The 144,179-nt window shown below is 37.7% G+C and overlaps 3 protein-coding genes and 1 non-coding gene across 8 annotated transcripts; 2 read left to right on the top strand and 2 right to left on the bottom strand.

The window, feature by feature from the left end:
* The first annotated feature begins 52,674 nt into the window (after nucleotides 1-52,674).
* On the top strand, nucleotides 52,675-52,780 carry LOC138745134 (U6 spliceosomal RNA). The gene has a single exon (XR_011346062.1). It is a non-coding gene; the product is annotated as a U6 spliceosomal RNA (small nuclear RNA).
* A 5,519-nt stretch (nucleotides 52,781-58,299) lies between these two features.
* Nucleotides 58,300-142,647, top strand: LOC138744548 (zinc finger protein 436-like). 5 transcript variants are annotated; one of them, XM_069900901.1, is made up of 4 exons: nucleotides 58,301-58,511; nucleotides 67,100-67,233; nucleotides 67,624-67,758; nucleotides 137,194-142,647. In XM_069900901.1, the coding sequence occupies exon 4, from the start codon at nucleotides 137,203-137,205 to the stop codon at nucleotides 138,280-138,282; it is 1,080 nt and encodes a 359-aa protein (XP_069757002.1). In that variant the 5' UTR covers nucleotides 58,301-58,511; nucleotides 67,100-67,233; nucleotides 67,624-67,758; nucleotides 137,194-137,202; the 3' UTR covers nucleotides 138,283-142,647. The 5 variants fall into 5 exon arrangements, with proteins under 5 accessions (XP_069757003.1, XP_069757002.1, XP_069757004.1 ...); XM_069900902.1 differs by lacking the exon at nucleotides 67,624-67,758 and having other exon boundaries at nucleotides 58,300-58,511; XM_069900903.1 differs by lacking the exon at nucleotides 67,100-67,233.
* On the bottom strand, nucleotides 59,788-61,747 carry LOC138743801 (probable G-protein coupled receptor 139). Its single transcript, XM_069899405.1, has 2 exons — nucleotides 61,678-61,747; nucleotides 59,788-60,698 (listed from the first exon to the last, which is right to left on the bottom strand). The coding sequence occupies exons 1-2, from the start codon at nucleotides 61,745-61,747 to the stop codon at nucleotides 59,788-59,790; spliced, it is 981 nt and encodes a 326-aa protein (XP_069755506.1).
* On the bottom strand, nucleotides 75,340-104,965 carry LOC138744547 (uncharacterized). The gene is made up of 2 exons (XM_069900900.1): nucleotides 104,828-104,965; nucleotides 75,340-76,824 (listed from the first exon to the last, which is right to left on the bottom strand). Exon 2 carries the CDS (start codon nucleotides 76,659-76,661, stop codon nucleotides 75,504-75,506), a length of 1,158 nt encoding a protein of 385 aa, XP_069757001.1. The 5' UTR covers nucleotides 76,662-76,824; nucleotides 104,828-104,965; the 3' UTR covers nucleotides 75,340-75,503.
* Nucleotides 142,648-144,179: the final 1,532 nt, after the last annotated feature.

Genomic DNA, 144,179 nt, shown 5'->3' with positions numbered 1-144,179 from the left:
AAGATTTATATCTACTATGTATAATAAATCACAAGAAATAAAGGAAAAGAAGGATTTGTATAAAACTAAATTGAAGTGGGAACAGGATTTAAATATACATATTCAAGAAGAAATATGGATAAAAGTTTGTAGAGATAGTGTAACTAACACAATTAATACTAGGTATCAAATGGTTCAATATAACTTTTTACATCAAATGTATTATACACCAAATACGTTGAATAAATTTAATTAGAATTTCTCTGCTCAATGTTTTAGAAGTAAAAAATAGGTTGGAAATTGTTTGCATTCAGTATGGACATGCGAAAAGATAAAAGATTTTAGGAGAGAAATATCTGTTATTTTAGAGAAGCTATTAAAACTGAAGGTTAAATTACATCCAATAATTTTTTTTTGTTGGGCAATATATGTGGTGAAAATGTTAAGTTAGAATTATATAAATATAACAAGATATTTTTGAGACTAGCAAGGCAATAGCAAGGTGTATAGCGAAATTGCGGTAATTGGAAAATAATGTTAAAGTTAAGAATTTTTTAATTAAATGAAATATTACCTGCCATATTAAAAAATACTTATAATATGCGATATGATTATGATACATTTTGTCAAATATGGGACCTTTATATTAGATTTATGAATATAGACTAATCCAGATGTTCTAATCAAATTCTCCCCCCCCCCCCCCCACCACCGAAAGTATGGTACATTCATCAAGAAATATTGTGGTATTATTAATGTGATTATAATTATTATGATGAATATGTTCTTTCTTTTCTTTATACTATCTTTATTCCCGAACTAAAGATACTATTAAATAAAATTTTCAAAACAGCCAAAAATCTTTACGATCTCTCTAGTTTTAGAGGGTTCATTAAATTAAAATTAAAATTCTGCATAGAAACACTAAGAATTTTCTAGGTAATTGTAACGATTTATAATCCAAAATGTTGGACCCTCCACTATCAAATCAATCGATATCAATTTTTAAAGCATTACATCGAATAATAAGCGGTTAACACTATTGCATCTGTTTATGAAGTAGTTGGTTCAAGTGATTGGCCGATTATCCAGTGGCAGACAAAAGGGAAATAAATTAGAGTCAACATTAATGATAATCACCGCCTGAACAACGCGCTTCTGTTGTTTCACTGAAAAAAAATCATGTACATTTTACTTCGAACCATTGGCGTCACGCTCTCAAACAGGCGATATGCATTATATTTATGCTTGCCAGTGAAGGAAGGAGCGCTGGAATCAGGAACAAAATGCAGAATAATGGAAGGACTCGTGCGTGCAGATAGACGGTGTGTATCAGGACACATCCTTTCCTGCACAGATGCTGCTTCATCCGCCGAGCTCTTTGATTCTTTTTTTCTTACTGTAATTGGCAGTTGACGAGAAGTATCTGCAAGGTCTGAAACAATGTTTCACAAAATTCCAAACTAGCTGCAGTATGAAAGAAAACGGATCGACTCTGAATCCATTGCGGCTCGAAGATGAATCAGATTTGTCCCACCCACTCTACTGACCTCTAAAATTACTTCTTTTCCAGCTATATGCACAGCTGATTCTTGAATCAGGAATCGAAATTGCCCAGCTTTGTTGCGAGAATTCATTCTAACAAAGATTGTATACGAACATGTCCTCAAATAATTCCCGTGGAATTCCATGGGATCTAAAAGTTCTTCGTCTGCCGATCAATCTTTCCGACCAACCATATAATTAAACTTCCTTCTCTTTCAAATAAAATGGTTGAATCTCTCTGACGCTCGCCAACGCGTTTACATCTTTCCTGAAGCACGATGATCACAACTAGATGCAACCGTCCAATATTTACACAATTGATCCTTTATAAAGATGCACAATAATTATATCTCATTAACTTACTTAAGCTCAAGATCGCCTGTGTCTTCAGGAAGAAAATCAAACTATTCTGACAAATTTAAAAACCGATTGTTTTAATCTGTTAAATGTCCCTGTGAGTATTTTTTAGGCTTTAATTTATCTTTACTGTTTGCTGAACCGGGAATTTATACTTGACTTTATCCGCCACCTTTCTGACCATTCCATCAGCTTGCCGGCATCTAGGAACATGTTGTTCGACACCCCCCACCCCCGATCACCACCACTCAGTTGCTCATAATGGGTGCAGGTTTCTGCGATGTTCTGTCACCACACATAATCTGCATCCGATTACAAAAGTAGGTCACAACCACATCAAAGCGAAAACCAAAATGGATGGTATATAACAGGACATTACCTGGAATGCCAAGGGCAGCGAGAAGTGTGTAGTAAATGGTGTAGACCAGACCGGTAATTTGACCATGCATTTTCTGGCGACGTGACTTGGATTGAAATAAATACACGAAAATTGCGTGTTGGGCGTTGAAGTTTGTTGTATGTTTTTATCAATTCCAATAAAATAAATAACTCCGATTGGAAACAAGTTACTGCTGGTCGAAATCTGAAGGTCAGACAGCAAGCAAAAGTGGAAATTGTCTCTCAACTGTTCCTGTGCGAACTATTTTCGAGACTGATAAAGGACAGGAGATATAGCACATATAAAGGGGGAAGGGGACTTGCGGAGGAGCCCATGGTTGATTCAGAATAGGACTGAATATGTGATAGGTGGAAAAACATTTAGAGGGATAATCCATAGGGACGGGGTGGAAACAAACGCTGGAGAGGAACACAATAAGCACAGGAGTAGCCAGGAAGAGACGGAAAATGGAATCAGATGATGAGATGACATAAAAGTAGAATAATATTCATGCTCTCTTATTCGGGGCTACCTACGAGGTAGGTATGTTGTTTAGTTGCTCAGGTTTACGTTGAGCCTCGCTCCGACAATAGATGAAACCAAGGCCTGACGTGTAAATAGATGGTCAGGAGTCTAATTAGTTAGTTAAGAAGGTTCAAATTTAGATGGGCACACAGGACGTAGGTATTTGCAAAAACAGTTTGCATTTGGCGGATTCAGTAAATTAGATTAAATAATGTGCATGTAAAGCTCTGCTTCACCGGGACGGAGTGTTTGCGACCGTGCAATAAAGTGATGCAGGAGATTTAAGGAAAAATATTGCATTTTATGTGGTTAGAACGGGAAGTGTGTAATGGGTGTAAGATTGGATAAGGCGAAAAATCGATTTGTGAGTCTTAGAGTGACGTTCCTGCGAAAGGTGGAGAGAAGAGGGTTTGGCTGGTCAAATTGAACATAGTGGAGGTGTCATAACATGACGAATGCAAAAGTTCGTGGGTTGGAAATGAGGACCAGTGAGAAAATATCCTTCTTCTGATTATCGGTAGGTGGGGTATGAGCAAAATTAAATGTAGTTGAGGTTTCTTTTACAATAACAGTGAGAGTAAATTAACATTTATTAAAAAAAGGGCATATTTTTGGATGTCCTGTAGTGGAAGGCCTCATCTTGGGAATAGATGTGGTGAAGGCAGTGGAATGATGAACAAGAATGGTATGTAAGCTAGATAAAGGAGATGGAGTAAATGCTTTGTATTTGCATTTTCAGGAGGCCTTTGATAGGTTGACTTTAAGGCCACTTAACAGGAACCCATAGCATAAGAGGAAACATACTGTTGTGGGTACACAATTGGCTGATTGGCAGGAATCTGAGAATTGGAATGTAGGGTCATATTTTGGTTTGCTTCTAGTGGGGTTCCTCATGGGTCAGTGCTAGCGCTACTTCTTTTTTGAACATTTTATTTAAGAATTATTAAAACTACATCCATGTATGCATATTCAAAAAAACAAAACACCTCCCACTTTCCCACCCCTCAATTTGTACACCCCACCCATTAACCCTTCTCAAATGTATCAAAGAAAGTAAAGAAAGAAGAAAATATTAGCAAAATATCAGGAACAAATATGTCTCAATTAAAGAAATAACATATCTGAGGGTTACCAACATGACAACCTTTCAGAGAATCCTTCAAATTTTCAAACTAGTATATTCTAAATATGCGCTCCATAATTTATAAAAGATACTTATTACATAAATTTAACTTATTTTCTCAAGTGGAATACAAGAACACAATTCAGCCTGCCAAATCTCAATCCCTCAGTCTGTATTTAAATTTTCAAGTAATGACTATTGTTACGAGCACAGAGGACCCATAAAAACCCACAGCAATAGATATTCACCAAGCCAAATGATTACTTACACAAAAGTAGTTTTTAATTAACATTAAACATGAAAATAGAATCTAACTTTAACTTATCATGATTGACTTACTTAACCTAACTCAACCCCCTTCTAATTCAAAGCACATGTGTACATAATGTGTGTGCAAGTTCAATAATGTTCTTTGGTTCACAGTCCAATCTCACTTCTCATACACCCCAAGTTCAATGGTTGCAGGCAATTCTTATACTGTGCACAGAATTTAAAATGTATGAGGTTCACCATGTTTTGGTTGTTGAAAAGTAAATGGTTACTATTCAGGAAGCTCGAGTCGGTTTTCAGAGAGAGATTTGTTGGGCGATGGACACCCAGCCACCTCAGTATCTTGGTGATGAAACCTGCCCTCTTCAGGATTCTCGAGATGATAACCTCTTTCTTTCAGATCACCATAGAGTTCCTTTTTGGATTTTTTCTTATTCAAAGTGAAATATTAAACAACCAGTCCTCTCCTCTTGCATGAACAGTTTTTACCAGGGTTAATCAAGCACTTACAACCCATCTTCCACATGCAGTTTTCCACAAGCTTCCCAGCCTCTTCTATTCTGCTATTGCTGGTTGCAACAATGTAAAAGTGATCTCTCTCTCTCTCTCTCTCTCTCTCTCTCTCTCTTTCTCTCTCTTTTAGAAAGCCTATTTGACTCTCTCTGCTTGCAAAACCACATTACCCTCTTAGAAAATCTCCAGACAATCTGTGGCTCCAAATGATCTTTCCATCTGTTGGCTTTTGTGAACATCATTCCATTAATGAAGTCTCTTGTGCACTCTCTATAGCTCCTGCAAAAGCTGTGGAGCCAATATGTCAAGCATTAGTAGAGCTTCAATATGTCAAATAAAAGCTGTGTTAAAGTGCTTGTTCTGACCTACTCTAACAAACGTTTCCCAATTTATCTCCCAAAAACATATCTATATACTCTGTCACATTATGCACTGCCAAGTAACAGCTAAAGTTAATTATAAAAATAAAATTTGGTACATAGTTAATCTTAATTTAGAACTAACCACTTTAATATTACCCTAAAAAATTACATTGGATCCTTTGGGAGTTTTATCCCGAATATATTTTCTAATTTGTTTTACCTCTAACGAAAACTGTTTTACACTAGGACACTCACAAATAGAATCGAAAAGCGAAAAAACTTCCTGATCACATTTAAAACATAAATGTGATAATGTTGGATAGAATTTTTTTTTGATTAATTATATTGAACAAATCATTAATAATTTTGTCATATTTCCCTTATAATAAATTGCATCCAATCATTTTCATCTATTTGTCTGTTTAAATCAGCCTACCATCTTAATCTTGATATATGAATTCTTAATTTAGGAGCTGCTTCTTGAAGTAATTTGTACATCTCTGAAATAAAGTTACTTATACCACACTTATATATCAATAATTCTAATTCATCCTGTCTAGGTAGTATCAAATTATGACCTAAATTATCAACCAAGAAACCCTTAAACTGATAATAACAAAAAAGTATGTTTGGGTCATTCTATTTTATCTTCATTTGTTGAAATGTAATAAATCTACCTGATTCAAAACAGTCCCCATTTGACTACAAATCATCAAAAAATTGATTATACATAGAAAATATATAGAAAGGCTTTTTTTCATAAATAAAAACTTGTCCACCCATTTCATAATCTATTTTATTCCATAGTTCAATCAAATGTTTCAAAATAGGCGTATAACTGGACCCTGTTAACAACTTTGAATTCCACTTTTAAATCAAAACTACATATAGTGTTCTCCTATTTTACTAAATTTTATTTTAACCTAAGCTGAAAATTTATCTAAATAAAAAATCCCTTTAAGGAATGTCAATTGAGCTGCTCTATAATTATTCTTTAAATGGGAAAGTTGCAAACCTCATGATTCACATTTCTAAGTCAATATTTTCAAACACACTCAAGCCATCTTTCTTTTATATAAAAACTTCCTAATACTCGAATGTAAATCTTAAAAATTATTTAAGGAATCCAACAAGGAATTGACTGAAAGAGATATTGGACCTTTGGAATAATATTCATTTTTGTACAGTTTACTCTACCTATTAATGTTATAGACAAGTTATTCCATCTATTTAAATTTTCTTTAATTTGTTAAGTAAAGGTAATTATTTTAATTTATATAATTCTTTAAATCATTATCAACTTTAATCCCCAAATGTTTAATCCCATCATCTGACCACTTAAATCGAGAAAATTCTCTACTTTGACTATAATCACCATTAACCAAAGGCATAATTTCACTTTTATCCCATTAAATTGTATAACCCGATATTTCATTATATTCTTCCAGTCTTATATATAATTGAGGCAAAAACTATTTAGGATCTTTCATATACAGATAAAAATATCTAATGAAAAAGGAACAGAAGCAAGCCATTTGGCCTTTGATTCTGCTTCATGAAACCTCCCAGAAATAAACATTTCTTGCATCTAGTTCCAGTCTTGTCCCCATATTCCATGATACCCTGACTAATTAGATACCTGTTAATTTCCCCTGTAAGTTAAACCCTAACCCTAACCCCAATGATCCTGCCTCCACAGCTGCATGCAGCAACCAATTCCATAAATCCACTACCCTCTGGCTAAAGAAATTTCTCCTCATCTCTGTTGTGAATTGGTACTTTTTATTTCTAAAACTGTGCCCTCTTAAGTCCTGGAATCTTATTTACATCAAATGTTTCTATGAGATCCCCTCTCTTTCTTCTATATTCTAATGAACACTGAGCCACTAAGCATTCCACATATATGAACTATATCATTCCTGGAAACATTCTTGTAAACATCTTCCATACCCTCTCAAACCTTGCTATATCTTTTCTAAGATATGGGGCGCAAAACTTCACACAGTTACTCCACATGATCTTTCGCTAGTGCCCCATAGAATCTCATGAATGCCATTTTATTTAATTGTTTGCATCATTACAGTTAAAAAGATGAATAAAATGTAAATCAAATATCCATATACAATGATAAAAATATAAACTTATATTTTTCTCCTCATCCCCCCTCCCACCTAAAAGAAAGAAAAGAAAAAAAAACACCTACCATTTAATATACAATACTATTAGCTTAGACAATCATCAATTGCTATTAAAAAGTACCAAATAAGAGGAGTGGATATGATAGAAGAGGTAGATGGAAAATTATCAAATAAATAAATATATGGTATCCGAATACTATAAACATTTTCAACTCGATTTCTTAAACTATACGTAATTTTTTACAATTTCGCATCTCATTATACCATCTGTTAGAAGATCAAACCAGAAACCACAAAGAAGGAATATTACACAGAGGTAAAGATGAACAATTAATTTATTAACAAAAATTCACCTTCAAACTTTAATTAAAAATCCCCACTTTTATAACAATGCCCACTGGTTTCTATGGAAATTTCGATAACAGTGTAAAACTAATAAATTCCCCAGCCTAATTATAACATAAGTAATTAAAGACTGAGTAATATTTCCAACCAGCCCACACAAAAAACTTAGGCACAAAACAAACACAAAACACTCAAACTCACAAAACTTCGATCTCAACCGAAGCAAAGATCATAAACAAAATTCATTTTGTTTGGTAAACTGAAGCCAAAATATATTTGCGATAGAGAGAATACAAAATTCAAATTTGTCTTCTGTGTTGCTTGCAGAGAGTAGAACAAAGGCTTGGTCCAGATCCTTCTGCTTCAGAATGTTCATCCTTTTTGAAATCCCAACATTCTAAACTGTCCTCCATACCATGACTCATGCTCTCGGCCTTCTTCCACTCCACAGCACATCCAGCGGTGGTTTGTCTCAGTCCAGAAATATTTAGATAATTTTATGCACATGCCCAATCCATCTCCCACTCTCTCAGCAGTCCACTTTCATCTTGGCTCTTAAAGGCAAATTGTCATTTACCAACACAAATCCACACAATACATAGGCCAATAAACAACATAGAACTCTGTAACACCTCCCCTGCTAAAAAAAAATGCATTTGATCCACAGAATAATTTTTTAACAATTAATGGAGTATTACATAAATAAAATAAAATAAACACTCCATTTTTACAGTATTTGATTAGATTCATATCTACCCAGATTAACATCTTGACAATCTGTTATCCATACCCTTTATGTGTGCAATAATTAAATCATACTCTTGTAACATTAAGCTCCAGTTCAATAACCATCTGTTTTTATTTTTTTCATTGTAGACAGAAAAACTAATGGATTCTGATCAGTATATATATTAATGATTTTTGAGCAGTACAAATGTTGCAACGCTTAAAAAAGGGCTAATAACTCCTTCTCAATGGTTGAAAATTTTGTTGATGGTCATTAAATTTTCTCGAGAAGTACAAAATAGGATGTTCTACTCCTTTATCATCCTTCTTCTGTAACAGTACAGCACCAACCACTTCATCACTGGTATCCACAGCTAAAGAGAATGAATTTTCAAAGTTAGGGGACACAAGTACAGGCTGATGGCATAAAATGGCCTTTAACTTCAGAAATGTTTCCTGGCATGCATCTGACCAGATAAATTTTTCTTTTTTCCAAGTAGTTTTGTTAATGGGAATGCAATTTCTGCAAAGTTTTTACAAAATCTATGATAGTCGCCATTCATACCTAGAAATCTCCAAAGAGCATTCTTATTACCGGGGATAGGGAACACAATGATAGCCAATACTTTCGCTCCAACCAGTCCCACCTGTCCCTGTCCTACCACATAACCCAGATAAATTATAATGGCATGTCCAAACTCATTCTTGTGCAAATTCACTGTGAGGTGTGCTTCCACCAATCTCTGAAATAACTGCTCTAATTCAAACATGTGTTCTTACCATGTATCCGTACTAATTACTAAATAATTGATATAGGTTCCTGTGTGCTCTAACCCCTGAATTACTGCATTAATCATTCTCTGAAATGTGCCAGGTGCATTGTTCATCCTGAAAGGCATAACATTATACTCATACAATCCCAAATGTGTAACAAATGCAGAAATCTCCCTGCCATTCTCTGTCAAAGGAACAGACCAGTATTCGTTTAAGAGATCAATCTTTGTAATCAACTTAGCCTTCCCCACCTTATCTATACAATCATCTGTTCTGGGAATAGGGAACGCATCACTCTTTTTCACCATGTTTAACTTTTGATAATCTGTACAAAACTTAATTGAGCCATCTGGCTTAAGCACCAGAACATAGGTTGAACTCCAATTTGAACGATTTTTGGAAGATGTCATTTTTGATCATATAACCAACCTCTTGATCCAACAATCTGCTCTTTTCCTGATTAACTCAGTAAGAATCACTGACCTCCACATCATGACAAGCCACAGTAGTTCTTCTTGGAACATCTGGGAATATATCCTTAAATTTCATAAGTATTGTCTTCATTTCTACCCTTTCTGATTTAGTCAAATACATTAACTTGGTGTCTCAGTTTTGCAAAACTATAGAAATTTCCAGCCTAGGGTTTATCACTCCATGACCTTCCACAAAACTTATCTTCCATGACCTTCCACGAAACCTAGCACCTTGGTTGGAATCCAAGTCTCCTCCTCAGTCATTTATTCAAAGTAAGGTTTAAGCATGTTCACGTGAAAGACCTGTGTCTCTCTTTGACGATCAAGTATCTCAATTTTTGATTTCACCTTATATGGTCCTGAAAACAGAGCTTTCAAAGGGTTTGACTGCATTGGAAACAAAACCAATACTTTGTCGCCAGGTTTAATGTCCCTAATTTTTACTTTTTGATTGTATCAAATTTTCATTTTTCCCTGAGCAGTTTTAAAATTTTTCCTTGCCATCTCACAAGCTTGATGTAATCTGTTTTTAAATTTGAAAACATAATTCAACAGATTTAATTGCATATCATTATGTACCTATCCACTGTTCCTTCAACAATAGTAATGGACCCTTGACTTCATGCCCAAACACCAACTTCAATGGACTAAAGCCAAGAGACTCCTGAGTTGCCTCTCTAACAGCAAACAATAACAAATTGATTCATTCATCACAATCCTTTTTATTTTCCACACAATAAGCCCACAGCATACTTTTCACAGTTAAATTGAACCCTTTTCAAGGCCCCTTGACTTTCAGGATGATAGGCATACAACACAATTTGATGGTCTCCCGATTCATACACCACCTATTGATATATTCCAGACATAAAATTATTCCCTTTGTCCTATTGAATTTCCCTTGGTAGGCCAAAGGGTGTGAAAGATTTTAGCATAGCCTTCACAATTGTCTTTGCTTTAATGCTTCTCAGGGGAATAGCCTCTGGAAACCTTGAAGCTGTGCACATGAGTGTTAACAAATATTCATTTCCTGCTTTGGACTTTGGCAATGGGCCAACACAATCCACTATCACTTTTGAGAAGGGCTCCCTGAAAGCAGGGATGGGTTGTAAAGGTGCCACTGGTGCTCCTTGATTAGGCTTGCCCACCAGTTGACAAGTGTGACAGGTTCTACAAAAGTTCACAACATCCTTTCTTAATTTCGGCCAATAAAACTGTTTCCTTATCTTTTCTACCATCTTCTTCACTCCATGAAATCCTCCTAAAGTGTTCTATGAGCCAACTTTAATATTTCATTCCTATAAGTTTTGGGAATTACGACTTGCCTTATTACCACCCAGTTTTCACTGGAAAATGTAACGTGGTCTCCACTTTCTTATCAATATTCCATCTTGAACAAAGTAACCTACTAGCACAGTTTCAATTTCCTAGTTTGACAGAATCTTATCACTTATCCCAGCAAGATGAAGATCATGCTTTTGTCTGGCTATTAATTCTTCTCTTGACAACATCAAAGCTGGATCCTAAGGTTTGTCCTTAATGCTTGCCTCTACTACAGGATCATCACAGACTTTCTCTACCTCTACCTTTTTTCGACATGGCTCTAGTCATGGCACACGCAGGGTAGATTTCCAAATCCTTTTCAGACTCATAAACCAATGGCTTACTTGTGAGTTTCAACGCAGGTATGACTTTACCCTCTGCTGAATCGTTTCCTAACAAAAGAGAAACTCCATCCACCAGCAGACTTGATCTTATCTCTATCGTAACTGGGCCATTAACTAAATCTGACTTTATCACTATTCTATGCAAAGGTATAGGCTCTGCTTCACCACCAATGCCTTTAATTAAATTCACATCTCCAGTATCGGTCTCCTCACCAAAATTCAGAATATTGCTTAATACAAGCGATTGGGCTGCTCTAGTATCCCGCAGGATTTTAACTGGTATTTGATTGGATCCTTCTTTAACTGAAATGAAACCTTCAGTCATGAATGGTTTAAAAATATCCCTAACTTTCCCACTCTGGACACAGGCAGTTGGTACCACCCCTTTCTCTTTCTTCTTTTTCAGTACAGGACAACTTGCTTTTAGCCCTGGCTTCTCACAATAGTGGCAAATAACACTCGAAAATCTTTCGGGCAATTTCCTTTTTTCATCCCAGTTCTTACTGTAAGAAGTTTTAACTTGTCAACTATAACCATCAGTTCTGACTTTTTAGCCATTTTTAAATTAACCACTGAAGGGTTCACTATAAACTGGTCAATATTCATAGTTGCTGTTTTTTCTGCTGGTGATTTATACACTCACCGTTTATTTTTAATTTCAAGCTGGAGGTTGAGTCAAACTCAGATGACTGATAACTAAGTACAAATCAATCTCCCTTAAAGACTCCAAATTGGTTTGATCCCAGATGAATCCCCCAAATTATTATACAAGATCAAACCAGCAACCACAAAGATGGCATACCACACAGAGGTAAAGATGAACGATTATTAACAAAAATTCAGGGGGCATGGCAAGATGGCGTAGAGCCCAGACGTATAATCTCGACCTGTCTGGCCAGACTTTTAAGAACCCATCTTTAACTTTTTGTTTTTAAGTTTAAACTTTTTTAAAAACTTAGTTTAAAGTATTAAGGAGTTGTTATGGCCACTAATGGCAAAAAGATTAAACCTCAAGTACAGAAGAAACTACATTTTCAGAGTGTTGAAGATTTAGGGCATGGAAAAACTGCAGCTGGAAAAAAAATTACTGCTCACCAGGAGAAGGATATCTCTGCAATTATTCATTCTCAGGAGGAAAGTGCGTGTTTCCAAGAAGTGGATCCTGATTCTGGCAGTCTGCCAACAGCAGAGGGAGCTCGTAGGAAAATGAATCTATTGTTTGAAACCACTCAGGCAGTACTTCAATCTGAAGAGCTTCATCTTATCCGTGAGTTCTTGAAACAACAGCGAACAGTGAGAGGAGACCAGCATCAATCCCCTGAGGAAGTCGGGGTGTCGTCATTGGGAGTTCAAACACGCAGTATAACTGTTAAAATGCCTGCTGTTGAGCTGCAGCTGGAGTTGCAGTTATCTGGTTCTGACACTATGTTAAAGAAAACACGGTCGGGTCTTTCTGAACTATAATTTAACCTGTTAAGTACCATTACTCAGCCAATATTGCAAGAGTTAGCTCAAATGAAAGATAGTATGAGGTCAGAATTCATTACAGTTAATACACGAATGGAAGTATTTTCTGAAGATTTAAAAAAATTTCAGTCTGCTTTCTTGGAATGTAAACAGCAAGTGGCCTCTTATACAGAAAAAGTGACGGAGGTGGAAAAATACGTTAATGAATTGCGAGAACGTGAAAAGGAGTTAGAGAGAAAAGTAGATTATTTGGAAAATCAAAGTAGAAGGAACAAGGTGAAGATTGTTGGTTTGCCGGAAGGTATGGAAGATCAAGATCCTCTTCGTTTTTTTACAGAATGGATCCCACAAATATAGGGACGAGAATTTTTCTCTGGAGGCTTGGTATTGGAAAGAGCTCATAGAGCCTTAAGAAGAAGGCTTCCACCTGATCAATCACGAGACCCGTGATAATTCAATGCTTGAATTATTTGGACAGAGAAACGATACTTCGTCTACCAGTGCAAAATGCGAGACAACGACAAGCTCCATTAATGATTCAGAATACTAGAGTTTTTTATCCCGATTTGAGTCAAGAGGTTATTCAGCGTCGGCGACGATTTAATCCAGTTAAAGAAGTTTTGTGGCATAAAGGCTATAAGTCTACTTTTCGTTATCCGGCAGTATTGAAGGTGTTTTGTGGAGACTTTCAATTTCAGTTTTTTGAGAATGAGCGTGAAGCAATGATTTTTGCTGATTCGTTGCCAGATGTACGAGGACCAAGACGTAGTCCACCATTGTCTCCTAAAGAAAAATCTGGTTGTTCTGGAAATGGAAGAAATTGTAGAAATAGGAGAAATGGGAATGGAAAGAGTCTAATTTCTCCTGAAATGGGGTTGTCGAGTTTGGAATCTCTTGGATGAATAGAAGAATTTACTTATTCTTACCTTATTTTTATGTCATTATGCTATCTTGTTGTTTTTTTGATTGGCTGGGTAGGGAGAGATTTGCTCTATGTTCTATTAGTCATCAGCCACTGGTGGGTGATCCACTTCCAAGTTTGGTTTAGGGATTATTACCTTTTGGTGGTATCATTTTTTTTCTATTTTTTTATTTTTATTTTATTTAGACTTTAATTTGTGGTTTCTTTTTCACCTATTGGAGGGCATTTTTACGTTACTTTCAATTTTTATATATAGATATTATTATTTCTTAATAATATTAGTGGATATGTCAAAGTTGAGCTTTCTACTTTTAATGTTCAAGGTTTAAACACACTAATTAAGCGTAAACGCATTTTGGCGTATATTAAGAAAAATAAAAATTGATGTCACATTTTTAATATGGTCTTCATGAATCAGATTTGTGTTTTATATGTGGTAATGCTATTGGAACTTTTTTTCACACGGTTTGGCCATGTACATATATATATATAAACATATATATACAATCTTTTTGGAAAAAAGTACAATTGTTTCTGGAATACCTGTATAAGATTAAGATACATTTAGATCTGACAGTATTTTTATTGGGTAGTTTGCAACCTTTGAAAGGTCTGGGATTAGATAAATATCAACTTGCTTTTGTATATTTAGCATTATCTGTAATAAAAAATGTAATGTTAGTATGTGAAAAGATACGAATATGATTGATGTTAATAGATGGCATAATGAGATGAAATATTGTTTCACTTCTTCTTCTTCTTTGGCTTGGCTTCGCGGACGAAGATTTATGGAGGGGGTAAAAAGTCCACGTCAGCTGCAGGCTCGTTTGTGGCTGACAAGTCCGATGCGGGACAGGCAGACACGATTGCAGCGGTTGCAAGGGAAAATTGGTTGGTTGGGGTTGGGTGTTGGGTTTTTCCTCCTTTGCCTTTTGTCAGTGAGGTGGGCTCTGCGGTCTTCTTCAAAGGAGGTTGCTGCCCGCCAAACTGTGAGGCGCCAAGATGCACGGTTTGAGGCGTTATCAGCCCACTGGCGGTGGTCAATGTGGCAGGCACCAAGAGATTTCTTTAGGCAGTCCTTGTACCTTTTCTTTGGTGCACCTCTGTCACGGTGGCCAGTGGAGAGCTCGCCATATAACACGATCTTGGGAAGGCGATGGTCCTCCATTCTGGAGACATGACCCATCCAGCGCAGCTGGATCTTCAGCAGCGTGGACTCGATGCTGTCGACCTCTGCCATCTCGAGTACTTCGACGTTAGGGGTGTAAGCGCTCCAATGGATGTTGAGGATGGAGCGGAGACAACGCTGGTGGAAGCGTTCTAGGAGCCGCAGGTGATGCCGGTAGAGGACCCATGATTCGGAGCCGAACAGGAGTGTGGGTATGACAACGGCTCTGTGTACGCTTATCTTTGTTTAATATTGTTTAATAATGGAAAAAATCACATGTATGTTTTGCATGATAACTATAGTTTTTTTAACTATAGTTAAAAAGTTATTTATTCTGTTATATTCAGAATATATACATTTTGATTTACATTGATTAGATCTTAATATGTAGGCTTAATTTTTCTTTTTCTTTCTTTATGGCTCTCCTTCGGAGAGTTGGCTGAAAATGGGGGGTCCTTTTTTTTATTTTATATATATAAATTATATCATTCATGTTTAGTTTATTGTTATATATGTTACTTATCTGTATTTTGAATGAATAAATAAAGTTTTTTTTTTAAATTCACCTTCAAACTTTAATTCAAAATCCCCCCTTTTTTAACCATGCCCACAAATTTCTATAACAGTGTAAAACTAATAAATTCCCCAGCCTAACTATAACATATGTAATTAAAGTCTAAGCTATATTTCCAACAAAAAAACGTAGACACAAAACACACAAGACTCACAAAACTTCGATCTCAACCGAAGCAAAGATCATAAACAAAATTCAGTTTATTTGGTAAACTTAAGCCAAAATATCTTTGATAGGGAGAGAGAGAGTACAAAATTCGAAGTTGTATTTTTGTGTTGCTTGCAGAGAGAGGAACAATGGCTTGGTCCAGATCCTTCTGGCTGCCTTTGGAATGTTCATCCCTTTTAAATTGCCCAATATTCTAAACTGCCTCCCAGGCAATGATTCTGCTTTGGGCCTCCTTCCATTTCACAGCCACACACAGTGGTGGTTTGTCTTCCAAGTCCAGAAATTTCTAGATCATCTTCTGCACATGCCCAGTCCGTCTCCCATTCTCTCAGCAGTCCACCTCTAAGGCAAACTGACACTTCCCAACACAAAACAACACAACACATAGGCCAATGCACAACAAAGAACTCTGTAACACATCTACGAAATACGAAATAACATGTCTCTATCTTCTTTCCATGATACCACTATATATTTCTTTGCAGTTGTATTGCAATATTTAGAATTTTTTCTTGGTATTTATCCAATTTCAATTTTATATGCATTTCATAATTATCTCCAAGTAAAAATATTCTTCGATCCTTTGGTATATTGATCTTCATAATTTGTCCTAATAATAAACTCAGTTCGTTCCAAAACCACTTCACCTTTTTCACAAATGCAAAAATGTCCCTATTTCTTTCGCACATCAAAAACACTTATTTGAATAATTAGAAGCAAGTCAATTCAACTTATGTGGAATATAATACAATTGATGAAGAAAATTATAAAGAACCATTTGGAATCCAAACATTTACTGTATTCGTAACAATTTCAAAACATAATTTTGACCAAACTTCCTCTTGAATTTGTATATTTAAATATTTCACCCATTGGATTTTCGATATCCATATAAATCTTATTTTCTTTACAGTCTCTTGCAATTTTATATACATATTAGTAATATATTTCTTAACATCAAATGTATCTGTTATTGTATCTTCAAATTGACTTTGTTTCGGAGGTCTCAAATCTGATCCCAGTCTGTTTTTCAAATACATTTTAATTGATAATATGCAAAAAAATTATTATGTATATTGTATTTCTGTTTTAATTGATCAAACGTTAAGATAAAAGATCCTAAGAAACAATCTTTTATTCTCTGTATACCTTTACCATACCAATGATCATATAAATAATTTTTCAAAGTAAAAGGAAAAAGTTGATTTTATTTTAAAATAAAATAGTAATCTCTAGATTGCTGCCGGCGCCATGTGCTAGTGAGGTTAGAAATAGGAGGGTGTGGAGGTTGAATGCGTGGTGAAAGAGATGGTGCAGGAGGCAAGGGATAAGATTCGGGAAGGTCAGACCTGTACAAAAGGGATGGACTCCACTTGAACTGAAGGGGGACCAATGTGCTGGCAAGCAGATTTGCTAGAGCTGTGGGGGAAGGTTTAAGCTAGTTTGGCAGGGGGGTGGGGAACAGAGTGTGAGAGCAGTGTCAAGGGAGCATGGCCACCGAGATAGGAATAATAACGATAACAAAGGTAGGATGGAGATTAGGGTAAAAGGGATTGATAGGGAGTAATCAGCATGGTTTTGTCAGGGGTAGATCGTGCTTGACAAACCTGATTGAGTTTTTCAAGGGGGTTACAAAAAAGGCTGATGAAGGGAAAGCTGTGGATGTTGTCTATTTAGACTTTAGTAAAGCTTTTGACAAAGTTCCTCACAGGAGGTTAGGAAAAAAGGTGGAGTCATTAGGTATAAATGAGAAGGTAGTGAAATGGATTCAGCAATGGTTGGATGGGAGGTGTCAGAGAGTAGTGGTAGAAAATTGTTTGTCCAATTGGAGGCCGGTGACTAGTGGAGTTCCTCAGGGATCGGTCCTGGGTCCACTATTGTTTGTTATATATATTAACGATCTGGAAGTAGGGGTGGAGAATTGGATAAACAAGTTTGCGGATGACACAAAGATTGGTGGTGTTGTGGACAGTGAGGAAGATTACCGTAGATTAAAAGGTGATTTAGGAAGGCTGGAGGTGTGGGCTGAGAAATGGCTGATGGAATTTAATACAGGTAAGTGTGAGGTGTTAGATTTTGGAAAGGCAAATCTAAATAGGTCATATGCATTAAATGGTAGGCTATTGAGATGTGCAGAGCAACAAAGGGATTTAGGAGTTGTGGTAAATAGTACCCTCAAGGCTGATACTCAGGTAGATGGTGTGGTGAAGAAGGCATTTGGAATGTTGGCCTTCATAAATTGGAGTATTGAATTCAAGAGTAGGGAGGTTATGATGAAATTGTACAAGGCATTGGTGAGGCCAAATATGGAGTACTGTGTACAGTTTTGGTCACCTAATTATAGGAAAGATATAAACAAAATAGAGAGAGTGCAGAGAAGGTTCACGAGAATTTTGACAGGATTTCAAGGTTTGAGTTGCAGGGAAAGGTTGTGCAGACTGGGACTTTTTTCTCTGGAGCGTAGAAGATTGAGAGGGGTCTTGATAGAGGTGTTGAAGATTTTAAAAGGGACAGACAGAGTAAACGTGGATAGGCTTTTTCAATTAAGAGTGGGGAGATTCAAACTCATGGTTTAAGATTGAAGGGGGAAAATTATAAGGGGAACATGATGGGAAATTTCTTTATGCAAAGGGTGGTAGGGATGTGGAATGAGCTTCCGACAGACATGGTCGAGGCGGGATCATTGGTTACATTTAAGGAAAGACTGGATAGTTACATGGATAGGAGAGGAGTGGAGGGGTATGGACCGGGTGCTGGTCAGTGGGACTGGGAGGGTGGGGATTTGTTATGGTATGGACTAGTAGGGCCGAACTGGCCGAATTGGCTGAACTGCTGTAAGTGGTTATATGGTTATATGGTAATTGATAATTTTTCATTCCTCTCAATATGAATTCTATTCTGTACATTTAAAATAAGTTTCAATACAGAAAACTCTTTAGTTCCTTTGAACGAATCACTATTCAATTTATACAAAATTAACTCCTGAATAGTTTCACCAACTTTACTCATTTCTATTTGAATCCAAACTGGTTTTTCATCCAGTTGATTAACAGGAGGACAAAAACCGCAATTGAGCTGCTTTATGGTAATTCTTAAAATTTGGTGGTCTTTGTCCACCCTGATCAAATTTATACATTAATTTTTTCTGAACCAATTCTTGACATCTTACCTTCCCAAGAAAATTCATGTGATGTTTTATTCAAGTTTTGAATCTAAAAATCTGGTATTTGAATAGGCAACGATTGAAACAACTATTGTACACTTGGAGAAATATTCATTTTAATACAATTCAGTCGTTCTCATAATGTTATTGGTAATTCTTTCATTCTTTTCAAACCCTCTTCCAATTTTGTTTAACAATGGCAAATAATTTAGTTTAACCCAATTACTTATATTTCTACTAATTTTAATTCCTAAGTATTTAATTCCCTTATTTTGCCATTTAAATTTTGTCAATTTTTTTACATTGAGAGTAATCCATATCCACCATAGGAATTATTTCACTTTTATCAGCATTCACTATATTACACAGTACTAACCCATTCTCATTTAATCACTCATTCAACTTATTTAAAGATATTTCTGATCAGCAAATAAACTAATTTTATATTCTTTATTACCTACTTCAACTCCTTCAATTTCATTATCAGTTCTAATGACTTCTAAATGGTTCAATCGCTAAGGCAAACAAAAGGGGTGATAATGGACAACCTTGTCTAGAAGGTTTTTCAAGCAAAAAGGGCTAGGAGATTTGTTTATTTGTAATCACATTTGCTTTTGTTTGATCATGCAATGCCTTGTTCCAGTTTATAACTGTATTTGGAATCCCAAAAGCATAAAATGTCTCAATTTTAAAAATCTCATTCAAATCGATCAAATACTTTCTCTGCATTTAATGCTACAGCTACCACGGGAATCTTCCTATTTTGTGCCATATTTACCAAACTTAAAAATTTATCTATGTTATCTGCTGCTTTTCTATTTTTAATAAAACCAGTTTGATCTAAAATTCTCGGACACTCTTATCTATTCATCCTCTTTTAACACCGGTAATTTAATTTGTCTCAAAAAATGTCTTATTTTATTATCATCTCTCTTAGAATCTGAACGATAAAGTTTAGCATAAAAGTCTTTAACATTATCATTCATTTCCTGCATTTTATATTTTCGGTCCTGATAATTTCTTTGTAGGAATTATTGTTCTGGAAATCTGTTCCATTTTTTATTGCTGTGCTAACATGTTATGGGCCATTTCACCCAACTCATAATATTTTTGTTGTGTTCTCAGTATATCTCTGACCATTCTATAAGTCTGCACAGCATTAAGTTTTAATTTCTTCAACTCTAACAATTTTCTCTTCTCCTCATCTTAATGTATTGAATTTCCTTCTCGAATTTCATCATTTCTTTATCTAATTGATTCACTTCTTTCATATATTCTTTGTTGACCTCACCAAAGCCTTCAATACCGTGAGTAGGAAAGGGCTTTGGCAAATATAGAGCGCCTCGGATGCCCCCCAAAGATCCTCAACATGGTTATCCAACTGCACAAAAACCAACAAGGTCAGGTCAGATACAGCAATGAGCTCTCTGAACCCTTCTCCATTAACAATGGCGTGAAGTAAGGCTGCATTCTCGCACCAACCCTCTTTTCAATCTTCTTCAGCATGATGCTGAAACAAGCCATGAAAGACCTCAACAATGAAGACGCTGTTTACATCCGGTACCACACGGATGGCAGTCTCTTCAATCTGAGGCACCTGCAAGCTCACACCAAGACACAAGAGCAACTTGTCCGTGAACTACTCTTTGCAGATGATGCCGCTTTAGTTGCCCATTCAGAGCCAGCTCTTCAACGCTTGACGTCCTGTTTTGCAGAAACTGCCAAAATGTTTGGCCTGGAAGTCAGCCTGAAGAAAACTGAGGTCCTCCATCAGCCATCTCCCCACCATGACTACCAGCCCACCCCCCCCCCCACCCCACATCTCCATCGGGCACACAAAACTCAAAACGGTCAACCAGTTTACCTATCTCGGTTGTACCATTTCATCGGATGCAAGGATCGACAACGAGATAGACAACAGACTCGCCAAGGCAAATAGCGCCTTTGGAAGACTACACAAAAGAGTCTGGAAAAACAACCAACTAAAAAACTCATGCAGTTTAGCAGAGTCCACAAGCATTGAATCCATGCTGCTGAAGACCCAACTGCGCTGGGTGGGTCACGTCTCCAGAATGGAGGACCATCGCCTTCCATGATCGTGTTCTATGGCGAGCTCTCCACTGGCCACCGAGACAGAGGTGCACCAAAGAAGAGGTACAAGGACTGCTTAAAGAAATATCTTGGTGCCTGCCACATTGACCACTGCCAGTGGGCTGATATCGCCTCAAACCGTGCATCTTGGCGCCTCACAGTTCAGCGGGCAGCAACCTCCTTTGAAGAAGACCGCAGAGCCCACCTCACTGACAAAAGACAAAGGAGGAAAAACCCAACACCCAACCCCAACCAACCAATTTTCCCTTGCAACCGCTGCAACTGTGTCTGCCTGTCCCGCATCGGACTTGTCAGCCACAAAGGAGCCTGCAGCTGACGTGGACATTACCCCTCCATAAATCTTCGTCCGTGAAACCAAGCCAAAGAAGATATTCTTTCTTTATTTTTGAACTATAACATTATTTGACCTCTCAAATATGTCTTTATTGAATCTCATAATATAAACTTACTCACAACTGAATCCTTATTCGTATCTCGAAAAGAATTCATCTGTTGCCTCATAAAATCTCTAAATTACCTTTTTGTCAACAAAATAGTATTTAACCTCCATCTATAATCTACCTTTTATATTTCTTCCAATGAAATAGACAAAATTATCTGATAACATCTGTGCTTGATATTCCAATCTTTGTACTTTATTTGGAAATTATGCACAAAATATCCACGAATATATTTTAAATTGAAAATAATAAAAAGAATAATCTCTTTCATTTGGCTGGATTTTTCTCCATATATCCATTAAACCCATATCTTTCATTACATCTGTTACAATTTTTAATACCTTGATTTTCATCATTCTATCTCTCAATCTAACTAATTTAGGGTCTAAAGCGTAATTCTACCCTCCCAATATAATTTTCCCCTTGGCATTTGATAAATTCATAAAAACATCTTGCATAAATTTGATATCATCTACTCTTGGTGCATATACATTAATTAAGGACCATTGTTCTGAATAAATCTGACAATTCACAATAACGTTACTCCTAAAGTAGACTTGTTTAATTCAAAAGAAAGATGGGAATGAGATTTGGACACATAATAATAAGACTGGCAAAACTTGTGTAGATAAGTTATGACAAATACTATTAATATACGATAGAGATTTCTTCATTATAAATTTTACATCAATTGAATCATGAATCGAGTAGATGGAGATCAGATTTATCAATGTTTTAGATGTGGAACAGAAATTGGAGCTTTTCTTCATTCTATGACGTCTTGTTCAAAGGGCAACCTTTTGGGCTTCTATCAGTACATTTTTACAACAGGTAACGGGCCTGAACTTTCATTTAAACCCTGAATTACTTTTGTTTGGAAATTTTGAATAATAATTTTCAATAATAATTTATTAAGTTGGTTTTAGAAATAGCAAGCAAGTGAGTCACTGTAACGTGGAAATCTGACATTTCATTAACATTAGATAGATGGCATGCTGAGATTCAAAGTTGTATTCCATTAGAAAAAGTACGTATAATTTAAGGGATAAATATTCTTTATTTTTGCAAATTTGGCATCCGTATGCGAAAATAATGAAATTAAAATTATGACTTTATTAATTTATTTTTCCTGATCAGTGAAGTTTTCCCTGAAGGTATAATAATTTCATGATGTTTTTGAGGTATCTGAGTGTCAACTGATGCCATCCGAATTAAATTTTTGTAATCATTTTATAATATATCATAAATTTTCATTTTGAGATTAGATTAGTCCATGGGGGAGTGTGAGTTAATAGGGGTTTATTTTTTAGTGTTTAATTTTAGAGTCATTGTAACTATCATGGACGATTCTGCACTCAGGAATTCTTGGTTGCTGGGGAAAATCGTGGATACAATTCTGGGCAAGAAAGGTTTCATTCAGTAAATGCAGATTAAAACTTAAATAGAACTATTACTAAAATCTCTTCTTTTACAAAAAGTAGAAGGTTTTGATTTCTAATCATATACTTGCCATATTTAATTTTGTATTTTTAATTGTAATAGAACATAGCAAATGTTGCATTGAGTGGATTCTTCAATGTCCCGCTGACTACACCCAGCAATTTTTTTGATATGTGTTGCTGTGCGATTTCACATACTTCAGCATTTTTCCTATTTGGTCGAAGGAGAAAATATTGCACATGAGATGGGACACATCTTTCTGTATTTGGCTTACCTTATCTTAGCATCAGAGGTGTGCATCAAGTCGGTGAGACTTGATCTCCTGGTATTTATTCTGAACTTTAGCAAAGTGCCTCCCATACCATACTGCGATGTATCCACCTAAAAGGCTATTAGTGGAGAATGTCTAGAATTATTGAGGGACAGGGGGACTTACAGTTACACTAACATTTACACTTACACTTACTTCTGCTTCTGAGAAGTGGAGGCATTGTACGACTTCTTGATGATGGTGTCACTCTTTTTAGTTCAGGTCGTCATTGAGCATGCTTACACTAGTGGTTCTCAGTATTTTCCCAATTTACATACCATTTTATTAATCCTTTACTAACCACAGAGTACTTATGGCTTCCTATGCTTTTATCCCATATCCTTCACTTTATTACTAACTAGTCTGTCAACTTACACTGAGGGGCTGCTATCTTGGTGCCATAACATTTGGATTTGAAATTCCTTTCCATATCCCGTCCAGTTGTTATTTCATAATCAGTAATGAGTTCAGAGGGTGTGAAATAGACTGTGGAGCAGACAATCCTATTTAGTGTGAAAGTACAGAAGACGTTGCTTTCCATCTTCAAAGATTATTGTCAGTTGTCATGAAGTCAAAGATAAAATTACAGGGAGGTGTGCTAAGGCCAAAATCCAGAAGTCTGGTCATATTTTCTGGGAAACTATACTATTAGATGTGTAGCTGTGGTTAATGAACAGGAGCTTCATATGTGTGTCTTATGTCTAAAGGGGTTCCAGGGACGAGAGGAGGAATATGGAATATGACTTCACCTGTTGGGATGCAGGCAATTTGAAATCATTCTAGGTTAGATGCAAGGCCAAATGCTGCTGTCTTTAGGAATAGGCAGGTATGTCGGCTTCACGGCTTGAATGCTTTCAGAAAAAAATTCAGCAGACATTTCAACCCATCTTTGAATTCCCCTCGGAACTTTTTCTGAGTTGCCGCATAGATACACGTGTTGGTGCAACAACTGAGGATACCCAGCATATACCCGGTTTCTTGGAAAACAGAGTTTGGCACATAATTACTATTTGTAAAGTATACATGGACGACATTTACAACATAAGGTGTCCATAGCGCGATGAAAGTAGCCGAGATACTAAAAAGTAAAACGACGGACTTCCTTCGACTCTCCATCTCAGGATCATTTTGATCGTTTTCTTTCTTTTCGCCCCGAAGTCTCCTGCGAGACCTGTTCGATGCGAGAATGTGCCTCACCGTCAAAATGTTGAACAGCAACATCAGGAAGAAGGGAACACATGGGTTCAAAATACGCTGAAACCAGTCAAATATTATCCACAGGAGTTCAGAAGTAAAGCTTGCTTTAACGTTGCAGAACCAAGGAACATTATTAACAAAATACAAAGGTTCATATACAATGTACCAGGGTATGTTTTTAATGAAGCTTAGAGCATATATCGTTCCTATAACCACAGTCGTAACTTTCTCGGTACAAATTTTTGGTCTCAATTTTTGGCAACATATGGCTAAAAACCTATTATATGTAAATGCCACTGTCATCCAAATCGAGCTGTCGAAGGCAGCAAATGTCGTGGCTAATTTTAACTTGCAAACTGGAGTGATTGAGAAGACGAGAATAGAGAAGTAAATGGTATTGAGACGGTTTAGCATGACCGCCAAAATGAGGACGAGGAGATCTGCCACGGCCATACCCACCAGATACCAAGTGATGCACCTTGAAAGACCACACTTTCCCCGGGACAGGATCACAATCGTCGCCAAATTACCTAATGAAGAGAAGCAATTAATGTTGATATGTACACAGCTATTCACAGACGTGTGCATTGAAGTCGGAAGGATTCTCAGCGTTAACATGATGGGAATTGGAAGAGGTAAGAAGTGCAAAAGGAGGATCCACTGACATTCTCGAGTTGGCTGGAGGACAAATAAAACATTTTGACCGTACCTACCGATTCCTGAAAATCAATATCTCCACCCAAATGAGGAAAAGGAAATCCTCAATTTTAAGTCTGAGTGAAAGTGTGCATATCTGCTTTGCCATATCTTCCACTCTCCTCCCACCATCGCCTCACACAATTTGGATTGTTCCTCGAATTAAATTTGGGTGAAGAATTAGGTCACAGACGAGTACATTCTGCAGCTGTTAACAGGATCCGTTTCCACAGATACTTGGAACAGGAAAATGGGTTCCAAAGGTTATTTTGTCCTATTGCTATTCTAATCAGTCATCCTTTCGTTTTTTTCAAGTATGGTTTCGGTAAATGATACAAATGTGTTTTATAGTATGCAAAGGCAATCTCGGATGCCTGATATCCAATGGATTAAAATGCTGGTGAATACTTCGAGACTTTAATTATGGATTAGATATAATTGTCAATTTGCCAAATACAAAATCTGTCGAATCAACTGCATGCAATTTTGTCACGGGATGCGATTGTGTGTACAATGGTGTTCACTCTGTTCTTTGAGCACATTTTAAATGTCACTGGCAGGATCAATCATAAATTAACATTAAAAATACCTCAAAATATTGCAACAAATTATGCGACTGGAAATCAATATAAAAAAACAGAGAGAGAGAAAAAAAAGCAAAAAGAAAAGAATTCCCCCCCCCCTTCAGCCAACTCTCCTAAGGAGAGTCATACAAAAAGAAAAAAGAAAGAATATTTAAAAAAATAAATATACATATTAAAAACTAATCAATATAAATTGAAATGTAAATATTCTGAGTATAACAGCCACTTATTAATAAAAAATTATAATTATCATGTGAAACATGTAAATTTTTCCATTATGAAACAATATTTCATCTCATTATGCCATGTATTACTATCAATCATGATTATGTATTGAAAAAGAAATAAGTTGATTATTATAGAGTCAAAGCCAATAATTTACCACTAGAAACTATCATTTTATGTTTCGTTATCCATAACTTCATTAAATTTTTTAGTATAGGCACATTATATTGTTGTAACAAATTCATATTCCATCTAAACAAAACTTGATGTATTTCAAATTCAAGAATACTTGCCATCTCAATTTTAGCCCAAATAAGAGGCCATACCAAATCCATCAATAAGCTAATAAATTTAAGTTGGGCTGCCTCATAATAATTTTGAAAATGTGGTAAACGTAATCCCCCTAACTCATATTTCCAAGTTAATTTATTTAAAGCTACTCTCAAAAATTTACCCCTCCATAAAAACTCACTAACTTTTTTTTTAATCTCAAAAAAAATTATCAAGTAAATATGGAATAGATTGAAACAGATATTGTATACACGGAAAGATATTCATCTTAATTGTATTTATCCTTTCCACTAAATTAATAGGTAAATCTTTCCATTTAATCAAATCAGTTTTGATTTTTTTCATTAATGGGGCATAATTTAATTCATATAAAGATTGATAATTAACATTCAAAATTATACCCAGATATATAATTTGGTCTAATTAATCATATTCTTATGAACTGAATAATCTCCTTCACTTACTGGTAATATTTCACTTTTTTCCCAGTTAACTTTATATCCACAAAGACATCCATATTGTAATAAACATTCCTTCAAATGCAAAAGTGACTGAGCTGGGTTTGTTAAATACACCAATACGTCATCAGCAAATAAATTAATTTTATATTCCTCATCTAAAACTTTCATACCGTGTATCTGTGTATTTTGTCTTATCAACTGTGCTAAACGTTCAATCACTAATGCAAAAAAAGCTGGTGATAAAGGACAACCTTGACGAGTTGATCGAGTTAACTTAAAAGATTCTGAAATCAAACCATTCATCAATATTCTAGCAAACCAGTTTACTAGAAAGAGCCCTAATCCAACCAATAAAAATAGGACCAAACTTAAATTTCTCAAATACTTTAAACAAAAAATTCAATTCAACTCTAACAAATGCTTTTTATGCATCTAAGGATATCACCATCGGATGATCTAAAGAATGTCAAAATCTATTAATCAAACTACTCACACACAAAATGTTATCTGAAGCATATCTATTCTTTATAAAACCTGCTTGATCAATATGAATCAACTTTGGTAAATATTTAGCCAATTTATTCGTTAATATTTAAGCTATTATTTTATAATCTACATTTAACAACGAAATTGGTCTATAAGAAGATACTTTCAAAGGAACTCTATCTTTTTTAGGAATTACTCTAATTAAAGCACTAGAACAAGACTCAGGTAATTCATAATGTTCTCCAACTTGATGTAATACATCCCCAAACACTGTAGATAAATCATCATAAAATTTTTTATAAAATTCATCCTAGAATCCATCATCAACAGGCGATTTACCATTCGGCATTTCCAGCATAGCCATTTTAATTTCTGAATGAGTAAATGGTTCTTCTAACTCCTGTATATCTCCATTCTCTAATATTGGTAAATTCAGCTGTGATTAAAAAAAAGATTAATCAATCCAGTTTCCTGTTTTCCTTCAGATGTATAAAACTTTTTATAAAATGAATAAAACTCATCATTAATCTCACGAGGTTTATATGTAATAAGAGAATTCCATCTAACAGCATTAATAGTCCTCGAAATCTGTTCTTTCTTTAACTGCCACGCCAATACCTTACGTGCTTTCTCTCCCCATTCATAATACCGTTGTTTAGTCCTATTAATCACACATTCAAATTGATAAGATTGCAAAGTATTATATTTCAATTTCAGCCGAGATAATTCTATTTTCTTATCTTCTGAGGCATCTTTCTGAAATTCCTTTTCTAACTCATCAATCTGTTTCTCTAATTCAAGACTCTGATTTAATCGATTCTTTTTTTATTTTAGAAATATAACTAATTATTTGTACTCTCAAATAGGCTTTCATAGCATCCCATAATACAAACTTACTTTGAACAGAATTAGAATTTTCTTTAAAAAAAATTAATTTGTTTTTTCAAAAAAATCAATAAATTCCCTATTTATTAACAACATTGTATTAAATCTCCAACGATAAGCTAATTGAATTTTCTCAGAAGTTTCATATGTAAAGTATAACAGAGAATGATCTGAAATCACCCTACTTTTATATTCCGCTTGTTGTATTTTCCCTTGTAAATGTGCCGATACTAAAAAATCAATCCTTTAAAATGATTCATGTCTAGATGAATAAAAGGAAAAATCTTTCTCTGTCAGATTAAGGTGTTTCCAAATATCTACTAAATTAAGATCTTTCATCAATATTTGAACCTGAATTGCCATCTTGGATTTTTTAACTTTCTTTGGAGATTTATCTAATAAAGGTTCCAAAACACAATTAAAAATCACCACCAACTAAAATATTATCATTACCCTGACACAAACATAAAAATGCATCCGAAATAAATACTTAATCACCTGCATTTGGAGCATAAATATTAAGTAAAGTCCAAAATACACTAAAAATCTTACAATTCAATTTAAGAATACATCCTGCCTTTTCCTCCATTGATTGTAATTCAAAAGATAATTTTTAGGTATGAAAATTGCTACACCTTTATCTCTGGAATTACATGAAGAAGAATGGACATGCCCAACCCAGTCCCTTTTTAATTTCATGCTTTCCTTCACATTCAAATGTGTTTCTTGTAAAAAGGCAATATCAATTTTCATTTTCTTAATATATACCAAGACTCGCTTATGCTAAATCAGACTATTTAATCCTTGAACATTGAAAGTAGCAAACCTCAACTTTGACATATCTACTATTATTACTAAATACCAATAATATCTTTATATAGAAACTAAATCAACATATATAGGCCCTCCATTAAAAAAAGTCACAAATTTAAAGCTAAAAAAAATTATAATGAAGAAAAAAAAAGAAAATTCCCCCTCCCCCAAAATAAAAACAAAATGTAGTAATCCCCTAAACAAAAATTGGGTGTGGGTCACCCACCAGTGGCTGATGACTAGCAAAGAACTTAGAGCAAATCTCTCCCTCACCAGCCAAACAATCAACAACATCAAAATCTCATAATAACAAAAAAAAGAATTAAAAAATTATTCTTTTCATCCAACAGACTCCAATCTCAAAGATCCCATTTTGGAAGGAGGTAGACTTTTTCCATTCCCATTTTTCCCATTTCTGCAATTTCTTCCATTTCCAGAACAACCAGATTTTTATTTAGGAGATAATGATGGACTACGTCTTTGTCCTCTTATATCTGCCAATGAATCAGCAAAAATCATTGCTTCGTGATCAGTTTCTAAAAACCGAAATTGATAGTCTCCATAAAATACCTTGAACACTGCAGGGTAAAGAAAAGTAGACTTATAACCTTTACGCCACAAAACTTCTTTAACTGGATTGAATCGACATCAACTTTGAATGACCTCTTGACTAAGATCAGGATGAAAAAAGACTTTGCTATTCTCAATCAATAATGGGGTTTGCCATTATCTCGCATTTTGTACTGCACGTTGAAGTATTGCTTCTCTATCCAAATAACTCAAACATCGAATTATTACTGGTCTCAGTGGTTGACCAGCTGAGGGTGTTCTTCTTAAAGCTCTATGGGCTCTTTCCAGTACCAATCCCCCAGAGAAAAATTCTTGCCCTAATATTTGCAGAATCCAGTCTTTAAAAAAACGGAGGGTCTTGTCCTTCTATACTTTCTGGCAAACCAACAATTTTCACATTATTCCTTCTGCTTTGATTTTCCAAATAATCTATTTTTCTTTCTTGCTCATTCTCACGTTCTCCTAATCCTATGACTGACTTTTCCACCTTCAATACTTTTTCTGTGTCAGAAGTCACTTGTTGTTTACAATCCAAAAAAGCACTCTGAATTTTTTTTTAATTCTTCATAAGATGCATCCACACGTGCTTTCATACCAGCATTCATTTGAACCATTTCATTCATTTGAGATGTCAACAAATCCATTCCAGATTTTATAACAGCTTGAATAGCTGCCTTCAATTATGATTCAGTAAAATTCAGCTCTGCTCTCTCTGACATGGTGGCAGAACATGGTAACTGTAGCTCATGCTGCAATTCAACAAAAATCATTTTAAAAGATTTACTTCGGGTCTGGACTCCCAGCGACGGCATCCCGACTTCTTCAGGGAGTTGCCGTTGGTCTCCCGCCCCCCCCCCCCCCCCCACATCTTGTTGTCTTCTCATCCATTCCCGAAGAAAAACGACTTCTTCAGATTGTAATGCTGCTTGATGCATTTCCTTTCCAGCCTCCACAGGCGATCCTTGGGATTTAGACAATGAAGAAATTGAGGCTGCTTCAAGTCGTCTATTCCCCAAATCTTCAGCACTTCGAAATGTAACTTCTTCTGAACTTGAGGTTTAGTCTTTTTACCATTTTAGTGGCCATAATAATTCCTTAAACTTTAAACTAAAATTTAAAAAATTTAAACTTGGAAACAAAGGGTTAAAAAATGGGTATTTAAAAGTCTGGCCAGAGAGGTCGAGATTGCACATCAGACTCTACGCCATCTTGCCATGCCCCCCAACCCATACATTCCTGATATAAAGTCCACATTTGAACAAAAAATGTGTAATTATTTCACAAATTATACATTATCTTCTCTAAATACAGACATGGTTGAATTTATTTATGCCATCTTTGTAAATTCAATTCAACATCATTTTTCCAAGTTACAGCAATACATTTTCTAGCCACCGCCAATCCTAATAGTATAAATGCAATTTCAGGTTTTTCCAATCGCAAATTAGCAATAATATTTTTTCATATAACCCAATAAACATTCCCTTGGATCTACATATAAATCTATTTGGAATAAGTCTAGCAAAAATTTAATTACTTTTTTCCCCAAAAGGGCTTAACCTTTGTACATTTCCACACCGAATGCACAAAAGTACCTATCTGGTTCCCACACCGGAAACACAAATCTGACTCTCTAAAACCATATCTTTTCAATTTTTCAGGAGTTAAATATAACCGATGTAAAAAATTATAATTAACTAAACTATAACGTACATTAATTAATTTTGTGACACTATCCAAACACATATCAGACCATTCTTCCACAGTTACAGTAATAAATAAATCCTTCTTATATTCTCAATATATCTACCTTCTTCGTCTTTTTTTTGTTATAACAAATACATTTCTGAAGCAAACCTTTTTTTCCTTATCAGCAATTAATTTCTCAAATTTTGTTTGACCCAGTAGTATTAAATCTCGACCAAAACATTTTAATAATAAATCACATACTTTATAATAAACAAATAACATGTTTTGTAATATGCCAAACTTCTCTCTGTCTATTAAATGAAAGAAATTAACCTACTTCAAAACAATCTTCCACTAATATCAATCCTTTTGAATCCCAATCCTCAAATAAGGGTTATGCATAGAAAATGGAATTAACTGATTCTGATATAACAGAGTTTTAGCTGAAATCACCTCTTTCGATCCTCTAAGTTGATTCCACTTATACCATATCCCCATCAAATGTTTCAATGCAGACAATAAATATCATTGCAAAAGCAAAGGATTCCATTTATATATAAAGTGATGTATTGATCCTTTCTGTATCTGATCCATCTCCACTTTCACCCACATCGGAGACTGGTCAATATCAAACAGTCTATTAAACTTTAATTGTGCTGCTTGGTAATAATTTTGAAAATGTGGTAGCTTAAGGCCTCCCAGGTCATATCTCCATGTCCATTTTTGCATGCCAATTTTTTTAGACCAGCCACCATTAGTGGTGCCTATCCGTTGTTTACATTACCAGGATCGTGAGTTAATATTACATTTGGTAGTGCATAAGGCTCGCCAAAATCATGGACCTTTGGTGGTTCAGGGTAATAGAGTATTTTTATGCAGATTTAAGTCAGTATCTGATAAGAAGAAGTAAAGAGTTTAACCCAGCTAAAGCTGTGCTATGGAAGAAAGGTGAGAGATTTGCGTTTAGATATACAACTGTGTTGAAGGTATTTTATGATAATTTCCAGGCTCAGTTTTTTTGACGATGAAACTGAAGCTCTGATTTTTGATAACTCTTTGCCAAATAACCCACATAGTTTTGAGTTGCAGAAACATTCGAAATCCCAGGGAACTCCAAAGAGGAATGGGAATGGTAATGGCAGAAAGAAAGTGGAGGAACAACATCTGATTCAGAAGGAAGATGATGGTCAAGTTGATGGTGCTGTTGGTGCTGAAGATCAAGCAATTGGCATCATTGGTGTTGTGGACTGAATTTTTCAGTATGAACAAGTGTTTTATTTATATATAAGAATACCAGCTGGGGTGGATGGTTCTGTGTCTACTGACGTCATCTGCCACTAGTGGTTTAGACCACACCCGGTTAGTAGAGGTGGGTACCACTTCGGTAGGTCTTTTTTGTTGTTGTTTTTTCATATTTGGATGGGGTATTTATTTTATTTTATTTTATTTTGGTAAATTTAGGTTTTTTTGGAGCTTATATTTTTGTGAGTGTTTGTTGTGTTGGGTGTCATTTGTAATGATAAAATGAGTAAATTGAATTTCCCGACATTTAATGTAAAAGGGATGAACCATCCGATAAAAAAAGAAACGTGTGGGATCACATCAAAAAATGAAGGTAAACATTGCATTTTTAAAAGAGACTCATTTGACAGAGAAAGAACATCTGAAATTGAAATGAGATTGGGTTGGACACATACTGGCATCTTCTTTTAATTCTAAGGCTAGAGGAGTAGCGATTTTTATGCATAAAAATGGTGCCTTTTGCTTTAGAATTTGTTATGAGAATGCTGGCAGAGTTTTGAAGATTAATTGCAAATTATTTTCAAAAGCTTGGACTTTAATGAATTTATATGCATCAAATGAAGATGGAGTACAATTTGTTACATGTGCATTTTTGCATTTGAATCAATCAAATGAAAATATTATGGTTAGAGGTGACTTTGACTGTTATTTGGATCCACTATTGGTTAAGTCTCCAAAAATTGTGAAGATAACCAAAATGGCAAAAAGAATATTTGAGTTGATGGAGGATTTAAATTTGGTTAAAATATGGTGATGGATGAATTCATCTGAGAAGGATTATTCATTTTATTCAGCATGTCATGAGTCATTCTCAAGAATAGATTTATTTTTGGTATCATCTCATTTGCAGGGTAGGGTTGAACATGCAGAGTATAAGAGTAGGATTCTGTCAGACCATTCATTGTTGTTAATTTCCTGTAATGTTATCGATATGGCGGGAATTAATTATCATTGGAGATTTAATGAGATGTTGTTAAAAAGGCCTGAATTTATTTTATATGTAAGAGATCAGATTAGGTTCCCTTTAGAAACAATTGCAACAGACTCTTAAAATCATATCTGATAAAGTGACAAAAACTAAAGATGTTACTGGTCAGGTGCACAATACTGAAAAGCAAATGTATAAGAAATTAAAGGCTTTGGAAAAATAATAAAAGGAAATGATTTGGAATATAGCAACTAAAAGACCAGTTGAAAAATAATGAAGGATCATTTTAGACAGATGATGGACATTTTGGAAAATTATAGTAGGAGAAATAAGATCTAGGTTGTGGGACTGAAAGAAGGTGATGAAGGTCAGGACATGAAGAAATTTTTACAAAGTTGGAGAGCGTAATTACTGGGAATGGAAGAATTTAATGGAGACATTGAAATTGAAAGAGCGCAGAGCTTTAAGACCAAAATCACAAGGTGAGAGAGAAAATGCTGGAACTACTAGTAAACCAAGTGAAGCAAGACAAGCCCCATAGATTTGAAATGGAAACAAGATCTTCTTCTATTTGGATATAGGTGTTTCAACTGCAGAAAAAGAGAAAGGAATTTAATGTAGCTTAAAATGTTTTGTTTTGAGATATTCTGCTGTATTGAAATTTTTATTTATGATATGCATAATTATTTTTCAGATCTTGGTGAAGCCAAAGTATTTGATGAATCTTTGCCATAGGAAGTAAGGGGATGCCTGCTAAGATGGGCAGTGAGGAGTGAAGAGGTATACTCTCTGGTTTGATGGTAAAACTGGAATATTATGTGTTTATTTGACTTTTCTTTAACTTTAAAAGAATACGAATAGGTAGTTACATAACTAATGATATATGCATAGATGGGTCTAGATAAGATTCGCGGGGGGTGGCCAAGAGAATGTTTGCTGGCTGCCACCGAATCATATGCATGGATGTAGGCTGGACTACTACTCCTATAAATAAGGACAATAAAAGGGTATGTTTTTTGCGTGCCAGTTTTTTGGGGAATTCTATCATTTCTTGTTACTTAACTTTTCTTTTCTCCACATGTTTATTGGTATAATAGATCTAATGAAGAATAATGCCTTTGTTATGTTAAAGGGTGATTTGGAGGATGATGGCTGGATGAATGGAGGGTTAATTTGATTGAAAATGTTTGGGAAGATTAATTTTATGAGTTTTAATGTTAATGGGGTACAAAATCAAATAAAGCACAAAAAGATATTGGTATTTATGAAAGAAAGAATATTGATTTAGCTTTTTTACAATAAATGCATTTCGTGGAGAAGGAATTTTATAACTTACAAAGGAACTGGGTGGCTAAAGTAATGACAGCATCATTTAATTCAAAGGCTCAGGGAGTTGCAATATTGATAAATACAAATCTACCAGTAAAAATTGTAAATGTAGAAAAGGAAGTGGCAGGAAGGTATGTTATGGTAGAATGTCAGATTTACTCAGAAAAGTGAATTTGGTTGGTTTTCTATGCTCCAAATATAGAAGATAATAAATTTATGCAATAAATTATCTTGAAATTATCAAATGCCAATGATAAATTTTTGATGGAAAGAGATTTTAATTTGATATTACATTGAAAATGGATCGATCCAGAAAATATGAAGGAGATAGTAAGGTATCTAAAACATAAAAGAATTAATGGTAGATATGGGATTGATAGATTTCTGGAGGAAAATGCATATGAATGAAAGAGATTATTCATTTTATTATTTCTGGTATAAGACATATTCACAAATTGATATTTTATATTGACAGCTCAAGTTCAACCTGGAGTACAACAGGTGGAATATTTGGCACATACTATCACAGACCATTCCCCTTTGTTATTGTCATTGGTATCTAAGGAAGATAAAATTAGTGGATATCGGTGGAGATTAAATAGGATTTTGATGATTTTGTAAGAAAACAAATTGTTTTTATGGAAAATAATAAAGACTCGGTAAGAAAAAAATTATTATGTATGATGCTTTAAGACATATTTAATAAGACGAATAATTAGTTATGCGATAAAATTAAAACAGAGTTATTTAAAGGAAATAGATCAATTAGAATGGAAATTACTGATTTAGAGAAAACAATACAAATTAGTCCAAATGAGGAAAGGAAGAAATTAAAGGGAAGAAAAAAGGTCCAGCTTAATATGATTTTTTAAAAATTGAGTTGAAAGGGATATTTTGCAAATTAAACAATTAAACAGAGGTATAATGAAATGGGACAAAGAGCTCATAAAGTGTTGAATCACAGTTAAAAAAATGACAGGTATCTAGAACTATAGTAGCAATGAAATACAAGAATGGTCAGATGGTTTATAAGTGGAAAAAAATAATTAAATTTTTAGAGAGTTTTGTGAGAGGTTTAATCAGTCTGAGTTAAAACAAGATGAAATTAAAATAGAGAAATATTTGGAACTAATTCAATGACCAAATTTATGTGAAGAGGAGAGGAAAGAATTATCTAATTCATTCACAGAAGCTGAGATATGTGAGGTTCTGAAAACATTGCAAAATAATAAAGTGCCAGAAGAAGATGGTTTTCCAGTAGAAATTTATAAGAAATTTAAGGAATTGTTTAGTACATATTTTTAAAGAGATACCAGATCAAATAAGACAAGTAAATTATGCACCAGAATCCTTTAAGATGGCATTGATAACGGTAATACTAAAAAAGAGAAAAGATCCTTTACAAGCAGCTTCATATAGACTTTGTTAAACATAGATTATAAAATTGTATCCAAATTGTGAGCTAATCGTTTGGTTATGATACTTACAAAATTGATTAATATGGACAAGACAGCGTTTTTTATAAAATAAAGGCAGCAATAATATAGTGAGATTTTTAAGTTTGATAAATATGGCAAAAAAAAAAGGAAAGTTCCACCGATGACAATTACTTTAGATATAAAAAGAGCATTTGATAAATTAGAATGGGACTTTCTATTTAATATATTATATATGTTTGGATTTCCTGAGACATTTATAGGGGTATAAAACCATTGTATAATGAACCAAAGGCAAAAGTAATAACAAATGCTCAAATGTCAGGTTTGATTAGATTAGGAAAGTCTTCAAGGCAGGGTTTCCCACTTTCACCATTCTTATTCGTATTGTCAATAGAACCATTATCTTAAAAAATTCCAAGGGATGAAGAAATTACAGGTTTTGAGATAGGTTACAGGGTTCATAAAATTAGTCTTTTTGCAGATGATGTTATAGTATATTTGACTAAACCTGAAATTTCACTGAATAGATTAAATGAATGATTAATCGAATATGGAGTTTCAACATATACAGTTAATGTGGTTAAAGGCAAAATTATGCCAATGGTTAATGCAGATTATACACAATATCAAAATTTAAATGGCAAAATGGGGGTGGGGGTAATTGTTTTGGGAGAATGGTAAGTAATCAATTGAACAATTTGTATAAATTGAATTATATAGCACATTTATGAAGATTGGAGAAATATTTAAAAAGATGGAAGGAATTACATAATGTAAATAGAACAGGTGAATTGTGTTAAAATGAATATTCTTTTCCAGAATTCAATACTTATTTCAGAAATACCCAATTCAGGTACATGAAATGCTATTTATAGGATTAAATAAGAATACTAGGGAATTTTTATGAAAGTAAAGTCAGTAAGGATAAGTACGGACGTTGACATGGCATAAAGACAAATGGGGTTTGAGATTACCAAATTTTTAAAGTTATTATAAGGCAGTTCAATTGCGATTTTTGTCTGCTTGGTATCAAAGGGGAAAAAAAACTATCTTGGGTAGATATTGAGATGAATAATATAGAAGTAAGTCCAGACCAAATATTGTAGAAATTGAATTATAATTTTTTTAAGGTAGAAAAGAAATACCCATTTTAAGGCATTTGTTTCAAAGATGGAATGGGATGCATGTGGAAGGAGGTATAAGGAGTTATCAGTTGGCTCAATTGATTTTAAAATGGAATCACCTTCTTCTGTTTACAATGAATAATTCTTTATTTGACAATTTGTATGAAAAAGCTATAGAGAAAATACGAGATTGTTTTAGAGGTTCATTTTTTATCACATTTGATCAAGTAAAGAAGAAATATGAGATATTACACAGTACAATATTTGTATATTATCAATTACAATCATATTTAAACTAAAAATAGGAATGAACTTTAGACTTCTGGAATATAATCAATTTGAATTTGTTATAACAGATACTATTATTATTCAAAGATTTATAGATACTATGTATAATAAATTACAAGAAATAAAGGAAAAGAAGGATTTGTATAAAACTAAATTGAAATGGGAACGGGATTGAAATAAACAAATTCAAGATGAAATATGGATAAAATTGTGTAGAGATAGTGTAACTAAAGCATTTAATGCTAGATATCAAATGATTCAATATAATCTTTAACACCAACTGTCAAATGAGTTGAATAAATTGAATTTGATTTTCTCTGCTCAATGTTTTAGATGTTTAAAAAAAAAGTTGGTCATTTTTTGCATTCAGAATGATCATATGAAAAAAAAATTAAAATTGAAGAGAAATATGTGTTATTTGAGAGAAGATATTAAAAGGGAAGGTTAAATTAGATACAAGAATTTTTGTTGAGCATTATATATGATGAAAATATTAGGTTGGAATAAGATAAATATAACAAAAGATTTTTGAGTCTAGCAAGGCAATAGCGAGAAAGGGTATAGATCAAACATGGAAATTGAAAAATAATGTTAAAATAGAAAAATTGTTTAATGAAGTAAAATATTGCCTCCCATATAAAAAAATACTTATAACATGAGAGACAATTATGATAAATTTTGTCCAATATGGGAGCATATAGACATATGTATATAGACTAATCCAGACCTTCTAATCCAATCCCCCCATTGAAGATATTGTACTTTCATCAAGAAATATTATGCAATTATTAATATGATTATAATTATTATGGTCAATCTGTTCTATCTTTTTGTTTTACTATCTTTTTTCCTATCTGCAATGGTTAGGGATGGTGGGGGGGAGGGGGGGCAAATATTGAAATTTTTTTAGTATCTAATATTATCTAATATTACCTAATGTTATCGCAAGTTCATTTGAAATTTATGACGATAATGATAAATATTTGTATATAAAAAAAGATCTTTATAATCTCTCTAATTTTAAAAGATTCATTAAATTAAAGTTCTGCATACAAACACTAAGAATTGTTTGGGAAATTATACGGATTATTAATCAAAAATCTTGGACCCACTACTGTCAAATCAATCGAATACAAATTTAAAATTAACAACTCGAATAATAAGCATCTATTTATGAAATAGTTGGTTCAAGTGATTGGCTGCTTTGTCACAGAGAAAAGGAAACGAAATTGGATTCAGCATTAATGATAATTACTCCCTGAACGAGTTGCTTCATATAAATTAACCAGTTGTTTCACTGAAATGAAATTGATGTAAAGTTTACATCCAACCATTGGCGTCACGTCCTCAAACAGCCGATACTTCACTGGCAAGAACTAAATATAATGCAGAATCTCGAATCAGGTACAAAATACAGAATAATGGAAGGACTCGTGTGTGCAGGTAGACGGTGTGTATCACCACAGATCCTTTCCTCCACAGATGCTACTTCGTCCGCCGAGTTATTTGATTTATTTTTTTTTAAACTGCAATTGGCATTTTACGAGAATTATCGGCAAGGGCTGAAACAATGTTTCACAAAATTCCAAACGAGCTGCAGTATTAAAGAGAACGGCTCGGCTCTGAGTTCATAGCGGGTCTCGATGAATCCAGTTTGTCCCACTCTCGTGACCTCTAAAAATGCTTCTTTTCAGATATATGCACAGCTGATTCTTGAATCAGGAATCGAAATTGCCCAGCTTTGTTGCGAGAATTCATTCTAACAAAGATTGTATATGAACATGTCCTCAAATAATTCCCGTTGTTTTCAGTGGGATCTGCAACTTCTTCTCCTGCCGATCAGCCTTTCCGACCAACTAAATAATTCATCTTCCTTCTCCTTCAAATAGAATGGTTGAATTTCTCTGCACGCTCGCCAACGCGTTTACACCTTTCCCGAAGCACCGTGATCACAACTAGATGCAACCGTCCAATCTTTACGCAATTGATGTTTTATAATTATTTACAATATTATATCTCATTACCTTATTTAAGATCACGATCGCCTTTGTCTTCAGGAAGAAAATCAAACTATCCTGACAAATTTAAAGAACGATTACTTTAATCTGCTAATTCTCCCTGTCTTTATTTTTTAGGCTTAAGTTTATATTATCTCTACTGTTTGCTGAACCTGGAATTGCTACTTCATTTTCCACAGCATTGACTTTATCCGCCACCTTTCCGATAATTCCAGCAGCCTGCCAGCATCCAGGAACATGTTGTTCGACACCCCCCGCCCCCCCCCCCCCCCCTCTGTTGCTCATAATGGCTGCAGGTTTCTGCGATCTTCTGTCACCACACATAGTACGCATCCGATCACAAAGGTAGGACACAACCACATCAAAGTGAAAACCAAAAAGCATGGTTTATAACAGGACATTACCTGGAATGCCAAGGGCAGCGAGAAGTGTGTAGTAAATGGTGTAGACCAGACCGGTAATTTGGCCGTGCATTTTCTGGCCACGCGACTTGGACGGAAATAAAAACTCGTAAATTGCGTTTTGGGCGTTGAAGTTCGTTGTATGTTTTTAGCAATTTCAATCAAATAAATAACTCCGATTCGAAACAAATTACTGCTGGTCGAAATCAGAAGTTCAGGCAGCATGAAAAAGTGGAAATTGTCTCTCAACGGTTCCCGAGCGAACTAGTTTAGAGACTGATAAATAACAGGTGAAATAGCGCATATAAAGGGGGAAAGGAACTTGGGGAGGAGCCCAACGTTGATACAGAATAGAACTGAATATGTGATAGGCAGAAAAAGATTTAGAGGGATAATCCATTGGGAGGGGGCGGAAACAAACGCTGGAGAGGGAAAAATAAGCACAGGAGTAGAGAGGAAGAGACGGAAAATGGAATCGGGTGATGAGATTACATAAAAGTAGAATAATATTCATGCTGTCTTATTCACAGCTCCCTAGGAGGCATATGGTGTTTAGTTGCTCAGGTTTACTTTGAGCCTCGCTCCGACAATAGATGAAGCCAAGGCCTGATGTGTAAATAGATGGTCAGGAGTCTAATCGGTTGGTTAAGAAGGTTCAAGTTGAGATGACAGAAAGAACGAAGGTATTTGCAAAACACACTCTGCATTTGGTCTCACGGGGTATAGGTGGCCACAGCAGGTACAGTGAAAACAGTAAATTATATTAAATGAAGTGTATCGTTACGGAGTCCAGAGGACCCCAAAAATCAGCAACTATAGATATGCACCACAACACAGGGTTACTTAAACAAATGTAGTTTTTAATTATAATTGATCAAGAAAACAGAATTAAACTTTAACTTATTACTTAACCTAATTTCCCCCCCCCCCCCCCCACAATACTAAACACAGATATATGCAATGAATATTTAAGATTAGAAAAGTTCTTTGGATCTCAGTCCAATCTCACTGGTTGCAGGCAATTCTTGGACAGTGCACAGAAGTTAGCATTAACAAAATTTTCCAGTCTTTGGTGCTTAACAGGCAAATGGTTACCACTCAAGAGGGTTCTTGCTGGTTTGCAGAGAAAGATTCCTTTTCCAGGACATCCGCAACTAATACCTTCTCAATCAGTCTTGATGACGAACCTTGCCCATTTCAGGGTTCTGCAGATGATCCTCTTTCTGTCAGGTCACCTTTTACACCATCAATCTTCTCCTTAGACCAGGCAGCCTTCCAAACTTTGCCAGCTTGTCCCTCTGGAACTGATTTCTATGACTCCTCTCTGTTTCACACCCTCCCTCTCTGAAAGCAAAACTGTGTTCTCCTCAGCCTGCAAAAATCATGTACTCACTCTGCAACTTTGTTCCTCTTTCTGCAAAAGTCCTGCAAAAATTCTGTATTTTAAAATGTGTGAGTGCAACCTGCTCTGACAATTCCTCCCAAACCACTTCTAGATACTCTGTCACAGTATGTAAAGCTCTGCCTCACTGGGACGGATTGTTTGCTACCGTGCATGAATGTGATGCACAAATATTGACAAATATTGCATTTTATGCTGTTAGAATGGGAAGTGTGTAATGAGTATAAGATTGGGTAAGGCAAAAGGATCGACTAGTGAGTCTTGGAGTGACATATTTCTGTGAAGTGTGGAGAGAATAGGGCTTGGCTGGTCATCTTATCAAACGGAAGTTGGTGGAAGTGTCATAACATGACAAATGTGGAGGCTGGTGGGTTGGAAATGAGGACCAGAGAGACAATATCCTTCTGACTATCAGTAGGTGGGTTATGAACAGAAGTAGACATAGGTGAGGTTTCTTTTACAATAACAATTAGGGTAAATTAACACTTATTAAAGAAAGGGCATATTTTGGATGTCCTGTAGTGGAAGGCCTCATCTTGGGAATAGATGTGGTAAAGGCAGTGGAATGGTGAACAGGAATGGTGTGTAGGCAAGATAAAGAGAGATGCAGAGAATGTTTTGTATTTGTATTTTCAGGAGGCCTTTTGACCACTTAACAAGAACCCATAGCATAATAGGAAACATACTGATTGGCAGGAATCTGAGAATTGGAATACAGGGATCATATTTTGGTTGGCTTCCAATAGCTAGTGGTGTTCCTCAGGGGTCAGTGTTAGCACTGTTTGAACATTTTATTTTAGAACCACATGCATGTGTGCATATCCAATAAAACAAAACAAATTAAGTACAATGTGGTATATATCATCCCTCCCACTCACCCACACCTCCATTCCTACCCTCACCCACCAAACCACCCGACCCCCAAAAAAAAGTATCAAAGAAAGGAAAGAAAGAAAAGAAACAGAAGAATGTTAAGAGAATATCAAAAAGGAATATTTCTCAATTCAAATAATAATGGAATTGAGGGTTACCAATGTAACAGATGTTCAGAGAACTCTTCAAATTTTCAAACCAACATATTGTAAATATAGGCTCCATAATATTTAAATGATAATTATTACATAAATTATAAATTATTTTCTCAAATGGAATACAAAAATTCAATTTAGCTTGCCATACTTCATCCTTCCATCCATATTTGATTTTCAAGTAATAGCTATGCACTTCCTAACAACAGCTAAAGCTAATTGTAGAAATAGAATTTGGTGCATAGTTAATCTTAGTTTAGGACTAACCACTTTAATATTACCCAACAAAATAACATTGGATCCTGTTGGAGTTTTACCCCTAATACATTCTATAATTATTTTTAGCTCCAACCAAAAAAAACTTCTGGTCTTACTCTAGGACACTCCCAAATAGAATTTTAAAATAAGCCAACTTCTTGATTACATTTAAAACATAAATCTGATAGTGTTGGATTGAATTTTTCTAATTTTTGAAGAATTGAATATAATTGATGCAGAAAATTATATTGAACCATTCCATACTTAACATAAATAATTTTCGACATATTTTCCTTACTTTATTTTCATCTTTTCATCTATTTAAAGCAGCCTACCATCTTAATCTTCATTTATGAATCCTTAATTTAGTAGCTGCTTCTTGAAGTAGCCACATCTCCAAAGTAAAGTTATTTATACCACCCTTATATATCAATAATTCTAATTCATCCTGTCCAGATAGAATCACATTATGACCTAACTTATCAACCAAGAAAACCTTAGCCTGATAATAACAAAAAAAAAATATATTATTTGGGTCATTATATTTTCCTTTCCTTCTTTCATTGAATAGTAATAAATTTACCAGCTTCAAAGCAGTCTTCGGTTATCTTAATTTGACTCCAAATCCTCAAAAACTGATTATACATAGAAAATATAGGCATTTTTTAAGAAACCAAACCTTTTCCACCCATATCAAAATCTATTTTATTCCATTGTTCAATCAAATGTTTCAAAGTAGGCGTATATCTGTTTCCTATTAACAAATTTGAATTCCATTTATAAATCAAAACTGCATACATTTGTCCTATTTTACTCAACTCTATTTTGACCTAAGCTGAAGATTTATCTAAATCAAACAGCCCTTTAATTAATTTCAATTGAGCTTCACTATAATAATTTGTAAAATCGGGAAGTTGCAAACCCCATGATTCAAAATAAATCAATTTTTCCAAACACACTCAACCCATCGTTTCTTTATATAAGAACTTCCTAATTCTCGAATGTAAATCTTAAATTTTTTTGAGGAATCCAACAAAGATTTCACTACAAAAGATATTGAATCTTTGGAACAATATTCATTTTTATATAGTTTATTCTACCTATTAAAATTATAGGCAAGTTATTCCAGCTATTTAAATCTTCTTTAATGTTGTTAAGTGAAGGTAAATAGTTTAATTTAAATCATTATCAACTTTAATCACCAAATATTTAATCCCATTATTTGACCATTTAAATCGAGCAAATTATCTACCGTTAACCAAGGGCATAATTTCACTTTTGACCCATTTAATCTTATAACCCAATATTTCATGATATTCCTCTGGCCTTATAGATAATTGAGGAAAAAAAAAATCTTTAGGATCTGTCATATAAAGCTCACAAGATCACAAACAAAAGGAACAGAAGAAGGCCAATTGGACCTTCGAGTGTGCTCCCTGAGCTAAACTGTTCTCGCATCTAGTTCAAGCCTTGTCCCATATCCCATGATACCCAACTAATTAGATACCTATCAATTTCCCCTTTAAATTTGCCCAATGATCCTGCCTCCACATCTGCATGTGGCAACCAATTCCACAAATCCACTACCCTCTGGATAAAGAAATTTCTCTTCATATCTGTCAGAAATTGGTACTTTCTAATTTTAAGACTGTCATTACGAGCCCAGAGGACCCATAACCCCAGCAGCAGTAAATATTCACCAAGACAAATGGTTACTTAAACAAACATTGCTTTAATTATCTTTAAATATGAAATTAGAATCACACTTAAACTTACATCAATTTACTTACTTAACGGGGGAGTCACGTGATGGAGTAGTGGCCGGACGGTGAACTCCAGCCCTCTCCAGAAAAGTCGGAAAAAACAAAGCAAAACACAAAGGCACAGAAATAAAAGTTAAAGAAAAGTGAATATAAAGGTGCAAAGAAGATGGCGACGAAAAAAGAAAAGTCGAAACCAATGGTAAGAAGAGAGGAAGAGAAGACAACGGAAGATGAAGGAAAAGGCCTTACCTGCTCGAAGAGGCCCGCGGTGGAGAGAGAAACCCGCTCCCTCAGGTCGGTAGAAATCGGACTACAAAAATGGCTCGCTGAGCCGAGTAAAAGTGCGCAACCGCGCATGAAAAAAAACACACCGACGGGAGGGGTGACCAGCTGGGGAGTCGATCTCCACAGCCGGCAACGACAGCTGCAGAGCACCTGCAGCAAGAGGAGAACACAGAAGACAATGGAAACAAGAAAGAAGAGAAGAGAAGGGCAACAAAGAAGCAGCAGGTGGCCAACCCAGAGGAAGAAGAAGAGGAAGAGGAAGAGTACAGTGAGATAGAAGAAGAAGGGAAAGGCAAGATAAAGGATTTACTTTCTCTTATTAAAGAATACATGGAGTCATTTAAAGAATGGCAAGTGCAGGAATTTGATGATTTAAGAAGAATAAACAATACAGAAGAGAAAATGAATAAAATAGATATGACCTTATCAGAAATGGGAAAAAGAATGGACAAGGTGCAGGAACGAGAAGCAGCAGTAGAAATGGTGGAGGACTTAAAAAAGAAATTAGAGGAATCTAATAAAAAAGTTAAAGAGACACAAGAACTGTTAGCTCAGAAAATAGATATAATGGAAAATTATAACAGAAGAAATAACATAAAAATAGTGGGCCTTAAAGAAGATGAAGAAGGCAAGAATATGAGAGAGTTTATAAAAGACTGGATCCCTAGGATCCACGGATGTCCAGAACTACAGCAAGAAATGGAAATAGAAAGGGCACATAGAGCATTGACCTTTAAACCACAACCACAACAAAAACCAAGATCTATTTTAGTAAAATTCCTAAGATATACTACAAGAGAAAAGGTACTGGAGAATACAATGGAAAAAGTAAGAGAGTGCAACAAGCCACTGGAGTACAAAGGACAAAAAATCTTCATTTATCCAGATATAAGTTTTGAACTCCTAAAGAAGAGAAAGGAGTTCAATACAGCAAAGGCGATTTTATGGAAGAAAGGGTATAAATTTATACTAAAGCATCCAGCTGTATTGAAAATATTTATTCCAGGACAACAAAACAGACTATTCTCGGATCCAGAAGAAGCACGAAAATTTGCAGAACAATTACAAAATAGACTGAGGGATGAAGACGTGTAATAAGAGTAAAAATGACCACGATTTATATGTATGTGGGTAAAGAAGTATAAGTGTGTATATGTATAATGTGCATACGTGAAGGTATCCGTATTTAGAGGAAAATATAGATAGTATAGACAAGAATTAATAAGGGAAGGAAATGGAATAGAGGGAATAAGGAGGGAACTAAAAGAGTGACCTTTGTTACATATGAAAAGTGAAATCTTTTCTGGGGGGGCCTGGGTGGGGGGGAGTTGCGGTCACTGCAAAATCAGCTGACGCTTTCGAGTGAATTCGCAAACCCAAATGGAGAGGGGAGATGTTGTTGTCCGACAAGGAATAAAGGACAACACAGGAGGGGAAGGGGAGATTGGGGCTAAAGAAGTTTTAAATAGGAGAATAAGGAAAATGTTTGATGTTTTAGGAATGTTGTCTAATAAAGGGTTTAAAATAAGAAAACAGAAATGGAAAAGGAGGAAAGGTAATGATGGAAAAACGGAAAGGGATGATAAACAAAGTATAAAATGGCTACGTTGAACTATATGAATTTGAATATTAATGGAATACATAACCAAATTAAAAGGAAGAAACTGCTAAATTTACTGAAAAAAGAAAAAATTGATATAGCATTTGTGCAAGAAACACACTTAACTGAATTGGAGCACAAGGTATTAAAGAGAGATTGGGTAGGACATGTAACAGCACCGTCGTATAATTCAAAAGCAAGAGGAGTGGCTATATTAATTAGTAAAAATGTGCCATTTAAAATAGAAGAGGAAATAATAGATCCAGCAGGGAGATATGTAATGATAAAATGTCAGTTTTGGAATCTACTCAATGTATATTCACCTAACGAAGAAGATCAAAAATTTATGCAAGATATCTTTTTGAAGGTAGCAAATACGCAAGGGAACATATTAATAGGAGGGGATTTCAACCTGAATTTGGATTTAAATATGGATAAAACTGGGAAAAAAATTAACAGAAAGAACAAAGTAACCAAATTTATAATTAAATCAATGGAAGAAATGCAACTTTTGGATATATAGAGGAAACAACACCCAAAAGAAAAGGAATATTCATATTACTCGGCCAGACATAAAACATACTCAAGAATAGACCTATTTTTGTTATCAGCTAGTATGCAAGATAGAGTAAGAAAAACAGAATATAAAGCTAGAATACTATCGGACCATTCACCCTTAATATTGACAGTAAAGCTAGAGGACATCCCTCCAAGAATGTATAGATGGAGATTAAACCCCATGTTACTTAAAAGGCAGGATTTTAGAGAATTTATTGAAAAACAAATAAAAATGTATTTTGAAATAAATACGGAATCAGTGGAAGATAAGTTTATACTATGGGATGCAATGAAAGCATTCATTAGAGGGCAAATAATAAGTTATGTAACCAAGATGAAGAAGGACTATAATCAGGAAACAGAGCAGTTGGAAAGGGAAATAGTAAATATAGAAAAAGAATTAGCAATGAAGGAAGATACAACTAAAAGAAGAGAATTGGCGGATAAAAAAATAAAATATGAAACACTACAAACATATAAGGTAAAGAAGAATATAATGAAGACAAAAGAGAAATATTATGAACTGGGTGAAAAAACGCACAAAATCCTAGCATGGCAGCTTAAGACAGAACAAGCTAAGAAAATGGTATTGGCATCAAGGAAAAAAGACAAACAAATTACATATAATCCAAAAGAAATTAAGGAAAACTTTAGAGAATTCTATGAACAATTATACCGAACTGAAAACGAAGGGAAAGAAGGGAAAATAGATGAATTTCTGACTAAAATTGAACTACCAAAACTACAAATAGAGGAACATAATAAATTAACAGAACCATTTGGAATAGTAGAAATACAAGAGATAATAAAAAAATTACCAAATAATAAGTCACCAGGAGAGGATGGACTCCCAATAGAAATCTACAAAACATTTAAAGACTTATTAATTCCGCCCCTCCTGGATGTAATCAACCAGATTGATGAGACACAAAACTTACCAGATTCATGTAAAACAGCAATAATTACAGTAATACTAAAACAAGGGAAAGATCCACTCTCACCAGCGTCATATAGACCAATATCTTTACTAAACACAGATTATAAGATAATAGCTAAACTATTAGCAAACAGATTAGCAGAGCATGTACCGAAAATGGTAAATTTAGACCAAACTGGATTTATCAAAAAAAGACGCACAACAGACAATATTTGTAAATTTATTAACTTAATTCATGCAGTAGAAGGAAATAAAGCACCTGCAGTAGCAGTTGCTTTAGACGCAGAGAAGGCCTTTGACAGAGTAGAATGGAATTATTTGTTCAAAGTATTGCAAAAATTCAGTTTACCGGAGAAGTATATTAATTGGATTAAAGCATTATATAAGGGACCGTTAGCGAAAGTGACATTAAATGGACATGTATCAAAGCAATTTAACTTAAGCAGGTCAACGCGGCAGGGATGCCCACTATCACCTTTATTGTTTGAATTAGCTATAGAACCACTAGCAGAATTGATAAGAATAGACAATAATATAAAAGGAATAAAAATAAAAGACAAGGAATATAAAATCAGTCTATTTGCAGATGATGTTATAGTGTACTTAACAGAACCAGAACTATCAATAAAAGAATTATATAAGAAATTGAAGGAATATGGAGAAGTGTCGGGTTACAAGATAAATGTAAATAAAAGTGAAGCAATGCCTATGAATAATGCGGACTTCTCAAAATTTAAGAAGGAATCACCATTTAGATGGCAAATGCAGGCAATAAGATACCTAGGTGTACAAATAAACAAAAATCTCGGCCAACTATATAAACTCAATTATTATCCACTAATGAAAAAATTACAGGACGATTTAGAGCATTGGAAAGATTTACCACTAACACTAATAGGAAGGATAAACTGTATTAAAATGAACATTTTTCCAAGGATATTATACTTATTTCAGGCATTGCCAATACAACTGACAGAAAAATTCTTCAAAGAGTTAAAGAAAATAATAAGGAAATTTTTATGGAGAGGGGGGAAACCGAGGATAGCACTAGATAAATTAACAGAATGGGATAAACAAGGAGGCTTACAATTGCCAAACTTTAAAAATTATTATAGAGCCGCACAATTAAGATACCTATCAGATTTTTATCAAACAAGGGAAAAACCAGACTGGACGAGATTAGAATTAGATAAAATAGGGGAAAAGATACCTGAACACATATTATATAAATGGGATGAAAAATTGGTACAACATAGAACTTCTCCAGTATTACATCATCTCCTCAATATTTGGAAGAAGATTCATGTAGAAAGAAATAAAACAAACTATCAATTACCAAAACTAATATTGACGCAAAATAAGTTACTCCCTTTTACAATAGATAACCTTTCCTTTAGAGAATGGGGAAAAAAGGGATTAAAAGAATAGAAAATTGTTTTTCAGGAAGTAGATTCTTATCCTTTGAACAAATGAGAGATAAGTACAATATAACTGGAGATACAGCACTGGCATATTACCAATTGAGATCCTACTTGAAGGATAAATTAGGAAGCAGTTTGAGTTTGCCAGAGGGAAGTAACCTTGAATATGTGATTACAGATACAATGATAATCAAAAGATTTATAACAAATATGTATATTAAACTGCAAGAAAAGGAAAATGAGGAAACAAATGGTAAAACTAAACAAAAATGGAAACAAGATTTAAATATAAAGATAAAAAAGGAAACATGGAAGAAATTATGTTCTGGAACGATGAGAAATACAATAAATACGAGGCTACGTATGATACAATATAACTGGTTACACAGACTATACATTACACCTCAAAAGTTAAATAAATGGGACCCAACAGTATCTGATAGATGTTTTCGATGTAAAAAAAGAAATGGGAACAACAATTCATGCAATCTGGACATGTGAGAAAGTAGAAAAATTTTGGGAAGATCTCAATCAGATATTAAATAAAATAACAGAAAACAATATACCAAAGAATCCAGAGATCTTTCTCCTAAGTAACATAAAAAACAAAGAATTTGGAATTGATTTGGAGTATGCACAAAAAAGATTTGTTAAGATAGCTCTAGCCATAGCAAAAAAATGTATTATGTCAACCTGGAAATTGGAAGATAATCTGAAAATACAACAATGGTATATAGAAATGAATAAATGTATTCCATTAGAAAAAATTACATATAGTTTAAGAAATAATATCGAAATATTTGAACAAATATGGAAGCCTTACATTAAATACAATAGCGAAAACCTACCGGGGACAATCATTACCTAAGTTGATGGAAGGAGAAGGAAAGAAAAGAATGGACTCAGTAGAATTTCTGGTGTATTTTTGTTGAATGACAACATTGTCTGACTGGTTTAATGTAACCTAGATTGTATACCTTAAATGGATGGGAGGGGGGGTGGGGGGGTGGGTTGGGAGGAGGGAGTGGGGGGAGAAAATGTCACTGTATATGTGTGAAAAGGAAAAAGTGTGTATCATGGCTAATGTGATTTATGGTGTGAAAAATAAAAAATTTTAAAAAATTAAAAAAAAACACAGGTGGACCCCAAAAAAAAAAATTTACTTACTTAACCTAACTTAACCCCCTTGTAATTCTAAGCGCACATGTATGTAATGTGTGTGTAAGTTCAGAAAGGTTCATTGGTTCACAGTCCAATCTAATTTCTCATTCCTCCAAGTTCACTGGTTGCAAGCAATTCTTATACTGTGCACAGGATTTAACATTTATAAAGTTCACTAGGCATTGGTGCTCCAAAGGTCCTTGTTGAATTTCAGAGGGAGATGTATGGCTCGGCGACACCCACAACTGATGTACTTCCATCAATCAGCTCAGTGTCTTGCTGACGAATCTTGCCCCATCAGGATTCTCCAGATGATAACCTCTTTCTTTCAGGTCATCACAGAATTCCTTTCTGTTTCTCTTATTCCAAGTGAAACATTAGACTGGCAGTCCTCTCCTCTTGCATGAATCACAAGGGCTTCAGCCAGATGTCTTCCAAAAGCTTGCCAGCATTTCCTGTTTCAGTCCCAGCAAATTCTGCTAGCTGACACTGTCATGTGATCTCTGCTTCTCTCTCTCTCTCTCTCTCTCTCGCACACACACACACACACACACACACACACACACAGAAAGTCTGTTTGACTCTCTCTTCTTGCAAAACTACATGACCCTCTTAAAACCGCAAAATCTTCTTTCACACAGCAGTGGCTCCAGTCTCCCCTTTCATCTATTGCCTTGATAAACAATATTCCATCAGGACTTCTCTTGAGCACTCTTCAAAGCTCTTGCAAAGAGATGTGAGAAGCCACCATGTCTCCAGTATTTCAAATAAGATCTCTTTTAAAGTGTTTGCATGTGACCTACTCTAACAAACCTATCCCAATTTATATCCTAAAAACATATCTATATACTCTGTCACACTTTGCCCTCTTATCCTGAAATAACCCAACAGGGGAACCATCTTAATCACATCTACATTATTAAATGTTTCTATGAGATACCCCCTCATTCTTCTATATTCTAATGAACACTGAGCCACTACACATTCCTCATATGTTAACCTTATTCTGGTAAACCTCCTCTGAACCCAATCCAACCTTCCTATATCCTTTCTAAGATATAGAGCCCAAAACTGCACACAGTTACTCCAAATGACTTCTCACCAGTGCCCCATAGAGTCTCATCAATGACTCCTTATTTTTTAAATTTTATTTTATTGTTTGCATCATTACAGGAACAAAAATGAATAAAACATTAATCAAATATCCATATCCAATGATACAAAAAATATATACCTTTATGCCAGCATTTCCTGTAATTTCCCCATAACCCCCTCCCACCAAAAGGTAAGAAAAGAAAGAAACACCTACCATTTAATATACAATAGTATTAGCTTAGACAATCATTAATTGTTATTAAAAAATTGTAATTAAAAGGATGGAATTCAATCGAAGAGGTGGACGGAGAATTATCCATAAATCCATATATGGTTTCCAAATACTATAAACATTTTCAACTCGATTCCTTAAACTATTTGTAATTATTTCCAAAGGTATACAATTTTGCAACTCATTATACCATCTACTTAATAAAATTTCTCTATCATCTTTCCATGATATCACTATACATTTCTTTGCAGTTAAATTTCCAAATCGCCACTCTCAATAGGTTAGATAAAGGAGATCCAATGGATGTTGTGTATTTTCATTTTTCAGGAGTCATTTGACATGTTCCCTCCCGCCCATGTGGCTGCGTAACAAAATAAGAGACCATGGTATAATTGGAAAGATACTGTTGAGTATACAGATTGGGTGATTGACAGGAAGCTGAAAGTTAGAAGACAGGAATCATATTTTGGCTGGCTGCCAGTAGCTAGTGGTACTCCACAGTGGTCAGTGTTAGCGCTGCTTCTTTTTATGCTTTATATTAATTATTTAGATTATGGCATGAATTGATTTTTGATCACTTTTGCAGATGATACAAAAGTGGTGGAGGATTAGGTTGTGCTGTGGAAACAAGAAAGCTGCAGAGGGTTTGGATAGAGTGAGAGAATGGACAGAGAAAGAGCCAATGAAATGCAATGTTGAGAAGTGTACATTCATCCACTTTCCTCAAATTTAAAAACCATTAGTGAGACAGCGGGAAGAAAGTGTGCAATTCCCATTCACTAAGATGTACTTGTGCTGGAAAAAGTGCAAAGGATATAAGGCAGGATGACTGTGGGATGCAGCTTTTTTAGTTCAGAAAGAGAGAGGGAGGGTTCAAGGAGCTCTGGAGTTCCTGCTTGACGTGGGGTCAGAAATGTAGAATTCTTGTGAGTAGAGATATGAATGAACAATGATTTTGATGGGAGTTAAATACAGGTGTCCGAATAATAACTAGGATATACAATTTAAATTACAACAGCAGAAAGAGAATGCATGTAAGAAAGGCAATATTCTTGGGGTCATGGGAAATTTCAATATGCAAGTAAACCTGGAAACTGAGGTTGGCACTAGATCCTAAAAGAGGGAATTTGAGGAAGCTTAACGAGGTGCCCTTGTGGTCAAGCACACACAGGAAATGCCATTTTTTGACTTGCAATGTACCAGATTTAATTCGTGAATTGAAAATAGATTAACGCTAAGGAAGGAGCGATCGGAATATGAACAAATTTGTGCTCACTTCGGCAGCACATATACTAAAATTGGAATGTTACAGATATTATTAGCATGGCCCTGCGCAAGGATGACACGAAAATTCGTGAAGCATTCCGTATATTTTAAATAAAAAACAACAAAAATAAACAAAGAAAGAATTCACTAGGAAAGCTACAAGGAGAAGTTAAAATTGTTCTGTCGGTCCTACATTTGAGTAAAGTTCATCCAGATGCATGAGAGAGGAATTTGCCACATTTGATTGGAATTGTCAAATAGGGATGATGGTCAAGTAGCAATTGGTCGAGTTTCTCAAAGTAATTCTGAAGATGCATGAACACATCTTCAACTAGAAAGTGAAGCATTCCTTTGGGGAAATGAGGCAATTGTGGAACTCAAAGAAAACATGAAAGCAAAATAGAAGGAATAAAATATTTCAAAAACAAGCAGGAAGATGGAGGATTTGAAGCTTTTAAAACCCAAAAGAAGCAAGGTTTTTAAAAGGCAATAAGGAGACCAAAAAAAGATATAAGATAAACTACTCAACGATGTAAAACAGGGTACTAAAACTCATGTTAATGCTATAAACAGTGCATAAGAGGCACTATATGATGTCAGACAGCCAGGAACTAATGAGATATACCCCAGGTTATTACAGGAAGTGAGGTTTCTGGGGAGTTGGCAGTAATATGTGTGTGGTTCCGGAGCTCAGGGAAGGTAGAGGAGGATTGGAGAAGAGCAAATTAGGTCCTCTTGTTTCAAAAGTAAAAGGGAGGATCCTGGGAATTATAGAATAGTGACTCTTATATAAAATAGTGGGAAACTATTGGAGAGGATTCTTAGGGACTGGATTTATGAGCATGTTAGTGGATTATAGAATTAATAGGAATGATGAAATTGTTTTAGATAGATGTGGTGTACAAGGATTTTAGTAACCGTGTTAGGCTCATTCAGAAAATCATCTTTCTATATTCCATTTTCTAATTTTCAATTTAGACATAAAGCACGGTAACAACCTATTTTGGCCCACATGTGCGAACTACCCATATTGCGCCCAATTAATGTACAACGCCAGTACATTTCAAATGGTGGGAAGTAACCGAGGCTCCCGAGGAAAACCCACGTAGACACTGGTAAAACTAACAAACTCCATGCAGACAGTATGGGATTCGAAACCAAGTCCTGATCGCTGGTGCTATAAAGGTATTGAGTTGGCACTAAACCACCTGTGCATTGAAGTCTCGATATGGCTGGAGATGGCAAAAGGGAGATTGCATTTAAAATATTATGGACAATTTTCATCGGTTTTTAAAAATCTGTTATTTCGAGGACAGTAGTTCAAAAAGGGTTCATTAGGGTAAAGTTTGGATGCAAGTGGATAATGTTTGGATGAAAGTGGGTAATGTTAGGATGCAGGTGGGTAATCTTGGGATGCAGGTGTTGTCCTTCAAGCCAACCTAATAAAGAATTAGAGAGGTTGGGTAGGATAAATATGTTTCCCCTTGTGCAAGAGTCCGGGCCCGATTGTTGTGGATTCTGAATGAGGAATTTATTTAACTTAGATGAGAAAAAAAACTTCTCTCAGAGCACTGTGTCTATTTTGATTCCTTCGTCATGAGAGTGCAATGAGCAGTTTCCCTGTGTACATTCAAAACTGAAATGGATCAATTTTAATAATTCAGTAAATCATAAGTTAGTACATACCTGACTTGAGCAATGTCCATGAGCTTGATTCTAATGAACGGTGGGCCAGGTTCAGAGGTATGAATGACCCATTCCATATCCAGCAGACCATAACACATCGACGCAGACATGGGCTATCGGGGTGACATGGTTGGCGTAGCGTTTATTGAAAAGCCTTCACAGCACCAGCGATCGGGACTGGATCAGTATTCAAATTCTCGGGCTGTCTATAAGAGGTTGCATGATCTCCCCGTGTCTTCATGGCTTTTCTCAGGGGCCTCCGGTTTCCTCCCGCCATTCACAAACATACCATGTGTGTGGGTTAATTGGGGATAAATTGGGCATGGATTTGTGAGCCGAAATAGCATTTTACGTGCAGTATGTCTAAATAAAGTACAATATTCAATCCATCATGTGCAACTCCCCCCCCCCTCTACCCCCATTCAATCATGGCCTATTCATTTTCCCACTCATCCTAAATTTACCCAGCTTTCTTCCAATAACCATTATCCCCAGCTAATCGAGAACCTATCATTCTCTGCCCTAACTACTCCTAATGATTTTGCCTCCACATCATGCAAATAAATTGCACAGATTCAACAGCCTCTGGCAAAAGACGTGCCTCCCCATTTCTGCTCCATGTGGACGCCCTTCAATCATGAGCTTGTGCCCTCTTGACATGGAACTCCTGCCATAGAAAACAACTTTTTTACATCTATACTCTCCATGCCTTTCAACATAAGAAATATTTCAATGAATCTCCCTCTCATTCTCCTAAATTACAATGAGTAGAGGGCAAATGTTCCTCATATGATCACACTTTAATTCCAGGAATCATCCTTGTGAACCTCCTCTGAACCATATCTAATGTCAGCACATCCTTTCTTGAATTAATAGCCCAAAGTTGTTCACAATACTCCAATGGAGATCTCACTCGTGGCTTATAAACCACGGCATCATCTCCCTGCTCTGACATTCTATTGCGATTGAAATGAATTTGCCTTCTTCAGCACTTACTCAACCTGCAAGGTTACCTTCTGGGTGTCCTGCACAAGAACTCACAGGTGTAATGGCATTTGAGTATTTTCAATTTTCTCCCTGTTTTTTTTTGTATTTCCAATGAAGTGCATGACTGTACTTTCTGACATTGTGTTTCATTTCTCACTTTGGTTCCCATTCTCCGATTCTATCTCAGATGTTCTGAAACCTAAAAACCACTTCTTCCCATTTTACTGACTTCGTGAATGTCACAATTTAGTCTATAAAATAATTGATGGAATTGCAGTTTACTGCACAGCACTCGGGTGGTACTGGGTGTTGATGGGGAGGTAATCTGCAGATTTTGCTGGTCTTATTTTCTATTAATTTGGATGTTCATCAGTCTATGTTCGCAGGAAATACTTCAAGTTAAAGTTTCAATTCAAATTTATTATTATCTGCACATATGCACCCAGAAGCAGCATTTATCCGGGCATAATTGAAGATGATACACCCATATACACACATAGTGCCTAGTACTTAATAATCACACATATACATAAATATATTAATTAAAATAAATATATCAAAAATATATTTTGGGTTTAATTTATTCAGAAAAAGGATAAACATCAATCTTACAGCCTGCTGGAAGAAACTATTTCCCACCATTGCAGTCCTAAATTTCATGCATCTGCACCATGTTTCTGATGTTATTGGGTCAAAACCACAGTGTGTTTGGATGGAGAGATTCCTCAATCATTTTTTTTTAGCCTTAATTAAATACACTCCTGGTAAATATCATCAATGCAGGAAAGGGAGATACTAGCGATATGTTTTTAATTTTCTCATACACCATGTTCACAGGCCATTTCCCCCCACGAGTCCATGCCACCCAATTTACACCCAAATAACATACTCCCAGTCTGCTTTGGCTTTTTGGTGATGTACCCATCGGGTGCTTTCAGATACCTTACCACACAATGTTTTAGCCAGAGAGAATTTTCTCAATTGCACTCCTGTCAAATATTGTCATAATGTGGGCCGTTAACCTTGCCCTCCTGAAGAAAAATGAGATGTTGTGGGTCTAGGCAGGTTTTCTTTTATCTACACACTAAAGGAATTTTGTGCTCTATATTCGCTCTGTGGCGGAACTATTTTTGGTGAATGGACACTGGCCGATCTTCATCCTCCTGAAGTCCACAGTCATCTACCTTTTATTGTCTGTATTAAGTCTCAGAATGTTGTTCTCACACAATTTTATGGCCCTCCCCACCTCCTCTCCATTGTTGTTGCTTATGAGGCCAACTACTGATATATCCAGATTTCAGATTTATTGTCAGAGTACAAACATGACATCACATCCATCCCTGAGATTCTATTTCCTTCTGGCGGGGCAAAAAAACTGCACTCTACATACACCTGTGAACAAATAAAGAAATATGAATAAAACTATCTGTGTAATACAGAGAGAAAAAAAATCAATAAAGTGAAAAAAGTTAGAGTCTTTAAACGAGTCCCTGGATGAGTTTTTTTGTGAGGAGTATGATGGTGGAGGGGTAGCAGTTGCTCCTGGGCCTGGTGATGCAAGTTTTGTGTCACCTATACCTTTTCCTTGATGGCAGCAGTGAGAACAGAGCATGTGCTGGGAGGTGTGGAGCATTGATGCTCTCCGACGCCAGTGTTTCATGTAGATGTTCTCGATGTTGTGGAGGGTTTGCCTATTGATTCCCCATACAAAGCTGTGATGCAGCCGATCAGTACACTTTCCAGAAACATCTGTAGAAATTTTCCAGGGGTTCCAAGAACATACTACAAACTCCTGAGAAAGTAGAGGCGTTTACGTGTTTTCTTCACAATACCATTAGTGTGTTGGGTCTAGAAAAGATACTCCTAGATAGCAACACTCAAGAATTATCAAGAAAGTAAGTTTTCGCACCCCCTCCACAGACTTGACAACTCTGAACTGAATCTGGAAGTGCAGTCATGAGTCAGCGGCGTGTAAAGGAGCGGGCAAAGCATGCGGCTTGATGTTTTGCTGCCGTCCAGGACTGAATATGGTCTGCCGTTCAAAAAGAATCCAGAATCCAGTGGCAGTGTTAAGTCCCAGCGAGGACTGTTATCCCACAGCCTTTGTCGAATGGACGTGTTGAATACCAAAATGAAGTAAATCAACAACAGCCTGGCATGTGAGACCTCATTCCCATGGTGCGTCATGATGGAATGGAGAGTGAAAGCGGTGGCTGCCTGTGGGAAAGGTGGACTGCTGCAGTGAGATGTTGAACATGTCCTTTATGGCCTCCGTCAGCTGGCCTGCAGTCATTCAGCACCCGATCAGGTATGCTGTCTTTTCTTGCTGCTTTGGAGGATTCATCCTGGACAAGATACTCCACACCTCAGGACCGGTTATGTGGGGTGCCTGTTTCTTTTATTTAAATTTTTCATTTAAACATACAGCACGACGAGTCAGTGCCACCCAATTGTATCCAATTAACCTATACCCCTCGATGCGCTTTGAACGGTGGGAAGAAACGGGAGCCCCCACCCCAGGCGTGGAAAACGTACAGCGGGAGCCCCACCCCCACCCCCCGCGTGGAGAACGTACAGACACCTGGCAGACAGCACGGGATTCTAACCCAGGTCCCGATCGTTGGTGCAGTAACCGTTGGGCTAACTATGCCGTCACAAGGGGACGACGGAGTATTATTTGGTGTCAAGTCGTTTTTCGCATCAAAGCTTTCATCGAATGTATTCAACCTGGCGGGAAGGGATGCGTCATTATCGCTGATCCACCGGCTTGATTGATAAATAGCAGTGGTTTTAATTCCCTGCCACATGTTGCCTATATCACACAGGCGTCTGTGGATTCTCAATGCGTACCCTTCCTGGTTGTACGGGAGGGTTCAGCCTTTTCTGATCTTAATTTCATCTTGTCACCCGGCCTGAAGCCAGCGTCACGAGGTTTATGATTTGTCCTGGCCGTGTAGCATTTGGTCATAAGAGTATCTTCACTGCACTTGCCTACGTAACTGGTGATTGCCCTTTATACTCAATAATGTTGATGTGACGATCAGGGTGAGAGCCTCCCTGAATCCGCTCCAATCTGGGCTTTCTAGACCAGTCCTGCTGCTCTGCTGTACCTTCCTCGGACGAGGTTGTCAGCTCCCTGTGCTCTGATTTAACGGATTTCCCAGCGGTCAGTATGCAAGATTTAACACCAAAAAGGCCAGATTTAACACCAGTGATGTTTTAAACCTGCTTTTCTGTCTGTCAGAAACACAAATTCTCACAAATGAGTCTCTTTAAGATCGGTGACACGACAAGCTTTATTCTCAAGTCTGCAGAGTTGGACTCAACCGGCTTCTTGCCAAGTCGAGCCCTGATACATACAGTGCATTGTTTTTTATACAATTTGCTTGTCCTTCGGCATCTCCACTACACTGCTTTAATTGGTTAGTTTTTGCAGAATCATCCTGATTACTGTTAGTCACGCACACCACGATCATTCATGACCTCTGATCACACCAAATTCTGTTTTTCACTCTTTATCAATCTTTGGCTCCTGCATGTCTCTCTGTAGTTAAATCTGTTGCAAGTCTTTTGTAACATTTTCCAGCTAAACTCCAGTGGTTATCCCCCTTTTATGACTAATCATCACATTTTAACTTAAACCCTTTTTAACCCAAATTCTCTATCTATAACATTGCCAACATCCTTTTGTGAAGAAAGACTTGGATGTTTGTGACTGAAACGCAAAATGTTGGTGTGAATGTGCAACAAGAAACCGGTAAATGGAATGTTGATCTTCATTGCGAGGGGGATTGAATTTAAGAGCAGGGAGATTCCGCTGTTACTGGACAGAGGTGTGTGGAGGCCGCACCTGGGTCTGATTTGCCGTTCTGTTTTTCACGCTTAAGAAAGGATCTACTGGCTTTGGCTGGTGCAGAGAAGGCTCATCGGGTTGATTCTGAAATGGTCGCCCTAAGAGACTCGAAACTCCGCTAGAATTCAGTAGAATGAAGAGAGGATCATTTATAAATAAATAAATAATGAGAATGGCAGAGGCCTGGAAGAAGGGGAAATATAATTGGGAAGGAGTCAAAGAGGAACTACTTTTCTCAGAAAGTAGTGAATCTGGTGCATTTATTTCGACTTGTATAATCTTGCCTTTGTTTCAATATCTGACCATTTGTTCCCTCGGCTCCTGCAACTAATCGGAAATTGATTAAAACTTTCAAGGACGGATTTGAATTGTTGGAACATTGAGTTTTCTCCAGCATTTGTCAGGGTGTGCAGTTTGTGCAGAAGATCGGAGAAATACGAACGCTACAGACACTGGAATCATGATGTACAATGGGACTTAGTGTAACAGACATCGTCAAAATTTCGGGTTGGGACTTGTCACTTCAGACCTGGCAGAGAAAGCTGGCACATTGTGCACGAGGATCAATGAAAACTGAAATGGTGTGAGTTCAAAATATGAACTCACTTTTTTTACCAATCAGTTTCAAAGGGAACTTCAACCCTTTCTTTAATTCCTCTCTGAACTTCCTCTGAGTCCCTGCATAAATGCACGTGTTTGTGCAGCAGCTGAGGAGTTGCAACATGACCCCACATTCCTGGAAAATGAACCTTGGGTTGTTGGGATTGGATCCCGTCATATAGTTACTCTTTACAAATCGCACAAATAAAAAATTGGCAACATAGGTCGCCCATAAAACGAGGAAACTGCCCGAAATCGTGAAAAGTAAAACAATGGACTTTCTGCGGTTCTGCATTTCGGAGTCGATCTGTTCCTCTACATTGCCCTTAACCCTCCTTCGAGCTCTGTTCGCTGCGAGAATATATCTGACGGTCAGGGCGTTCAGCAAAATCATCAGGAGGAAGGGGGCGCACGGATTTAACATATGATCCATCCAATTATACATAGTCCATAAAACATCTGAATAAAAGTTCCATCGTAAATTGCAGAACCACGGAACATTGTCAATTATACTTAAAGGTTCAAGTGCAAAGTACATGGGAATGTTTTTAACGCAACTCACGGTGCAGATCACTCCTATAACAACAGCAGCAGTTTCCTTGTTGGAGTACTTTGATTTCAGTTTCTGGCAACAAATAGACACAAATCGATCGAAGGTAAAGGCGACTGTTAACCACACTGAGCTGTCTCTGGCTGCAAAGATAAGAGCTAGTCGGAGGCTGCACACTGGAGTAGTATGCAAGAAAAGAACCGGAAAATGTAGCGTGCTGATTCTGTCCAATATCACTGCCGTTATTAGGACCAGAAGATCAGTCACCGCCATCCACATCAGGTATCGGGTGATGCATCTGGAAAGACCGCACATTCCGCGGGATAGGATCACAATCGTCACCAAGTTACCTTGTGTTTTTAAAGATAAAATTAGTCAGAATACACTTTGCCGCAGCAGAATCGTCAATGCCCGCGCCAGCGGTTTTACAACATGCAAGTGCTCAGAAAAGGAGCGTGGAAATTAGTTCCATGTGGAGCTGAAATAGTATAATAGAGGCCTGAGATTTAGTTTTGTGAGCTCATGCAAAGAACATCAGGTTTAAGAACATAATTTCGCCTGGAAAATCCGTTTGAATTTGGAACAGGGGAGTTTCGGAGACCTTCACACTGAATATCCAAATTATAAACTCGGCAAAAAAATTCACGAGAATGACTACGTGATCCACCAGTCTTTAAGACAATAATTTATTTGCCGTTATCACCAATGGAGCGAACTTCACGGGAGCAGAGCAATGTTGTATTTTCTTTGCACTAACTGATCTCTCTTGCTCACGCTCTCTTTGTCTGTGTACGTACGTGTGTGTGCGTGTCCACATGCGCTTGATTCTTCACTCAAAACTGTTTTCATTGCTCTACTATGTATAGGTTGACTAGCTGGACAGATCAAAAACGAACTTTCTCAGTGAACTTCGATACGTGCAACAATAAAGTTACATTTAAAAGTAACAGGAGTGTCGCTCTGTCATTGAACAGAGCCCACTCAGAGTAGCTACTATAATCTCTGGGGAATCCAGAACGAATTCCTGAAACCTCTCGTGATGATTCCGTGACATCCTATTAAATAAGACGCACGTGGAAACCTTCATTTTTTGTTGTAACTTTGACAATAAATCACGTAGGATAAGAATCACATTGATTCTGTTCAAGTAATATGCCCAGTAAATATTTAGTAAAAATATTACTAACAATCTGCGCCGATAAGCGCTGAACTGGCATCTCTGCAGCACACGAAGTACCTGAGGACATTCTCCAATGAAAGGCATAAATAAGTCATGGAATCCGATCTCCAGAATCTGAATGATTAATTAAAAATATGACATGGCCCAACCTGCAACGCCAAGGGCAGCCAGAACCGGATAGTAAATCGCGTACACCAGGCCTGAAACACGCCCGTGCATTTTCCCTCAGACGCTCTGAAGACAATCTTCCAACTCTGTGGATTGGAAACGATTGATCCTCTTCATATAATCACTGAGAATCCCCAGGGGTCACTGAAACACCATGACGTTATCACAGTTGGTAATTGATCGTTAAACAAAGAAGATCACTTAATTTTCCCCATAGTGTAAATTGCAATGACATCACGTTGGTTAAAATCGTGACCAGAATTCCGACTTGATACATGAGTTCACTAAAATAAAGTGAAACCTGAGAAACCTCAGTCGGTTCGAAACGGGTCGCCGCACTCTTTACCCCACAGTTCGAATTCTCTTCACCGTCAATATTTGATCATTTCGTCGCTAAAATGCTGACTTTAATTGGTGCTATGATTTTTAATGATTGGAGTCACAAGCGAGTATTGTCGGAGCAGATAACAGAATTCTTACAACCTTTTCATGATAAAGCAAATAAACAAAAAAAAGATTATTTTCAAAATACATTTTTACTTTCTAACTGTTTAAATCTGTATCAATTGTTTTTAATCGACTGGACTAATTGAACAATTAAAGCAAAGAATTGCTTGAGACGCTTGATACCAGGAGTAAGGGAGATCGCTGGAGGCAACGTGGATTTTCTCCACCAGATACATCTTCGTGTCTCCTTCCTTCTCCGTTTTTTTTTAAGCAAGAACTGCTTCCTCCATGACGCCCTCCTCCAGTCATCGCTTCCCTCCGATCGACCCCTTGGCCCTGTGAACACAAGAAATGCTGCACTCCCGCCCACACCTCCTACCTCTCCAGAATTCGGACCCCAAATAGTCGTTCCAAGTGAAGGAACACTTCACTTGTGAATCTGCAGGGATCATCTACTGGATCCAGTGATCCCGTTGCTCCTGTTGTGGTCCCATCTACATCGGAGAAACAGGACGCAGCTGGGAGATCTTTTCCATCAACACCTCTGCTCTGGGTCCTGCATTAACGGGAATCTCTCAGCGGCCAAAGATTTCATATCCACATCCCATTGTATCACCGACATGCCTGTCTATGGCCTCATGCACTCCCAAAACGAGGCCATCTGCAAAATGTAGGAACGACGCATAATACTGGGTACTCTTCAACCAGCTTACATCAACATGACTTTTCTGATGCCCATTAACACTCTCACTCTCTCTATTCCTCCTATCTCCTTTTCCCCAGACCACACTCCCTTAACCTTTCAGAGAGCCAGCCCGTTCCCTTGCCACTCCCAGCTTTCTTTTTCAATCTCTTTTATTAAACATAGTATAAGTAAACAATAGAATACAGAATAGAACAATAAAAACAGAAACATACTGTAATACATAATACAACATATAACACTATAATATATTGAACAACATTATCCCTTTCTCTTCAATTTTGTATATTAAAAAATGATTTTTTTAAATTGTTAAACCCCAATTTAACCAACCAACATAAACAAATAAAAAACAACAACAACAAAAATGATAAAGGCTGGGCAGCCTAAACTTAGAGTTCACTACAACAGATCAATACAAACTGTTAACAAAACAGAAATACAAAACAGCATGGAAGGTTAAATCAAAATGCAAGTTAACTGATACAAAAATAGTTTAATGAAGGATGCCAAGCCTCTTCAAACTTAACAGAGGTATCAAAAGTGAAACTTCTAATTTTTTTCTAAACTTAAACATGACATAACTTGAGAGAACCCTTGTATCAATTAGATGAATTAGGATATTCCCATTTAAATAAAATAGCTCTTCTGGCCAACAGTGTAGTAAACTTGACCCAGCTTTGGAACTATAATACCAAAACTACCAGTTAATGGATTGGATTGCAATCTAATACCCAGTATAATTGACAAAGTCTTGAAAATACCTGTCCAATACTTCCCCAAACAGAGCAAGACAAAAACATAAGTATTAGTGTGGCCACTTGTGATTTACATCTATCACACATTGGACGAACATTAGGAAAGATACGGACCAATTTATCTTTCGACATATGAACCCGATGTACCATTTTAAACTGAATCAATGCGTGTCGAGCACATAATTAAGAAGTATTAACCATTCCAAAATCTTTTCCCAAAGTTCCTCTGGAGAAGTGACTGATGTTCCAATTCCCAAATTCCCAAACAAATTTACAAAAGGCAAAGGTATCTCAACTAATCTTAGAAAGTGTAAAAGGAAGAGCAGCTCCCAATAAGTAAGTGAATGAACAGATTTCAATCCCAAATATGTCCAATGAGGGGATTCAGAATTGTCAGAATAATACACCCAGAAAACAATATATATCGAATATTAACTGTCCAATAATAAAATCTGAGATTAGGTAAACCCATACCACCATCTATCTTTAATTTCTGCAAATGAAATTTACTCAAACTAGCTCTCTTATTATTCCATATACAAGGAGAAATGTTAAAATCAATATGGTTAAAAAGTTATTTAGAAATAAAATCTGAAATGCTTCAAATATATACAACATTTTGAGTAAAATTATCATCATCATGGTATTTATACATAATTAATCAAAGGGGGAAAAGTTTATTGGTTAAAGATCACTAAAAAATTTGATTTATACAACTCTAAAAGGCTCATAGATAGGTACACACATATTCATTGGAAATAGTTCACTCTTGTGGAGATTCAATTTATATTCTGAAATAATACTGAATTGGGAAAACAAAGACAGCATTGAAGGAATAGATTTATCAGGACCTGAAATATATACTAAAAATTCGTCTGCCTATAAAGATACCTTATGAATCATGTCTCTTGATGACACTTCCCAAGTTTTACTATTTCCCAATTTCAAATCATGTCAACTTCAAAATAACGTGAGGACAGTAATCCAAATTACTATCTTATTAATCCAATAAACCAAACTTTGTAGATGCAGCTTTAAGTCGCTTTAATTCAATGATAAAACAGATAAACATTTTGTATAACTTCACATTGAGATTTTCATAATGATGAAAAACCATTTGGCTATTTTTAAAGACAATGATATTCAATTTTAAACAGATATATGAAAGAAATAAGACAACATAAGATGATATAACATGAATTCAAAGAAATGTATCTAGAGCTCAAGTCTCTTTCATGGTTCATCGAAGAATGGGATGCAAGCTTTTGGTCTGCTCGGATATTATGATATATTACTATGCCATAATCACTATGGTAACACTACAAACAATACTTTTTTTCTTGAAGGGATAGGCACAAAATTAACTAAGAAGCAAAAGGACAATGTTTTAACCTTTATATTTCAGCCAATGATTATTATAATAGACATTAATGACCAATATATAATAATTACATTTACAGATACAAAAGTAAATATGGTACGTATAAGAGTAGAAATCAAGACTTTCTGGTTCTTGTAAAAGACAGATTTTAGTAATAGGTCTATTTAAGTAACCTGTCTTGGTTTTAATCCGCACTTGCCAAATGAAACCTTTCTTGTTCAGAACTGTTTCCACAATTTTCTACAGTAACCAAGAATTTATTGGTGCAGAATCATTCCTAATAATTACAATATCTCTGAATGCAAAATCATGTTTATCTTTAAACCATTTTTGTTTCTCTTGTAATAATGAAAATATTCTTTAATCCATCTTTTCCAAAATGAATCCATAATAAACTGCATTTGCCTCCATGTGTGTCTTTCAATTTCTTTCTGAAATTAAATGGCAAATTAAAGGTTTTGATTTAAAAAGTAAGTGATCATTCAGTGTAAATGTCTCAATGTCATTTGAATCAACAGAAATTTTGTTATTAGATGACTATTTAAAATAGCTTTAATCTTGCACATTCAGTATTTAACCACTCAAAATGGAATTAAGAATTTTCTTGATTGATCTAATCATTCTTTCCCACACATCTCCATGATGTGATCCTGTAAGTTGGTTAAATATCCAATTAAGGTTTTTTCAGAAGTAATGCATCATGAATTTGATGTTGATTCCAATTTTAAATTACTTTTTGTTACTCTAGATGAGCTCCTGTTAAGTTAGATCCATTATCAGAAAGTAATTCTTTTACTTGACCACATCTGGCAATAAAATGAAGAACATTGATAACAGAGTCTGTACCAAGTGATGACACTACTTTAATATGAATTGTTCTCATAGTCAAACAAGTAAAAATAGCTCCGTATCATTTTTCAACACTTCTTGCTTGTTTTACTTGTACAGGACCAAAATAATCAACTCCCAAGAATGTAAATAGGACTTCATCAGTCGAAACTCTATCTTGTGGCAAATTTGCCATTTGTTGTTGACCAGGTTTAGCATTCAAAACCTTAATGATCTCATTAATTCTGTTAGTTGCAAAACCTCATGATTTTGTTATTAATATATTTAATCACTGGTGTACTATCAGTCCAAAACAAAGAATCTGCTAACTCCATCAGTAATTCTCTTCTTAACATAGTGTCCATTTTGCTCACCATAGTAGCAGCAGTCAAATCCATTCGAGGTCTGGTGATTGGTTATAATGGAGCCAATCTGGCTTTTACCATTAAAAATCCAAAATGTACTCACTCTTGGTTATTTTGCAGTACTAAATAACTGACATTTCTAAAACAAAAATTGTGTAACTTGGGAACTGTAGCAATTCCAAAGTCTGTAGGTTTAAAAAGCTGTTGACTTCAAAACTTTCTAACATTTGAAGACTCACAATCCAATTCATCCAATCTTGTGCAATGGAAGCTGGTATAGTTTCATCCCATTCAAACTTTTTTCTGCACAATTCTTGCACAATTTTCTTGGCTATTAATACTATTGCTGCCAATATTACCAAATGGTCATATATTGAGCTTGCAAGAAAAAGAATTCCTCTTCTTGTCAAAGGTCATTCTTTCAAAACAAGGTTGAATTTGAAAACATCAGATTGAACACACCATAACACCCCTAGAATTCTTTGGACAGGTAGAACTTCACAATCCAAGTTAAGATATTTTATCTCCTTTGCTCTTTCTGCCTCTGGAAGAACACCCACCACATCTCAACTGGAGCTAATCCATTTCATAAGGAAGAATGATCCCTTATTACAGATCTCTTTTAACTCATAATAAAGATTTTTTTTGCTTCTTTTTCTGATGATTTTTATAGCTTGAGAATTAAATGGCTCTTCATTCTCTTCAACACATTTCCTGAGAGCAAAATTTGCACAAATCAATGATGAAGTTGCTCCAAATAGATGAACAGTAATTTTGTATTCAATCATATCTTTAATGTAATCGCCATTAGGTGACCATAACAATTGTAGAAAATTATGATATTTCATGATACTTTCACTTGATGCAATAAGACTTCAATATCTGCAGTAATTACAATATGCTCTTGACAAAATCTTTCAGAATGCCTATTAAAGTACTGGTTAATTCTGGACCTTGCAAAAGATGAGATTTCAATGAAACTTCTTGAAATGATGCTCCACAATCAAATACTAAATGTAGTTTCTCCTTTTGTGGATGTATAACTCCATGATGAGGTAAATACCATTTTCTACCATCTTTACATTCCACGATATCTTAAGATATCTTTTATACATCATCCTTGGCTATCATGTCCAACATAATATTGGTATATTCCAAATGAAAGGAAGCAATTGTCTTGAAAAATTTAGCATATGCTGTTCTGCAATTATTTTATAATTTGGCATACAAATTTCTCTTCAAAGGTAATGCTACACAGTAATGACTATCAACCTGTTTAGCAGAAACTGATTCTCCCCCTTCGACGGTTCTACAACATCTTTGAGACATTCAAGAAAATCCATTTATAACTGTTGTTCCCATAGATCATTAAGTTTGACAACTGAAATTCAGTTAACATTTATATTTAACAACTCCTGATCATTATTAATTTTTCATCCTAATAGTCCATTGATTGTCCATCCAAGCAACGTTCTCACGGCATAAGGTCCATCAATTTTGACTCCTTATTGTTTCTAGAGGTTCGAGAGCATTTGGTACATCTAATCTAAGTAACATCTCGATTTTAGCATCAATCTTGGGTAAGCAAACGTCTTTTAGATGTTCCCACTGTTTGATATCATCCTGATCTGGAATATTCATCTTATTCACAGGCATAGTCTTCTGAGTACATACACTTGGAAGATCGCAAAATTCATTGCTATTCAATCTAGCATTCTGTAAACCTAAAACTATATTAGTTTCAATGATCCTTCCATCATTCATTGTCTTCAACACGATCTGTGCTCTTTTCCATGAAGTTTAGGTTTATTCATTAATTCAACAATGCAAAATGTTGCAGCACTTCCTGGATCAAGAAGTGTGTAGGTCTTCAGTATGAAGCTCCCTTTTTTAGCTTTAACTTGCACAGGAACCATTAAGAGAGCTCTGTCACCCGCCCCAGTAAGACTGTTTGAACCAAAGCTGAGGCATTCTCTTTGACTGTGTCTTTAGTCTAGGATTCAGGTTGTTTAACTTCTTTCTCAACTTTACCTCACTGCGTATTGGAATGTTTTAAACTGCATCCATCACAACTGAGTCACTTATTACAAGTTTTGGTGATGTGCACTTTACACAAGCAACTGAAACATAGTCGATTCTTCTTTAAAAAGGTTAATTTCTCATCATACACTTTTTTTCAATTGTGAAGATTTTTTTAAATCATGCTCATCTTTGGAATACAAACATCTTTCCTGGACAGTCTGATCTTCCTTCTCCTTTGTTTCCTTGTTCTTTCTTGTGCTTGTATCTGACACAGCAGTAACAAAGGTACTTCCTTTTGGTTTCTGTTGAGATGATTATTTTAAGGATGCTTCAATAATCCCTAAAGATGTAAAGAAGTCTAAATGTCATAGTAACTATGGTAACAATACAAACAACAATTTTTCTTAAAAGGATAGACACAGAATTAACAAAAAAGTAACAACACAAGGTTTTAACCTTTACAATGCCCGCACTGCAGGAAATCCAATGTATACATCAGGTAATGAATATACAATATGAATATAAAATATAAAACATGACCAAATATAAAAACAAATAAATAAGACAACAGCATGGGATCTATTGTTACAATAATAAAATAGTGCAGAATATTGTGACGTCTGCTTTAAAAAGTGCAGAAAAAGTAAAATTGAAACAAAGAATTATTTGCTTTAAGGATTTGAAATTGCGTCAGTGATGATTTCATCTAAGCTGTTTATTCCATTGATAATGTGGGCAAATTGTAAATTGCTTGTAAATTGCAGTCAAAATTAATTGCTGAAAAATCATGTTTCTGTTCAATTCACCAATGACATCGAATGTAGTTCATCAACTGTACTTTAACCAGACCAATTAAGGGTTGTTTGATTGTAAATGTTTTCAATGAGAGAGTAAAGAGTGAAAACATTATGTATTTGATTCAAGAAGCTGACAAATCTATTTCAACTGAAGAAACCAGGAATTAAGAACAATTTTCAGTCTGAAGCGATCTTCACAGCAGAAATCCTGGGATAAGCATGATAAATGTATGACATTCTTGGTAGAAAGTTTGTACATGCCAAAGTTGAATCAGCCTTTTGGATATAAGAGTCTGTAAAATCCACTGAAGGGGAAGTGGAAAGGCTGACAGTCATACTCATAGATATTGCTTTTATTATCATGGCATCAATATTTTCAGTTTATCCATTGGCACGTGTGGTGGAACCACTGTATAGCTGTTAGCACTGTCTGTATGAATGTACTCTATGGGCTGGCCTGCCTCTGTACCTGTGACTCCTCCCCTCAGAATCTCCATAAAGGCTCTTACACCAAAGCCCCTCCCTCAGTACCTGCCTTGGAATTGGCCCAGTAACATGTGAGACGTGCTGATTTATGGTGATTAAAGCCTACTAATCATTACTTCTAGTCTAATGTGATTAATTGACAGTGCTTCAATTTAATCACCATAATTTTGTGGGCATGGACAAGGCAATACAGGCAGATAAACTGGACACCAACCCTAAAGATCCAGAGGCTTCCATCAAATTTGACCAATGGCTGCACTGCCTCAACGCATTCATGAGATGCAACGACGAGCAGAGTGAGAAAGGTAAAAGGGGCCTGCTCTTTGCACAGGTCAGCCACGGGATTTTTCAAATGATCACAGATTACAATACTTACTAGGCCATTATGGAGATCCTGCAGTGACCGCATCAGACCCTGACGACTCATTTATGCCAGGTACCTTCTGGGCAATGGTAGACAAGTGCCTCATGAGGATGAATACGTGTGGGTCCTGTGGGAGTTGGGGTGAGCCTGCATCTGCGGAGATGTCTCTGCTGCCGTGCACCTCGAAGAACTGATAGGTGTGTGTGTGTGTAGCTGAATTCAAGTCTGATCAGATCTGACAGAGACTCCTGGAAAGGAACGATCAGAGCCTGCAGGAAGCCATAGACTTGGCCAAATCACTTGAGGCAGCGCAGCAACATGCTGTGGTCTTCTCTTATGGAAACACAGCTGCAATATGGAGAGTATGGGCACTGCCATCTTGGGATGTGGGGTCCCAGGTCACCGCTATCGAGCACCTGAAGTACTACCTCTGCGACCATGCTAAACATCCTTGTAGAAGCTGCCTGGCACAAAACACAACATATTCCACCTGCAGGAAGAAGGGACACTATGGGATGGGATGGTATGCAAGTCCCAATCTTCCTCCAGCAGCACCGCATGCAGCCTGCAGCCACCACCATCTTGGACCATGTCACTTATGGCCCCACTTCCGGTAATGGGAACAGCTTGGTGAGACTTTGGCGATGGTGATGCCACTACTTCCAGTGTCACTTTCAGTGGTGAGGAGTAGCACCATATCTACAGCATGGGGCAGCCATCTTGGGGTTGCCTCCAAACCTGTACAACAGCAGTGAATCAGACAGTGACAGGACATTGGCCTTGATTACCCTAGACCAGGACAACCTACATCAGCTAGCCAGGGCCATGATGGACATTGAAGTAAACAGTCATGTCACAACTGTCTCTTTGATACTGGGACTACAGAGAACTTCAAGCACCTGAGCACAGTACAACGCTCCTCCCTCATGGTGACTCCAGCAAAATGCAATGTCACTCTGACTTCCAAATCCCACTTGGCTGAGATCATGACACTAAGCACAAGAACGTTAAACTCTTTATAATGCCACAGCTCTGCGCACCAGTCAGACTGGGACTGGACTTTCAGTGTCAACTCAAGAGTGTCCAAATGGAATATGACAGGCCCCAGCCACCCCCATGGTCCGCAACTATTAATTTTTAGACCATCTGCCCTTCTCTCCGAGCACGACTTGGCCTGTCCATCCTCCGGGCACCACCGCTGCCCTTGCTTGAGAATCTCACCCCCAACTGCAAGCCTGTCACCACCAAGAGCAGGCAACATATCCCTGGGGATAGAGCCTTCATTAAAGCAAAAGTTAAATGACCTGGCTGAAGGGATCAGAGAATCCAGTGCCACTTGGAGGGTACTGGTGGTAGTGGTAAAGAGTAGAGAGAAACACCACATTGTCATAGACATTGTCATTGTCAAACCATAAACAAATTTACCCACTGGATGCCTACCCGCTCCCCTGCATTGCTGACAAGGTGAATGGGATCATCCAGTACTGGGTCTTCTCCACCATCAATCTTAAGTTGGCATACCACCAACTCCCAAATTGTCTGGGGACAGTCAATGCACTGTGTTTGAGGCAGACAGCCACCTCTATCACTTCTTCAGGGTCCCCTACAGGGTCACCTATGGGTCTCCATCTTCCAGAGGGAGTTGGACTGGATAATGGATGACTATGGGCTAAAAGCCACATTTCCCTATATGGACAACATGAAAGTCTGGAGCCATGACCAGCAGGATCATGATGCTGTCCTACAAAAATACCTTCATAAGGCCAAAAGTCTCAACATCACATATAACCAGAAGAAATAAGTGTTCAGCACTTCACGTCTGGCTATCATCTGTTGTGTGGTGGAGAATGGCATTATTGGGCTTGATCCTGATTGTATGCACACCATGCTGGAACTCCCACTTGCCCACAACCTCAAGGCCCTGAAAAGGGGCTTGGGGTTCTTTTCCCATTATGGGTAATGGGCCCCTTATTATACAGACAATGCCAGCCCCCTAGTGAAAATCATCACCTTCCCCTCCCCCCCGCTACCGTTGGCAGAAACCCAGATGGCATTCACACACATCAAGGGCAACATCCCAAGGTGGTGATGCATGCTATGGATGATTCCCTCTCATTCCAGGTGGAGAGTGATACGTCCGACTTTGCCCTGGCTGCCACAGTCAACCAGGTGGCCAGACCTGTAGCATTTTCCCCATCCCCTCCAGGGGCCTGAACTCTAGCACTCAGCCATTGAGAAGGAGGCCCAGGCCACAGCAAAAGCTGGAGGCACTACCTAGCTGACAAACCATTCACCCTGCTGACTGATCAATGTGCAGTCTATTTTATGTTTAATAGCAAACAGCAGGGGACATTAAGAAGTACAAGATCCTGAGGTGGAGAATTGAGCTATCCATCTACATCTACTAGATTTTGTACTGGCCAGGGAAGCACAAAGAGCCCACCCCCTCCCTATGCCCTGTTCCAAAGGACATGCACCAGCGCATGCCTCCAAGCCATCCACGCCAGGGTCTACCACTGTTTTAGAGCTCACAACCTCCCTTACTCAATCAAAAACATCAGGGACTGACCCAGAGCTGGCTGGAAAATGCCTCAATTTTACCAGCCGGAGAAGACTCACCTGATTAAAGCAGCCCACCCTTTTGAATGCCTATGGACTTCAAGGACTTACTCCCTTCCACCAACTGGAAAATGTATTTTCTCAATATCATCAATAAATACTCGTGCTTCTCATTGCCATCCCCTGCCCAGACATGACCACGGCCACAGTCATAAAGTCACTATGCAACCTGTTCACTCTGTTCAAATACCCGTGCTATATCCATAGTGACCAGGGATCCTCATTTATGAGTGAGGAGTTTCACTAGTTCCTGCTGGCCAAGGGCATAGCCACGTTCAGGACGACAAGCTATAACCCCTGATGGAATGGCCAGGTAGAAATGGAGAAATCCACTGTTTGGAAGGCAATCCTCCTAGCCCTCAGATCAAAAGGCCTGCCCATTTCCCTGTGCAAGAGGTCCTCTTTGAGGTGGTCCACGCTACCAGGTCCCTCCTTTGATGCTACCCTGCATGAAAGGATGTTTTACATCATCAGGAAGTAAGCATTGCGTGCCACTCTACCATCCTGGCTGACTGGGCCCATTCTGCTCTGGAGGCATATCAGGAGCCATAGGTACACCTCTTCCACATGAACCCCTAGTACACGGTTTCCATCCTGGACCTAGCGCATGCAGAGGACCCCTCGATCGACCAATCAGTCACCCCCCCCCCCATGACCACCGATAACGTAACCAGGAACCTAACCCCACTAATTGCACCCAGTATCCCACCACAACCCCAGACTGAGCAAACCCATGGCCCTATTAACCCCTCTCAGCCACCAGAGACCCGGCCTGTCACGCGAAACATCGGCCAGGAGCCAGGAACCAGCAGCAGAGCCACACCCGGCACAGCACTGGTCACAATAACAGACAAGACGACTGGGCACGCTGAATTTGTAATGTACATTGATGCCCTTCACCCCACCGGACTCTGTTTTAAAAGAAGGAGTGAATGTGGTGGAACCACTGTATACCTGTTAACACTGTTTGTATGAATGTACTGTCTGGGCTTGCCTGCCCCTGTACCTGTGATTCCTCCCCTCAGAATCCCCATAAAAGCTGTTACGCCCAAACCTCTCCCTCAGTACCTGCCTTGGAATTGGCCCAGCAACATGCGAGATGTGCTGATGATTTATGGTGATTAAAGCCTATTAATTACTATTTCTAGTCTAATGTGGTTAATTGATAATGCTTCAGCACGTCGCATTGGATCAGTCAATATTTCTTCCCAGGAGTGTAGGCAGGTTCTGGTTTCCCCAAATGCTTAGGGAAACAGGGAGAAAGGTATTCACGTTCCAGCACAAAACTGTTCATCAAGCCACACATTTGCTGAGATTTCTCTTCAGAGATGCTGCCTAGCCACTGTCTCCCTGACTTATCTTTCTTTCATCAATATTCTAGCATCTGCAGTTGCTTTATTTCTTTTGTCAGTTAACATTTCGAATCAGAAGCCCTTTGTAAGATAAAGTCTGGCAGCATTATCATGGACTGAAATAGACAGTCAAAATTTTGCATAGGAATCTTATGTTGAGAAAATGTTCCTGTAAACAAACATTAAGATAAATAAAAGCTTAATTCAACCAGCAGCAACTCTCTTAAAGGGACCGAGTAAGATACAAATTCATTTACAGTTCCAGCAGGAACAAGGAGATGCCGTGGCAGAAGCCCGGTTGGAGTGTGAAAAACTCAAGATGGAGAAGAAGTCTCATCGGGCTGAAGACCTCAAGCAAACAGATCCTCTTAAAGAATTGTTTGATCGTGGGTTGGGCCAGCAAGATAGACTGACAACACTTGGCAGGAGGAGGATGGAGCCAGTAGCCAAAGAAGAACCAGCTTAAACTAGCAAGCAAGATGAAGACTCTGCCAAGGCACTGCAGGTCTCATTCACTGGCTTAAAAGTTAGTGGAACTGGAACTGGGAACCTCACTGGTCCAGTACTGAGTGAAATGCCGAAGACAGAGACTCAATCAGTGGTATCTGAAAGTTCAAATGTGAATCCTGATGATAGTATCTCCAAGGTTATGAGCATCAAAAGATCTTCAAAGTCTTCAAAGGCATCTAGAGCAAATACAGCTTCACATGCTTCAAGCATATCTGCTATGCATGCTAATGTGCAAGCGGACTTGGCTATTGTCCGTGCACGACAACAGTGCTCAAAGAAAAGATATGCCTTAGAGGATGGGGAGGTTCAAATTAGGAATCAGTAACTGAGGCATGAAGCTGAAATCAAGAAAAAGCACTCTGAGCCCAAACAGTCCTTCCAATTGCAGGAACACTTCACTTGTGAATGTGCAGGGATTGTCTACTGCGTCCAGTACTCCTGCTTCCTCCTTTGTGGTCTCATCTACATCGGGGAGACAGACGTGACTGAGAGGTCGTTTCATTGAACACTTTTTCTCTCGGTTCGGAAATAACGGGGAGGTCCCAGTGACCAAAAAGATTTCAATTCCATCGCCGACATGTGTGACGAATGTGCTACGATTAATCTTCGGTTTAATGTTAAACTGTACTTCATATTTATATGCCTTAGTGAGGTTATTTTGTGGGATTGCTTTCAGGGGCACAAAGACAACACATTTGCATTTTAAAAACACAGAGCGATTTTTTCAAGATGGCAGCTAATGTCATCTCAGAGACAGAAGTTTACGGTGTCTACAGTTGAAGCAGAATGATGATAGATTTTACGATGTTTCTTGAGATGTTGAGACTGCTTACCTAGGAAGTATTTACCTGGTCAATCCTAGACAACTCGGAACCAGGAAAGAACTGTGAGAAACAGAAGTACCTTCACAGAAATTACTCGAGACAAAAATTGAGAACAAAGAACATTTATTATACAACAATGCAAAGTTGGGTGCTTTCCCCTTACCCTGGGAATACACACACACACTGATTCTGTCTAAAAGGCTAGAAGACCCTTATCTTATTCAGACTAACTTTACTTCCTACATTCTATTATCTATTATCTATCCTTATCTTATCCATACTAGTTTTCTTCATCTTTCATATTTTCATATTAGTTTTACTCATCTCTCACAATCCTCATTTTTCTTTTAGCTACGCTTCGTGAATTCTCAACTGGAATGTAACTTGGTCTTTTTCCCAGCGAGTCAGTAAACAAACTGCAGTCTCAGCATCATCAGACAGAATTTGGGAAACATACATCCTTTGGGTTATAGTGATCTGACGAGGGGTCCGTTGAATTAAATACTGCACACAAGTCTTTAGGCAGGGGAGCACCATAATGGCCAGAATAACGAGTCCAGCTGCCATAAGGGCTGTGGGTATCAGACTCCAGTTACCAATAAAAAGTCTAGTCCATCCCACACCGGACCGAGGTTGCCAAGTCTGAACCTGGGCATGGGAGGATTTTCGAACTCCTGAAGAAGTGTCTTTAACCGCCTGACCGCTGTGAGCATTGTCATTAATCAGTCTTTCACAAACAATGCCTTCAGCAGCCAACGAGTAATTGAGAGCCAGGCGGTTTTGTTGAACTGTGGCTCGTATCTGTCGTCTTTCTTCAGCCCATAAATTCAGGGCAGTCGCTATCTGGTCAGTGATGATCTCCAAGGCTGCCTGGAGTCTGATTAAACGATTTAAATACCAAGCAGCTGTGGTGTTCTGGAGCAGCTTACGTCGTTTACAACTGGAACTCCCCTTACAGTGGTGGTTCTTAACATTCCGAATGTCTGTGTGACCCAAAGGATGATTTACAGGAGACCAAGTTGGGGAGGGGTGTTTCTTGTCACTGAACCTGTGAGTTGCAGCTTGTCTGCGAACATTAGCATAAGTATCACTGAACTTGTGAGTTGCAGCCTGTCTGTGAACATTAGCATATGTATTCACTCTATCTCTGCTACATGTACAATCCTGACTAACATTCTGTCTGTCATTGTCCCACCATCTTCTTTGTTCTATCTCTTTAAAACTCCTCTTTTTAATATCTGTAGAGGCCAGAATACAAACCAAGTCTACTCCCCTAGGGCCGTTCTGTTCCCCTGGTCCATGTTGGGATCCTATATTAACCCATACTAAATAAGGTACCCCACTATGACTGTACTCTATACCTGTGCCCTGTCTGCATTCTAAAGGTAAATAATTGTCACCTCTGCTGCCCCTATTCCAGGAGGACTTAATACATTGTGAGCAATTTGGTGATTTCCCAAAAATTGGGAACCAACAAGTAAACAAAACAGCAAATGGTAAAAACAACATTACAGCACTTTTTCCCGGCGTAGTGTAACTTTCAGATCAGAAGGATGAAGGACTGCACGCCAGGTGGAGGGTAGATTATCAATGTCGTTAGTCTGTGGTTCAGCAGCTCGTTTAATTCGTTGGATGTGGCTCCATCCCTTTTCTTTCGTTCGCACGGCAGTTTCTGTAATCAAAAGTACACAATAGGGGCCATCCCAGACAGGTTTTAGTTGGTGATCTTGCCATACTTTTACGTATACCCAATCACCAGGTTTAATAGAATGAATAGGATACTCCAGGGGTGGAGTTTGAGCTAATAAGCCCTTCTGTCATAAGTCATACAGAGAAGTAGAAAGTCCCTATAAATATTTAGATATGTTCTGGTCATTAGCCTCAGGGATAGGGGAATCAGTGTGGAATCCCATGTAAGGAAGACCAAACATAATTTCATATGGTGAGACAGCAAGGTCCTTACGAGGAGCTGTGCGAGTCCTAATTAAAGCTAAGGGTAAGCATTTAATCCAGGAGAGGCCAGTTTCCTCATGAAGTCGAGTGAGCTGATTTTTCAAGGTCTGATTCATTCGTTCAACACGGCCTGAGCTCTGGGGGTGCCATGGGGTATGTAGCTGCCAATCTCTTCCCAGTATTTTACACACACCCTCGAGTACCTGAGAGGTAAAATGTGTACCTCAATCTGAGTCAATGGTTTGAATCATACCATTTCGTGGAATCACAGACTCCAGTAGTATCCTGATAACAGTGCTGGCACGATCATTAGGGGTCGGGAAAGCCTCAACCCATTGTGTGAAATGGTCTACCATCACCAGGAGGTATTTGTAAACCCCTATCTTAGGTAATTCCGTAAAATCAATTTGTATCCGTTGAAACGGGCGTACAGCTATATCGCGACCGCCAGGCATTACCTGGCGCATAACTTCCTTATTTACTCTCTGACAGATTGGACAACCCCGAGTACTCTGCTTGGCTATAGTGTATATTCCTGAGCAATGAAAAGACCGTACAAAAGTATCCACAAGTGCCTGTGTTCCCCAGTGTGTCTGCTGGTGGAGCTGATCAATAATTTGCCGTGCCAAGGCTTTGTTCAGCACTTGGTGTCCTTCTGCCGTCCACCACAACCCATCAACAGTTTGACGCATTCCCTGATCCTTCATATAAACCTCCTCTTCCCGTGAAAAGATGGGAGTCTTTTAAACCTCATATGGGGTGGGCAGTAACAGCTGCATGTCTATTTTCTCCGTGAGCGCAGCCTGTTTGGCAGCTGCATCTGCCTGTCTGTTCCCCTGTGCTTCAGGACTGTCACCACTTTGATGGCTCCATACATGAACTACAGCTATTTCCTCAGGTAATGTAAGAGCATCTAGAGATTGGACAATTAAGTTTTCATGGATCAACTTTTGTCCTTTCCCAGTTATCATTCCCCGCTCTTTCCAGATCTTCCCAAAGGTGTGCACTACACCAAAAGCGTACTTTGAGTCTGTGTAGATCGTGCCCACCTTGTTCTCTAGACCCTGGAGAGCTCTACAGAGGGCATACAATTCACAAGATTGTGCTGACCAATGACCGGGAAGGCGACCGGCTTCAATCACTACTCCTTCCTCCCATCCACTACACTATACCCGCTATAGCGAGTGCCATCAATGCAATGGGAAGATCCATCAATAAACCACCTTTCACCCTCCTATAAAGGCTTATCGCTTAAATCCTCTCTAATTTTGGTCTGTAAATCTATTACCTCTAAACATACATGCACTAAATCATTTATGGCATTGTCAGAATTTGGAGAAACCAAGAAAGCTGCTGGATTGGGTTCTTTATTCGTAATCAGGGTTAAATTATCCCTATCCATTAGGATCGCTTCATATTTTAAAATTCTAGAGTCTGTAAGCCACCTTCCAGCACGTTGTAAGAGAATATTGCGGACTGTGTGAGGGGTGTGAACTATCATCGGGGCACTAAACGTAATCTTTCGTCCTTCCTCAACTAAAATAGCAGTGGCTGCGATGGCTTGCACACATTCTAGCCAACCACGACAAACAGGGTCTAAAACTTTTGACAGAAAAGCAATTGGCTGTCTACAGCCTGCCCTCTCTTGTGTTAGTACTCCGGTGGCCACACCTCCTTTCACATTGGTATATAGGTAAAATGGCTTATTTAGGTCGGGTAAAGCCAACACTGGGGCTCTAATAAGGTGCTGTTTCACCAAGTTTAATTCTTTAATCTCTTCCTCTGTCCAGACAACAGCTTCGCCCCCTAGAATCGTGAGTTTATCATAGAGAAATCTGACCAGGCTAGAATAATTTTCAATCTAGATTCTACAGTATCCCACTAAACCAAGGAATTTCCTAAGTTCTTGGGCATTCTTGGGAGGTGGGATCTGTAGAATACTACGTATCCTCTCTGGACTTATTTTCCTAGTCCCCTGACTCACCAGATGACCTAAGTATTTAACTTCTGATTGAACAAATTGTAATTTGGATTCGCTCACCCTGAGACCCTTATTCTCCAGAAAATTCAAAAGTTCAACAGTATACTGTTTAACTAATTCGTACGTTTTTCCCGTGATTAACAAATCATCAACATATTGTATCAACTGGCAATTCTCTCTCCAAGGAGCCTCGTCTAGTATTTTTTCTAAGACCTGGCCGAATAAATTTCTTGATTCTGTAAAGCCCTGGGGAAGGACCGTCCGTCGGTATTGATTCTTGCGTCCAGTAAAAGGATTTTCCCATTCAAAGGCAAACATGTCTCTGCTTTCCGTTGCTAACGGACCTCTTTGAGGTCAATCACACTAAACCATTTACTATGGGGATCGATTTTACCCATTATCGTATAGGGATTAGGTACAACCAGGTGATGGGTGAGAATAATTTTGTTCAGCTCCCTAAAGTCCTGCACTAATCGATCGGTACCGTCTGGTTTTTGGACAGGTAAAACTGGGGTATTAAAAGGTGACATACAAGGTTTGAGTATACCATCTTTCACCAACTGGTCAATTACTGACTGCAGCCCCTTTCGGCCAGCCATAGGAATTGGGTACTGTTTTCGTCTAATTACTTGCTCAGGATCTTTTAAAGTAACTTGCAGGGGAGGAATATCTCACACTCCTCTATTGCCTCTTTTTCCCCCTACTCCAGGATTTATTAGTTCCCGATCCTCCTCTGTTAATACATACAATTGAACCCCGATACCTGATTCCAATGGCCTGGTGCCGATAGCCAATTGGTCCTGTAAATCTCGGCCTAACAAACAAACTCCAGCTTGGGGAACTAGTAAAATATCCTCTGTTATTATCTTTTCTCCCATTTGTATTCTTACATCTCTTAATACAGGGACCGTAAAATCTCTTCCTCCTACTCCCGAAATCATCACTGTCCCCTCTATCTTAACACCCTCGGGTGGTTGTAAAATACTAGACCGGGCTGCCCCAGAATCTACTAAAAAGGTCATCTTGTCACTGTGGGGTCTGTCATGATAATGAATATGTATGAGATGTACCAGAAGTCACGTGGTATGAGAGAGAGATAAGAGCACAAGCAGGAAAACAAAGGAAACTAGAGAATAAAGACTCGGAGAAGTTTACCTGATAAAACTTGTGTTTAATGTTTTATTAACTTCACATTTCGGGCCACAAATGTGACATTGGCGACGAGGATGAAAGAAGCTTGAAGAAAATTAAAGACTAAACAAGATTACAGAGGATTACAGACAACTTCAAGGTGATAAGAATTTTCTCTTTGACTCAGTACTTTTGGGGCTGGAATATTTCCTCATGGCTGGGGCAGACGGTGACTTTCTAACACATAGTGGAATTGCTCATTTTGACCCAACGGGTGATGCAAGCACTGTAAGTGTGAAATGGAAGGCATGGCTGGAAGAATTTGAATCCTACACCGACAGTCGTGGCCTATTTCTAGATACCGGTACAGTTGAACAAAAAGCGCAGAGAAGGGCGTTACTTCTTTTCACGGCTGGACCCGCAGTTCGGGAAACATTTAAGACACTTTTGAATAGTGGAAGAAAGGATGAGTACCAGAAAGCGGTAGATACATTAAATGCACACTATGTAGTGACACCGAATGCTACATTTCAACGCCATTTGTTTTGGAGAACAAGTCAAGAAGATGGCCAGACAATTGCTCAGTATGTGACGAGACTACACTGGCTAGCTGTTGGATGCAATTACATGCCAGCTGATTTGGACAACCAATTATTGGATCAAGTCGTACAGCACTGCAGATCAGATAAACTCAGAAGACGTCTACTGGAAAGAGGGAGTGAGTTAGAACTCACCGATGCTTTAGCCATTGCTCCTGCATTAGAGGCTGTTGAAGGGCAATTTCATACCATGACCCTGAAAGACAACTCAAGCCAGCAAATTAAGAGGCTCTCACATCGCCATAACCAGCCAAGATATACGTCGACACAGGACGTGGAGTGTTATCGATGTGGAAATCGAGGTCACTTTGGAAAAGACCCATATTGCCCGGCCAAAGGCAAAGTTTGCAGAAAGTGTGGAGGTAAGGACCACTTTGCAAAGAAGTGCAAAAGCAAGTCCAATGCAGACCAGAAGAGGAACAGTATAACTTCCAAAGGCAAAGCCTGGGGGAAAGGAAAATATCCTGGAAAGAAAGATACCATTCGCCAGATAGACGGTGACGATGATGATACCCAGGAGGAACAGAGTTGTTACCAATTTACGTTGAATGAAGTACATCATGAGAAGGTCCCAGTGATCATTGGTGGAGTGACAGTGCAGGTCATTGTAGACTAAGGCAGTGACAGTAATGTGATTGATCGACATTTATGGGAGAAGTTGAAAAGGAAAAAGATCATCTGTACCTCAAAGAAGTGTTCCAAGAAACTGTATCCATACACAGCAACCAAACCATTGCAGACCATTGGATGTTTCACTGCAACTGTTGAAGCTGGAGATAAGTACACCGAAGCAGAGTTTATGGTCATAGAAGAGAGGGGAGAACCATTGCTGAGTAGAAGCACAGCGCAAGACCTGGCAGTACTTCATATTGGAGCTTGTGTCAATTCAATTCAGTCATATGAGGATATGAAGCAAGAATTCCCCGCAGTCTTCCAAGGAGTAGGAAAGCTGAAAGGTCGACAATTGAAGCTAGCGGTAGATGCAACAGTCAAACCCAAGGCACAACCAATGCGCCGAACTCCGTTTGGACTTCGTGGGAAAGTCGAAGCCAAAATTAAAGAGTTGATCGAACAAGACATTATTGAACCGGTGGAACATTCGACACAATGGGTCAGTCCCGTAGTGATTGTGCCCAAACCAAAGGGTGACATAAGACTATGTGTTGACATGAGAATGGCCAATGAAGCTATAATTAGAGAACGACACCCTATACCAACAGTGGAGGAAATACTTCAAGAACTAACTACCAGCAAGGTATTCTCAAAAATTGATCTGAAATGGGGCCATCATCAATTAGAGCTGGATCCAGGTTCCCGAGATGTAACAACATTTGTGACTCACTGTGGATTGTATCGTTACAAAAGACTATCATTTGGAATTAATGCAGCTTCGGAGATCTACCAATATGAAATCCATCGAGTGATTCAAGGCATTCCTGGAGTTGCCAACATTTCTGACGACATCATAGTCCATGCACCAACGAAGGAAGAGCATGACAAACGGTTGAGGCGTGTACTATCGAGACTACAGGAAGCAGGCCTTACCGTGAATGGAAACAAGTGCCAGTTCGGTGTTGCAGAAATGGACTTCGTGGGACACAGACTTACACGGGAAGGACTAAACCCTGCAGAGGCCAAGGTGAAAGCTATTGCAGAGGCACGTGCACCTCAGAACGCAACAGAGGTGAGGACTTTCCTGGGATTGGTCAATTTTTGTGCAAAGTTCATTCCTAATTTCGCTACAGTGGCAGAACCACTAAGGAAACTAACCAGGAAAGGTGTACCATTTCATTTTGGATCAGAGCAGAAGAAAGCGTTCACAGCGCTGAAGCAAAGCCTGACAGATGCAAAAACTCTTGGATATTACGATCCGGCGGCATCAACCAAAGTCATAGCGGATGCCAGCCCAGTTGGTTTAGGAGCCGTGTTGGTCCAGATGCATGATGGAGGACCAAGAATCATTGCCTATGCCAGCAGATCATTATCAGATGTGGAAAGAAGATACTCTCAGACAGAGAAAGAAGCACTCGGACTTGTATGGGCCTGTGAGAGGTTCCATGCATATTTATACGTCATTGAATTTGAACTCATCACAGATCATAAGCCATTAGAGGTGATCTATGCACCTAGATCCAAACCATGTGCCAGAATAGAAAGATGGGTACTCAGACTACATCCCTACAAATATAAAGTAATCCACATTGCAGGGAAAACAAACATTGCAGATCCGCTGTCCAGGTTGGTGAAGGATGGTGGTCCACAATCCAAGTCAGAATTGGGAACAGAAACAGAGAGCTTTGTACGCTTCGTAGATATTCAGTCGACACTGAAAGCTGTGACTACGAAGGAGGTCGAGAGAGAATCCGAACGTGATCCAGAACTCATGGAAGTAAGTTAATGCATACAGAGTGGACAATGGGACAAGTGTACTCACAAGGCTTACATTCCCATTAGAGACGAACTTTGTTGCATCGGACAGTGTGTATTAAGAGGTTGCAGATTGGTGATACCGCAAAGATTGAGACTGAAGATCGTATCCTTAGCGCATGAAGGACACCTAGGTATTGTTGGTACCAAGCAAAACCTCAGGACCAAGGTATGGTGGCCAGGTTGTGATAAAGACGCAGAGAGATTTGTTAAAACTTGTCACGGATGTCAAATCACAAGTAGGAGTAATCCGCCAGAACCGATCCGGAGTACGCAACTCCCGACAGGACCATGGATCGATGTAGCTGTTGATTTTCTTGGACCTTTACCGACGGGTGAATCAATTATGGTAGTGATAGATTACTACAGTAGATACTATGAGTACGTGGGGTTGAAGTCCACAACCACTGAAAAAACAATACAAGCGTTAGCAGAGATATTCGCAAGATATGGATTACCTGTTACATTATACTCTGACAATGGTCCACAATTCATTTCAGAGACATTTGCGGAATACATGAGGACCACAGGTATCCACCATCATAAAGTAACTCCGAAATGGCCGCAAGCCAACGGAGAAGTAGAGAGACAAAATCAGTCCATTGAAAAACGATTGAGGATTGCACACGCTGAATGACAAAATTGGCGAGAAGCATTGCTATCTTATGTGGCTGTCTATCGAGCAACGCCTCATGCAACCACTGGAAAAAGTCCTGCAGAAGCATTTTTTGGGAGAAAAATCCGCTCAAAAATGCCAGAAATAAAGGAAATCCGAGACGACCAGGAGATGAGGGACCACGATGCTGAAAAGAAAGGTGCAGCAAAGCTGTACACAGATTCGAAACGTGGAGCCAAGTACTCAGATATCATGCCAGGAGATAATGTTCTAGTGAGGCATGAAACTGGTGGTAAGCTAGACACACCTTATTACCATCAACCCTATACTGTCGTATCCAGAAGTGGCAGTATGGTGACAGTCAAGTCTCCGACTGGAGTCCTGTATAACAGAAATGTATCAGGTGTAAAAAGGTACCAGTCCAGAGATACATCGAGCGAAGAGGTTGAAAGGCCAATACGAGATGCTGAAACTGAGAGACCTGATGATGTTCCAGAGGCAGTTACCAGCACTCCTGATGAAGTGACTAGAGCGCCAGAAACACCCAAAGCCGTGGCGAGCAGTATTTCCGACGCTGAGAGTGAACAACCGAGAAGCGACGACAATATCGCAGGTAGGCCGAAACGAAACCGGAAAGTGCCCAAACGATACGAAGACTTTGTGCCATAGTTTTAATAAGAACTTTGGGACAGTATTTTAATCTTATATCATAAAGTGCATGTATGAGTGCTGTAGGAAGTAAATTTTATGTAGTTGAGTTATAGTATTACCATTAGTTACGATGTTTGTAGGTTTCCGAGGGATATTGGTAAGTGAAGGTAAAGTTTATTTCTGATTAAAGGAGGGATGTCTAACCTGGCGACCATTTATTCAATATTTTCATTTGTGGTGTGTTGATCTGGCTCTGTTTTCTTTCTATGATTATGTATGATAATTGGGCTGTAAGATGAGATCGGAGTGATCGGCGTGGTTTAGCTATATCTGTAGGTTTTTTTTAAAGTTTTTTTTTAAGTTTTTTTTAATTCAGATTTGTTTTTTCTTCTTTTTTGGGTTTTTTTTTCTCTTTTTTCATATATTGTTATTAATTATATCTTTTTTTTTAGAGATAGTTCACACCCTAAACTGATCAAAAATTTTTTTTTATATGATATATTTTTATTCTGTAATATTATTGTTTAATATCTCTGTATTAATTCATTACTTACTATGTATTTTTTTTATATCTCTGAACTGTATGTGTTTATAAATTATAATAATAATAAAAAGATTGAAAAAGAAAAGAAAAGGAGGGATGTCATGATAATGAATATGTATGAGATGTACCGGAAGTCACGTGGTATGAGAGAGAGATAAGAGCACAAGCAGGAGAACAAAGGAAACTGGAGAATAAAGACTCGGAGAAGTTTACCTGATAAAACTTGTGTTTAATGTTTTATTAACTTCACATTTCGGGCCACAAATGTGACAGGGTCCTATGCTTAAATTTACCAATGGTTCTCCGTGCAGCCCCACGGTGTGTATTGACTGAGAACCGTGACCCTCCTATTCATAATCTGCTTCCATCAGGGAGTAAGATCGCGTCTCCCTGGCTCGCATTGGGCATTCTCTCTTAAAATGTCCCTCCTTTTTACAATGGTAGCAAACTAATGCTCCTATTTCCCAATTCCTACCAGAGTCTCCACGGGGTCCCAGGAATGGTCGTTGTCCCCAGAATTCTCCTCTACCCCTGTCTCTGCTCTGGTCTCTACTTCCCCACTCCTGGCGCTCCTCCCAACGTCCAGGAGCTGGCACACAGCCCCTACCTTTTCCTTGCTGTCCCTCCACGACTTTCTTGACTGCCTGCATCAAAATCTTAGCCTTTCCTTTCTGTTTATCCTCAGACCTCTGGACGTATGCCCTTTGTGCGATCTGTAAAAGCTGTGTTATTCCCTGTTCATGCCAATTCTCAGACTTCTGCAATTTCCTTCTAATATCTGGGGCTGAGTTTGTAACGAAGCCCGTTAATACCAATTGTTCACCCGCTGGGGATTCTATATCCAGACCCCCATATTGCTGTATGGCTGTACGCATCTATTCAGAAATGCAGAAGGGGTCTCCTCAGGACCTTGGGGAACCTCAAATGCTTTCTTAAAATTCTGTCCCTTTGGAACAGATTCCTTGATTCCTTTTACCAGATTAACCCTATATTCCTCCATTAATGTGCAACCATCATTAGTATTCTTATCCCAATTTGGTTTTGCCAGGGGAATTTAAGTTCCCCAGGTATTGCCTCTGGTCCCCCTTGGTGTTCCCTATCGCAGACTCTAATCCCTGCCTGGTGAATCATTCCACATTCATCCAAAGTGAACAGAGCCCTAAAGATCGATGTTAACTCATCCCATGTATATATATTTGGTCCCAAAAATTAATCTAATTGTTCAGCATATCCCTGAGGATCCTCTATCAGGGAGGTCATTTCTCTCTTAAAGTTACGCACCTCCGAACTAGTCAGGGGCACATTTACAAAACCAAGACCCCCTCCCACGGGAAGTTCCCTTAAAGGTCTCATCCAGTTAATTTCTGGCTTATAATGTCTAGGTTCCTGCTCTCCGAGAAATGAATCAAAGGATTTTGCCCTTTCCTCCCGGAGGGTCTCACACTGTTCTGAGTCCCAGTCTCCTCCCTCTCTTGTCAATTGAGGTGGTAATCTAGTACTTTGTGAATGGGTCATCATACCACCCCTACTTTCTTCTCCTTTCTTTAGCTATGGGGGAGGAGGGGAAGGTGAAGATGTGTAGAGCATAGGAGAGAGGGGAAAGATAGGAGCCGGCATAGGAGGAGCATAAGGTGGAGGAAGGGAATGTAACACATCCCATCCTTGTGTTTCATGGACAAAAGGTTCCTCATCCTTCTTGTCCTTACATTCCTTTTCATTCAAAACCAGTTGATCAACCGATCCACTGAGCTAGCAGGCTGCATATTCTCTGCTCTCAATATTATCTCTTTGATTTTGATAGAGCCAGATGTTCAATCCAGTCCTCATTGGATCCGAACTTTGACCAATATACTGAATTCCCTTTTATCGGGTTTTTAACCCATTCCAGACAGCAATACCTGACCATGGTCTGTTTGTCTTTCCCGCGGGTTCTCCCCTCACCCCAATCAGATAGCATTAATCCTAACGGACTTTGCTTAGTTATCTGATTATCCCATCCTTCCTTAGGACTCTCTCCCCTGCTATTCATACCTCCCATACTAACAGGTAGGTAAAATTCCTCTTACCGGGATCCAGTAGCTATTCCTAGCGTGCTTCCTTAACGTCCACCCGTCATTTGTTCTCAATGCCTCTTCTCGGATATCACTCGCTTCATCCACTGACCAGTCACCCGCCGTTCGTGAGTCCAGCTGAATCAGCTGGGGTGCACCTACCCTCGTCGTCGGGCACTCTGTCAGTGGAGGCAGTGGGATCCCGAACGAGCCCCCATTTGTGAGAAACAGAAGTACCTTCACAGAAATTGCTCGAGACAAAAATTGAGAACAAAGAACATTTATTATACAACAATGCAAATTTGGGTGCTTTCCCCTTACCCTGGGAATACACACACACACTGGGGCTCACCCAACTTTTATAGTTTATTTCAGTATAGAAGTACCCTTCCCTTTACATTCTTCTGCCTCCTGGATGAGTTTGGCATTAGGCAATCCTGTCTGCCTACGTGCTGTTTCTGTGAACTTGGAGGGCCAGGGGGTATCCTGTCGGTGTCCCATCATGTCATTGTCCTTATTGTCCTTATTCACAAACCTGCCTTTGTCCTTATTCACACCTTCCTGACCCTCAGGGCTTACTAACTTCTTATCGGCAGAACTTGCTAATTCTGTCTAAAAGGCTAAAAGACCCTTATCTTATTCAGACTAACTTTACTTCCTACATTCTATTATCTATTGTCTATCCTTATCTTATCCATACTAGTTTTCTTCATCTTTCATATTTTCTTATTAGTTTTACTCATCTCTCATAATCCTCATTTTTCTTTTAGCTACGCTTCATGAATTCTCAACTGGAATGTAACTTGGTCTTTTTCCCAGCGAGTCAGTAAATGAACCGCAGTCTCAGCATCATCAGACAGAATTTGGGAAACATACATCCTTTGGGTTATAGTGATCTGTATTAAATTCCATCAGCCATTTCTCAGCCCACACCTCCAGCCTTCCTAAATCACCTTTTAATCTACGGTAATCTTCCTCACTGTCCACAACTCCACCAATCTTTGTATCATCCGCAAACTTGCTTATCCAATTCTCCACCCCTACTTCCAGATCGTTAATATATATAACAAACAATAGTGGACCGAGGACCGATCCCTGAGGAACTCCATTGGTCACCGGCCTCCAATTGGACAAACAATTTTCTACCAGTTCAACAAGATGTTTGAAACTGGGAGATGTCATGTGATGATGTAGGGCCAGGACGAGAGATCTGGCTCCTCTGAGAAAAAGTTCTTAAAATTTTCAAAAGTGAAGAGAAAAGCTTGAAATTCATCTGATTTAGTTATAAACAACCAAAGAAAAAAAATGCAATGCTGCCGAAGAAAGACAATGAATCAGAAGAAATTATAGAGAAGACGGAAGAAGTACAACCAGAAGAAAAAGAAGGGCCTATCTTGGAGAAGAAGCCAGGACCTGTGGTGAAACCTACTCTTCAATCGAAGAGGAACTCCCAACTCACCTCCCAGTGAGCTGCAGCAACAGGGATACCCGGACAAGGTGGGGAGAAACTCGACTGAGTAGGTGCAAGGAGTTACGAATGAGCAATCAACAGGAGGCCCTGTTAGAATAGCTCACTAAGCCCACTCGACAGGCTCCCAATCAGTACAAGAGGCTGTCTGAGGAGGGAAAATTTTTAGAGCTAGCAGAAAAAGGAGAGGAAGAAGAAGAAAGCTGAGAGGAAATGTTGTAAGAAGAAGGGGTAAGAAAGAAAGTTAAAGCTATCCCTAAAGTTCAAAATGCACTCATTATAATTATGGAAGAGTTAAAGTTAATAAAACATGATATTAAGAGATCAGAGGCTAAAGTTAATAAAGTATGTGACATTGTTAAGAGATGCAGGAAAAGCACCAGGAAGTGGAAGAAAAAATTAAAAACATTAATTTGGAAAATCAATTTCTTAAAGAAAAAGTAGATAAAAGATTAGATCATGTTGGTGATGAATAAGCAATTTTCTGAAAAAAAAGTGGATTCATTAGAAAATTTTAGTCAAAAAATAATGTTAAGATTATTGGCTTGAAAGGAGAGGAAGGAGAAGATTTTGTTCAATTTTACAATGTTGGATCCCTCAGACCTTTGGACAAGAGCATTTTAAAGGAGATATTGAGATTAAGTGAGCCTTTTAAGTCCTTAGACCTAAACCTCAGCCAGATCAAAAGTAGAGCCAAATTTCTTTGTTATCAAGTGAGGGAAAAAGTTTTGGAATTAGCAGCAAAACAGGCTAAACAAAGAAAAGCACCATTGGAATTTGAAGGGAACAAAATCTTCTTTTATCCTGATATAAGCTTTGAATTATTGAAGAAAAAGAAGAGTTTTAATCCAGTTAAAAATATATTATGGAAGAAGTGATCTACTTTTATTCTGCATTATCCTGCAACTTTGAAAGTATTTGTTGAAGGAGGTCCAAGCAGATTTTTTATGAATTTGGAGCATTCTCAAGAATATGCAGAAAATTTGCCAGACATGCATCAAGAATTGACCCAAAGAGTGGACACTTGAAGCTAGAAAGTTAAATTCTTATGGTGAAAGAAATCTGGAAGTGGTTTGTAACATTGCAGAGATTAGTTTAATATACTAGGAGGAGTGGGAGATATGCTGACTAGTTCCTACTGAACCATGAACATTATTTTGCAGTTTTAATTGCAACACGCCAAAATGGAGAGTGGTAGTAATGTCAATGACAATGCTTGAGGGGGGCTTGCTTTTCCTTTACAATTTTTTTCTTTCTTTTTTCAATTGTACTATTTTGTTTACTGGATTTAATGTTTATTTAATGTTTAAAGGGGAAAAGCATAAGAATTTTCAAATTTTTAATTGAGTAAAGGATTAAAATTCCTGTTTTAATGTAAATGGGCTTATAAATCCTATGAAGAGGAAAAGAGTTTTGACATATGTTAAAGAAAATTGAAAGTAGTTTTGCTTTTCTACCAGAAACATATTAAATGAAAAAAGCATTAAAAATTGAAAGGGGATTGGGTTGGAATGATAGTAGCATTGCATTTTAATAGAAAAGCTAGAGAAGTAGAAATTATGATAACTAAAAATCTTCCAATTAAAATACATAATACAGTTTTAGACCCATTTGTTAAGTTTGTTTTAATAAATTGTCAGATTTATTTTCTGAACAGTGGACATTAATGAATATTAATGAATGAATGTGCCAAATGTGGATGATGGTATGTTTATACAAGAAACCTTTTTAAACATAGGGGAAGCTAATGAAAGTATTTTAGTTGGTGGAGATTTTAATTTTTGCTTTGCCCCTCTATTGGATAGATCTACAAAGAGTGTGTCAAATTCTAAGGCAGCAAAATTAACTTTGTTGTAAATGCAAAATCTGAATTTGGTTGATATTTGGAGAAGGATATATCCTAGAGAAAGGGCCTATTAATTTTATTCTAAAAGAAATGATTCATATTCTAGAATTTATATGTTTTTCTTATCAGCAAGACTTCAATGTAGGGTACAACAAGTTCAGTATAAGGCAAGGCTTATATCAGATCATTCTCCTTTGTTTTTAGCATTAGATTTATAAGCAGGGTATGAATTTTAGATGGAGGTTTAATAGCATATTGTTGAAAAAGAAAAAAAAATCCAATTAGAAATCATAAAAAGCAATTCTTGGACATTAATGCTGACTCTATGGATAATAATTTTTTTCTCTGGGATGCAATGAAGGCATACATATGTTGACAGATAAGTTTTTCTTCTAAAGTTAAAAAGGACTATATGTCTCAAATTAATAATTTAAAGACAGAAATATTGACTCTAGAAAAGGATTTACAAAATCAGAAGAAAAAATAATTCTTTGGAATAAAAAGTTACAGTATAACACATATCCATCTTATAGAATGGAAAAAATGATTATGAGAATTAAACAGATTTTATGAACTGGGGGAACGAGCACATAAAGTCTTTGCATGGCAATTGAAAACAGAACAAGAATCTAAAGTTATTATTGCATCTAGAGATGAGACAGGTCACATATCTTATAAACCCTGGGAAATAAATAATAGTTTGAAGCAATTTTATATAAAATTATATAAATCAGGATCTATTTTCAATTATAACAAAACTGATCGAATTTTAACTCAAGTAACTTTGCCTAAAATAAGTATGGAAGAACAGAAAATATTAGGAGCCTCTTTTACAACTGGAGAGGTTGCAAGGTTGCAAGGGTTATAGCTTATTTATAAAGAATTTAAATATGTGCTGCTTCCTGTTTTTATAAAAGTTTTAATTCAATTGGAAGAAACTGAAAATTTACCTGATTCTTTTAATACAGCAATTATAATGCTAATTCCAAAAAAAGGTAAAGGTGCATTAATGCCATCGTCTTATTGACCAATATTGTTATTGAATGTGGATTTCAAGATAATGGTTAACTATTGGCAAATAGGCTCTAAATTTTTTTCACCAAATCTAATTAACAAGGACCAAACAGGATTTATTTTAAAATTAGGAAATCAGTAGATAATGTAACTAGGTTGTTTCATTTAATTCATCTAGCCCAAAAGAAAGACAATTTAAGTGTAGCAGTGGCTTTAGATGCAGAAAATCCATTTGATAGAGTACAATGGCACTTTCATTTTAAGACACTTGCTAAATTTAGTGTAGGACAAACATTTATAAATTGGATAAAAGCATTATAAATTGATCCAAGAGTAAGAGGACAAATGCTCTTATGTCTGATTACATTAAATTAACAAAATCAAGACAAGGTTCTCCATTATTGCCTGCCCTTTTTGTATTAGTAATTGAACCATTAGCTGAATTAATTAGAATAGACTTAGATATTAAGGGTATTAAAATAGGGGCTAATGAACATAAAATTAGCTTATTTGCAGGTGATGTAATTGTTTATTTGACAGACCCAATAATTCGCTAGGTAAATTACATATGCAATTAGAAAAATACAGACCAGTTTATGAATATAATGTTAATTTGGATAAATGTGAAATTATGCCATTGACTTTTGGTGACTATACCCAATAAAATTTATAAAATTTAAATGGCCTGAATGTATGATAAAATATTTGGGAATTAGAATTGATCACCAGTTATAGAATCTTTTTAAAATTAATTATGGACCATTGTTTAAGAAAATTGAAGAGGGTTGATTTACCAATTATATTAATCGGCTGAATAAATTGTATTAAAATAGATATTTTCCCACAGGTGCAATATTTATTTCAATCTTTGTCTTTTGATATTCCTAAAACATTTTTTAAGAATATAAATAAAATTATAAGGAAATTCTTGTGGAAAGGCAAGATGTCAAGGATTTCTATAGAAAAATAAATTTGGAAATTTGAATTGGGAGGTTTACAGCTTCCAAATTTCGAGTATTATTATAAAGCAGTCCAATTACGATTTTTTTTCTTTGAGGAAAGAGAAAAAGTTGCTTGGGTAGAAATAGAAATGAACAAGGTAGGTGAAAAAGAATCTGAAGAATTTCTATATAAATGGAATGAGGTATTATTAACTGGAGAAACAGGCACACCAATATTAAGACATTTGGTTAGAATGTGGAATGTGGATGGGAGTTCAGGGGTATGGATTAGTGAGGATGTCACTGGTGCAAACTAAATTGATCCTGTTTACATTGAATGACAGAAATTTTATTAATTGGTCAAAAAAGGAATAAAATTTATTAAAGACTGTTATCAAGCCAGATATTTAATGGCATTTGACCAAATGAAAGCTAAATAATACAATATTTGGATATTATCAATTAGAGGCTTATTTACAATAAAGATTAACTACATATTTTTACTGTTAGAAGATGATGAAATAGAAACAATAATATCAAATCCAAATACATTACTTTATTGAGGGGAGTAAAGAAGAAAGATTTTCAGAAATCTAAACAAAGGTGGGAAAGGGTCCTGGGTATAGATAAAAATGATTTAAAAATTGGACACAAATATGTTATGATAGTATGGAAAATACAATAAATGTTAGATATAGAAGGGTGCAATCATACATCAGTTATATATTACACTACAAAAGCTTAATAGATTAAAGCCAGATAATTCAGATATAAGTGTTTTCAATGTAAACAGGTGTTTCTTTTGGGGATATATCAAGGATTGGTCCAGATTTAAAATTGGATTGGTTTCAAAAAGAATTTTTAAAGGTTGTGTTGGTGGTTGCTAGGAAATGTATAGCTGTTTCATGGAAATTGGATACGGATTTGGTATTAGATAGATGGCATGGTGAAAAGCATTGGAAAATATTACTTATAATTTAAAGAATATTTTTTTTTTTATTTGGTCCCCACATGAACCAATTAGCTTGAGTATTTTCAGATATTTTGAACCTACTGGTGCTATATTCTGAAGTCCCCACCTACTGCAAAAGAACATCCATTACACAGGTGCACAAGGAAAGCAAAGAGTGTTGCTACCCACCCATTGAAGACATCTACATGAGGCTCTGCCGCAAAAGGATTGCCAACAGCATAGAAGATCTGGCCATCTCAGTACTACATTCATTCAAATGGTACAGGAACCTAACTTTCAAAAGCAGTTTTATTCCTGAGGTCTTCATATCTGTCCTATTTTTACACGAACTCTACTTGATGTCCATCTCTCTGCATAACTGATCCAGCATTTTTTTGGCATCATTATATTACCTTATTTCTGTTGGATATTTTGTGTACCTGGGAAGCTGCATCAAGTCAGACTTTCATTCCATTTGTACATTTTAATTGTGTATATGACAATAAACCTCATTCAATCATTATAAGCCAAATGAGTTGTGCCAGAATCACAATGAGATACTTGAGTGACTCAGAAGGTCGCATGGCATCCATGGGTAGAAAATAGCCCATCAATATTTCAGGCCAGGACATATTATTGAGATTGGAATCATCTGAGTCTCAAGGTTCCACCATTTCCACCATGTGTTCCTCCACTGAGCCAACATCAAAGATGGACAGAAGATACAGAGAAATCAAGTTAAAGGAGCAGCAGAACTGGAGATGCTGGAACTTTGAGCAAACAATGAGAAGCTGAGGAACTCCAGGACAGGCAGCGGGCATGGAGAGAATGGACATTAAATGTATCTGGTCCCAGAAGGTGTCGAATTCTACATATAATGAGATTTTTCTGTTTGGATCAATCACCCATATGCTATTGGTTCAACTCATGTTTTTTTTTTCATTCGAGGATTGGAGAACATGTCTTGACTGACCTGCCAGGCATGTCTTCCTTCTCAAGTTCATCCCACTTCTTTTGTTTATGTTCTTGCTTTCTAACAACACCCATTCACTTATCAAGCAGATAACCTTGTTTACAGTGTATCTCTATGATCACCCCAGCTTTAGCACATTAATCTGACAGATGAATGAGCTTCCTTACTCTCCTTTCTAATTCTGATGAGCTGTCTTCAACCCAAAACATTTCCTCTGTTGCTCTTCCCACATGCGCAATCTGTCCTGCTGAATATTTCCAAATACTCTTAGTTTTAAGCTAGTAATGGAAAAGAATAGAAGTGGCCAAAGGTTGAGATTCTTGATTGGAAGAAAACAAATTTTGAGGGGATGAGAAAAGATTTGTAGAGTGTGGATTGGGATAAGATATTTTTGGGGAAGGATGTAGCAGATAAATGGAGGATATTCAAAGGAGAAATTTTGAGAGATTTACAAAGTCTATATGTTCCTGTGTGGATTAAAGGGAAGCCTAGAAACTATAGGGAGCCTTGGTTTTCAGAAGATATTGGGAACTTAGTTTAGTGGAAGAGGGATGTGTACCACAGGTATAAATAGCAGGGAATGGATGAACTGCTTGAGGAATATAAGAAGTGTAAAAAGTCAAGAAATTAGAAAGGTGAAAAGGAGATATAAGCTGCTTTGGCAGGAAAAATAAAAATAAATCTAAGGGTTTTCTCTTTCTTTGGCTTGGCTTCGCGGACGAAGATTTATGGAGGGGGTAAAAGTCCACGTCAGCTGCAGGCTCGTTTGTGGCTGACAAGTCCGATGAGGGACAGGCAGTCACGGTTGCAGCGGCTACAGGGGAAAATTGGTTGGTTGGGGTTGGGTGTTGGGTTTTTCCTCCTTTGCCTTTTGTCAGTGAGGTGGGCTCTGCGGTCTTCTTCAAAGGAGGTTGCTGCCCGCCAAACTGTGAGGCGCCAAGATGCACGGTTTGAGGCGATATCAGCCCACTGCCGGTGGTCAATGTGGCAGGCACCAAGAGATTTCTTTAGGCAGTCCTTGTACCTTTTCTTTGGTGCACCTCTGTCACGGTGGCCAGTGGAGAGCTCGCCATATAACACGATCTTGGGAAGGCGATGGTCCTCCATTCTGGAGACGTGACCCACCCAGCGCAGCTGGATCTTCAGCAGCGTGGACTCGATGCTGTCGACCTCTGCCATCTCGAGTACTTCGACGTTAGGGATGAAAGCGCTCCAATGGATGTTGAGGATGGAGCAGAGACAACGCTGGTGGAAGCATTCTAGGAGCTGTAGGTGATTCCGGTAGAGGACCCATGATTCAGAGCCGAACAGGAGTGTGGGTATGACAACGGCTCTGTATACGCTTATCTTTGTGAGGTACATTAAAGGTACATTAAAAGTACAAGAATAGTGAGGAATAAAATTGGGACTCTTGAAGATCAGGGGGGGGCAGGTAGGCTCCATGAGAAGGCAGAGGAGATGGTTGAAATTTGAAATGATTTTTTTTCTTCAATATTCACAAAGGAAAAAAATATTGAGCCAGATGAAGTGAAGAAATATGGTAGGAAGCTCATGAATGATATAAGGATTAATGAGGTGGTAGTGTTGGCTATATTAAATAAGATTAAGGTGGATAAATCTCCAGGTCTTGACAAAATATCCCCTAGGACCATGACAGGGGTTAGTGAACAAATAGTGGGGCATTGACAGAAATATTTAAAATGTCACTAGCCACGGGGGAAGTGCCGGACGACTGGAGGGAGGCTCATGTTGTTCTGCTGTTCAAAAAAGGATCCAAAAGTAAACCTGGTAATTAAGTCTGTAAGTCTGAAGTTGGTGGTGGGTAAATTAATGGAAAGTGTTCTTAGAGATGGTATATACATATAAGGCAATCGAACAACTGAAAAGTGGCAAAGCAGCAGGTATGGATGGAATCCCCCCAGAAGTCTGGAAGGCTGGCGGCAAAACTCTGCATGCCAAACTGCATGAGTTTTTCAAGCTTTGTTGGGACCAAGGTAAACTGCCTCAGGATCTTCGTGATGCCACCATCATCACCCTGTACAAAAACAAAGGCGAGAAATCAGACTGCTCAAACTACAGGGGAATCACGTTGCTCTCCATTGCAGGCAAAATCTTCGCTAGGATTCTACTAAATAGAATAATACCTAGTGTCGCCGAGAATATTCTCCCAGAATCACAGTGCGGCTTTCGCGCAAACAGAGGAACTACTGACATGGTCTTTGCCCTCAGACAGCTCCAAGAAAAATGCAGAGAACAAAACAAAGGACTCTACATCACCTTTGTTGACCTCACCAAAGCCTTCGACACCGTGAGCAGGAAAGGGCTTTGGCAAATACTAGAGCGCATCGGATGTCCCCCAAAGTTCCTCAACATGATTATCCAACTGCACGAAAACCAACAAGGTCGGGTCAGATACAGCAATGAGCTCTCTGAACCCTTCTCCATTAACAATGGCGTGAAGCAAGGCTGTGTTCTGGCACCAACCCTCTTTTCAATCTTCTTCAGCATGATGCTGAACCAAGCCATGAGAGACCCCAACAATGAAGACGCTGTTTACATCCGGTACCGCACGGATGGCAGTCTCTTCAATCTGAGGCGCCTGCAAGCTCACACCAAGACACAAGAGAAACTTGTCCGTGAACTACTCTTTGCAGACGATGCCGCTTTAGTTGCCCATTCAGAGCCAGCTCTTCAGCGCTTGACGTCCTGCTTTGCGGAAACTGCCAAAATGTTTGGCCTGGAAGTCAGCCTGAAGAAAACTGAGGTCCTCCATCAGCCAGCTCCCCACCATGATTACCAGCCCCCCCCACATCTCCATCGGGCACACAAAACTCAAAACGGTCAACCAGTTTACCTATCTCGGCTGCACCATTTCATCAGATGCAAGGATCGACAATGAGATAGACAACAGACTCGCCAAGGCAAATAGCGCCTTTGGAAGACTACACAAAAGAGTCTGGAAAAACAACCAACTGAAAAACCTCACAAAGATAAGCGTATACAGAGCCGTTGTCATACCCACACTCCTGTTCGGCTCTGAATCATGGGTCCTCTACCGGCACCACCTACGGCTCCTAGAACGCTTCCACCAGCGTTGTCTCCGCTCCATCCTCAACATCCATTGGAGCGCTTACATCCCTAACGTCGAAGTACTCGAGATGGCAGAGGTCGACAGCATCGAGTCCATGCTGCTGAAGATCCAGCTGCGCTGGATGGGTCACGTCTCCAGAATGGAGGACCATCGCCTTCCCAAGATCGTGTTATATGGCGAGCTCTCCACTGGCCACCGTGACAGAGGTGCACCAAAGAAAAGGTACAAGGACTGCCTAAAGAAATCTCTTGGTGCCTGCCACATTGACCACCGCCAGTGGGCTGATATCGCCTCAAACCGTGCATCTTGGCGCCTCACAGTTTGGCGGGCAGCAACCTCCTTTGAAGAAGACCGCAGAGCCTACCTCACTGACAAAAGGCAAAGGAGGAAAAACCCAACACCCATCCCCAACCAACCAATTTTCCCCTGCAACCGCTGCAATCGTGTCTGCCTGTCCCGCATCGGACTTGTCAGCCACAAACGAGTCTGCAGCTGACGTGGACTTTTTACCCCCTCCATAAATCTTCGTCCGCGAAGCCAAGCCAAAGAAAGATACATATCCAACAAATCTTAGAGTTTTTCGAGGAGGTTACTAAAAAGGTTGATGACAGGAAGGTGGTAGATGTTGTCTATTTAGACTTTAATAAGGCTTTTGATAAGGTTCCCCATAAGAGGTTAATAAGGTATTAGGTATTAATGATTAAATAGTGAAATGGTTTCAAAGATGGTTGAATGTGAGATGGCAGAGAGTAGTGGTGGAAAATTGTTTGTCGAATTGGAGGCCAGTGTTGAGCGGAGTGCCTCCGGGATCAGCACTGGGTCCACTGCTGTTTGTCATATATATTAACGATCTAGATGTTAGGGTAGCAAATTGGATTAGTAAATTTGCAGGTGATGCAAAGGTTGGTGGTGTTGTGGACAGTGAAGAAGATTATCAAAGCTTACAGGGTGATATAGGACAGTTAGAAGAGTGGGCTGGAAGATGGCAGATGGAGTTTAATACTGATAAATGTGAGGTGCTACATTTTGGTAGGACTAATCAAAATAGGACATACACATTAAATGGTAGAAAATTGAGAAGTGCAGTGGAACAAAAGGATTTAGGAGTCATGGTACATAATCCCCTGAAAGTTGAATCACATGTGGATAGGGTGGTGAAGAAGACATTTAGTATGTTGGCTTTCATAAATCAGAGTATTGAATTCAGGAGTTGGGATGTTATGTTAATATTGTATAAGGCATTGGTGAGGCAAAATTTGGAATATTGTGTGCAGTTTTGATTGGTGAATTACAGGAAGGATATAAACAGTATAGAGAGAGTGCAGAGGAAGTTTACGAGAATGTTGCTGCGGTTTTAGGGTTTGAGTTACAGGGAACAGTTGAGCAGGATGGGACTTTATTCACTGGAGCGTAGAAGACTGAGGGTGATCTTTTAGAGGTATTCAAATTATAAGGGGGACAGATAGAGTCAAAATGGATAGGCTTTTTCCATTGAGAATGGGGGAGGTTCAAACAAGAGGGCATGGATTGAGAGTAAAAGGGGAAAGTTTAGGGGAAACATAAGGGGAAATTTCTTCACACAGAGGGTGGTGGGGGTGTGGAATGAACTTCCGGCAGTGGTGGTAGAAGCGAGATCGATGTTAATATTCAAGGAAAAATTGGATAAATATGTGGACGGGAGAGCAGTGGGGAGGTATGGGCCAAATGTGAGTCAGTGGGACTAGGTGGGAGAAATTCTTCGGCATGAACTAGAGAATTATATAATGAGGGGATGTTATGAAATGATACTGTAAACTTAATTTTTAAAAAAATTTAATTTTACATTTTTCCTTTATTTTTTTAATGTAGACATATAGGACAGTAACAGGGTCTTCCAGCCCACAAGCCCATGCCACCCAATTTCACAAAATTAACCTACAAAACCTGTACATTTTGAAGGGTGGGGAAAAACTGGAGCACCCGGAGGAAACCCATGCAGACACAGGAAGAATATACAGCGCAGACAGCTGCGCTAAATTCAAATCTGGGTCACTAGCGCTGTGACAGCATTACGCTAACTGCTACACTAACTGTGCAGTTATTGATGAAGCCACTGAGGTGAGCCTGGAACATTGTACTGAGGAACATGTGCTGAGTTGGGCTGGGCCTGGGATGAAAGGCATGGCTCCAGTCATTAGTATTTTCCCTGCAATGTCTGTTGACTTCACTTTTACCTAATTGATCCACCTTCACCCAAATGTTGACTGCTCTTGACATAAAGGCGATCTCTCTCTTTACCTCTGGAATTCAACTCTTTGGTTCATGTTTTTACCAAGTGCTGTGGTGACTCATGGGCATGATAATCCAGGTAAAACCCAAACTAGGTTTTGGTAAATAATTGCTGCTTGATGGCATTGATATAAACACCTTGCATTACTTTGCTGATCATTAACAGAACTCTGGGTGGTAATTACCTGAACTGGAATTGTTCCATTGGTGAGCAGGTCATTGCTGGGCAATGGTCCACTGTGAGAGTGAGCCCCAGTGTTGTAATTGTGCTGGAAAAGCTTGGCAAATGTGTTCTGGAGTGCCAAGTCTTTGGCAACATGTGGCCTTGGATTACTCTCCAACTTTAAGCTATTTCTGAATGTTAGGAGTCAATTAATTTGGCTCAGTTTGCTTCTCTGATGTTCTGGGTATTGGTTGAAAGCTGAAGTGGATCATTTAAGTTCTTTGTCACATATTCCCCAATAGAGTGAGAAGTTATTATTCCACAATCAGTCCAGCAAGTCATCTCTCATATGCAAGCAACAGCACAATGTAGAAGAACAAGAACACATCACAGTTTGTAGTGTTACAGTGAATAAATCAGTTAGTAATACAATTGTTCCAGTCAGTGCTTCTAGCTGAACTCAGGTATAATTGCCTCCATGTGCTGGGGTGCACTGCCATTGAGAATGGGAATATTACTGGAGCTTCTGCAACCTTTCAGTTATTAGATGTCTACCACCATGCATGTCATGAGCTCTGATATGACTGGTTATGAGATCACACTTTTTTGCTTTTGACCATGTATGTAGTATGAGTTGCATTTTTTCTGAGTTGCTGTCACATAGATATTCCTGGATATCCCATTAAATGATGACACTAGAAACCTCAAACAAAAAAAGTGATTTAGCGAAAGCTTCCAGCATTTTTGTATTTGATCCTCTATCTTAATTGTTATGGATGCTATCAGTACAAGCAATTTGGACAGAAGTGGTCCGTGGAACAAGGAACATTTACTGAAATAACTTAGCAAATTGAGCAGCATCCATTGTGGGGGTTTATGGCTCTGAATTGCATGATGATTTGAGTGAATTATGTCTTACCACAGGAGTTTCATTAAACTATGCTTGAATCACTGTTCACGTTTAATCTTCTCATCAAAGAAACCTATTGAGACATGTCAACTGCAGATCCTGGGATTAGGACCAAAAAAGCACCCTTTTGGAGGAACATGGCAGGTTAAGCAGTGTCACTGGGGAAAAAGGATGGTCAATGTTTTACTGTATGTCAGATAGTACTATTTTACTTGTATGATCACTTGCTTTAGAGGAGGTGCAGGGAAATTTTAGTTGTTTGGTTCCAGATAGTGTGTTTGCTGTTTCAGGGGATATTGAAACAACCAGGCCAGTATTCTCGAGAATTCAGAAAAAATAGAAATAATGTCATAATGGACACAAGAAAATTCCCACTAGACTGAGCAGGCTGATGTGGGGATGACATTCCTTCTCGCTGAAGAGTCAAGAGGCACAATAAGCTGCGGGCAATTTAAGTTCAAATGAGGAGTAATTTCTTTAGAATTTGGAACTTTCTATCCTGTAGGTTTTTAGGATATTTCTAAACAGAGTTAAATAGATTTCTCTCACAAGTATCAACTCAGCTTCTGTCCCTGTTCCGAGAGCCCTCAGTTTCCTGACCTTTTCAATGTTTATGGACTTCACCTTTAAATAATTGGTGGTATTGTGTACAGAGGAGGTTGTCTCAGGTTAAAGCAGCATTTTGACCAGGTGAAATTAAATTCTGATAATTGTGAGGTGATGCAATTTGGGAAATGAAATGATGGCAAATGTAGAGCCGTAAGACATTGGGGTTCAAGCTATTGTTCTTTGAAAGTGGCAACATAAGTGTGATGAAGACTTGTGGCACGTTTACTGCCATAAATTGGGGCATGGAAAAGAACGGGGTGATTAGATTGCAAGTTTACAAAGTACTGATCATGTTGCAATTCCGTGCCCACACTATGCAACAGTTATGATTGAACTGGAAAGGATGCAGAGTAGATTCAACAGGGTGTTACATGGATTGCAGAGGTTTAATTTTAGGGAAAGATTGGATAGGCTGGAGTGAAGGAGGTTGAGACATGTCCTTGTAGATATGTATAAAATTGTAAGAGGTAGAGAGAGATCTGGTCAGAATAATTTTCCCATCATAAATATGTCATAAGCCAGAAACTACAAGTTTAATGTGAGAGGAAGTTTGAAAAGGGATCCATATGGAAAGGGGTTTGTGACAGATAGTGATTGACATCTAGAGCACACTGTCAAGAGGAGATGATGGGTCAAAAAAGTCAGCTAAATTCTGCCTTTATTTCAGAGGCATTTAGATAAATATTTGAATTGGCAAGACATGAAGGTGAGCAAATGGACAAAATGTCCCATAGTTGTGTTGAGGGCTGAAGGGCTGTCTGTCTCTATTCCTTAATTGATTTAGCCTCCACAACCCTCTCCGCTGGTCAGAGATTCACCACCCTCTGCAATGAGTTGTTCCTTTGAACCTTGATTTTACATGGCCAACCCCTAATTTTATGTTAAAAAAAATCAGGGGTAGGTTGACTTGCGCAGGTTTCACCTGATGCCACGTGAGACTCCATGGATCAAGGTCCACTCATGTTGATACGTGTCGGACTCTGGCTTTACCCTCCCCTCAATTTGGTCTATGTGTCGTCTGAGTCCAACGTGCTCGTTGAATGAAGTAATAGAAGGTATTCATTTTCACAATCAGTTTATTACATAGCACAAGAATAAAGCTTAACAGAGCTCTGGTTCAGTCGTTAGTTCATAGGTCACCTGCTCGGTGAGCTATTCCCCAAGACTGACCCTTACCGTCCAGTCTCTTCTGTTTATATAGATCAACATTGTTACACTGAACAAAAGTTGGCTTTCTTTGATAGGCTCCTTGCCTAAGATTTATCTCAAGCAATTTCCTGCTCTGCAATGATCTATGGTGTAGACCTCCTATCTTAATCCCCAAGGCCAGAACATTCTGTTGTTTTAATCAACACCTTCCATGTACCCTTATGACTCCTCATTCCTACGCAAGTGGTTTATTTATTTTATTTGTCTCTGACATTCTGTCATGGTACTCTTATCACTTATCCTTGCAATACACTTATCTTCCTGTCCCTGGCCTGTTTCAGAATAAATCACTGTCCCTATGGTTCCTCCAACCTCATGCTGTCTAACTTCTCCTATCTGCTATCTTGTTACTCCCATGTGTGTTTTTGATGTTTTCTCTCCAGTCTTGTGCAATTAGCAGTGTAACCTTGCGGATGAAAGTATTCTCTCTCTTTGTATTTGGAGGCAGCAAATTCTACACATACTATAATCAGCCAACTTTTCTACATACTGTGGCTGTTACTTAATTGCATTAATATTTCCCTTAAACCGTATAATTGAAGTAAATAGTAAATTGTTACATAGTAATGGATTAATGAATACATAATGAATACTTCATAGGCATATTTTCCATGATTACTTAACCCCTCGGTTCCAACATACGCTAACCTGTTCCTGCATCTAAGTGGCCTGCAGTCAGTTTCAAACATCTTAGGGGCCATTCTCACTGATTTGACCGATCCACGAGGCTACACATACCCTGAGATTCTGTTCCTGCAAAGCGTAGCACATTGCACGTAAAGTGTGATTGTGTGAAGCCGCAAGCATTTGCTTCTTTATTCGCCTGCGGGGCCTTTGTCATAATTTAATCACCAGCGTCCAGTTTGTGAGAACGACGAGCTTCTTCAATGCACCACAACGAATGCGCGCTGCAGCCAATGCCCTATCCCTCCGTTTCACGCCCCCTTGCGGGGAGTGCGCATGCTCGGGGAGCTGTGCCTGCTGGGAGAGTTCCGTCCTATTTCTCCGCGGCGGGTCAGGTTAAGTGGTGGTGGGAGGGGTCTCTCTAAACAGTGAAGGTCGTGCAGCTGCGGCCTGGGGTCGCCCTCTGTCTCCAAGACCCTTTACTTGTCCGCGGGACGGACCGCGCGCTTAACATTAGTCTAGAGGCGATTAAACGAGTCGCCCGCTCTGAATGAGCCGCTTTCTGTATCGTGGGGCATTCTGGGTAAAGTTACCCGCCATTTGCAAGCCAACCGTTCTTTGAAGGATACATCTCCTTCAGGTGACGATGCCGTTAGTAGGGTAGATCCAGTGACCTTGGTTCGATCCTCACCTCGGGTGTTAGGGAAATTCCGGGTGACAAGGCACAAGGATGCTCTCGTGGTATGTATACCTATATACGTTTCCAAGTAGATGCACTGTGTAGTGAAGTTAGGACGGATAAGCAGTCAATTCAGCAAATTTGCAAGCATAAGATCAAGGATTTAACGTGTTTCGCTGGAAACAAATCTGACAAGATTGTTGTCTTGTTTTTAAATGCCTAATAATAAGAAATAAAGGTTGAAATTGTTGTGCAACTGGAAATGGTTCGGTATAACTTTGTGGGCATTACTGAGTTATGACTGAAAGAAAATCATGGCTGGGAAATAAACGTCCAAGAATGCACAGTGTATCAGAAGGTCACGCAGGTAGTTGGGGGGGGGGGGGGGAACGGGGTGTTGGTAAAAAAAGAATCATTGATTTGGAAAGAGGTTAGACAGTAGTTCAAAACTTTAAGAAGCACGTGTAGGTCGTGAAGCTGATTCTACTGATTCAGTAACACTTTAGCTGGTCTGATCATGATCTCAACACCATATTCCTCCTTTCTCCCCATATTTCTCAAATGTGTTGGAAATGACTGTCTTTTCTTAAATATATTCAATAACTGCTGCCACCGTTCTCTGCAGAAGTTGAAAATTCTGAGGATTCCTCTGTGTCAAGAATTTCCCGGGAGGCTTGGCAAGATGGCGTAGAGTCTAAACGTGTAATCTTGACCTCTCTGGCCAGACTTTTAAGTACCTGTTTTTTAACCCTTTGTTTTCAAATTTAAACTTTTTAAATTTTAGTTTAAAGTATCAGGGAACTATTATGGCCACTAATGGTAAAAAGATTAAACCTCAAGTGTAGAAGAAGTTACATTTTCGAAGTGCTGAAGATTTGGGGCCTAGACGACTTGATACAGCCTCAGGCTTAATCTCTTCATTGTCTAAAGCTCAAAGACTGCCTGTGGGAGCTGAAAAAAAAGTCTATTACTCACCAAGTGAAGGATGGCGCTGGAATTACCCGTTCTCTGGAAGAAGGTGCGTGTTCCCGAGAAGTGGATCCCGATTTGGAAAGCCTTTCGATTTCAACGGAGGGAGCACACAGGAAGACGACTCCATTAGAAAAATCTGGTCGTTCTGGAAACGGAAGAAATGGCAGAAATGGGAAAAACGGGAATGGAAAGAGTCCAACTTCTTCTGAAATGGGATCTTCGAGATTGGAATCTCTTGGATGAAAAGAAGAATTTTCTTTTTCTTACTCTATTGTTTTTGTTATTATGATATTTTGATGTTATTCAATGTTTGGCTGGGGAGGGAGAGATTTGCTCTGACCCACACCCAATTTTTGCTTAGGGGATTACTACCTTTTGGTAGTTTTTTTTGGGGGGGGGATTTTCTTTTCTTTTTCCTTCTTAGTTTTTTTCATTTTAGTTAATTTTTAATTTGTGATTTTTTTTTCCTATTTTCCTATGTTGATTTCAGTTTTTATATAAAGATATTATTGGTATTTAGTAATAATAGTAAGTATGTCGAAGTTGAGGTTTGCTACTTTTAATGTTCGAGGATTAAACAGTCCGATTAAGCGTATGCGAGTCTTGGCGTATATTAAGAAAATGAAATTTTATATTGCTTTTTTTACAAGAAACACATTTGAATGTGAAGGAAAGTATGAAATTAAAGAGGGACTGAGTTGAGCATGTATATTCTTCTTCATTTAATTCTAGGGCTAACAATTTTGATACATAAAAATTTATCTTTTGAATTACAATCAATGGAAGAAAAGGCAGGATGTATTCTTAACTTGAATTGTAAAATTTTTAGTGAATTTTGGACTTTACTTAATATTTATGCCCCAAATGTAGATGATGAAATGTTTATTTCAGATGCATTTTTATGTTTGTGTCAGGCTAATTATAATATTTTAGTTGGTGGTGATTTTAATTGTGTTTTGAAACCTTTATTAGATAAATCTCCGAAGAAATTTAAGAAATCCAAGATGGCAGTTCAGGTTCAAGAGTTGATGAAAGATCTTAATTTAGTAGATATTTGGAGATCTCTTAATCCGATAGAGAAAGATTTATCCTTTTATTCATCTAGACATGAATCATTTTCGAGGATTGACTTCTTTTTAGTATCGGCACACTTACTAGGAAAAATACAACAAGCGGAATATAAAAGTAGGGTGATTTCAGATCATTCTTTGTTATATTTTACATATGCAACTTCTGAGAAAATCCAAGTGCCCTATCATTGGAGGTTTAATACAATGGTGTTAAAAAATATGGAATTTATTGATTTTTTTGAAAAAACAACTTAATTTTTTTTTGAAAAATATTCTAATTCTGTTCAAAGTAAGTTTGTATGATGAGATGCTATGAAAGCCTATTTGAGAGGACAAATAATTAGTTATACTTCTAAAATAAAAAAGAATCGATTAAATCAGAGTCTTGAATTAGAGAAACAGATTGATGAGTTAGAAAAGGAATTTCAGAAAGATGCTACAGAAGATCAGAAAATAGAATTATCTAGGTTGAAATTGGAATATAATACTTTGCAATCTTATCAATTTGAATGTGTGATTAATAGGACTATTACTTATAAACCTCGTGAGATTAATGATGAATTTTATTCATTTTATAAAATGTTATATACATCTGAAGGAAAACAAGACACTGGATCGATTGATCTTTTTTTTATCACAGTTGAATTTACCGATATTAGAGGATACAGATATACAGGAGTTAGAAGAACCATTTACTGATTTGGAAATTAAAATGGCTGTGCTGGAAATGCTGAACGGTAAATCGCCTGGTGATGATGGATTTTTGGTTGAATTTTTAAAAAAATTTTATGATTATTTATCTACGGTGTTTGGGGATGTATTACATCAAGTTGGAGAACATTATGAAATACCTGAGTCTTGTTCTAGTGCTTTAATTACAGTAATTCCTAAAAAAGATAGAGTTCCTTTGAAAGTATCTTCATATAGACCAATTTTGTTGTTAAATGTAGATTATAAAATAATAGCTAAAATATTATTGAATAGATTGGCTACATTTTTACCCTAGTTGATTCATATGGGTTAAACAGGTTTTATAAAGAATAGATATGCTTCAGATAACATTTTGCGCGTGATTAGTTTGATTAATAGATTTCGACAATCCTCAGATCACCCGATGGTGGTATCTCTAGATGCAGAAAAAGCATTTGATAGAGTTGAATGGAATTTTTTTGTTTAAAGTTTTGGAGAAATTTAAGTTTGGTCCTTCTTTTATTGGTTGGATTAGGGCTCTTTATAGTAAACCGGTAGCTAGAGTATTGACGAATGGTTTGATTTCGAAACCCTTTAAGTTAACTCGATCAACTCATCAAGGTTGTCCTTTATCACCAGCTTTTTTTGCGTTATTGATTGAACCTTTAGCACAGCTGATAAGACAAAATATACAGATACAAGGTATGAAAGTTTTAGATGAGGAGTATAAAATTAATTTATTTGCTGATGATGTATTGGTGTATTTAATAAACCCAGCTCAGTCACTTTTGCACTTGAAGGAGTGTTTAATACAATATGGATGTCTTTCTGGATATAAAGTTAATTGGGGAAAAAAGTGAAATATTACCAGTAAGTAAAGGAGATTATTCAGTTTATAAGAATATTATTAATTTGAAATGGACTGATCGAATTAAATATTTCGGTATAATTTTGAATGTTAATTATCAATCTTTATATAAATTAAATTGTTTCATTAATGAAAAAATTAAAACTGATTTGATTAAATGGAAAGATTTACCTATTAATTTAGTGGGTAGGATAAATACAATTAAGATGAATATCTTTCCGCGTATACAATATTTGTTTCAATCTATTCCGTATTTACTTGATAATATTTTTTTTTTGAGGGAGTTTTTATGGAGAGGTATATTTTCAAGAGTAGCTTTGAATAAATCAACTTGGAAATAAGAGTTAGGGGGATTACGTTTACCACATTTTCAAAATTATTATGAAGCAGCCCAACTTAGTTCATTGATAAATTTGGTACGGCCTCCTAATTGGGCCAAAATTGAGATGGTAAATATTTCTGAATTTGAAATACATCAATTTTTGTTTAGATGGAATATAAATTTGTTACAACAATATAATGTGCCTATACTAAAACATTTAATGAAGTTATGGATAAAGAAAAATAAAATGATGGGCTCTAGGGGTAAATTATCGGCTTTGACTCCATTGTTTAATCATCAACTTATTTCTTTTTCAATACATAATTGAAGTTTATTGCATTGGAGATTTAAAGGTGTGAAAAATTTGGGAGATTGTTTTAAAGAGGGTAAATTTTTATCTTTTAATCAGATGAGGGAAAGTTTTGGTTTTGATAAGAACTTTTTGTTTCTTTATTATCAAATTCGATCTTTGGTAAATTGTATGTTTGGTAGAGATATGATTTTACCTGAAATTACTAAATTTGAGACTTTTCTTATGAAGGTACCAGGGAAGGGTTATATTTCATCTATGTATCAAATATTACAGGATGGTATGGATAAAAAGGATTGGGATAGATCTAAAAGTAAATGGGAAGCGGATACTGGTTTTATTTTTTCCAAAGATGATTGGTTAGATATTTGTTATGATAGTGTAACTAGATTGATAAATGTATGTTATGCAATGATTAACTACAATTTTTTACATCAATTATACTTAACACCTGAAAAATTAAAAAAGTATGGTTTTCATGAACCAGATTTGTTTTAGATGTGGTGATACGGTTGGAACTTTTTTTCATGCCGTTTGGTCATGTATACATATACAATCTTTTTGGAAGAAAATTCAATCATTTTTAGAATATCTGTATAAGATTAAAATAGTTTTAGATCCAACAGTATTTTTATTGGGTAGTTTGCAACCTCTGAAAGGCTTGGAAAGTTTCAGCTTGCTTTTGTATATTTAGCTTTATCCGTAGTGAAAAATTGTATTGCTAGTACGTGGAAAGATACAAATATGAATGATATTAATAGATGGCATAATGAGATGAAATATTGTTTAATAATGGAAAAAATTACGTATGTTTCGCGTGATAATTATAATTTTTTATTAATAAGTGGCTGTTATATTCAGAATATTTACATTTCAATTTACATTGATTAGATCTTAATATGTATATTTAATTTTTCTTTAATATTTTTTCTTTTTTCTTTATGACTCTCCTTGGGAGAATTGGCTGAAGGTGGGGGTGGGTTCTTTTATTTTCTATAAAAAATAACGTTCATGTTTATGGTTAATTGTTGTATATGTCATATTATTTGTTTTTTGAACGAATAAATATTCCCCTCTATTCCTTTTATATGGTTAAACCCCCTAATGCTGAAAAAATCTAAATCTCATAAGGGAATGATTGCTGCATCAATCTTCAATCCCAAAAGTTTACAATAAGGTCTTATTCCTTTTGGCGCTGAAACGCTTTGCTACACTTAATAATTCTGGTGCCCTGAATTGAACAGAATTTTTCAATTGAGATATTTCTAGAATCCCACAGCAAAGGAGCAGGCCCTTCAACCCAAGTTCTCTGTGATGACAAAGCTTGTCCCATTTGGCTCTGTTCTATGAAAATCCCTCTCATTCTTTTCTATCCATTCTTTTGAATGTTACAATTGTGTCTCATCTGCCACTTCCAGTGCCAGCTCATTCCACCTACCCACCACCCTCTGTAAGAAGCAGGTGTCTTTTGGGTCCCTCTTAAACCATCCCCTCTCACCTGATATCGAGGCCTTCTACTTTTGGATTCTCCTACTCTGGGAAAATGGCTGAAACTATTTATCTTATCTATGCCTTCATGAATTTTTAAACACCTATAATGTTTTCTCCACCTTTTTGGCCTCCCACATTCCAGTTGGAACCTTCCATTCTATTCATCATCTCCTTATAATTCAGTCAACCAATCCTGGCGACACTCTTGTGAATCATTTCTGCACCCTTTCTGGCTTCATGCTACCTTTCGAATAGCTGGGTGACCAAAAATACAGAATCAGGATTTATTGGTCATGAACAAGTCATTAAATTTGATGTTTTGCAGCAGCATCATGGTGCAAACATTCATATAATCATCTTACAGCATTAAAAATAAAATAATAATAACAATAATATTGCACGAAAAGTCAGGCAGTGTTCATTAATTATTCAGAAATCTGATGGCAGCGGGGAAGAAGTTGTCCTTGTGGTGTTGAGCACTCGTCTGAAGGCTCCTGTATATTTTCCCCAATGGTAGCAGAGTGAAGAGGACATGGTGGTGGGGTCTTTGAGGATAGAGGCTCCTTTTTTGAGACACTGCCCCATGTAGATGTCCTCAATGGAGTGAACTCTGGTGCCTGATGTTGCAGGCCGAGTTAACCCTCTGGAATTCATTTTTGTCCTGAGAGTCAGTGACTCCATACCATGCAGTGATCCAACCAGCCAGAATGCTCTCCATGGTATACCTATATAATTTTCCAAGAGTTTTCGGTGACATACCGAACCACCTCAGACACCTCACAAGTTGAGCCACTGGCGAGCCTTCTTTGTAATTGTATCAAAATGGAGGCTCCAGGACAGATCCTCGGAGATGTTGACACCCAGGAGTTTGAAGTTCTTGACCTTCTCCATTACTGAGCCCTTGATGAGGACTGAATCATGTACCCCGACTTCCTTCTGAAGACCACAATCATCTCCTTGGTTTTGCTGATGTTGAGTGTAAGGTTGTTGTTGTTACATCATTGCACGAGCTGATCTATCTCCCTCCTGTACGCTTCCTCATTGCCGTTTGTAATTCTGCCAATAACTGTGGTGTCATCGGCAAGCTTGTCAATAGCATTAGAATTATGCCTGGCCACGCACTCATGGGTGCATAACGAGTAGAGCAGTGGGCTAAGCACACATCCTTGGGGTGCACCTTTGTTGATGATCAGTGAGGAGGAGGCGTTTCCAATTCGTACCGACTGTGGTTTTCCAATGAGAAAGTCAAGGATCCAGTTGCAGTGGAGAGTACAGAGGCCTAGAGTTTGTAGCTTCTGACCAGCACTGAAGGAATAATGGTATTAAAGGCCGAGCTGTAGTCTATGAAGAACAGCCAAATGTATAAATTTCTGTTTTCAAGGTGATCCAGAGCTGAGTGGAGAGCCAGCGATATTGCACCTGCTGTGGAGCGATTGTGTTGATTGACGAATTGCAGTGGATCCAGATCTTTACTTGGGAATGTGTTAATTCTGGCCATGACCAGCCTATCAAAGCATTTTATCACAGTAGAGGTTAGTGGTAGATATAGAGGCAACTTGCACTACTCTTCTTGGGCACCAGGATGATTGATGTCCTTTTGAAGCTGGTGAATACATACAGTATTCTAAGTGTGGTCTCATCAATGTCTTCTACTATTGTAATTTGGCATCCACCTCAAGTCCTTGATGTGCCAAAAGCATCTTGTTTATCTGCTTTGTCACTTTTATGGAATTACATATCTGTACTTCTGCGTCTCTTTGCTCCACAATACTCTCCAGAACCATACAAATTACCGTTCAATTCCTATCGTGGTTTAACCTCCCAAAATGCAACACCCTGCACTTCTCCAAGATAAATTCAGTGTTATTCCTTGGTCCTCTTTCCCAGTTCATCTAAAACTGCACCACCCCCCCCCCCAACTCACATCCCACCTTCAAGAATCCTGATGCCATAAGTGGTTTTCAAACATTTTTTGTTGCACTCTCATACCCTTGACTAATCAAAGAGCACTTATGGCATCAGGATTGTTGAAGGTGGAATATGAGTATGGGGGGGGGGGGGGGGGCAATTTGAAGACCACTGATCTGAATCCTCTTGTAGACTTAGATGAGCTTAGACAATTTTCTCAGATAATTTAGCAATAACTCGTGCAAAGTGCTGATAGTTCTGTGAGGTGCAGAAGGGGACTGTGCATTTAGTGTTAAATGAAGAACGAGGATTGAAAAAAAGCAACCTAAACTTGCCTGAGCAGCCAATTATCACTGGTATGGCATGTGGAACATACAAAGATTGAACAAAACAATTTAATTTTAATTTTCTCTGTTTATAAATTGAATCACATTTCATTATTTTTGCCAATTCAAATTAATAGTCTTGTTTTTTTAAATCCGTAATCCTCATTTGGCAGCAGAATGCCATCAAGTGCTGAATGATTGCCCAGGGATCCAACAGGAAAAGAGCTGAAACCAGGAGTCTAAAGGAACAGAGCATTTTGCAGCCAATCCTGGTGCTGGTCAGGTCAGTCAGAATGAATCTCAGATGAGCAAGTTCTCCTTCTCCATTGTATTCATTCACAAGATGTGGGAATGAACAGCAGTGTCACGAGTTACTGCCAACAATGTGAAGTTTCTCACCGCAGCCACCAGGCTCCCGAAGGATAGTGCTATCATACTGCCCCTAATTGATCTTTCTTTCTAAGTGGTGCTCTTTACATGGCTCGAGGCATGCTAGAGATGATTTGTTGGAATTCTTGCTGTAGTAGGAATGTGACAAAGAAACTTGCATCTTAAAAATAAGGAGTTGCTGAACCACATTCTTGAAAAATTCAGTTCACCTTCACATTATTGGGAGATATGTCTTCAAAAGGCATGCAATGGTGCTATTCCCAAGTGTGTTGTGAGAAGGAAATTATTCCCTCTTGAACTACAAAAGTTCACATGGGGAAGGCATCTTGAAGGTGTGATTTTGGCTGATGAGCTACAGCACTTCACTCCAGCATCAAGTCAGTCGTGCATCTGTTGGGAGGCTGTGACTATCATTGCATTCCTTGTTCTGGATGGTGGAGGCTGCAGATTTGGCGAGTTTCTTTTCCCCAAAAAATCTTGTTAGGTTGCAAATGTACAAAGTTCCTGTCCGTCATTCATGATTATCCACCTTTTCATTCTATTCTCCCAGATTCTTGTATAGGTCCAGACCAGAGTTTATTATCTTTCCTGAGCACAATGGTCAAGCAGATTAAAACAACATTTTGCAAGAGCACCTCAGCAGTTCGAGCGAGCATCATCTCAGTTTAGAAGTGGTCTAGCTTGAGACATTAACCATTCTTTTTCACCCCACTGATGTTACTCAACGCACTGTTGAAACCAGGAGTCTAAAGGAACAGTGCATTTTGCAGCCAATCCTGGTGCTGGTCAGGTCAGTCAGAATGAATCTCAGATGTGCAATTTCTCCTTCTCCATTGTATTCATTCACAAGATGTGGGAATTAACAGCAATGTCACGAGTTACTGCCAACAATGTGAAGTTTCTCACCGCAGAGATTCTAGCAGAGGACATTAGAGCACAGTACAGGCCCTTCAGCCCACAATGGTGTACTGACCTACTATATCTATCAAAAACAACTCAGCCCTCCCTACCTCGTAACCCTCTAAATTTCTTTCCTCCATGTGCCTGTCTAAGAGTCTCTTGAATGCTCCTATTGTTCCAGTGTCCATCACCACCCCTAGCAATGCATTCGAGGGACCCCAACCCCCTGACATCACTCCTAAACTTTCTTCCCTTCACTTTGCACAGATTTTGTACTTTGCTCTGAGGAAAAAGGTGCTGGCTGACTACATGATCTCTGCCTCTCATAGATTGTAGACCTCGATTAAGTCACCTCTTATCCTTCTTTGCTCCAAGAGAAAAGCTGCAACTCAGCTCACTTTGCCTTAAGATATAATTTCCAATCCAGGTAAATTCTGGTAAATCTCCTCTGCACCTTCTTCATAGCTTCCACATCCTTCCTCTAATGAGGTTACTAGAACTGAACACAATATTCTAAGTGTGGTATCAGCAGAGATTTATAGAGCTGCAACATTACCTCACAACTCCTGAATTTGATCCCCCTGACTAATGAAGCACAGAATACCATAGGCCTTCGTAACTGTCCTATCAACCTCAACCTTGAGATCCATGGATTTGGACCCCAAGGTCCCTCTGTTCTTCCACACTGTCAAGTATCCTACCATTGACCATGTACTCATCCTTCTGGTTTGTCCTTCCAAAGTGCATCACCTCACACTTACTCAGTTCAAACTCCATTTGCCACTTTTTTGCTCAACTCTACATCCTGTCTATATCCTGTTGTAACCTTCAGTACTACCCGCAACTCCTCCAACCTTCGTATCATCTGCAAACTTACTGGTCCATCCTTCATACAGGTTACTTATAAAAATTACAAAGAGCAGGGATCCCAGGACAGATCCCTGCAAAACTCCACCAGTTACTGACCTCCAGGCAGAATACTTCCCATCCACTACTACTCTGCTTCCTGCAGGCAAGCCCATCCTGAAACCACACAGTTGAGGTTGTATGGATCCCATGTCTTTCTTTCTTTTTAAAATATATTTATTGAGTTTAATTTAAAAAAACTACACATATAGATCTAATACATTTACTAGAGTATGAGAAAAGACTAAACATTTGAACGTTTCAAATAAAACCTTGATTATACAGAATATAAATTGTGTGCACCCTTTCAGATCAAACCCACTATATCAATGTCCTGGGTAAACTTGTACCTCTCATTTTGTTCGTTTTAGATTGGTCACAGTGTTCGAGCTACCGAAAGAAAATGGACACACACACTGAGAGCAGTTCAGTTTATACAAGTCTTTATTACTAAATCTAAAGCTGAATTCACACTACAATATGCAAGCCCTTCCCAATTATACTTATCAACGCCTGGACTGGTCCCAACTGCCGAAGTGAGGCAACGACTGCACATTTGTAGTAGGTTGTCGGGGCGCCGGTAGCAGCTTCTCCACCTCCCTCGACCGGGACGTTAGCTGGACTCTTGAAGTTCTTCTTCTTGCTGAGAGATGTTGCCACCTCTTGGAGAGTCTCAAACTTCCATGGCTTATATTACCCAAAAGTTGTTTATTTCTGGTCTTATCTCTTTGAACAAATGATTTGATTATCTTCAAGACACAGTCTGTGACCAACAAAAGACAACTGCATCTCTGGGGCCTCATGGTGGAAATTAAATAATGTCTACTGATTCAACTGCACCCTGGGCCCCATGGTGGAATTTAGATTTTGTCTGCTGATTATAAAAAAACAAGCAGGTTCTCAGCCTTGCAGAAGCAAAGGCTGCAAAGGTAAAAAAAAACAGTTTAAATCATCCATTACAATCAAAAACATTAAAAAAGGGAAAAACCCCTAATAATCAAACCCCTCCCTCTAATAAGGCAAATTTGCATATCTACCAAAAATAGGAAATGAATGACAACATTCGGAGAGCAGACAGCGTTGTTCAGGAGCATTCAAACACCCTAATTCGTTAAGTTATGGTAATAATCCATGAATGGACCCACGTCTAATAAAATTTCACCTTTACATCTTTTACATTTGGTCTGATTTTTTTTCTAAACTCAGGAAGGATATAACCTCCTGTAACCATTGAGTATGGGTAGGGGGAATACTTTCATTCCATTTCATCAGAATTGTCCATCTAGCTATCAATGAGATAAAAGCTAAAATTTGCTTCTGAGATGGTCAACAATGTTTCCTCTTATTGAGAAAAACCAAACAGAGCAATTAAGGGACATTGTTCTAATTTGACCTTAAAAATAATTGATAAAGTTTGAAAGTAATTTTTCCAAAAATTTTCTAAACTAGGCCGGGTCCAAAACATGTGCATAAATGAGGCCTCAAAAATTTCACCTTATCACAAGACCAAACCAAGTGTAAAAACATCCCTTTCTGTATTCCACACTAAAAACATAAATCTGATTCCCTAAATCCATATCATTTCAATTTCTCTGGTGCAAAAAATTATAGTTAACTAAACTATATCTCACATTAATCAACCTAATTACACCCTCATCACACATCCTCATCCAGTTTTCCTCCGAAATAGAAAGCTGTAACTCCTTCTCCCATTTATCCTTTATTTTAAATATGTCGGGTTTATCCATCCCTTGCAATAATGCATACATTTCTGATATAAGTCCTTTTTTTGAACTTTGTGTAATCAACTTCTCAAACCTAGTCAAATTCAGAATCTTAAACTCCTGCCCAAAATTATTCTTTATCAAAGCTTGTACTTGATAATAAGCAAATAGTGAGTTCACTGATATCCCAAATTTGTCTTGAAGTTCAATAAAAGAGAGAAAGATACCCTTCTCAAAATAGTCTCCTATCATTCGAATTCCCTTCAATTCCCAATTTTTTAAATATTGACAATACATAGAAAAAGGAATAATCCTATAAAGGAATCTGAGCAGTAATTTTACCTTTGGTTCCAATTATTTGGTCTCTCTTATACCAAATCTCCAATAAATTTTAGATACTTAATAAGTCTTTAAAAGTTAAGGTTTCTACTTATAAATAAAATATTTAACATTACACTCTGTTAGCTGTGATATTAGCCCATGCTAATTTTAGCCCATGCTGGAGATTGATTAGTGCGCAACATTTGATTAAGAAGTTTCAATTGTGCTGCTTCATAATAATTCTGAAAATTTGGTAACTGCAATCCTCCTAATGCGTATTTCCAAGTCAACTTTTGTAAAGGAACTCTAGATAACTTACGTTTCCATAAAAATAACCAAACTGAAGTGTTCAATTCCTTTAAAAAAAAGCCTTTGGTAAAGAGCAAGGAATAGATTGAAAAAGATATTGTATATGAGGAAATATATTCATTTTGATACAGTTCACCCATCCCATTAAAGTCAAGGGTAGATCTTTCCACCTACTCAAATCTGCCTTAATTTTCTTCATTAATGGTATATAATTGAACTGATACAAATGTTGATAATCCACATTTACTATCACCACCCCCCCCCCCCATACTTTATTCTATCGGATCAACAAAATTGAGTAATTTGTTACAATCTGAATAATCTTCGCTTGAGATTGGTAGTAATTCACTCTTGTCCCAATTAACTTTATAACCAGACATTTATCCACATTGTTCCAAACATCTCTGAAGATGTATCAGAGATTCTTTAGGATTTGTTAAGTATATTAACATAACATCCACAAATAGATTAATCTTGTATTCTTCCTCTCCCATTCTAATACCTTTAATATTAATATTCTGTCTAATAAATTGAGCCCAATGTTCAATAACTAATGCAAATAAGGCTGGAGATAGCGAACAACCTTGTCTAGTTGACCTAGTTAAATTAAACAAAGATGAAATTTGTTAATTTGCCACAACTCTAGCTGACAAATTGTTATATAAGGCCCTTATCCAACCAATAAAGAGTGGACCAAACTTAAAACCTTCCAAGACTTTAAACAAAAAGTGCCAATTAACCCAGTCAAATGCCTTTTCAGCATCCAGGGCCGCCATTAAAGGTTGATTATGTTGATTTTTAGACACATTAATTAATGTAATCAATTTAACAATATTATCGGCTGAATATTGATTTTTAATAAAGCTTGCCTGATCTATATAAATCAATTGTAGTAGATATTTCACAAGTCTATTTGCAAGCACTTTAGCCACATTTTTATAATCCACATTTAACAAGGAAATTGGTCTATATGAAGCTACTTTCAAAAGATCTCTATCTTTTTTTGGAATGATGGTAATTAAGGCTCTAGAAAAAGTCTCTGGAAGAGCAGATGTTTCAGAAGCTTGCCTTAATACTTGTCGAAATACTGGAAGTAATAAATCATAAAATTCCTTGTAGAACTCTAAAGTAAATCTATCCTCCCCGGGTGATTTTCCATTAGGCATAGTTTGTCATAACTCTTTAATTTCTAAGTCTGTAAATGGACAGTCTAACTCCTGAGCATCTAAATCACTCAAAAATGATTCTACTCGATCAGTATCTTGTTTATTAATCCCTGAAGTATATAAATCTTGATAAAAAGAGCAAAATTCATCATTGATCTCCTGAGGTTTATTAGTGACCCTTAAACCTTTCCTTACCGCATTTATCATCCTAGACACTTGTTCTGTCTTCAATTGCCAAGCCAGTACCTTGTGAGCCCTTTCTCCTGACTCATAATACCACTGTTTGAGTCAACTTCTCATATGATGTCTGTAAAGTATTAACGCAATTTCAAATTGGATAACCGATCTTCTTATCTTCTGTCACATACCTCTACAAATCCTTTTCTAAAACCTTAATTTCCTCCATAACCTTATGACTTTCTGCCAATTTTTTTTTAACTTTAGTAGTATAGCTAATAATTTGTCCCCTTAAATACTCTTTCAATGCCTCCCATAATATAAGCTTACTCTGCACTGAATTCTCATTTAATTGCATAAACAACTTAATTTGGTCCCTAATAAAGGTGACAAACTCAGGCTTCAACAATGCTATATTAAATCTCCACCTGTAACTAGATTGACCATATCAGAACCAGTTGAAGAAATTAATAAAAGTGAATGATCAGACGTCTGACTTTTATATTCCACGTTAGTAATTCTCCCCTGTAGTTGAGCTGATATTAAAAACAAATCAATTCTAGAAATGCTGAGTACAATAAAAAATCTTTCTCTGTCAGGTTCAGTCTCTTCCAAATTTCTACCAAATTCAAATCTTTCATAACAACTGCTAAACTTGGGGGTGCGTGGCAAGATGGCGTAGAGGGCAATCCTACTCCTCCTCAGCCAGTTATTTAAGCACCCATCTTTAAACTTTATCTAAGTGAGTAAACGTATTTTTATTTTTGGGAACATTAGTGGGTCACAATGGTGACTAATGTTTTAAAAAAAAAAAGTAATCTCAATTACAGAAGAAACTGCCTTTTAAAAGTACTGAAGAATTGAGGCCTACCTGTCCAGTTGAAGCCACAGAATTGTCGTTTGGAACCTCCAAGGCACAGAGAACTCCTGCCAGGCTGAGTATTACACTGGCGCCGACCTTGTCTCCACAAGATGGCGCCGGCATGTGGAAGAGCTCGGCCGGAGTTGATTCACGCGTTCGCGATGTCAGACGCGCGGGCAACCCGGCTGAGAGAAGGGCCCTTGAGCCCAGGCTGCCGTCGGGTTAACCAGGGATGGGCAGAATGGCATTGGAAACTGCTTCTGCGTAGTCCCTGGCATTGCCAGGTATGCGCGGTGCTTCCAGAGTCCGTGAACTACTGGACCATGTATGGGCTGTTGGGGGACCTGAGTGGCAGTGTCCCGACGTGGTGTGCAAACCTGCAACCACACTGGGAAGGGCCCGACAACATTGGAAGAAGAAGAAGAAGAAGAAGAAGAAGACTTACCTTTAACGTCCAGTTCACAGGAACAATTGGAGGTGGAGTCTAAAGAAGATAGGCCTCAAGATGTGGAACTGGAACCTGGAATGGAGTCTGTTTGTACAGTTTTGCAAGGGATTGCTTATCATAAGAACAATATGTCTAAACAAATGACTCAAGGATTTTTGGATGTAACAACTAAAATATCTTATATATCTGAAGATATATCTACACTTAAGAGGGATGTCAGTAAATGTATTAAATCGATGGATACAGTGCAAGAAAATTTTTTAAAATTGAAACAGCTTTTTCTGAATGTAAAATTCAAGTTGTAAGTAATAAGGAAAAAATAGAGAAAGTGGAAGATTCGTTTTTGGATTGGGGAATCCAGAAGAAAGACTTACTGAAAAAAATTGACTCATTGGAAAATCAAAGTCGGAGAAACAATGTGAAAATTGTGGGTCTTCCAGAAGACATTGAAGGGTCTGATCCAATAAAATTTTTCAAGAGTTGGATTCCCGAGGTGTTGGGTAAAGAGTTTTTCTCGGGAGGTTTAGTGTTGGAGAGGGCACATAGAACGTTAGGAAAGAAACTGTTACCGGGTCATCCACCATGAGCGGTCTTAGTTCAGTGCTTGAACTATCAAGACAGAGAAATTATACTAAGGTTGGCGGTACAGAAGGGACGACAAAGTCAATTTCGAATGATGATTCAAAATAGAGTATTTTTTAATGCAGATTTGAGTCAAGAAATTATTAGGCGACGACGGGAGTTTAATTCGGCTAAAGAAGTACTGTGGCGAAAGGGTTATAAATTTGCTTTTCAATATCCTGTTGTGTTAAAGGTCTTTTATGGTAACTTTCAATCTCAATTTTTTGAGAATGATCATGATGCATTAGTTTTTGCTAATTCATTACCAGATTTACGAGGACATGGAAAAGGTTTGCCATCGTCGCCCAAAAAGAGGCCAAATGGAAATGGAAGTGGGCAGAATGGAAAGAATGGGAAAATTGGAAAGAAAGGCATTTTAACACAAAGTCTTATTGACATTGAAGATCCGGAACAATAATTGGGAATGGAGTCATTGGGTTAAATATATTTACAATATTGAATTGTATATGAATTGTATTTCTGGCTGGGGAGGATGGATGGCACTGACATCTTTGACAGTCATCTGCCACTAGTGGGGTTTACCACACCCAGTTTTTTAGGGTGTTGCTACCTTTGGGTCGTGCTCCATTTTTTGGGGGAGAAATAATTAAAATTTTTTCTATATATATTTTATTTTTTTTATTATTATGGGGAGGGAGAGTGGTTTTCATTTATTAGAAGGGGAGCAATATTTTGTAGTAAATATTAGTTTGTAAAGATGTCTAATTTGAAATTTGCAACTTTGAATGTTCAGGGGTTGAATAATCCGATTAAGTGAAAGCAAGTTTTGACTTGTATCAAGAAAATGAAAATTGATATTGCCTGTTTACAAGAAACACATTTGACTGAAAAAGAACATTTGAAATTGAAGAGAGATTGGGTTGGGGATGTGTTTTTTTTTTCTTCATTTAATTCTAAGGCAAGGGGTGTAGCAATTCTAATTCATAAGAATTTGTCTTTTGAGTTGCATACTATGGAAGGGAATGCTGGAAGGATTTTAAAGGTAAATTTTAAAATTTTTTACTGAATGTTGGACTTAGCTTAATATATATGCACCTAATGTGGATGATGAGTGTTTTATTTTGGATGCTTTTTTGTTATTAAATCAAACTAATGAAAATATTTTAGTTGGGGGAGATTTTAATTGTGTCTTGGATCCTTTGTTGGACAGATCCCCAAAGAGTAAAAGAAATCAAAGATGGTGATACAAATTGGGGCCTTGATGAAGGATTTAAATTTGGTGGATATTTGGAGAAGGGTTAATCCTACAGAGAAGGATTTTTCTTTTTATTCATCGTGACATGATACATTTTCTAGAATAGATTTTTTTAAAGTATTGGCACATTTACAAGGAAGGGTATCACAGGCAGAATATAAAAGCATTCTTTATTATTTTTTTCTTGTGTAAGTTCAGAAGTGGTATGTTCATCTTATAGATGGAGATTTAACACAATGTTGTTGAAAAAAAACAGAGTTTGTTATTTTTGTTAAAGAACAGATTATTTTTTTCTTGTCTGAAAATGCTAATTCAGTAAAAAGTCATTTTGCGTTATGGGATGCGTTAAAAGATTATTTAAGAGGACAGATTATTAGTTATACCACTAAAGTTAAGAAACAGTATATGGTTGAAAGATTTGAATTAGAAAAGCAAATTGATGAATTGGAGAAGGAATTTCAGAAGGAAATGACAGAAGATTTTTAAAAAGTGGCTTTGACTAAATTGAAATTGCATTATAATACGTTGCAGACTTATTATGTTTAATTAATCGATCTAAGCAGTGATATTATGAGTTGTGTGAGGGTGCATGGCAGTTAAAGAAGGAACAGGTTTCACAGATTATTAATGCTGTAAAAATGAATTCAACAGTTACCTATAAAGCTCAGGAAATTAATGACCAGTTCTATTCATTTTATAAAAAAGTATATACTTCTGAGGGGAAAGAGGATAATTGTTCTATTGATTTTTTTAAAATCTAAGTTAACATTATCAGCATTAGAAGAGGAGGATGTTATGGATTTGGAAGCTCCATTTACAGAATTAGAGATTAAGGTGACTATGTTGGAAATGCCCAATGGGAAGTCACCAGTTGATGATGGTGGAATTTTATAAAACTTTTTATCAAGATTTATCTTCGGTGTTTGGGGAGGTATTACAACAGTATGAGTTACCAGTAACTTGCTCTAGTGCTTTAATTACTGTAATCCCAAAAAAAGATAGAGACCCATTGAAAGTGTCTTCGTATAAACCTATTTCTTTATTGAATGTTGATTATAAAATAATAGCAAAAATGTTAGCAAATCGACTTGCTAAGTATTTACCTAAATTGATACATGTTGATCAAACAGGTTTTATTAAAAATAGAAATGCTTCAGATAATATTCTTCGATTGATTAGTTTGGTCAATGCATTTCGACAGCAGCCCAACGCTTGATGCGGAAAAAGCCTTTGATAGGGTCGAATAGGATTTTTAAATTTAAAGTACTGGAGAAGTTTAAATTTGGCCCTTTTTTTATTGGTTGGGTTAAAGCTTTATATACGAACTCAACTGCTAGGGTGGTGACAAATGGTCAAGTTTCATCATCGTTTAAATTGACATGTTCAACTCAACAGGCTGTCCATTGTCACCAGCCCTGTTTGCATTGGCTATTGAACTGTTAGCTCAAACAACAAGGCAGAATGAACAGATAAGAGGGATGAGAGTTATGGATGAAGAGTATAAGATTAATTTGTTTGCAGATGATGTTTTGATATATTTCACAAACCAGAACAATCATTGCCACATTTACGGGAATATTTATTACAATATGGAACATTATCTGGATATAAAGTTAAACTGGGATAAAAGTGAAATTTTTCCAGTCGGAGAAGGAGATTATTCAGAGTATAAGAATATTATAAAATTGAAATGGTCTGATAAAATTAAATATTTAGGTATAATTGTAAATACTGAGTATTAATCTTTATATAAGTTAAATTATGTTCCATTATTAAAAAAGATTAAAGCAGATCTAATTAAGTGGAAAGATCTTCCATTAACTTTAATTGGTCTATTGCTTTTTGTGATTTTATTTAATATCTGGTTTAGATCTTCCCAAAATGTTTTCACTTTCTCATATGTCCAAATTGCATGTATTGTTGTTCCCATTTCCTTCTTACAGCGAAAACATCTGTCTGATACTGTTGGGTCCCATTTATTTAACTTTTGGGGTGTGATGTATAGCCTGTGTAACCAATTATATTGTATCATGCGTAACCTCGTGTTTATTGTATTTCTCATAGTTCTGGAGCATAGCTTTTCCCATGTTTCATACTTTATAATATAAGAAATAAAAAATTTGGACTTGATTTAGATGGAGCATAAAAAAGATTTATTATGATAGCCTTAGCTGTAGCAAAAAATGTATTATGTCAACCTGGAAATTAGAAGACAACTTGAGAATACAACAATAGTACATAGAAATAAATAAATGTATTCCATTAGAAAAAATAACATATAATTTTAAAAATAATATCACAATATTCGAACAAATATGGGAACCATACATGAAATACAATAGAGAAATCCTACCACGGACCTCCACCACCTAAAATGACAGAAGGAGAAGACAACGAAATGAACTGACTCAGTAAAAGACAAAAATTTCTGTTTATTTTTACTAAGTGACGACATTGTTTAATGGGTTTAATGTATCTTATAGATTGAACTTTAAATAAATGGGAAGGAGGGTGAGGGAGAGAGGGAAGGGAGGGGGGAAAAAGGGAGAAAATGACACTATATATTCAAGAGAAAAAATGTCTGTATGTATTTTGGTCAGTATGGTTTATAGTGTGAAAATTTAAAAAAACTTTAATTGGTCGAGTTAATTGTATTAAGATGAATATTTTTCCTCTTATTCAATATTTATTTCAATCAATACCGTGTTCTCTTTCAAAGAGCTTCTTTCAGGATTTAAATAAAGTTATGAGAGAATCTTTATGGAAAGGTAAACTACTTGGTGAGCTTTAGGTGAGCTTCAATTACCTCATTTTCAAAATTATTATGAAGCAGCCCAGTTGAAATTTATTAGTAGATTGATGGATTTGGACCAACCCCCGAGTTGGGCTAAAGTTGAGATGGCCTGTATTCCTGAAGCTGAGGTGTATCAATTTATATTTCGATGGAATGTAAATTTGTTGAGGGAATATAATATCCCGATATTAAAACATTTATTGAAATTATGGATTTAAAAAATTCAATGTTTAATAGTCATTTAAAAAGTTGGGATTCTAAAGGTATAAAAACATTACAGGATTGTTTTGTAGAAGGACAGTTTCTTTCAATAAATTGAAAGAGCGTTTTGATTTTGCTGAAAATTCTTTGTTTATTATCAACTTCGATCTTTGGTGAAAAATATGTTTGGTAGAGAAATGATTTTACATGTATTGACAGAATTCGAGTCTTTGATTTCTTCTATACCAAAAAGGGGTTATATTTCTGTTATGTATCAAGTATTACAAGACAATATGGATAAGTCGGAATGGGAGAAATCTAAGCTTAAATGGGAAAATTATTTAGCTTTTGTTTTTCCTGAAGACTGGGCAGATATGTAACATGATAGTGTTACTAAATTGATGAATGTACATTATGGAATGGATAATTATAATTTTTTACATCAATTGTATAACACCAGAGAAATTGAAAAAATATGGTTTTAGTAATTTGGATTCTTGTTTTAGATGTGGTGTATATACTGGAACTTTTTTACATTTTGTTTGGTCTTGTGTGCATGTACAACCATTCTGGGATGAAATTAAATTAATTTTGGAAAAATTATATAATTTTGTTACCATTAGATCCATCTATTTTTTTAATGGGTTATATCATTCCTTTAAGGGGATTAGGGTTGGATAAATTTCAAATTGCATTTATCTGTAGCTCGAAAATGTGTAGCAAGTACATATAGTGATTAATATAATGCGATGGCATAATGAATTGAAAGCTTGTATTGTTATGGAAAAAAATTACATGTAATTTACATGATAATTATTCTGTTTTTGTTAATAAGTGGTTACCATATTTGGAATATATGCATTTAGATATATTTTGATTTATTATATACTTTTAGTTTCTGTTTAGATACTTTCTGTTTAGCTCTCCAAAAGAGAGTTGACTGATGGGGTGGGAGGGGGGGTGGGGACTTAATTTATTTTAGTTGTCTTGTTTTTTAAATTTTTTTAATATATACTCATAAAATTTTCTTTATGGAATGTACTTTATATTAGTATTAATGATTCTTCAATTAAATAAAGTTTAATAAAAAAAACAACTGCTAAACTCTCAACCACCTTAGTTTTTTTCAGAGATTTTGGAGATTTGTCCAACAAAGGATCCAAACAACAATTAAAGTCTCCTCCTACTAAAATATCATTCGCTTGATTCAAACCCCAAAAAAAAACCTCAGTAACAAATTGTTCATCGTCCACATTAGGAGCATAAACATTTAACAATGTCCAAGCCTCAGAGAAAATTTTACAATTAACCATCAATACCCTACCTGCCTTCTCTGAGACTGATTCCAGTATAAAAGCCAATATTTTATGAACTAAAATAGCTACCCCCACGGGCTTTAGAATTAAAGGAAGATGTAATGACCTGCCCAACCCAATTCCTTTTTAGTTTTAAATGTTCTTTTTCAGTCAAATAAGTTTCTTGTAAAAAAAAAGCTATATCCACCTTCATTTTTTTTAAATGTAAGCCAAAACACACTTTCTTTTTATCGGGTTATTCAAACCTTTGACATTAAAAGTTGCAAAATTTAAACTAGACATACTAATACAATTTTAATCCGGGCACTTCACACCAAGAATACAATATCAAAATAAGTGCTCCTAAAAAAAAACCCTCTGTAATTAAAAAAAAATCAAAATAAACTAAAAAAAACTTTATTTAAATAACCCTGTAACATGAGGGGGAACTTCTTTACTCAGAGAGTGGTAGCCGTGTGGAATGATCTTCCGGGAGAAATAGTGGCGGCGGAGTCAATTGTATTATTTAAGAAAAGGTTGGACAGGTATATGGATGAGAAGAAGATGGAGGGTTATGGGCATTGTGCAGGGAGGTGGGACTAGAAAGGGGTGTTTGGTTGGGTGCGGACTAGAAGGGCCTAATGGCCTGTTTCCGTGCTGTAATTGTTATGTTATATGTTTAATAAAACCCTTCCCCTTAACTAAATTGAAACAAAAATACCCTCCCCGCAAAAAACTGCATAATGTGCATTTATCAATCTAGCTACACTATCATAACAGATATCTAACTAATCCTCTTCAGAAAAAATAAAACCAATATCCGCTTCCCATTTAATTTTAGATCTATCCCAACCCTTTTTATCCATACCATACCATCCTGTAATAGTCATTTTAGGTAAAATCATATCTCTACCAAACATACATTTTACCAAAGATCAAATTTAATAATAAAGAAATAAAGAATTCTTATCAATACCAAAATCTTCCCTCATCTGATTAAAAGATAAAATCTTACCCTCTTTAAAACAATCTCCCAAATTTTTCACACCTTTACATCTCCAATGCAATAAACTTTGATTATGTATTGAAAAAGAAATAAGTTGATTATTATACAATGGAGTCAAAGCCGATAATTTACCCATGGAGCCTGTCATTTTATTTTTCTTTATCCATAACTTCATTAAATGTTTTAGTATAGGCACATTATATTGTTGTAACAAATTTATATTCCATCTAAACAAAAATTGATGTATTTCAAATTCAGAAATACTCGCCATCTCAATTTTAGCCCAACTAAGAGGCCGTACCAAATGTATCAATGAACTAATAAATTTCAGTTGAGCTGCTTCATTATAATTTTGAAAATGTGGTAAACGTAGTCCCCCTAACTCATATTTCCAAGTTAATTTATTCAAAGCTACTCTTGAAAATTTACCCCTCCATAAAAACTCCCTAACCATTTTATTCAAATCTCGAAAAAAAAAAATTATCAAGTAAATACGGAATAGATTGAAACAAATATTGTATACACGGAAAAATATTCATCTTAATTGTATTTATCCTACTCATTAAATTAATAGGTAAATCTTTCCATTTAATCAAATCAGTTTTAATTTTTTTCATTAACTGAGCATAATTTAATTTATATAAAGATTGATAATTAACATTCAAAATTATACCCAGATTTTTAATTTGATCAGTCCACTTCAAATTAATCATATTCTTATAAACTAAATAATCTCCTCCCAATTAACTTTATATCCAGAAAAAAATCCATATTGTATTAAACATTCCTTCAAATGCAAAAGTGACTGAGCTGGATTTGTTAAATACACCAATACATCATCAGCAAATAAATTAATTTTATACTCCTCATCTAAAACTTTCATACCTTGTATCTGTGTATTTTGTCTTATCAACTGTGCTAAAGGTTCAATCACTAACGCAAACAAAGCTGGTGACAAAGGATAACCTTGACAAGTTGATCGAGTTAACTTAAAGGATTCCGAAATCAAACCATTCGTCAATACTTTAGCTACCGGTTTACTATAGAGAGCCCTGATCCAACCAATAAAAAAAGGACCAAACTTAAATTTCTCCAAAACTTTAAACTAAAAGTTTTTTAGATGCTTTTTCTGCATCTAAGGATATCACCATCGGATGATCTGAGGATTATCAAAATCTATTAATCAAACTAATCACGCGCAAAATGTTATCTGAAACATATTTATTCTTTATAAATCCTGTTTGATCCATATGAATCAACTAGGGTAAAAATGTAGCCAATCTAATCGCTAATATTTTAGCTATTATTTTATAATCTACATTTAACAACAAAATTGGTCTATATGAAGATACTTTCAAAGGATCTCTATCTTTTTTTAGGAATTACTGTAATTAAAGCACTAGAACAAGACTCAGGTATTTCACAATGTTCTCCAACTTGATGTAATACATCCCCAAACACTGTAGATAAATAATCATAAAAAAATTTATAAAATTCAACCAAAAATCCATCATCACCAGGCGATTTACTGTTTGGCATTTCCAGCATAGCCATTTTAATTTCCGAATCAGTAAATGGTTCTTCTAACTCCTGTATATCTGCATTCTCTAATATCGGTAAATACAACTGTGATTAAAAAAAGATCAATCGATCCAGTGTCTTGTTTTCCTTCAGATGTATATAACTTTTTATAAAATGAATAAAATTCATCATTAATCTCACGAGGTTTATGTAATAAGAGAATTCCGTCTAACAGCATTAATAGTCCTCGAAATCTGTTCTCTCTTTAATTGCCACACCAATACCTTATGTGCTTTCTCTCCCCATCCGTAATACTGTTATTTAGTCCTATTAATCACACATTCAAATTGATAAGATTGCAAAGTATTATATTCCAATTTCAACCTAGATAATTCTATTTTCTGATCTTCTGTAGCATCTTTCTGAAATTCCTTTTCTAACTCATCAATCTGTTTCTCTAATTCAAGACTCTGATTTAATTGATTCTTTTTTATTTTAGAAGTATAACTAATATTTTGTCCTCTCAAATAAGCTTTCATAGCATCCCATAATACAAACTTACTTTGAACAGAATTAGAATTTTCTTTCAAAAAAAATTTATTTGTTTTTTCAAAAAATCAATAAATTCCATATTTTTTAACAACATTGTATTAAACCTCCAACGAATTTTCTCAGAAGTTGCATATGTAAAATATAACAAAGAGTGATCTGAAATCACCCTACTTTTATATTCTGCTTGTTGTATTTTCTTTTGTAAATGTGCCGATACTTAAAAAAAAAAGAGTCAGTCCTCGAAAACGATTCATGTCTAGATGAATAAATAAAAAAATCTCAGTGTCAGATTAAGACGTCTCCAAATATCTACTAAATTAAGATCTTTCATCAATGCTTGGACCTGAATTGCCATCTTGGATTTCTTAACTTTCTTTGGAGATTTGTCTGATAAAGGTTTCAAAACACAATTAAAATCACCACGAACTAAAATATTATCATTAGCTTGACCCAAACATAAAAATGCATCTGAAATAAATATTTCATCATCTGGATTTGGGGCATAAATATTAAGTAAAGTCCAAAATTCACTAAAAATCTTACAATTCAATTTAAGAATACATCCTGCCTTTTCCTCCATTGATTGTAATTCAAAATATGAATTTTTATGTATCAAAATTGCTACACATTTAGCTCTAGAATTAAATGAAGAAGAATATACATGCCCAACCCAGTCCCTCTTTAATTTCATGCTTTCCTTCACATTCAAATGTGTATCTTGTAAAATAGCAATATCAATTTTCATTTTCTTAATATATGCCAAGACTCGCTTACGCTTAATCGCACTGTTTAATCCTCGAACATTAAAAGTAGCAAACCTCAACTTTGACATACCTACTATTATTACTAAATACCAATAATATCTTTATAGAAAAACTGAAATCAACGTATATAGGCCCTCCAATAGAAAAAAAATCACAAATTAAAAACTAACTAAAATGAAAATAAAAAAATAGTAAAGAAAAAAAAAAGAAAATCCCTCCCCCTAAACGAACATTGGGTGTGGGTCACCCACCAGTGGCTGATGACTAGTAAAGAACTTAGTGCAAATCTCTCCCTCCCCAGCCAAACAATCAATAACATCAAAATATCATAATAACAAAAAAAAACAAGAAAATTCTTTTTTTCATCCAAAAGATTCCAATCTCAGAGATCCCATTTCAGAAGGAGGTAGACTCTTTCCATTCCTGTTTTTCTCATTTCCGCCATTTCTTCCATTTCCAGAACAACCAAATTTTTCTTTAGGAGATAATGGTGGACTATGTCTTTGTCCTCTTATATCTGGCAACGAATCAGCAAAAATCATTGCTTCACGTTCATTTTCAAAAAACCGAAATTGATAGTCTCCATAAAACACCTTCAACACTGCAGGGTAGCGAAAAGTAGACTTATAACCTTTACGCCACAAAACTTCTTTAACTGGATTGAATCGACGTCGATGTTGAATTACCTCTTGACTCAAATCAGGATTTTTAAAAAACTCTGCTCTTCTGAATCAATAACGGAGTTTGTCGTTTTCTCACATTTTGCACTCTTATTCGAAGTATTGCTTCTCTGTCCAAATAACTCAAACATCGAATTATTACCGGTCTCGGTGGTTGACCAGCTGAGGGTGTTCTTCTTAAAGCTCTATTGGCTCTTTGCAGTACCAGTCCCCCAGAGAAAAATTCTTGCCCTAATATTTGCGGGATCTAGTCTTTAAAGAAACAAAGAGGATCTTGTCCTTCTATACCTTCTGGCAAACCAACAATTTTCACATTATTCCTTCTACTTTGATTCTCCAAGTAATCTATTTTTCTTTCTAACTCCTTCTCGCATTCTCCTAGGTCTATGACTGCTTTTTCCACCTTCAACACTTTTTCTGTGTTAAAGTCACTTGTTTATAATCCAAAAAAGCAGTCTGAAATTTTTTTAATTCTTCATAAGATGCATCCACACGTGCTTTAACCATATTTAATTCTGAACTTGTACCAGCATTCATTTGAACCATCTCATTCATTAAAGATGTCAACATAGGTTGAATAACTGCATTTAATTGCATACATTGCGAATCCGTAAATCTCAACTCTGCTCTCTCTGACATGGTGGCAGAACAAGGTAACTGCAGCTCCTGCTGCAATTCAACAGAAGGCATTTTAAAAGATTTCCTGCGGGTCTGGACTCCCAGTAACGGCACTCTGACTTCCTCAGGGAGTCGCCGCTGGACTCCCCCCTTATCTCGTTGTTTTCCATCAATTCACAAAGATAAGCAATTTCTTCAGATTGAAGTGCTACCTGATGCATTTCCAACAATGGAGTCGTCTTCTTGCGTGCTCCCTCTGTTGAAATCGAAAGGCTTTCCAAATCAGGGTCCACTTCTTGGGAACACACACCTTCTTCCAGAGAATGGGTAATTCCAGCGCCATCCTTCACTTGGTGAGTAATAGACATTTTTTTTTCAGCTCCCACAGGCAGCCTTTGAGGTTTAGACAATGAAGAGATTGAGCCTGGGGCTGTATCAAGTCGTCTAGGCCGCAAATCTTCAGCACTTTGAAAATGTAACTTCTTCTGCACTTGAGGTTTAATATTTTTACCATTAGTGGCCATAATAATTCCTTAATACTTTAAACTAAAATTTAAAAAATTTAAACTTGAAAACAAAGGATTGAAAAACAGGTTCTTAAAAGTCTGGCCAGAGAGGTCGAGATTACACGTCTAGTCTCTACGCCATCTTGCCACGCCCCCATGGGTACAATTTTGAAAAATTTTTGAAATCAATAATCTCATGTCTTTCTGAATGAGACTCCCATCTAACTCCCTGTCAGATACATTATTAAAATCCATATACATCACATCTACTGCCCTACCTTTATCAATTTCTTTTGTCACCTCCTCAATAAAGCTCAGTTAAGTTCTTGAGACATAACCTTCTCCTCACAAAGCCATGCTAACTATCACTGAGCAGACTGTACTTTTCTAAATGCTATTAAATTCTGTCCAATAGTTTATCCACCACTGGTAAAACTCACCAGTCTATAATACCCAGGATTCTCCCTATTATCATGTTTTTTAAAAGGGGCCCACATTTGCCATTCTCCAATCCTCTGACACCTCCCCTGTGACCAAGGAGGATGCAAAGATCATTGCCAAAGCTCCAGCTATCTCTGCCCTCCCTTCCCATTGTAACCTGGGTGGGGTGGGGACTAGGTACATCTTGTATGGTCCCATCTTGTATGTTTTTATGGAGATCCAGCACTTAATATTTCTTAATCTCAACATGGTCCAGCACATAAGCTTGTTCTATTCTGACCTCACTTTGACAGAGGTCCTTTTCTCTGGTGAATACTGAAACAAAATATTCATTTAGGACCTCCCCAACCTCCTCCACCTCCAGGCACATGTTTGTCTCCTTTATCCTTAAGCGGCCCTACCTTCACTCTCGTCATCCTTCTGTTCTTCACGTATACACAGAACACCTTAGGATTTTCCTTAATCCTACTTGCCGAGGCCTCCTCCTATCTCTCCTAAGTCTTATAAGTTCCTTCCTGGATACCATGTAATTCTCAAGAGCTCTTCCTGTCTTTTGCTTCCTAAACTTTATGTATGCTTCCTTCTTCCTCTTGAAATCGAGGGGGAGCAATATCCTTGTGGGCAGATTTTCTTGTGTGGTTCAGGAGGGTTTAAACTAGTTTGCAAGGGGGGGTGGAACCTGGAGCAGTTGGTCAGTGGAAGAAGTGCATGGAGTAAAGCCAGATCTATCATTTAGAGAGGCTTTGAGGACAGAGAATCAGAATATAGGGTATAAAAATAGTAAGGTAGAAGGGATAAAGTGCATGAAAGCATCAGGAATAAGGGTGATGAACTGAGAGCTTGGATACATTCCTGGAACTATGATGTAGTGGCCATTTCAGAGACTTGGCTGGCACCAGGGCAGGAATGGATTCTGAATATTCCTGGATTTCAGTGTTTTAAAAGGAATGGAGGGGAAGGAGGGGAGGCATTACTGGTCAGAGATACTATTATAGCTGCAGAAAGGGTGGGTAATGCAGCAGGTTCCTCTATTGAGTCAGTATGAGTGAACATTAGGAACAGGAAGTTGCTCTATTAGCCCCCCTGGTAGGAACAGGGATACCAAGGAGCAGATTTGGGGGCACATTTTGGAAAGGTGCAAAAGTAACAGAGTTGTTATCATGTGTAACTTCCAGCTTCCCTATACTGACTGGCACCTGCTTAGTGCCAAAGGTTTAGACGGGCAGAGTTTGTTAAATGTGTCCAGAATGGATTCCTGTCACAGTATGTAATAGGCCAACTCGATGGATACCATATTCGATCTAGAATTAGGTAATGTACCAGGTCAGGTCACAGAGCTTCCAGTGGGTGAACATTTAGGGGAGAGTGACCACTGCTCCTTGGCCTTTAGCTTTGTCATGGGCAAGGAAAGTCAGAGAGGACAAGAAAATATTTAATTGGGGGAGGGCAAACTATGAGACTATAAGGCTTGAACTTGCAGATATAAATTGGGATGACATTTTTGCAGGGAAATGACCTATGGAGATGTGGTTGATGTTTAGGGATCTCTTGTAGGTTGTTAGGAAGGGATAAATTTATCCTGGTGGGGCAGAGAAAGAATGGTAGGATGAAGGAACCATGGTTGACTAGAGAGGTGGAAAATCTAGACAGGTGAAAGAAAGCAGGATACATGGAAGATAGGTCTCTTGAGGAATATCAGGTAGCAAGAAAGGAGCTTAAGAGGGGGCTGATGAGAGCAAGAAGGGGACATGAGAAGACCATGGTAAGTAGGGTTAAGGAAAACCCCAAGGCATTCTTCATTTATGTGAAGAACAGAAGGATGACAGGAGTGAAGGTGGGACTAATTAGAAATAAAGGTGGGAAGATGTGCCTGGGGGATGTGGAAGTGGGTGAGTTCCTCAATGAATAGTTCTCCTCAGTATTCACCAAGGAGAGGGACCTTGATGTCGGTGAGGATAATTTGGGTGGGGTAAATGTTCTAGAACATGTTGATATTAAGATAGAGAATGTGTTGGAGCAGTAAAAATGCATTAGGATGGATAAGTCCCTGGGGCCTGATGAAATATTCCCCAGGCTGTTCCATGAGGCAAGGAAGGAGATCAGCTTGGATCTTTGTGTCCTCGTTATCCACAGGAATGGTACCAGGGGATTGAAGAGTGACAAATGTTGCCCCCTTGTTCAAAAGGTAGTAGGGAAAGTCCAGGTAATTACCGACCAGTGAGCCTTGCATCTTCTGTGGGTAAGCTGCTGAAAAGGATTCTTAGAGATAGGATCTATGGGATTTTAGGGAATAATAGTTTGATCAGGGACAGTCAGCGTGGCTTTGTGAAGGGCAGAGCATGTCTCACAAGCCTGATAGAGTTCTTTGAGGAGGTGACTAGACATATTGATGAGTGTGGATGTGGTCTACATGGATTTTAGAAAGGCATTTGACAAGGTTCCACATTGGTAATCTTATTCAGAAAGTTAGAAGGCATGGGATCCAGGAAGGCTTGGCCATGGGACTAAGGAGATGATGGTCACCACAGACTGGAGGGGCCAAATGGCCTGTTTTCTGTGCTGTACTGATCTATGTGGATTCACAATTGGCTTGCCTGGAGAAAGCAGAGGGTTGTGGTGGAGGGAGCACATTCAGATTGGAGGGTTGTATCTAGTGAAGTCCCTCAAGGATTGGTTCTGGGACCACTGCTTTTTGTGATCTTTATTAACGACTTGGGATAAGTCGGTGAGTTGGCAAGTTTGCAGACGACACAAAGGTTGGTTGTGTTGTAGATAGTGTTGAGGGTTGTAGAAGATTGCAGAGGGATATCGATAGGATTCAGAGCTGGGCTGAGAAGTGGTAGATGGAGTTCAATCCGGAGAAGTGTGAGGTGGTTCACTTTGGAAGGACAAACTCCAAGGAGATTACAAAATTAATGGCAGAATTCCTGGTCGTGTGAAAGAGCAGAGGGATCTGGGGGTCCATGTCCACAGATCCCTGAATGTTGCCTCACAGGTAGACAGGGCAGTTAAGAAATTATGAGGTGTTAGCTTTCATAAATTGAGAGATTGAGTTTAAGAGCCGCAAGGTAATGGTGCAGCTCTACAAAACTCTGGTTAGACCACACACGGAGTACTGTGTCCAGTTCTGGTTGCCTCATTATAGGAAAGACATGGAAGTGTTGGAAAGGGTGTAGAACATATGTGGATAGTGTACCATGGACTTTACTGTCATAATATTTTAATATTTCAATGTATTTAACTTCTATAACATTAGAGACCTGGAGAAATGCTATCTCATCCTTACTGTGTAAGCATCGTATAAATTCTAAATAAAGGTGACTTGACGAGGAGAATTACCAGGATGCTACCTGGTTTAGAGAGTATGCATTTTAAGCAGAGATTAAGGGAGCTAGGGCTTTACTCTTTGGAGAGAAGGAGGATGAGAGGTGGCATGATAGAGGTAAGGGGAATAGATAGAGTGGTCATCCAGCACCTCCTTCCCAGGGCACCACTGCTCAATACAAGAGGGCCTGGCTTTAAGGTAATGGGTGGAAAGTTCTGGAGAGATATTAGAGGAAGGCCTTTTTACCCAGAGATTGGTTGGAGCGTGGAATGCATGACCTGGGTCAGTGGTGAAGGCAGGTACATTGGGGAAATTCAAGAAAAGACAAGTATCTGGAGGAATTTAAAGTGGAGGGCTATGTGGGAGACAGGGACAAAAGGTCAGCATAACATTGTAGGCCGAGGGGCTTGTTTTATGTAAACAATCCTCCTCACCTGTTTTGTCAACTACGGTTTCCTTTTCCCACCATGTTTACCCTGCCTCAGTGAGGCAAACCTATCCAGAACCCCTTACAAGTGGTCCTTAAATATTCTCCACGTTACTTCTGTGCTTTCTCCCGAGAACATCTGTTCCCAATTCCTGGTTCCTGCCTCATCCCTTCATTATTAGCCCTTCCCCAATTAAACACTTTCCCATTTTGTCTGCTTTTATCCTTGTCCATAACTATGCTAAAGCTCAGGGAGCTGTAGTCATTATCACCAAAATGGTCCCCCACCAAGGGGTCTGTCACCTGACCAGGCTCATTCCCCAGTCCTATATCCAGTATGGTGTCTCCTCTGGATGGCTGGTGCACATGTTGTGTCAGGAATCCTTGGTCAGATCCTGCCCCATCTATCCCTCTTCCAGACAAGAGGTGGCAGTCAATATTTGGGAAGTTGAAATCTCCCATTACAACAATCTGTTATTTCTGCACCATTCCACAGTTTACCTACCTACCTGTTCCTTGGTGTCCTGCAGGCTATTTGGGGGCTTATAGATTACACCCCCACCAAGTAAGTAGGCACTCCCTCAACAAGATCCTCCCTTTCTGCAGCTGAAGGCTCTTTCAGGTGGCCAGAATACCCCGATGTAAAGCCGCATATTCTACCCCTTTGTTGCTCTTGGGGTACCCACTTGAAAGAGCAGGAGGCGCCTCCAAGGCACACTTTCTAACCTTCCTCCAGGAGGGATAATCGCTGGAGCACTGAAGTCCCTCTAGGGACCTGAAAGCAGCTGCTAAGGGGGGGGGGGGGGATGATGATAATCAGCTGACAACCCAACTCCCCGCTGCCTGACCACTACCTGACCTCCCCCCCTCTCTGCTGCCCCTGCCCCCCAGTGCAGAACGTCAGGGCAGGGGCAGCTGGCATGGGACATCAGGGAAGGGGCTGCCTGTGCACGATGTCCCCCACCAGCTGCCCCTGCCCCAATGTCCCAAAGGGACAAGAGCCAGAGTGCGCTCCGAGGCACCTCTCCTGCAGCTGTCCCTTTCAGGTGGATAGCGCAGCACTTTCAGGGCTGCCACCTGAACAACCATTCCACAGAGCTGTATCCACTTCTGCAGGTGCGTTCTTGACAGAGAATGCACCTGAAAGCGGCTTCTGATACAATCCCTGACCAGTGATGCTACTCCCCCTCCCTCACGCAATGACCTCTGCCCCTCCCCCCCTCTTTTTTTAACTCCCATCCTATTGTAGAAGTGTCTTCCTAGCGTACACTAATGTAGTTTGATCAATTTTAATTAATGCTCACATGTGCCTTGCTGCTTTGTGAAAGAATCTGAGAGGGTTGTAAATAATTTTGAAGTGAGTTCCCCATGATGTTTGTTGCCTGGCAACCCCAGTATAATCTTGTAAATTTTCACTAGCCTCAAGTTTCCTAGATCATGTCCCTCGCAAGAACAAAAAGATGAAATGTAAAGAGTTTAGATGTCCATGGGTTGTGTGTGCTATGGAAAAAGTGTAAAACTATTATACCAGGTTCCCAATATTGGTGCTTTATCTTAGGTCAGCAAGAGTTCACCATAACAGGAACTGCAATATCATTTGTGTTCTGATTGAACGAATTGTAAAAATGTGTGATCACAGCTAATGGTTTCAGATGCTGGTGTCTGAGTCAGAAAAAGGCGATAACAGGAACCAGCTCAACCATAGGCTGAGATCAAGCTAATGAAAAAGAACAATGAAGTCATAAAGAACTGTATATAAGCTAAAGAGTTTGACTGGTTAGCAGACTTAATTACTGCAAGACCAGCTGCCCAATAACAGTTCTCCAGTTTTGCAAAACTAATAAAGAGGTACTCATAATAACGTGGTCCTGAAATTTGTTCTCGGGTTGAAAGGCATGAAACTTTAACATTATCCCCTTTAAACCATCTAAACCCTCGTATCTGCATCAGCCAATCCTGTCATCATGTTAGCCAAGTCTCTGTACCGGCCAAAACATTGTAATTCCACGAACTGAACCTTTATTCTTAAAATTCCTTGAATTGAAGTAGACACATTTCAAACCCTCTAATTTATGCTTTCTTCATTGCAAACCCACATTACGTCTGCAGTCTCTTGCATGTTTCAGTAAAACAAATGAACTGGATTCACCAAATGATTTCAAAAGTTGCCTTGTGTTCTGTCTCATGCTCTTTTTCTTTTAATTAATTTCACAGGATTTGCTGATGGGAAGTTTAACCCAAACATCAAGTCAAGATCTGAATGAGATGCTCAGCTCATCATCCACTGGTGAAAATTGGACATTGAACACAGAAACAGAAAATATGGTTCAAACTGGGAAGAAACAATATAAGTGTTCTTTGTGTGGGAAGGAGTTCACTCGTTCGAACACACTGCTGAGACACCAACGAATTCACACAGGGGAAAGGCCATACACCTGTTCTGTATGTGGGAAGGGCTTCACTTTTTCATCCAACCTACAGACACACCAATTCGTTCACACTGAGGAAAAGCCATACACTTGTTCCATATGTGGGAAGGGCTTCACTTTTTCATCCAAACTACAGGAACACCAACTCGTTCACACTGATGAAAGACCTTTTGAATGCTCTGAATGCAAGAAGAGCTTCAAAAGCAAATCTCGTCTGCTGAGACATCAACAAACTCACACGGGGGAGAGGCCTTTCACTTGTTCTGTATGTGGGAAGGGACTCCGTTCTTCATCCAACTTACAGATGCACCAATTTATTCACACCAATACAAGACCTTTTAAATGTTCACAATGTAAGAAGGGCTTTAAAAACAGCAGTGATCTACTGAGACACCAGCGCACTCACAGCGGAGAGAGACCCTTCACCTGCTCTGTATGTGGGAAGGGATACATTCTGTCTTACCATTTGCTGAGGCATCAACTTGTTCACACGGATCAGAGACCTTTTAAATGTCTTAACTGTGAGAAGAGCTTTAAACATAAAAGTGATTTGCTGAGACACCAACGTACTCACACTTTGGGAAGTCCATTTTCCTGTTCTGTATGTGGGAAGAAGTTCACCCTTTCTTCCAATTTGCTGAGGCATGAACTCGCTCACAATGGAGAGCGCCCATTTACTTGCTCAGTGTGCGGGAAGGGATTCACAGAGTCATCAACCTTACTGAGGCACCAGCTCACTCATACTGGAGAGTGGCCATTCACTTGCACAGTGTGTGGAAAGGGATTTGCTTGCACTTCCCATCTCACTAAACACAAACGTGTTCATACTGATGAGATATGGTTTCCTCTTTGTGTGGAAAAGGAATCAAAATAACATTGGAGACACCAATTTCTTCTCACTCAGATGAGACGATGCATCTGATATATGTGTCAAAAGGGATTCACTTCCCTGAACACACCTTTGTGATCAGACTAAAATATGCCGTAAAGACAAGTAAGTTTCAAAACACTGATGGAGCTGCCCCTGGGAGAGGCCATTCAGAGTTCCACAGATGGTATAGAATTGGTGTTTCACTTACCAACGAATTCACGTAGCCACAGTAAAATGCTGATATTCTAGAGTCCAATAATTATTCAGAAATCCTGATGGTTTGACACCTGGCGTGCTCATCAAAATACAAAGTGCTTGTACACAGACAAGCACACCCAAAAGGTTGGCTTATTACTTGGCGTGTGAGCCAGATGTATCAGGAAAACTGGGAGTCGAGTTGCAATCAGAGCCTTAATCCAGGGAGTTGACCAGATGTGCATATGAAATTGAAGTCTAGAACAGTGGTCCTTGACTTTTTTCTTTCCACTCACATATCACTTTTAAGTATTCCCTATACCATAGATGCTCTGTGATTCATAAGGGATTGCTTAAGGTGGTCTGTGGGTGGAAAGAAAAAGTTTGAAAATCACTTTTAATCGTACCTCATTGGCTCATTATGTACACGGTTCCATAACTCCAAAGAAAATGGGTCAATGACAATTTTTCTCAAGCAAAATATTTCAGTAACAACTGGGTCTAAAGCAGTGATTCTCAACCTTTCCTTCCCAGTCACAGACCACCTTAAGCACTCCCTTACGAATCACAGAGCACTTATGGCATAGGGATTACTTAAAGTGGTATTTGAATGGAAAGAAAAAGATTGAGAACCATTGGTCTAGAGGATAAACAGGCTATGCATCTGCAGCTGGGGTTCAGAATGTGAACTATGCAACTGACCTGGGGTGCAGTGTATGGATCTAACCAGGCACGTAACAAAACATATCAGTACTTCAGACCCCAGCCTGGTTGTACATCTTGCCCATTTTCCTTGTAACACAAGCTGAAATGGACCAGGTTGATTTATCATGGGTGTGTCAGGCAGGAAGGAAACCACAACAGTCACCACACGATTGGTTTATTTCAGTCAGGAGGTTGTTGTGACCAACTTTGAGGTTCTATTGGGTCAAGACTTGAAATTGGTGCCAGTGACTGAGTTTTATCTGGGATTATTTAATTCTATTATATACCATCAATTCCATACATGGAAATTACACCACCAAATTATTTCTAATGTGGGTTGACTTACCTCAGTTATGTGACAATAGGTAACTAATACTATACCTTCTATTCTTTAAGTAAAGAGTAAAAAGTAAAATATTATCAGAGATGGGCATAAAAATTATGTTAACTGAAGTGATAGAATTGTAATTTTGAAGGGGTCATTTAATGCATCCAGTGTCTGCATTGGAGATACTGGACGTAGACTAGAAGATCACCTTGTTTAGCATCTCAGCTCTCCCAGTGGCCACCCATTTCAATTCCCCACCCATTCCCTCGCTGACATGTCTGGCCATGGTCTCATGCACTGCCAGACTGAGACCACCTGCAAATTGGGGAAACAACACTTTGTCTTCCATCTGGCAGCCTTATCGATTTCTGTTTCTGTAAGGCCCCCCTTCCCCATGTCTCCTCTTCCCTTTTCCTTCTCTCTCTTTTACACAGCCCTATATTCACGCCCACCCAACCCCACCCCACGCTATCAATTCTCACCTTTTTTTTTCCTGGCTTCTTCATATCCTATTATCATCTGGTCAGTACTCCTCCCCCAATCATTTGTTTTATTCAGACACTGCCTGCTTTTTTCATGCCTTGAATGGATCAGCCCCAAAACTTTGGTAATATATCTTTACCTTCCATGGGATGCTGCAACACCTGGTGAGTTCCTCCTGTCTTTGTGTATTTTTAACTATAAATCATAGAGTTTGTAGACGTCCTTGTTTCACTCCTGTCCTTTGATGCAGCTTCCCCTCCACCTGTCCACCACCACCTTCCCTTTTCCTATGCCTTTGCCCTCCTATCGCTGACCAACGTCTTTCTCTTCCACTTGCATCCACCTACTTTTTCCAAAAATAAACTTTATTCACAATGAAAAATGTTAAATAAGCAAACCATGCAGTCTTATTTCATCCTTCATGCACTCAATGACTGTGCATTGTTACATTCTCGAGTTAGTATTTAGCACTGTTGCCATTACTGTTGACTCTTGTAGTTTCTCCTCCCTTGGTGGTTTTGAGGGTGTCTGGAAGCAGGAGGATGCATTTCAGGCAAGCCAAAAGGTGTGTTTCTCTGATGAGTTCCAGCAGCTCTGGATGTCTGTCTCCATGTGCATCCCCAGGAACAGCCTATAACTCAAAGTCAGCTGTCATGTTACTGGCTTGAACTGTGACAAGGAACTGTGCATCTTCTCCACATTTTTCAGCAAAATCCACAATCTGCAAAGAGTTGGTCAGCTATCTCTTGGGGACAATGTGTGTTGTGGGTGATATCTAGTCCTACAGGAAGGATCTGACCTGGAGAGCTCCTCTCACTGTTCTTAGGCAAAGTTCTTGTGCTTATTAGAGAGCATTGACAATGAAGCCTTCTGCCAGATGACCACACAGTTTGCACAGGGAATCACCCCACAGTATCTGCAGGTCATTCCATGCTGACCGCTGCCTGATAGATGTGGTCAAAGGTGTTTGGAAAAACTTTTCCACAAAAGATAGGTAGTGTGGCAATGTCTAGTAGACTGCAACATTGCAAGGTAATGGGGGGCCCAACCTTTGATCTGAGACAGATAGAACGTCAGCACAGAGCGTCACTTGGCGTCCTCATACTTTGGTTCCATGAACAGCCTGATGTGGCCATGCATAAAAGTGGTCATCAGGATGAGGGCCACAGTGGGTGCACCCTTGCCCCCACTGGCAACCCTTCAGACACTTTCCATTTTGAATCGCTAGATGAACTGGAAGACTTCTCTGATGACCACCAGGGTGGTGGTGCGGGAGATGGCCACACCTGCATGTATTGCAGTACCAAGAACACTGAATGCCTGATGACCAGGTTCTTCCCATTATTGAGAGGGACCTCTCTGCCCACAGGTGGACTTTTGTGATCTGCTTCGACCAATTGTTGTTGCACGTTCGAGCACCTCCAAACCAGATCCCCAGGACCTTCAGTAGTCAGATCTAGCTGTAGGGGATCTCAGACTGGTCAGCCTAGTCACTAAAGAGCATTGTCTCGCTCTTGTGGCAGACCCACTGCCAACTCTTAACTGCCCACATATACTGGGAGGAGTAAGGAGGGCTGTGGCCTGAGTGCAGGTACGAGGGTTGAAGCAGAATAATAGTTTGTCACAAACTAGATGGGCCAAAGGGTATGTTTCCTAAGCTGTAGTATTCTATCATTCTTATCTATTAATTTTGGTTGAACTTCCTCAAAAAAGTTCCCAATATGAATATAATTTTTTTTCAGATAATTGCTTTAATAATTGACTTTTTTCCAACAATAAATATTTGGCTAAATATTTACCAGATTCTTCCTTTTGTCATCTTTCAAATGATACGTCACATTTCCAGTTTTTTAATGACCTAGCATTTAGAGAAATTTGAAGGATAACTAATGCATCCATGATGTGGCCACTTTCAATTCAAGATGCAAACTATGTGAGGCGAGAAACCCATCAGCCCCATTAATTTGTGGTGGTACTAGGTCACACAGAGTCGAAAGGGAGTTGAACCAACTGACTTTAATAAAACTCCCACAAGTGTTTAAAACCCTCGGAACCCAATGATGCTTGTGACTCCCGGGACCTTTATGATATCAACCACCATACTGTGGCCTTGTCCTGCACCCGCAGCTCTCACAGTCAGATCTGCCGTGGACTTGCCCGTGACTCCGTGAGCCAATTTGCCTGTTGCATGGGTGAGCTGCCACAACCTAATTCTCTAGTAATGGGTCTGATACAGCTCCAGCATTATTCACTATTTATTGGATGGTCTTGGTATCTTCCATTGCAAAGTGTCATGAATTAATTTCTCATCCATCTGCAACTAATTGCTGATGATTTTTGTTGTTAATTTATCTGTTCATTTTAGCTTGATTTATACTCTTTCCATTGTAGCTCTGAGCATTTAAATTAAACACTTGTTACAGATTCCCTCTCAACTGAAAAAATGCAATCTCTCTCATTATGATCACGACTTCCTCAGGGATCTTTTACTCGGTTGTCAATTATTAAATTGGTATCAATAACCATTACCAGACAAAGTGTAGCCTGTGCCTTGTTTGGGTTCATAACAATCCTTCAGGACATGAACCCTAATGTATTTTATGCATTTGTTCTTATCGCTGCCCTTTCCAACTTGACTAACAAAATTTGTTTGAAGATTAACGTCTCCCAAAATTATAATACTACACCTTTGCACCATATATTCCTTCCCACATAAGTTTCAATCTATCTGAATGTTTATTTCACAGCAATGATCCACTTGCAACAATGTCTTGGTAAAGGATCAGTGGTTCTCAACCATTTTCTTTCCACTCATTTACCACTTTAAATAATCCCTATGCCATGGGTGCTCTGTAGTTAGTAAGGGATTGCTCAAGGTGATATGTGGGTGGAAAAAAAGGTTGAAAACCACTTTTTTAATCGTACCTCATTGACTCATTATGTGCATGGGTTCATAACTCCAAAGGAAATGGGCCAGTGACAATTTTTCTCAAGCAAAATATTTCAGTAACAGTTGGGTCTAGAGTAGTGGTTCTCAACCTTCCCTTCCCACTCACATCCCACCTTAAGCAATCCCTTACTAATCACAGAGTACTGATGGCATAGGGATTACTTAAAGTGGGATGTGAGTGAAACGAAAAAGGTTGAGAACCACTGGAATTGATCAGGCCCATTACCCTCTGTTTGTGTTTCAAGTTCAGTTGCTTTTTTTTACATTTCAATTTGAATCTGTGTCACAAAATACCAAGTACAGTTCTTCAGCAAACAGACTAACAGGTTACCTCTAATTGTGAAGAGCATAGTTTACAGTGTATTGAATTAAAATTAAATGAAGATCAATCAGCACTAAGCAAAGGCAGCATGAATGCTTGACTGCTTGTCAGGACCCAGATGGCTGCAGAAAAGAAACTGTTAAAGACTGTTGGTGAGTACTTTCAAACTTTTAGAACTCTTAAAAGGGAGGAAGGAAGTGGGAGTTTCTCTGGAGCGTGTTTCAGTACTTTTAGGGGAGGGTAGTTTGTGTTATGTTGTGATCTTCCATCATTACCTTCCATGGTTTCTTTCAGTCTTCAGCAGAGCAGTCCCCATACCATACTGTGATGCATCCGCCAATTATACTTTTCTGGTACACCTGTAGATGTTGATGGGCAAGAGATGTTATGTGTCAAGGATAGGTCATTTCTTAAGTGGACTCCAAGGAACTTGGTGCTCTCCACTCTCTCCACCACTCAGCATGAGCAATTACTATGTCCCTAGTCCTAAAGTTCATAATCATCTATTTTGTCTTGTCCACTCAGGTTGTTAATTCTCACACCATTTTACGAGATTTTCCACCTCACCATTTTGACTCATTGTTGCTGATAAGACAAACTACTTTTGTATCATCTGCAAACTGGATGAGGTGAGAGATTGGCTAATTAACTGTAGCCAGTGAAAGGAAGGGGAGCTCAAGTAATGTGACCATTGTGTGAGTGGGGCTTTGGCGTGAGAGGTCTCAATGAGCAGAGACTGAGGAGGCAGTGCAGGTGATAGTGGCCCTAGAAGAAAAGGTTTTGTAAGAAATCATGGGTGAGTTCAAGAAAGGTCTTTTCACATTGTACAAACTAATCAGTGGCAACAGCAGACAGAGCAGTAATATTCTCATCTTAAAGAATGTGGAAAATCTGGAACAGGACTAGTCAAGTCAAGT

Source organism: Narcine bancroftii, chromosome 10 (genome assembly GCF_036971445.1).
Source record: "Narcine bancroftii isolate sNarBan1 chromosome 10, sNarBan1.hap1, whole genome shotgun sequence".
NCBI lineage: Eukaryota > Metazoa > Chordata > Chondrichthyes > Torpediniformes > Narcinidae > Narcine > Narcine bancroftii.
This window is presented reverse-complemented; position numbering and strand designations above follow the sequence as displayed.

Bases quoted from the DNA above. Each gene is read 5' to 3' on its own strand.
- LOC138744547 (XM_069900900.1), bottom strand. From the start codon at position 76,661: ATGTTGTTTTTACCATTTGCTGTTTTGTTTACTTGTTGGTTCCCAATT.
- LOC138744548 (XM_069900902.1), top strand. From the start codon at position 137,203: ATGGGAAGTTTAACCCAAACATCAAGTCAAGATCTGAATGAGATGCTC.
- LOC138743801 (XM_069899405.1), bottom strand. From the start codon at position 61,747: ATGCACGGGCGTGTTTCAGGCCTGGTGTACGCGATTTACTATCCGGTT. The intron at 60,699-61,677 runs GTTGGGCCATGT...TAAAAACACAAG, and splicing joins GGCTGCCCTTGGCGTTGCAG to GTAACTTGGTGACGATTGTG.